The sequence below is a fragment of the Pseudophryne corroboree genome, chromosome 8 (assembly GCF_028390025.1).
Source record: "Pseudophryne corroboree isolate aPseCor3 chromosome 8, aPseCor3.hap2, whole genome shotgun sequence".
Taxonomy (NCBI): Eukaryota; Metazoa; Chordata; class Amphibia; order Anura; family Myobatrachidae; genus Pseudophryne; species Pseudophryne corroboree.
The window spans coordinates 157,461,357-157,605,535 of NC_086451.1; positions in this window are offsets into that span (position 1 = coordinate 157,461,357).

Consider the following 144,179-nt stretch of genomic DNA (forward strand, 5'->3'; position numbering starts at 1 on the left):
ATAGTCAAGTCTTCCAATGGACTTTTTAGTGAAACCCAATAGATAGCTTTTTTTCTCTTTGTTTGCTCAAATATTGAATGCATATGTCTTATAACTTTAGTAGTAAATTATTCTAATGACTTGCTTATGACACCCCATAGAATATATCATGTTTAGTACCTTGGACATTGTAGCTTATTTACTTAAATATCTGATAAATTGTGAGAGTGGCATGCACAGACTGGTTAGCACAGTTGGTAAGGTGTTGGATTTGTACTATCAAAATAAGACGGTCATTGGTTTGAATCCCATGTAATAATGTTTTTATTTTACTAGTGTGGTTTGTGGCTCTATAATATGAATGCCTATGTCTTTTAACAACAATAGTCAAGTCTTCCAATGGACTTTTTAGTGAAACCCAATAGATAGCTTTTTTTCTCTTTGTTTACTCAAATATTGAATGCATATGTCTTATAACTTTAGTAGTAAATTATTCTAATGACTTGCTTATGACACCCCATAGAATATATCATGTTTAGTACCTTGGACATTGTAGCTTATTTACTTAAATATCTGATAAATTGTGAGAGTGGTATGCACAGACTAGTTAGCACAGTTGGTAATGTGTTGGGTTTGCACTATCAAATAAAGATGGTCATTGGTTTGAATCCCATGTAAACATGTTTTTATTTTACTAGTGTGATTTGTGGCTCTATAATATGAATGCATATGTCTTTTGACAACAATAGTCAAGTCTTCCAATGGACTTTTTTGTGAAACTCAATAGATAGCTTTATTTTCTTTTTGTTTACTCAAATATTGAATGCATATGTCTTATAGCTTTAATAGTAAAGTATTCTAATTACTTGCTTATGACACCCCATATAACATATCATGTTTAGTACCTTGGACATTGTAGCTTATTTACTTAAATCTGATCAATTGTATGGCTGGTATGCACAGACTGGTTAGCACAGTTGGTAAGGTGTTGGTTGAGTTTGCACTATCAAATAAAGATGGTCATTGGTTTGAATCCCATGTAAGCGTGTTTTTATTTTACTAGTGTGGTTTGTGGCTCTATAATATGAATGCCTATGTCTTTTAACAACAATAGTCAAGTCTTCCAATGGACTTTTTAGTGAAACCCAATAGATAGCTTTTTTTCTCTTTGTTTACTCAAATATTGAATGCATATGTCTTATAACTTTAGTAGTAAATTATTCTAATGACTTGCTTATGACACCCCATAGAATATATCATGTTTAGTACCTTGGACATTGTAGCTTATTTACTTAAATATCTGATAAATTGTGAGAGTGGTATGCACAGACTAGTTAGCACAGTTGGTAATGTGTTGGGTTTGCACTATCAAATAAAGATGGTCATTGGTTTGAATCCCATGTAAACATGTTTTTATTTTACTAGTGTGATTTGTGGCTCTATAATATGAATGCATATGTCTTTTGACAACAATAGTCAAGTCTTCCAATGGACTTTTTTGTGAAACTCAATAGATAGCTTTATTTTCTTTTTGTTTACTCAAATATTGAATGCATATGTCTTATAGCTTTAATAGTAAAGTATTCTAATTACTTGCTTATGACACCCCATATAACATATCATGTTTAGTACCTTGGACATTGTAGCTTATTTACTTAAATCTGATCAATTGTATGGCTGGTATGCACAGACTGGTTAGCACAGTTGGTAAGGTGTTGGTTGAGTTTGCACTATCAAATAAAGATGGTCATTGGTTTGAATCCCATGTAAGCGTGTTTTTATTTTACTAGTGTGGTTTGTGGCTCTATAATATGAATGCATATGTCTTTTGACAACAATAGTCAAGTCTTCCAATGGACTTTTTAGTGAAACCCAATAGATAGCTTTATTTTCTTTTTGTTTACTCAAATAGTGAATGCATATGTCTTATAACTTTAATAGTAAAGTATTCTAATGACTTGCTTATGACACCCCATAGAATATATCATGTTTAGTACCTTGGACATTGTAGCTTATTTACTTAAATCTTATAAATTGGATGGCTGGTATGCACAGGCTGGTTAGCACAGTTGGTTAGGTGTTGGTTGGGTTTGCACTATCAAATTAAGACTGTCATTGGCTTGAATCCTATGAAAGCATGTATTTATTTTACTAGTCTGCATTGTGGTTTGTGGCTCTATAATATGAATGCATATGTCTTTTGACAACAATAGTCAAGTCTTCCAATGGACTTTTTAGTGAAACCTAATAGATAGCTTTATTTTCTCTTTGTTTACTCAAATATTGAATGCATATGTCTTATAACTTTAATAGTAAAGTATTCTAATGACTTGCTTATGACACCCCATAGAATATAACATGTTTAGTACCTAGGACATTGTAGCTTATTTACTTAAATATCTGATAAATTGTGTGACTGGTATGCACAGACTAGTTAGCACAGTTGGTGATGTGTTGGATTTGCACTATCAAATAAAGATGGTTATTGGTTTGAATCCCATGTAAACATGTTTTTATTTTACTAGTGTGATTTGTGGCTCTATAATATGAATGCATATGTCTTTTGACAACAATAGTCAAGTCTTCCAATGGACTTTTTTGTGAAACTCAATAGATAGCTTTATTTTCTTTTTGTTTACTCAAATATTGAATGCATATGTCTTATAGCTTTAATAGTAAAGTATTCTAATTACTTGCTTATGACACCCCATATAACATATCATGTTTAGTACCTTGGACATTGTAGCTTATTTACTTAAATCTGATCAATTGTATGGCTGGTATGCACAGACTGGTTAGCACAGTTGGTAAGGTGTTGGTTGAGTTTGCACTATCAAATAAGGACGGTCATTGGCTTGAATCCCATGAAAGCATTTATTTATATTACTAGTCTGCATTGTGGTTTGTGGCTCTATAATGTGAATTCCTATGTCTTTTAACAACAATAGTCAAGTCTTCCAATGGACTTTTTAGTGAAACCCAATAGATAGCTTTATTTTCTCTTTGTTTACTCAAACATTGAATGCATATGTCTTATAACTTTAGTAGTAAAGTATTCTAATGACTTGCTTATGACACCCCATAGAATATATCATGTTTAGTACCTTGGACATTGTAGCTTATTTACTTAAATATCTGATAAATTGTCCAACTGGTATGCACTGACTGGTTAGCACAGTTGGTAAGGTGTTGGGTTTGCACTATCAAATTAAGACTGTCATTGGTTTGAATCCCATGCAAGCATGTTTCTGTTCTACTGGTCTGCATTGTGGTTTGTTGCTCTATAATATGAATGCCTATGTCTTTTAACAACAATAGTCAAGTCTTCCAATGGACTTTTTAGTGAAACCCAATAGATAGCTTTATTTTCTCTTTGTTTACTCAAATATTGAATGCATATGTCTTATAACTTTAGTAGTAAATTAGTATAATGACTTGCTTATGACACCCCATAGAATATATCATTTTTAGAACCTTGGACCTTGTAGCTTTTTTAATTTAATCTCTGATACTTTGTGTGGTTGGTATGCACAGACTGGTTAGCACAGTTGGTAAGGTGTTGGGTTTGCACAATCAAATTAAGACTATCATTGGTTTGAATACCATGCAAGCATGTTTTTGTTTTACTGGTTTGCATTGTGGTTTGTTGCTCTATAATATGAATGCCTATGTCTTTTAACAACAATAGCCAAGTCTTCCAATGGACTTGTTAGTGAAACCCAAAAGATAGCTATATTTTATCTTTGTTTATTCAAATACTGAATGCATGTCTTATAACTTTAGTAGTAAAGTATTCTAATGACTTGCTTATGACACCCCATAAAATATATCATGTTTAGTTCTATGGACATTGTAGCTTATTTACTTTAATCTCTGATAAATTGTGAGGTTGGTATGCACCAACTGATTAGCACAGTTGGTAAGGTGTTGCGTTTGTACTATCAAATTAAGACTGTTATTGGTTGAATACCATATAAGCATGTTTTTATTTCACTAGTCTGCATTGTGGTTTGTGGCTCTATAATATGAATGCATATGTCTTTTGACAAAAAAAGTCAAGTCTTCCAATGGACTTTTTAGTGAAACCCAATAGATAGCTTTATTTTCTCTTTGTTTACTCAAATATTGAATGCATATGTCTTATAACTTTAGTACTAAAGTATTCTAATGACTTGCTTATGACACCCCATAGAATATATCATGTTTAGTACCTTGGACATTGTAGCTTATTTACTTAAATCTGATAAATTGGATGGCTGGTATGCACAGACTGGTTAGCACAGTTGGTAAGGTGTTGGTTGTGTTTGCACTATCAAATTATGACTGTCGTTGGCTTGAATCCCATGAAAGCATGTATTTATTTTACTAGTCTGCATTGTGGTTCGTGGCTCTATAATATGAATGCCTATGTCTTTTGACAACAATAGTCAAGTCTTCCAATGGACATTTTAGTGAAACCCAATAGATAGCTTTATTTTCTCTTTGTTTACTCAAATATTGAATGCATATGTCTTATAACTTTAATAGTAAAGTATTCTAATGACTTGCTTATGACACCCCATAGAATATAACATGTTTAGTACCTAGGACATTGTAGCTTATTTACTTAAATCTGATAAATTGTGTGGCTGGTATGCACAGACTAGTTAGCACATTTGGTAAGGTGTTGGTTGAGTTTGCACAATCAAATTAAGACTGTCATTGGCTTGAATCCCATGAAAGCATGTATTTATTTTACTAGTCTGCATTGTGGTATGTGGCTCTATAATATGAATGCCTATGTCTTTTAACAACAATAGTCAAGTCTTCCAATGGACTTTTTAGTGAAACCCAATAGATAGCTTTTTTTCTCTTTGTTTGCTCAAATATTGAATGCATATGTCTTATAACTTTAGTAGTAAATTATTCTAATGACTTGCTTATGACACCCCATAGAATATATCATGTTTAGTACCTTGGACATTGTAGCTTATTTACTTAAATATCTGATAAATTGTGAGAGTGGCATGCACAGACTGGTTAGCACAGTTGGTAAGGTGTTGGATTTGTACTATCAAAATAAGACGGTCATTGGTTTGAATCCCATGTAATAATGTTTTTATTTTACTAGTGTGGTTTGTGGCTCTATAATATGAATGCCTATGTCTTTTAACAACAATAGTCAAGTCTTCCAATGGACTTTTTAGTGAAACCCAATAGATAGCTTTTTTTCTCTTTGTTTACTCAAATATTGAATGCATATGTCTTATAACTTTAGTAGTAAATTATTCTAATGACTTGCTTATGACACCCCATAGAATATATCATGTTTAGTACCTTGGACATTGTAGCTTATTTACTTAAATATCTGATAAATTGTGAGAGTGGTATGCACAGACTAGTTAGCACAGTTGGTAATGTGTTGGGTTTGCACTATCAAATAAAGATGGTCATTGGTTTGAATCCCATGTAAACATGTTTTTATTTTACTAGTGTGATTTGTGGCTCTATAATATGAATGCATATGTCTTTTGACAACAATAGTCAAGTCTTCCAATGGACTTTTTTGTGAAACTCAATAGATAGCTTTATTTTCTTTTTGTTTACTCAAATATTGAACGCATATGTCTTATAGCTTTAATAGTAAAGTATTCCAATTACTTGCTTATGACACCCCATATAACATATCATGTTTAGTACCTTGGACATTGTAGCTTATTTACTTAAATCTGATCAATTGTATGGCTGGTATGCACAGACTGGTTAGCACAGTTGGTAAGGTGTTGGTTGAGTTTGCACTATCAAATAAGGACGGTCATTGGCTTGAATCCCATGAAAGCATTTATTTATATTACTAGTCTGCATTGTGGTTTGTGGCTCTATAATGTGAATTCCTATGTCTTTTAACAACAATAGTCAAGTCTTCCAATGGACTTTTTAGTGAAACCCAATAGATAGCTTTATTTTCTCTTTGTTTACTCAAACATTGAATGCATATGTCTTATAACTTTAGTAGTAAAGTATTCTAATGACTTGCTTATGACACCCCATAGACAATATCATGTTTAGTACCTTGGACATTGTAGCTTATTTACTTAAATATCTGATAAATTATGTGAATGGTATGCACAGACTGGTTAGCACAGTTGGTAAGGTGTTGGGTTTGCACTATCAAATTAAGACGGTCATTGGTTTGAATTCCATGTAAGCATGTTTTTATTTTACTAGTGTGGTTTGTGTCTCTGTACAATGTAATGCATATGTATTTTAACAACAATAATCAAGTCTTCCAATGGACTTTTTAATGAAACCCAAAAGATAGCTATATTTTATCTTAGTTTATTCAAATACTGAATGCATGTCTTATAACTTTAGTAGTAAAGTATTCTAATGACTTGCTTATGACACCCCATAAAATATATCATGTATAGTACCTTGGACATTGTAGCTTATTTACTTAAAACTCTGATAAATTGTCCAACTGGTATGCACTGACTGGTTAGCACAGTTGGTAAGGTGTTGGGATTGCACTATCAAATTAAGACGGCCATCGGTTTGAAACCCATGCAAGCATGTTTCTGTTCTACTGGTCTGCATTGTGGTTTGTTGCTCTATAATATGAATGTCTATATCTTTTAACAACAATAGTCAAGTCTTCCAATGGACTTTTTAGTGAAACCCAATAGATAGCTTTATTTTCTCTTTGTTTACTCAAATATTGAATGCATATGTCTTATAACTTTAGTAGTAAATTAGTCTAATGACTTGCTTATGACACCCCATAGAATATATCATTTTTAGAACCTTGGACCTTGTAGCTTTTTTAATTTAATCTCTGATACTTTGTGTAGTTGGTATGCACAGACTGGTTAGCACAGTTGGTAAGGTGTTGGGTTTGCACAATCAAATTAAGACTATCATTGGTTTGAATCCCATGCAAGCATGTTTTTATTTTACTGGTTTGCATTGTGGTTTGTTGCTCTATAATATGAATGCCTATGTCTTTTAACAACAATAGTCAAGTCTTCCAATGGACTTGTTAGTGAAACCCAAAAGATAGCTATATTTTATCTTTGTTTAGTCAAATACTAAATGCATGTCTTATAACTTTAGTAGTAAAGTATTCTAATGACTTGCTAATGACACCCCATAAAATATATCATGTTTAGTTCTATGAACATTGTAGCTTATTTACTTTAATCTCTGATAAATTGTGAGGTTGGTATGCACCCACTGATTAGCACAGTTGGTAAGGTGTTGCGTTTGTACTATCAAATTAAGACTGTTATTGGTTGAATACCATATAAGCATGTTTTTATTTCACTAGTCTGCATTGTGTTTTGTGGCTCTATAATATGAATGCATATGTCTTTTAACAACAATAGTCAAGTCTTCCAATGGACTTTTTAGTGAAACCCAATAGATAGCTTTATATTCTCTTTGTTTACTCAAATATTGAATTCATATGTCTTATAACTTTAATAGTAAAGTATTCTAATGACTTGCTTATGACACCCCATAGAAGATATCATGTTTAGTACCTTGGACATTGTAGCTTATTTACTTAAATATCTGATAAATTGTGTTGCTGGTATGCACAGACTGGTTAGCACAGTTGGTAAGGTGTTGGTTGGGTTTGCACAATCAAATTAAGACTGTCATTGGCATGAAAGCATGTCTTTATTTTACTAGTCTGCATTGCGGTTCGTGGCTCTATAATATGAATGCCTATGTCTTTTGACAACAATAGTCAAGTCTTCCAATGGACATTTTAGTGAAACCCAATAGATAGCTTTATATTCTCTATGTTTACTCAAATATTGAATTCATATGTCTTATAACTTTAATAGTAAAGTATTCTAATGACTTGCTTATGACACCCCATAGAATATAACATGTTTAGTACCTAGGACATTGTAGCTTATTTACTTAAATCTGATAAATTGTGTGGCTGGTATGCACAGACTAGTTAGCACAGTTGGTAAGGTGTTGGTTGAGTTTGCACAATCAAATTAAGACTGTCATTGGCTTGAATCCCATGAAAGCATGTATTTATTTTACTAGTCTGCATTGTGGTATGTGGCTCTATAATATGAATGCCTATGTCTTTTAACAACAATAGTCAAGTCTTCCAATGGACTTTTTAGTGAAACCCAATAGATAGCTTTTTTTCTCTTTGTTTACTCAAATATTGAATGCATATGTCTTATAACTTTAGTAGTAAATTATTCTAATGACTTGCTTATGACACCCCATAGAATATATCATGTTTAGTACCTTGGACATTGTAGCTTATTTACTTAAATATCTGATAAATTGTGAGAGTGGTATGCACAGACTGGTTAGCACAGTTGGTAAGGTGTTGGATTTGTACTATCAAAATAAGACGGTCATTGGTTTGAATCCCATGTAATAATGTTTTTATTTTACTAGTGTGGTTTGTGGCTCTATAATATGAATGCCTATGTCTTTTAACAACAATAGTCAAGTCTTCCAATGGACTTTTTAGTGAAACCCAATAGATAGCTTTATTTTCTCTTTGTTTATTCAAATACTGAATGCATGTATTATAACTTTAGTAGTAAAGTATTCTAATGACTTGCATATGACACCCCATAAAATATATCATGTTTAGTACCTTGGACATTGAAGCTTATTTACTTAAATATTTGATAAATTGTATGTATGGTATGCACAGACTGGTTAGCACAGTTGGTAAGGTGTTGGGTTTGCACTATCAAATTAAGACTGCCATTGGTTTGAATACCATATAAGCATGTTTTTATTTTACTAGTCTGCATTGTGGTTTGTGGCTCTATAATATGAATGCATATGTCTTTTGACAACAATAGTCATGTCTTTCAATTGACTTTTTAGTGAAACCCAATAGATAGCTTTATTTTCTCTTTGTTTACTCAAATATTGAATTCATATGTCTTATAACTTTAATAGTAAAGTATTCTAATGACTTGCTTATGACACCCCACAGAATATATCATGTTTAGTACCTTGGATACTGTAGCTGATTAACCTAAATCTCTGATCAATTGTGTAAGTTGTGGGCAGACTGGTTAGCACAGTTGTTAAGGTGCTGGGTTTGCACTATCAAATTAAGACTGTCATTGGTTTGAATCTTATGTAAGCATGTTTTTTATTTTATTAGTGTGGTTTGTGGCTCTATACAATGTAATGCATATGTATTTTAACAACAATAACTAAGTCTTCCAATGGACTTGTTAGTGAAACCCAAAAGATAGCTATATTTTATATTTGTTTATTCAAATACTGAATGCATGTCTTATTACTTTAGTAGTAAAGTATTCTAATGACTTGCTTATGACACCCCATAAAATATATCATGTTTAGTACTTTGGACATTGTAGCTTATTTACTTTAATCTCTGATAAATTGTGAGGTTGGTATGCCCAGACTGGTTAGCACAGTTGGTAAGGTGTTGGGTTTGAACTATCAAATTAAGATTGTCATTTGTTTGAATACCATGTAAGCATGTTTATATTTTACTAGTCTGCATTGTGGTTTGTGGCTCTATAATATGAATGCATATTTCTTTTGACAACAATAGTCAAGTCTTCCAATGGACTTTTTAGTGAAACCCAATAGATAGCTTTATATTCTCTTTGTTTACTCAAAATTGAATTCATATGTCTTATAACTTTAATAGTAAAGTATTCCAATGACTTGCTTATGACACCCCATAGAAGATATCATGTTTAGTACCTTGGACATTGTAGCTTATTTACTTAAATCTGATAAATTGTGGGGCTCGTATACACCGACTGGTTAGCACAGTTGGTAAGGTGTTGGTTGGGTTTGCACAATCAAATTAAGACTGTCTTTGGCTTGAATCCCATGAAAGCATGTATTTATTTTACTAGTCTGCATTGTGGTATATGGCTCTATAATATGAATGCCTATGTCTTTTGACAACAATAGTCAAGTGTTCCAATGGACTTTTTAGTGAAACCCAATAGATAGCTTTATTTTCTCTTTGTTTATTCAAATACTGAATGCATGTCTTATAACTTTAGTAGTAAAGTATTCTAATGACTTGCATATGACACCCCATAAAATATGTCATGTTCAGTACCTTGGACATTGTAGCTTATTTACTTAAATATCTGATAAATTGTATGAATGGTATGCACAGACTGGTTAGCACAGTTGGTAAGGTGTTGTGTTTGCACTATCAAATTAAGACTGTCAGTGGCTTGAATCCCATGTAAGTATGTTTTTATTTTACTAGTGTGGTTTGTGGCTCTATACAATGTAATGCATATGTATTTTAACAACAATAATCAAGTCTTCCAATGGACTTGTTAGTGAAACCCAAAAGATAGCTATATTTTATCTTTGTATATTCAAATACTGAATCCATGTCTTATAACTTTAGTAGTAAAGTATTCTAATGACTTGCTTATGACACCTCATAAAATATATCATGTTTAGTACCTTGGACATTGTAGCTTATTTACTTAAAACTCTGATAAATTGCCCAACTGGTATGCACAGACTGGTTAGCACAGTTGGTAAGGTGTTGGGTTTGCACTATCAAATTAAGACGGTCATTGTTTTGAATCCCATGCAAGCATGTTTCTATTTTACTAGTCTGCATTGTGGTTTGTTGCTCTATAATATGAATGCCTATGTCTTTTAACAACAATAGTCAAGTCTTCCAATGGACTTTTTAGTGAAACCCAATAGATAGCTTTATTTTCTCTTTGTTTACTCAAATATTGAATTCATATGTCTTATAACTTTAATAGTAAAGTATTCTAATGACTTGCTTATGACACCCCATAGAATATATCATGTTTAGTACCTTGGACATTGTAGCTTATTTACTTAAATCTGATAAATTGTGTGGCTGGTACGCGCTGGTAAGCACAGTTGGTAAGGTGTTGGGTTTGCACTTTCAAATTAAGACTGTCATTGGTTTGAATACCATATAAGCATGTGTTTATTTTACTAGTCTGCATTGTGGTTTGTGGCTCTATAATATGAATGCATATGTCTTTTGACAACAATAGTCAAGTCTTTCAATTGACTTTTTAGTGAAACCCAATAGATAGCTTTATTTTCTCTTTGTTTACTCAAGTATTGAATTCATATGTCTTATAACTTTAATAGTAAAGTATTCTAATGACTTGCTTATGACACCCCACAGAATATATCATGTTTAGTACCTTGGATACTGTAGCTGATTAACTTAAATCTCTGATCAATTGTGTGGCTTGTGTGCAGACTGGTTAGCACAGTTGTTAAGGTGTTAGGTTTGCACTATCAAATTAAGACTGTCATTGGCTTGAATCCTATGTAAGCATGTTTTTATTTTATTAGTGTGGTTTGTGGCTCTATACAATGTAATGCATATGTATTTTAACAACAATAACCAAGTATTCCAATGTACTTGTTAGTGAAACCCAAAAGATAGCTATATTTTATCTTTGTTTATTCAAATACTGAATGCATGTCTTATAACTTTAGTAGTAAAGTATTCTAATGACTTGCTTATGACACCCCATAAAATATATCATGTTTAGTACTTTGGACATTGTAGCTTATTTACTTTAATCTCTGATAAATTGCTTGGTTGGTATGCCCAGACTGGTTAGCACAGTTGGTAAGGTGTTCGGTTTGAACTATCAAATTAAGACTGTCATTGGATTGAATACCATGTAAGCATGTTTATATTTTACTAGTCTGCATTGTGTTTTGTGGCTCTTTAATATGAATGCATATGTCTTTTGACAACAATAGTCAAGTGTTCCAATGGACTTTTTAGTGAAACCCAATAGATAGCTTTATATTCTCTTTGTTTACTCAAATATTGAATTCATATGTCTTATAACTTTAATAGTAAAGTATTCTAATGACTTGCTTATGACACCCCATAGAAGATATCATGTTTAGTACCTTGGACATTGTAGCTTATTTACTTAAATCTGATAAATTGTGTTGCTGGTATGCACAGACTGGTTAGCACAGTTGGTAAGGTGTTGGTTGGGTTTGCACAATCAAATTAAGACTGTCATTGGCATGAAAGCATGTTTTTATTTTACTAGTCTGCATTGTGGTATGTGGCTCTATAATATGAATGCCTATGTCTTTTAACAACAATAGTCAAGTCTTCCAATGGACTTTTTTAGTGAAACCCAATAGATAGCTTTATTTTCTCTTTGTTTACTCAAGTATTGAATTCATATGTCTTATAACTTTAATAGTAAAGTATTCTAATGACTTGCTTATGACACCCCACAGAATATATCATGTTTAGTACCTTGGATACTGTAGCTGATTAACTTAAATCTCTGCTCAATTGGGTGGCTTGTGTGCAGACTAGTTAGCACAGTTGTTAAGGTGTTAGGTTTGCACTCTCAAATTAAGACTGTCATTGGTTTGAATCCTATGTAAGCATGTTTTTATTTTATTAGTGTGGTTTGTGGCTCTATTCAATGTAATGCATATGTATTTTAACAACAATAACCAAGTCTTCCAATGTACTTGTTAGTGAAACCCAAAAGATAGCTATATTTTATCTTTGTTTATTCAAATACTGAATGCATGTCTTATAACTTTAGTAGTAAAGTATTCTAATGACTTGCTTATGACACCCCATAAAATATATCATGTTTAGTACTTTGGACATTGTAGCTTATTTACTTTAATCTCTGATAAATTGCGTGGTTGGTATGCCCAGACTGGTTAGCACAGTTGGTAAGGTGTTCGGTTTGAACTATCAAATTAAGACTGTCATTGGTTTGAATACCATGTAAGCATGTTTATATTTTACTAGTCTGCATTGTGGTTTGTGGCTCTTTAATATGAATGCATATGTCTTTTGACAACAATAGTCAAGTCTTCCAATGGACTTTTTAGTGAAACCCAATATATAGCTTTATATTCTCTTTGTTTACTCAAATATTGAATTCATATGTCTTATAACTTTAATAGTAAAGTATTCTAATGACTTGCTTATGACACCCCATAGAAGATATCATGTTTAGTACCTTGGACATTGTAGCTTATTTACTTAAATCTGATAAATTGTGTGTCTAGTATGCACAGACTGGTTAGCACAGTTGGTAAGGTGTTGGTTGGGTTTGCACAATCAAATTAAGACTGTCATTGGCTTGAATCCCATGAAAGCATGTTTTTATTTTACTAGTCTGCATTGTGGTATGTGGCTCTATAAAATGAATGCCTATGTCTTTTAACAACAATAGTCAAGTCTTCCAATGGACTTTTTTAGTGAAACCCAATAGATAGCTTTATTTTCTCTTTGTTTACTCGAATATTAAATGCATATGTCTTATAACTTTAGTAGTAAATTATTCTAATGACTTGCTTATGACACCCCATAGAATATATCATGTTTAGTACCTTGGACATTGTAGCTTATTTACTTAAATATTTGATAAATTGAGTGAGTGGTATCCACAGACTGGTTAGCACAGTTGGTAAGGTGTTGTGTTTGCACTATCAAATTAAGACTGTCAGTGGCTTGAATCCCATGTAAGTATGTTTTTATTTTACTAGTGTGGTTTGTGGCTCTATACAATGTAATGCATATGTATTTTAACAACAATAATCAAGTCTTCCAATGGACTTGTTAGTGAAACCCAAAAGATAGCTATATTTTATCTTTGTATATTCAAATACTGAATGCATGTCTTATAACTTTAGTAGTAAAGTATTCTAATGACTTGCTTATGACACCTCATAAAATATATCATGTTTAGTACCTTGGACATTGTAGCTTATTTACTTAAAACTCTGATAAATTGTCCAATTGGTATGCACAGACTGGTTAGCACAGTTGGTAAGGTGTTGGGTTTGCACTATCAAATTAAGACCGTCATTGTTTTGAATCCCATGCAAGCATGTTTCTATTTTACTAGTCTGCATTGTGGTTTGTTGCTCTATAATATGAATGCCTATGTCTTTTAACAACAATAGTCAAGTCTTCCAATGGACTTTTTAGTGAAACCCAAAAGATAGCTTTATTTTCTCTTTGTTTACTCAAATATTGAATTCATATGTCTTATAACTTTAATAGTAAAGTATTCTAATGACTTGCTTATGACACCCCATAGAATATATCATGTTTAGTACCTTGGACATTGTAGCTTATTTACTTAAATATCTGATACATTGTGTGACTGGTATGCACAGACTGGTTAGCACGGTTGGTAAGGTGTTGGGTTTGCACTATCAAATTAAGACTGTCATTGGTTTAAATACCATATAAGCATGTTTTTATTTTACTAGTCTGCATTGTGGTTTGTGGCTCTATAATATGAATGCATATGTCTTTTGACAACAATAGTCAAGTCTTTCAATTGACTTTTTAGTGAAACCCAATAGATAGCTTTATTTTCTCTTTGTTTACTCAATTATTGAATGCATATGTCTTGTAACTTTAGTAGTAAAGTATTCTAATGACTTGCTTATGACACTCCATAGAATATATCATTTTGAGTACCTTGGACATTGTAGCTTATTTACTTAAATCTGATAAATTGTGTGGCTGGTACGCGCTGGTAAGCACAGTTGGTAAGGTGTTGGGTTTGCACTTTCAAATTAAGATGGTCCTTGGTTTGAAACCCATGCAAGCATGTTTCTATTTTACTGGTCTGCATTGTGGTTTGTTGCTCTATAATATGAATGCCTATGTCTTTTAACAACAATAGTCAAGTCTTCCAATTGACTTTTTAGTGAAACCCAATAGATAGCTTTTTTTTCTCTTTGTTTACTCAAATATTGAATGCATATGTCTTTTAACTTTAGTAATAAAGTATTCTAATGACTTGCTTATGACACCCCATAGAATATATCATGTTTAGTACCTTGGACATTGTAGCTTATTTACTTAAATATCTGATAAATTGTTTACTGGTATGCACAGACTGGTTAGCACAGTTGATAAGGTGTTGGGTTTGCACTATCAAATTAAGACTGTCATTGGTTTGAATACCATATAAGCATGTGTTTATTTTACTAGTCTGCATTGTGGTTTGTGGCTCTATAATATGAATGCATATGTCTTTTGACAACAATAGTCAAGTCTTTCAATTGACTTTTTAGTGAAACCCAATAGATAGCTTTATTTTCTCTTTGTTTACTCAAGTATTGAATTCATATGTCTTATAACTTTAATAGTAAAGTATTCTAATGACTTGCTTATGACACCCCACAGAATATATCATGTTTAGTACCTTGGATACTGTAGCTGATTAACTTAAATCTCTGATCAATTGTGTGGCTTGTGTGCAGACTGGTTAGCACAGTTGTTAAGGTGTTAGGATTGCACTATCAAATTAAGACTGTCATTGGCTTGAATCCTATGTAAGCATGTTTTTATTTTATTAGTGTGGTTTGTGGCTCTATACAATGTAATGCATATGTATTTTAACAACAATAACCAAGTATTCCAATGTACTTGTTAGTGAAACCCAAAAGATAGCTATATTTTATCTTTGTTTATTCAAATACTGAATGCATGTCTTATAACTTTAGTAGTAAAGTATTCTAATGACTTGCTTATGACACCCCATAAAATATATCATGTTTAGTACTTTGGACATTGTAGCTTATTTACTTTAATCTCTGATAAATTGCTTGGTTGGTATGCCCAGACTGGTTAGCACAGTTGGTAAGGTGTTCGGTTTGAACTATCAAATTAAGACTGTCATTGGATTGAATACCATGTAAGCATGTTTATATTTTACTAGTCTGCATTGTGTTTTGTGGCTCTTTAATATGAATGCATATGTCTTATGACAACAATAGTCAAGTCTTCCAATGGACTTTTTAGTGAAACCCAATAGATAGCTTTATATTCTCTTTGTTTACTCAAATATTGAATTCATATGTCTTATAACTTTAATAGTAAAGTATTCTAATGACTTGCTTATGACACCCCATAGAAGATATCATGTTTAGTACCTTGGACATTGTAGCTTATTTACTTAAATCTGATAAATTGTGTGCCTAGTATGCACAGACTGGTTAGCACAGTTGGTAAGGTGTTGGTTGGGTTTGCACAATCAAATTAAGACTGTCATTGGCTTGAATCCCATGAAAGCATGTTTTTATTTTACTAGTCTGCATTGTGGTATGTGGCTCTATAATATGAATGCCTATGTCTTTTAACAACAATAGTCAAGTCTTCCAATGGACTTTTTTAGTGAAACCCAATAGATAGCTTTTTTTCTCTTTGTTTACTCAAATATTGAATGCATATGTCTTATAACTTTAGTAGTAAATTATTCTAATGACTTGCTTATGACACCCCATAGAATATATCATGTTTAGTACCTTGGACATTGTAGCTTATTTACTTAAATATTTGATAAATTGAGTTCGTGGTATCCACAGACTGGTTAGCACAGTTAGTAAGGTGTTAGGTTTGCCCTATCAAATTAATACTGTCATTGGTTTGTATCCCTTGTTATCATGTTTTTATTTTACTAGTGTGGTTTGTGGCTCTATAATATGAATGCCTATGTCTTTTAACAACAAAAGTCAAGTCTTCCAATGGACTTTTTAGTGAAACCCAATAGATAGCTTTTTTTCTCTTTGTTTACTCAAATATTGAATGCATATGTCTTATAACTTTAGTAGTAAATTATTCTAATGACTTGCTTATGACACCCCATAGAATATATCATGTTTAGTACCTTGGACATTGTAGCTTATTTACTTAAATATTTGATAAATTGAGTTCGTGGTATCCACAGACTGGTTAGCACAGTTGGTAAGGTGTTGTGTTTGCACTATCAAATTAAGACTGTCAGTGGCTTGAATCCCATGTAAGTATGTTTTTATTTTACTAGTGTGGTTTGTGGCTCTATACAATGTAATGCATATGTATTTTAACAACAATAATCAAGTCTTCCAATGGACTTGTTAGTGAAACCCAAAAGATAGCTATATTTTATCTTTGTATATTCAAATACTGAATGCATGTCTTATAACTTTAGTAGTAAAGTATTCTAATGACTTGCTTATGACACCTCATAAAATATATCATGTTTAGTACCTTGGACATTGTAGCTTATTTACTTAAAACTCTGATAAATTGTCCAACTAATATGCACAGACTGGTTAGCACAGTTGGTAAGGTGTTGGGTTTGCACTATCAAATTAAGACGGTCATTGTTTTGAATCCCATGCAAGCATGTTTCTATTTTACTAGTCTGCATTGTGGTTTGTTGCTCTATAATATGAATGCCTATGTCTTTTAACAACAATAGTCAAGTCTTCCAATGGACTTTTTAGTGAAACCCAATAGATAGCTTTATTTTCTCTTTGTTTACTCAAGTATTGAATTCATATGTCTTATAACTTTAATAGTAAAGTATTCTAATGACTTGCTTATGACACCCCACAGAATATATCATGTTTAGTACCTTGGATACTGTAGCTGATTAACTTAAATCTCTGATCAATTGTGTGGCTTGTGTGCAGACTGGTTAGCACAGTTGTTAAGGTGTTAGGATTGCACTATCAAATTAAGACTGTCATTGGCTTGAATCCTATATAAGCATGTTTTTATTTTATTAGTGTGGTTTGTGGCTCTATACAATGTAATGCATATGTATTTTAACAACAATAACCAAGTATTCCAATGTACTTGTTAGTGAAACCCAAAAGATAGCTATATTTTATCTTTGTTTATTCAAATACTGAATGCATGTCTTATAACTTTAGTAGTAAAGTAGTCTAATGACTTGCTTATGACACCCCATAAAATATATCATGTTTAGTACTTTGGACATTGTAGCTTATTTACTTTAATCTCTGATAAATTGCTTGGTTGGTATGCCCAGACTGGTTAGCACAGTTGGTAAGGTGTTCGGTTTGAACTATCAAATTAAGACGGTCATTGTTTTGAATCCCATGCAAGCATGTTTCTATTTTACTAGTCTGCATTGTGGTTTGTTGCTCTATAATATGAATGCCTATGTCTTTTAACAACAATAGTCAAGTCTTCCAATGGACTTTTTAGTGAAACCCAATAGATAGCTTTATTTTCTCTTTGTTTACTCAAATATTGAATTCATATGTCTTATAACTTTAATAGTAAAGTATTCTAATGACTTGCTTATGACACCCCATAGAATATATCATGTTTAGTACCTTGGACATTGTAGCTTATTTACTTAAATATCTGATACATTGTGTGACTGGTATGCACAGACTGGTTAGCACCGTTGGTAAGGTGTTGGGTTTGCACTGTCAAATTAAGACTGTCATTGGTTTGAATACCATATAAGCATGTTTTTATTTTACTAGTCTGCATTGTGGTTTGTGGCTCTATAATATGAATGCATATGTCTTTTGACAACAATAGTCAAGTCAACTTCCGGTGGGCGGGCCATCCAGCATGGCTGCTTTTTAGTTGGGCTCCGTCTTGCAGACTATCAATCTGCCACCATCCTCCCGATATTTCCCCTGCATTCTCCAGGGAAACTCTTAGAAGTGAGCCCCACGTTATGAGAAATCTGGGGATACCCTACACTTGCAGGAGCGGGACTGTATACCCCCGGAAGCCGGCCCTCAACGAGACGGCCTGCATGAACGCCGTGTGCTCGGCGCGAAAACTGGCTGACTGATCCCTAGGTCAGCCCTGCAGCCCTAGCCTCTATTACACCTGCTGGGATCCCCCTTACCTGCCGCCCTTGGGGGTAACTCTTTGTGCTGGGTGACAGAGCAGAGCCGCATACTAAGTGCGACACCCTCGAGGCTCCGGCTCCCCTGTGCTCGCCCGACTGAACTGCCGCGGAGTTCACCTGTGGACCCTGCTGCTGGCTGCCGGAGAAGAGACGCTGTGACCCCCGCTCGCGACCCGGCTCTCCCTGCCTACATCCGTCCGACTACACGGAGCTGTCCGGAGACGGAACGGACACGGCGAAGGGCTGTGCGGCTTCCGCGGGTGGCCCCGGGTGAGTGACCTCGGCAGACCCGGGGCAACATCTGACACCGTAGGCGCGGTGGGGACCCGTTACACCCGAGAACATATACTGACGAGTCGTGGGGGTGGTGAGGGGCGCCCGTGGTTCGGACCCGGGGAGGTAGCTGCTGCGGACCCGTCATCGCCCTTGGCTCCCTATTTGCCCTGTGTCTGGTGGGCCTGGCACCTGAGGCCACTGTGGTGACGACCTACCCGCCGGAAACACTTGCTCTCCTGCTGGGCACGCGGGGTGGCTGTGACTGCGGGGGTGAGCAATACGCCATTCCGGATACTTGGAAGTGGCGTGGTGGGATCGGCGCTGCAGCTCCCTTGAACACTATCTGCCACAGTCGACATCTGGCTGAAAGCTGCAGTGACTCTCTGACACCTGGCCGGCCCCAGATCACTGGCTGCTTAGCCCTGCGGTTGTAACACACCTAAAGCGCGACCCGCCAGTAGAAGTGGCACGACTACCCTCTACCTCAGCCCTGCACCAACGACACTAACAGACGCTGGAGCCCGGCACCCACGGACACCATCGTCGCCACGTCCCTGAACTGACTGCTGCAATTCCACGCTGCTCTAATACTCTCTCCCCCCAGGTACTAATATTGTTTGTGTGACCCCATCCTTCTCTTCATTATTAACACTCCTTATAACTACTTATATTCCTCCCTATACTTTAATCCGTCCCCCCCTTGTGTGCACTCCGTACCCCCCCCCCCCACGCTCTCCCTCCCCATCCAGTGACCCCTCTTATATCTTCTCTGCTCCTGATACCCTTAAAGAGCCTGGACGGCTGGACCATCATCTTATCTCTGATCTCAGGGACACACTGAGAGAACTGTTATGAACTGCACTGTGCTATAAAAGCTCCAGCTGCGGCTTACATTTAACCAAAAGAAGGTATGAGCTGTCCTATATTCTGAAGAAACACGCCTCTGTCCCCCTGAATTGCAGGACTGCCATAACCATTGTTACTATTTTGTTCCTACCTCTTTTCCTCTCTTCCTTCACATATACATATCTGTACACAGCCGGCATGCTGACATACAGATATTCTCTTCTATGATTGTATTGCCACCTGGTGGCCGGTTTGAAAATACTTGTTATAATATTCACAGTGCTGCATTATACTTTTGTAGAAACACATTTATAACATCTGTAACTCACTAGATATTAGTGCGGATCATATTCCTTAGACCTTAATACTAGTGTTTCAATTACTACTCAGATTCTGGTACAAATTCCTAAACATACTCACTAGAGTATTATGTTCAGGACCACTTTTACTTTAGTATTTACTCCTTGACTTTTTAAAATGTGACCTTGTTAATTTACAGGAGGGCGGTCTCTTTTCTATCTTGTTACACCAACCCCGGGCGGGAACTGTTTTACCCTTGATACCTTGGAGCTGGGGTCACATATCTCCTTACTTGGTATATGGACAAGTTTCTTAACAAACCACTGTCCTCACTTCCACCCAGAACTACTCGTACTATGGTTAACCCCAAAAAAACGCCAGCGAAGTCTGGCCCTTCCCCGCCTTCACCGCCGGGTAACTCTTCTCCCGCTCACTCAATAGGGGAAAGTGGAGGTCCTATCGCACCACCCTCAGACGTGGCAGCATCATTACTCAATGTGTTAATGCCAAAAATTGAGGAGAAATTTGAGTTGCTCATGCCTATGATTGATGGGAAATTCAAAGATTTCCTCCCCAGATTTGAGGCTAAATTTGACCAACTCATGCCAAAAATTGACAAAAGGTTGGACAAACTACAAACATCCCTAGATTCAGCTTTAACCTCCTTAACTGACCACACCAATAGGCTGAACACACTGGAACAAAGGGTTAGTGACATTGAAGATAACTTACACGCCACACGGTCGTCCAACTCCTCTACCATGGCCTCCTACCAAACACTTGTCGACAAGGTAGACGACTTAGAAAATCGACACAGGCGAAATAACCTCCGCTTTGTGGGCATCCCCGAACAGGTTAGAGGGTTGGCCTTGACAGATTTTATAAGCACGCGATTAGTTGAGGCGCTCAACCTCGGTAGTGACATGGACGTCCCTCGCATTGAACGAGCCCATAGGTTGGGCCCAGAGCGTGACGGACCTGATAGGAGACCCCGCCCAGTAATCGCCAAATTTCTGGACTACCGTGACAAAGAGAAGATCCTAACTGCTTTTAAAAGGATCCGCGACTTGGTCATTGAGGACCATCGGATCCTCATCTTTCAGGACTTCTCGGCCACGGTGGCCCAGAAACGCAAAGAGTTCTCACCGCTTTGCAAGTTTCTAGCCGACAACAACAAACGTTTTGCATTGTTATACCCGGCAAAACTAAAAATCACCGAGAATGGGCAGACATTTATCTTTGACAACCCGTCTGAAGCTCGGGCCCATCTGCAATTGACTCGCCAATCTAGGAATTCACCTGACTGATCGTAATTAGGCTCCCATCTACACTAATGGCTCACTGGAATTGAGACGACATGCTCTCCTGACTTTGTGGTAATCGATAGTCGAGGATTTACCACTACTATGTTAACACCTATAGTTGGTGTAATGTTAATTTTCCATGTTATGTATTGTTCCTATCTATACTTGCCACCCACTGAAATGTTATTCAGGGGCTGGCGTGACATTTGTTTGGATGGGAAAAAGTTTGAACATTTTCTTTTGAAGCTGAAATCCTTATGGTTATACTCACTGTACATGGTTTTATTTTTTATGTTGGGTCCGGATCTGTGCCTAAGATGCGCCCTCGGGATTTTCCCTGCTTGCTGGGACAGGGGTGATCCCACGTACAATAGATATACCCGTAGCCGCATACACCCCCCGACAGGCATAGGATGACATCTTATCACCCTGAACCACACAACCCTACTCAACGATCACCCCGTTCCATCAAAATTACCTCATGGAATGTGGGGGGTCTCAACACCCCAATAAAGCGCAAGAAAGTGACCTCCGCCCTTAAAAAACTTAAACCTGATATTGTCTATATTCAAGAGACACATTGGAAAAGGGGGGAAGACTCCGCTCTACGTGATGGGTGGATAGGGGATTGCTTTTCTGCGCCTTACCGCACTAAATCACGCGGAGTAGCAATAATCTTGGCGCGACACCTCCCCTACACTATCTTAAACACAAACATGGACCCAGAGGGCCGTTATGTTCTCATGGATATTCAGATATACGATGCTAGGTTCACTCTGCTCAACTTGTATGCTCCAAATGTTGATCAACCAGCTTTTTACCAACATATCTCGCAACTACTCCATAGTAGAAGCAACCACGAGCTCATAATAGGCAGTGATTTCAACACAATTTTAGACCCTCTAATCGATAAATACCCGACTCCAGCGAACCTGATGGCCCCTCAGTGGCGCCAGATTACTAGGTTACTTGCGGATCATTCTCTAATCGATCCATGGAGAGTGCTTAACCCAACGGATAGGTCTTACACGTTCCACTCGGCGGTCCATGGGTCTTTCTCTCGCATAGACCACATACTGTTGTCCACGCCTCTACTCTCTGACACTATAGATACCCAAATAGGGGACATTGCGGTCTCTGACCACGCACCAGTTTCGATTACGCTTAATACCCGTTCCGTGGGCTCACGCCCATTCTTTTGGCGATTCCCCTCTTACCTCTTCCACTCAGAACAATTCAAAAAGTTTCTCAGATTGAAGTGGGCGGAGTTCTCGGATGATAATCTGGAACACTGGGACAACCCTGTCTTATTCTGGGAAACATCCAAGGTCGTGATGAGGGGACACATTATGTCATATGTAGCGAACAGAAACCGGGTGAATAAGGCACAACATGATGATTTATTAAACACTATGCGGACACACCTTGCAGCATATATCTCAGATCCTACCCCCCTCACTCATAACAACTACATTGAATCACGCCGACTGTATGATAGCTTCTTAGTAACACAGGCCCAGCAAAAACTGGACTACACTAAACAAAAATACTTCCGCTGGGGAAACAAAACGGGGACATTGCTGGCAAACATGACCAAAAGCTTTAAGCGACATGGACACATATCTACTATACTCGACAGCCGCACTGACACCCTACACACTAAAACTGCTGACATTGCACGGACATTCCAGAATTATTTCCGTCAGCTTTACGCACCTACCCCACATGACCCGGTCTTGTCAAATAAACTACTAGATGAGGCGAATCTCCCTTGCATAACACCCTTACAGAGGGAAGACCTCGAGAGAGCAATCACAGAGGAGGAGATTGCCAAGGCAATCTCTTCTATGCATCTCAACAAATCACCAGGACCGGATGGTTACTCCATAGAATACTACAAACTCTTACACCACGATGCCATCCCAGCAATTCATACCCTATATAGACATATCCAATCAGAATTTCCTACGTACCCCACTTTTAACCAGGCTTTTACAACTCTTCTACCAAAACCCAACAAAAACCTTTCCCTACCATCCTCATACCGACCCATCACACTTTTGAACGTTGACTTCAAAATTCTAGCTAAGATAATGGCAGATAGGCTCCAATCATTTTTAGCATCCATGCTCACAGACCACCAACTGGGCTTCACCAAAGGCAGACATTCAGTAAAGGGAATTCGCACTGCCATAGCTGCAGTAATGGCGGCGAATCTCCAGACGGATACCCCAAACATGCTCCTAAGCCTAGATGCAACTAAAGCATTTGACATGGTCTCCTGGCCCTACCTACATGAGATACTAGAGAGGAGGGGCTTTGGACTAACGTTCCAATCTCTAATAAAATTTTTCTATACCCAACCACACACCTCATTACTGATTAATGGAACAAAGGGAGACAAAATCGAGCTTACCAGAGGGACGAGACAGGGTTGCCCCCTCTCGCCCCTACTCTTCAACCTAGCATTAGACCCTATGTTACGGGTGCTACAGAATTGGTCTCAATTTAGAGGCATCAGTGTCGGAGTGGAGGAGGTAAAAATATCGGCATTTGCCGACGATGTTCTCTTGTTCTTATCGGAACCGCGGAGGACCCTGGGACCGCTGATGGAGCGTGTTGGGGAATTTGGAAAAGTGTCGGGATTCGAGGTCAATTTTGAAAAATCCACGGCCCTATATTTAAAACCAGGCTATGCACGCCCAGCCTGGTTCAGAGAGGCCACAGTTGGATGGACAACTAAAGCGATTACCTATCTAGGGGTACAGATCCCCAAAAATTTGACAAACCTATACAACCTTAACCTAAAACAAATCATACGCACTATGAGGGAGGATACTGAGCGTTGGAGACATCTTAAAATATCGTTTTTGGGCAGAGTGAACCTGGTGAAAATGATTTTATTTCCTAGGCTCCTATATCCCTTGCAATCCCTTCCTATTTTACTCTCTAGAAATGCCACGACAGAAATCAACAAAATAATACGTACATTCATTTGGAATGGTAAGCGAGCACGAATTAGTTTGGTAAAATTACAACAGCGTAGGCACAATGGAGGTGTAAATCTCCCCAATGTGTTGGAATATAGCTACGCCTCCCACCTACGCTATTTGAGAGATTGGTTGCATGGAGGGAATATGTACTCCAATACGACCTTAGAATCTGCCTTCCTGGGTGGTGGTAGTATGACCTCCTTCTTGCACCTACACGAAGAAGAAATATCTGCCTCGGTTCGAGCGAACCCACTACTAATGTCCACTCGGAAGGTCTGGCATATCTTGCGACATAAATGTTCCCTAAATCCACATACGTCCCTTTTCCTCCCCCTAGTCCATAATAATTGTTTTCAAGATGGCAATGCGAGCCACCCTTTCACACTTTGGGAACGGTATGGTATTACCTCTATGCGACAACTTATACATGGTGAGTCAAAAAAACCACTCACACTGACACAGGCAGTGGAACTCTTTCCAATACTAAACGCATTCCCCTTAGCATACCTACAAGCTCAACATTATGTAGCTACTGTCTCTAGAACACTAGCCCCACAGGATTATGACAACCCGTTAGATAAATTGTTGCTGGCTGGGAACCCCTCATCCAAGGCTATCTCCACTCTGTACTCATTCTTACACACACCCTTACAATACACTGATACAACGGCGGGACTAGCGCAATGGACAGATCATTTCCCATCCCTTTCTGTAGCGAACTTGCTGAAACACCTTGAGTTGTCCATCAGGCTGATACCTGCTGCATCCTACACTGAACTCTTTTTAAATATATGGCACAGAACATATCTATCACCACACCGTAGACACCTAATGGGTTTATTGGAAAACGCGTCCTGCCTTAGATGTGGTAATCAACGAGCTGAGCTGTTCCACTGTCTGTGGGAGTGCCCTATAATCCGGAGGTTCTGGGTCCAAATATGGAAATATGTTACCCAACACCTAGTAAACTATTTACCGCTCACTCCGGAATGGGCAATATTTGGTATGATGCCGGAAGGCACTAGGATGGCACAGGGCGTTAAAAAAATTATTGATGATGATCTCCGCAGCTGCCAAAAAATGCATCTTACAAATGTGGATACAGCCCTCTGCCCCGCCATTATCACTTTTTTTAGGGAAAATTTTTCACATTTTCAGAATGGAATGGCTGGAGGCTTCCCTACAAAAGGAAAAGTTCACCGAAAGATTTTTCGAAACATGGGAAAGCTACATAGAAACCCTATCCCACCCACTAAAGGAACAAGTGTGGAAATGTTTCCGTAATACTTTATGGTACGAAACTAGAATTTATGAACAGGACCCCCCAGTTTCGTTCGTGGCCGGTTAGTTTAAAGGGGACTGAGGCACTATATCATAGGGGGAAGTGGGTGTAGGTATGGGTGTGGGCATAGATCCGGACTCATTCTATTCCATTTGTTTTCCATACTCGAAGGAAACTTCGTTATGACATTTAATGTACTCTGTCCTAACAATAGACTATTAAGTTAACTTGTCTTGAATATATGACAGATCAGTGTTCATGTGATAGATCTTATCAATCATGTTTATCAATGTACTTTGTTGTGACTCTTTGATACGCTTCAATTGAAATAAAAAGTATTTGGAAAAACAATAGTCAAGTCTTTCAATTGACTTTTTAGTGAAACCCAATAGATAGCTTTATTTTCTCTTTGTTTACTCAAATATTGAATTCATATGTCTTATAACTTTAATAGTAAAGTATTCTAATGACTTGCTTATGACACCCCACAGAATAGATCATGTTTAGTACCTTGGATACTGTAGCTGATTAACTTAAATCTCTGATCAATTGTGTGGCTTGTGTGCAGACTGGTTAGCACAGTTGTTAAGGTGTTAGGTTTGCACTATCAAATTAAGACTGTCATTGGCTTGAATCCTATGTAAGCATGTTTTTATTTTATTAGTGTGGTTTGTGGCTCTATACAATGTAATGCATATGTATTTTAACAACAATAACCAAGTATTCCAATGTACTTGTTAGTGAAACCCAAAAGATAGCTATATTTTATCTTTGTTTATTCAAATACTGAATGCATGTCTTATAACTTTAGTAGTAAAGTATTCTAATGACTTGCTTATGACACCCCATAAAATATATCATGTTTAGTACTTTGGACATTGTAGCTTATTTACTTTAATCTCTGATAAATTGCTTGGTTGGTATGCCCAGACTGGTTAGCACAGTTGGTAAGGTGTTCGGTTTGAACTATCAAATTAAGACTGTCATTGGATTGAATACCATGTAAGCATGTTTATATTTTACTAGTCTGCATTGTGTTTTGTGGCTCTTTAATATGAATGCATATGTCTTTTGACAACAATAGTCAAGTCTTCCAATGGACTTTTTAGTGAAACCCAATAGATAGCTTAATATTCTCTATGTTTACTCAAATATTGAATTCATATGTCTTATAACTTTAATAGTAAAGTATTCTAATGACTTGCTTATGACACCCCATAGAAGATATCATGTTTAGTACCTTGGACATTGTAGCTTATTTACTTAAATCTGATAAATTGTGTTGCTGGTATGCACAGACTGGTTAGCACAGTTGTTAAGGTGTTAGGTTTGCACTATCAAATTAAGACTGTCATTGGTTTGAATCCTATGTAAGCATGTTTTTATTTTATTAGTGTGGTTTGTGGCTCTATTCAATGTAATGCATATGTATTTTAACAACAATAACCAAGTCTTCCAATGTACTTGTTAGTGAAACCCAAAAGATAGCTATATTTTATCTTTGTTTATTCAAATACTGAATGCATGTCTTATAACTTTAGTAGTAAAGTATTCTAATGACTTGCTTATGACACCCCATAAAATATATCATGTTTAGTACTTTGGACATTGTAGCTTATTTACTTTAATCTCTGATAAATTGCGTGGTTGGTATGCCCAGACTGGTTAGCACAGTTGGTAAGGTGTTGGGTTTGCACTATCAAATTAAGACCGTCATTGTTTTGAATCCCATGCAAGCATGTTTCTATTTTACTAGTCTGCATTGTGGTTTGTTGCTCTATAATATGAATGCCTATGTCTTTTAACAACAATAGTCAAGTCTTCCAATGGACTTTTTAGTGAAACCCAATAGATAGCTTTATTTTCTCTTTGTTTACTCAAATATTGAATTCATATGTCTTATAACTTTAATAGTAAAGTATTCTAATGACTTGCTTATGACACCCCATAGAATATATCATGTTTAGTACCTTGGACATTGTAGCTTATTTACTTAAATATCTGATACATTGTGTGACTGGTATGCACAGACTGGTTAGCACGGTTGGTAAGGTGTTGGGTTTGCACTATCAAATTAAGACTGTCATTGGTTTAAATACCATATAAGCATGTTTTTATTTTACTAGTCTGCATTGTGGTTTGTGGCTCTATAATATGAATGCATATGTCTTTTGACAACAATAGTCAAGTCTTTCAATTGACTTTTTAGTGAAACCCAATAGATAGCTTTATTTTCTCTTTGTTTACTCAATTATTGAATGCATATGTCTTGTAACTTTAGTAGTAAAGTATTCTAATGACTTGCTTATGACACTCCATAGAATATATCATTTTGAGTACCTTGGACATTGTAGCTTATTTACTTAAATATCTGATCAATTGTGTGGCTTGTGTGCAGACTGGTTAGCACAGTTGTTAAGGTGTTAGGATTGCACTATCAAATTAAGACTGTCATTGGCTTGAATCCTATGTAAGCATGTTTTTATTTTATTAGTGTGGTTTGTGGCTCTATACAATGTAATGCATATGTATTTTAACAACAATAACCAAGTATTCCAATGTACTTGTTAGTGAAACCCAAAAGATAGCTATATTTTATCTTTGTTTATTCAAATACTGAATGCATGTCTTATAACTTTAGTAGTAAAGTATTCTAATGACTTGCTTATGACACCCCACAGAATAGATCATGTTTAGTACCTTGGATACTGTAGCTGATTAACTTAAATCTCTGATCAATTGTGTGGCTTGTGTGCAGACTGGTTAGCACAGTTGTTAAGGTGTTAGGTTTGCACTATCAAATTAAGACTGTCATTGGCTTGAATCCTATGTAAGCATGTTTTTATTTTATTAGTGTGGTTTGTGGCTCTATACAATGTAATGCATATGTATTTTAACAACAATAACCAAGTATTCCAATGTACTTGTTAGTGAAACCCAAAAGATAGCTATATTTTATCTTTGTTTATTCAAATACTGAATGCATGTCTTATAACTTTAGTAGTAAAGTATTCTAATGACTTGCTTATGACACCCCATAAAATATATCATGTTTAGTACTTTGGACATTGTAGCTTATTTACTTTAATCTCTGATAAATTGCTTGGTTGGTATGCCCAGACTGGTTAGCACAGTTGGTAAGGTGTTCGGTTTGAACTATCAAATTAAGACTGTCATTGGATTGAATACCATGTAAGCATGTTTATATTTTACTAGTCTGCATTGTGTTTTGTGGCTCTTTAATATGAATACATATGTCTTTTGACAACAATAGTCAAGTCTTTCAATTGACTTTTTAGTGAAACCCAATAGATAGCTTTATATTCTCTTTGTTTACTCAAATATTGAATTCATATGTCTTATAACTTTAATAGTAAAGTATTCTAATGACTTGCTTATGACACCCCATAGAAGATATCATGTTTAGTACCTTGGACATTGTAGCTTATTTACTTAAATCTGATAAATTGTGTTGCTGGTATGCACAGACTGGTTAGCACAGTTGGTAAGGTGTTGGTTGGGTTTGCACAATCAAATTAAGACTGTCATTGGCATGAAAGCATGTTTTTATTTTACTAGTCTGCATTGTGGTATGTGGCTCTATAATATGAATGCCTATGTCTTTTAACAACAATAGTCAAGTCTTCCAATGGACTTTTTTAGTGAAACCCAATAGATAGCTTTATTTTCTCTTTGTTTACTCAAGTATTGAATTCATATGTCTTATAACTTTAATAGTAAAGTATTCTAATGACTTGCTTATGACACCCCACAGAATATATCATGTTTAGTACCTTGGATACTGTAGCTGATTAACTTAAATCTCTGATCAATTGGGTGGCTTGTGTGCAGACTGGTTAGCACAGTTGTTAAGGTGTTAGGTTTGCACTGTCAAATTAAGACTGTCATTGGTTTGAATCCTATGTAAGCATGTTTTTATTTTATTAGTGTGGTTTGTGGCTCTATTCAATGTAATGCATATGTATTTTAACAACAATAACCACGTCTTCCAATGTACTTGTTAGTGAAACCCAAAAGATAGCTATATTTTATCTTTGTTTATTCAAATACTGAATGCATGTCTTATAACTTTAGTAGTAAAGTATTCTAATGACTTGCTTATGACACCCCATAAAATATATCATGTTTAGTACTTTGGACATTGTAGCTTATTTACTTTAATCTCTGATAAATTGCGTGGTTGGTATGCCCAGACTGGTTAGCACAGTTGGTAAGGTGTTCGGTTTGAACTATCAAATTAAGACTGTCATTGGTTTGAATACCATGTAAGCATGTTTATATTTTACTAGTCTGCATTGTGGTTTGTGGCTCTTTAATATGAATGCATATGTCTTTTGACAACAATAGTCAAGTCTTCCAATGGACTTTTTAGTGAAACCCAATATATAGCTTTATATTCTCTTTGTTTACTCAAATATTGAATTCATATGTCTTATAACTTTAATAGTAAAGTATTCTAATGACTTGCTTATGACACCCCATAGAAGATATCATGTTTAGTACCTTGGACATCGTAGCTTATTTACTTAAATCTGATAAATTGTGTGCCTAGTATGCACAGACTGGTTAGCACAGTTGGTAAGGTGTTGGTTGGGTTTGCACAATCAAATTAAGACTGTCATTGGCTTGAATCCCATGAAAGCATGTTTTTATTTTACTAGTCTGCATTGTGGTATGTGGCTCTATAATATGAATGCCTATGTCTTTTAACAACAATAGTCAAGTCTTCCAATGGACTTTTTTAGTGAAACCCAATAGATAGCTTTATTTTCTCTTTGTTTACTCAAATATTGAATGCATATGTCTTATAACTTTAGTAGTAAATTATTCTAATGACTTGCTTATGACACCCCATAGAATATATCATGTTTAGTACCTTGGACATTGTAGCTTATTTACTTAAATATTTGATAAATTGAGTGCGTGGTATCCACAGACTGGTTAGCACAGTTGGTAAGGTGTTGTGTTTGCACTATCAAATTAAGACTGTCAGTGGCTTGAATCCCATGTAAGTATGTTTTTATTTTACTAGTGTGGTTTGTGGCTCTATACAATGTAATGCATATGTATTTTAACAACAATAATCAAGTCTTCCAATGGACTTGTTAGTGAAACCCAAAAGATAGCTATATTTTATCTTTGTATATTCAAATACTGAATGCATGTCTTATAACTTTAGTAGTAAAGTATTCTAATGACTTGCTTATGACACCTCATAAAATATATCATGTTTAGTACCTTGGACATTGTAGCTTATTTACTTAAAACTCTGATAAATTGTCCAACTAATATGCACAGACTGGTTAGCACAGTTGGTAAGGTGTTGGGTTTGCACTATCAAATTAAGACGGTCATTGTTTTGAATCCCATGCAAGCATGTTTCTATTTTACTAGTCTGCATTGTGGTTTGTTGCTCTATAATATGAATGCCTATGTCTTTTAACAACAATAGTCAAGTCTTCCAATGGACTTTTTAATGAAACCCAATAGATAGCTTTATTTTCTCTTTGTTTACTCAAGTATTGAATTCATATGTCTTATAACTTTAATAGTAAAGTATTCTAATGACTTGCTTATGACACCCCACAGAATATATCATGTTTAGTACCTTGGATACTGTAGCTGATTAACTTAAATCTCTGATCAATTGTGTGGCTTGTGTGCAGACTGGTTAGCACAGTTGTTAAGGTGTTAGGATTGCACTATCAAATTAAGACTGTCATTGGCTTGAATCCTATGTAAGCATGTTTTTATTTTATTAGTGTGGTTTGTGGCTCTATACAATGTAATGCATATGTATTTTAACAACAATAACCAAGTATTCCAATGTACTTGTTAGTGAAACCCAAAAGATAGCTATATTTTATCTTTGTTTATTCAAATACTGAATGCATGTCTTATAACTTTAGTAGTAAAGTATTCTAATGACTTGCTTATGACACCCCATAAAATATATCATGTTTAGTACTTTGGACATTGTAGCTTATTTACTTTAATCTCTGATAAATTGCTTGGTTGGTATGCCCAGACTGGTTAGCACAGTTGGTAAGGTGTTCGGTTTGAACTATCAAATTAAGACTGTCATTGGATTGAATACCATGTAAGCATGTTTATATTTTACTAGTCTGCATTGTGTTTTGTGGCTCTTTAATATGAATGCATATGTCTTTTGACAACAATAGTCAAGTCTTCCAATGGACTTTTTAGTGAAACCCAATAGATAGCTTTATATTCTCTATGTTTACTCAAATATTGAATTCATATGTCTTATAACTTTAATAGTAAAGTATTCTAATGACTTGCTTATGACACCCCATAGAAGATATCATGTTTAGTACCTTGGACATTGTAGCTTATTTACTTAAATCTGATAAATTGTGTTGCTGGTATGCACAGACTGGTTAGCACAGTTGGTAAGGTGTTGGTTGGGTTTGCACAATCAAATTAAGACTGTCATTGGCATGAAAGCATGTTTTTATTTTACTAGTCTGCATTGTGGTATGTGGCTCTATAATATGAATGCCTATGTCTTTTAACAACAATAGTCAAGTCTTCCAATGGACTTTTTTAGTGAAACCCAATAGATAGCTTTATTTTCTCTTTGTTTACTCAAGTATTGAATTCATATGTCTTATAACTTTAATAGTAAAGTATTCTAATGACTTGCTTATGACACCCCACAGAATATATCATGTTTAGTACCTTGGATACTGTAGCTGATTAACTTAAATCTCTGCTCAATTGGGTGGCTTGTGTGCAGACTGGTTAGCACAGTTGTTAAGGTGTTAGGTTTGCACTATCAAATTAAGACTGTCATTGGTTTGAATCCTATGTAAGCATGTTTTTATTTTATTAGTGTGGTTTGTGGCTCTATTCAATGTAATGCATATGTATTTTAACAACAATAACCAAGTCTTCCAATGTACTTGTTAGTGAAACCCAAAAGATAGCTATATTTTATCTTTGTTTATTCAAATACTGAATGCATGTCTTATAACTTTAGTAGTAAAGTATTCTAATGACTTGCTTATGACACCCCATAAAATATATCATGTTTAGTACTTTGGACATTGTAGCTTATTTACTTTAATCTCTGATAAATTGCGTGGTTGGTATGCCCAGACTGGTTAGCACAGTTGGTAAGGTGTTGGGTTTGCACTATCAAATTAAGACCGTCATTGTTTTGAATCCCATGCAAGCATGTTTCTATTTTACTAGTCTGCATTGTGGTTTGTTGCTCTATAATATGAATGCCTATGTCTTTTAACAACAATAGTCAAGTCTTCCAATGGACTTTTTAGTGAAACCCAATAGATAGCTTTATTTTCTCTTTGTTTACTCAAATATTGAATTCATATGTCTTATAACTTTAATAGTAAAGTATTCTAATGACTTGCTTATGACACCCCATAGAATATATCATGTTTAGTACCTTGGACATTGTAGCTTATTTACTTAAATATCTGATACATTGTGTGACTGGTATGCACAGACTGGTTAGCACGGTTGGTAAGGTGTTGGGTTTGCACTATCAAATTAAGACTGTCATTGGTTTAAATACCATATAAGCATGTTTTTATTTTACTAGTCTGCATTGTGGTTTGTGGCTCTATAATATGAATGCATATGTCTTTTGACAACAATAGTCAAGTCTTTCAATTGACTTTTTAGTGAAACCCAATAGATAGCTTTATTTTCTCTTTGTTTACTCAATTATTGAATGCATATGTCTTGTAACTTTAGTAGTAAAGTATTCTAATGACTTGCTTATGACACTCCATAGAATATATCATTTTGAGTACCTTGGACATTGTAGCTTATTTACTTAAATCTCTGATCAATTGTGTGGCTTGTGTGCAGACTGGTTAGCACAGTTGTTAAGGTGTTAGGATTGCACTATTAAATTAAGACTGTCATTGGCTTGAATCCTATGTAAGCATGTTTTTATTTTATTAGTGTGGTTTGTGGCTCTATACAATGTAATGCATATGTATTTTAACAACAATAACCAAGTATTCCAATGTACTTGTTAGTGAAACCCAAAAGATAGTTATATTTTATCTTTGTTTATTCAAATACTGAATGCATGTCTTATAACTTTAGTAGTAAAGTATTCTAATGACTTGCTTATGACACCCCATAAAATATATCATGTTTAGTACTTTGGACATTGTAGCTTATTTACTTTAATCTCTGATAAATTGCTTGGTTGGTATGCCCAGACTGGTTAGCACAGTTGGTAAGGTGTTCGGTTTGAACTATCAAATTAAGACTGTCATTGGATTGAATACCATGTAAGCATGTTTATATTTTACTAGTCTGCATTGTGTTTTGTGGCTCTTTAATATGAATGCATATGTCTTTTGACAACAATAGTCAAGTCTTTCAATTGACTTTTTAGTGAAACCCAATAGATAGCTTTATTTTCTCTTTGTTTACTCAAGTATTGAATTCATATGTCTTATAACTTTAATAGTAAAGTATTCTAATGACTTGCTTATGACACCCCACAGAATATATCATGTTTAGTACCTTGGATACTGTAGCTGATTAACTTAAATCTCTGATCAATTGTGTGGCTTGTGTGCAGACTGGTTAGCACAGTTGTTAAGGTGTTAGGATTGCACTATCAAATTAAGACTGTCATTGGCTTGAATCCTATGTAAGCATGTTTTTATTTTATTAGTGTGGTTTGTGGCTCTATACAATGTAATGCATATGTATTTTAACAACAATAACCAAGTATTCCAATGTACTTGTTAGTGAAACCCAAAAGATAGCTATATTTTATCTTTGTTTATTCAAATACTGAATGCATGTCTTATAACTTTAGTAGTAAAGTATTCTAATGACTTGCTTATGACACCCCATAAAATATATCATGTTTAGTACTTTGGACATTGTAGCTTATTTACTTTAATCTCTGATAAATTGCTTGGTTGGTATGCCCAGACTGGTTAGCACAGTTGGTAAGGTGTTCGGTTTGAACTATCAAATTAAGACTGTCATTGGATTGAATACCATGTAAGCATGTTTATATTTTACTAGTCTGCATTGTGTTTTGTGGCTCTTTAATATGAATGCATATGTCTTTTGACAACAATAGTCAAGTCTTCCAATGGACTTTTTAGTGAAACCCAATAGATAGCTTTATATTCTCTTTGTTTACTCAAATATTGAATTCATATGTCTTATAACTTTAATAGTAAAGTATTCTAATGACTTGCTTATGACACCCCATAGAAGATATCATGTTTAGTACCTTGGACATTGTTGCTTATTTACTTAAATCTGATAAATTGTGTTGCTGGTATGCACAGACTGGTTAGCACAGTTGGTAAGGTGTTGGTTGGGTTTGCACAATCAAATTAAGACTGTCATTGGCATGAAAGCATGTTTTTATTTTACTAGTCTGCATTGTGGTATGTGGCTCTATAATATGAATGCCTATGTCTTTTAACAACAATAGTCAAGTCTTCCAATGGACTTTTTTAGTGAAACCCAATAGATAGCTTTATTTTCTCTTTGTTTACTCAAGTATTGAATTCATATGTCTTATAACTTTAATAGTAAAGTATTCTAATGACTTGCTTATGACACCCCACAGAATATATCATGTTTAGTACCTTGGATACTGTAGCTGATTAACTTAAATCTCTGATCAATTGGGTGGCTTGTGTGCAGACTGGTTAGCACAGTTGTTAAGGTGTTAGGTTTGCACTATCAAATTAAGACTGTCATTGGTTTGAATCCTATGTAAGCATGTTTTTATTTTATTAGTGTGGTTTGTGGCTCTATTCAATGTAATGCATATGTATTTTAACAACAATAACCAAGTCTTCCAATGTACTTGTTAGTGAAACCCAAAAGATAGCTATATTTTATCTTTGTTTATTCAAATACTGAATGCATGTCTTATAACTTTAGTAGTAAATTATTCTAATGACTTGCTTATGACACCCCATAAAATATATCATGTTTAGTACTTTGGACATTGTAGCTTATTTACTTTAATCTCTGATAAATTGCGTGGTATGCCCAGACTGGTTAGCACAGTTGGTAAGGTGTTCGGTTTGAACTATCAAATTAAGACTGTCATTGGTTTGAATACCATGTAAGCATGTTTATATTTTACTAGTCTGCATTGTGGTTTGTGGCTCTTTAATATGAATGCATATGTCTTTTGACAACAATAGTCAAGTCTTCCAATGGACTTTTTAGTGAAACCCAATATATAGCTTTATATTCTCTTTGTTTACTCAAATATTGAATTCATATGTCTTATAACTTTAATAGTAAAGTATTCTAATGACTTGCTTATGACACCCCATAGAAGATATCATGTTTAGTACCTTGGACATTGTAGCTTATTTACTTAAATCTGATAAATTGTGTGCCTAGTATGCACAGACTGGTTAGCACAGTTGGTAAGGTGTTGGTTGGGTTTGCAAAATCAAATTAAGACTGTCATTGGCTTGAATCCCATGAAAGCATGTTTTTATTTTACTAGTCTGCATTGTGGTATGTGGCTCTATAATATGAATGCCTATGTCTTTTAACAACAATAGTCAAGTCTTCCAATGGACTTTTTTAGTGAAACCCAATAGATAGCTTTATTTTCTCTTTGTTTACTCAAATATTGAATGCATATGTCTTATAACTTTAGTAGTAAATTATTCTAATGACTTGCTTATGACACCCCATAGAATATATCATGTTTAGTACCTTGGACATTGTAGCTTATTTACTTAAATATTTGATAAATTGAGTGCGTGGTATCCACAGACTGGTTAGCACAGTTGGTAAGGTGTTGTGTTTGCACTATCAAATTAAGACTGTCAGTGGCTTGAATCCCATGTAAGTATGTTTTTATTTTACTAGTGTGGTTTGTGGCTCTATACAATGTAATGCATATGTATTTTAACAACAATAATCAAGTCTTCCAATGGACTTGTTAGTGAAACCCAAAAGATAGCTATATTTTATCTTTGTATATTCAAATACTGAATGCATGTCTTATAACTTTAGTAGTAAAGTATTCTAATGACTTGCTTATGACACCTCATAAAATATATCATGTTTAGTACCTTGGACATTGTAGCTTATTTACTTAAAACTCTGATAAATTGTCCAACTAATATGCACAGACTGGTTAGCACAGTTGGTAAGGTGTTGGGTTTGCACTATCAAATTAAGACGGTCATTGTTTTGAATCCCATGCAAGCATGTTTCTATTTTACTAGTCTGCATTGTGGTTTGTGGCTCTATTATATGAATGCATATGTCTTTTGACAACAATAGTCAAGTCAACTTCCGGTGGGCGGGCCATCCAGCATGGCTGCTTTTTAGTTGGGCTCCGTCTTGCAGACTATCAATCTGCCACCATCCTCCCGATATTTCCCCTGCATTCTCCAGGGAAACTCTTAGAAGTGAGCCCCACGTTATGAGAAATCTGGGGATACCCTACACTTGCAGGAGCGGGACTGTATACCCCCGGAAGCCGGCCCTCAACGAGACGGCCTGCATGAACGCCGTGTGCTCGGCGCGAAAACTGGCTGACTGATCCCTAGGTCAGCCCTGCAGCCCTAGCCTCTATTACACCTGCTGGGATCCCCCTTACCTGCCGCCCTTGGGGGTAACTCTTTGTGCTGGGTGACAGAGCAGAGCCGCATACTAAGTGCGACACCCTCGAGGCTCCGGCTCCCCTGTGCTCGCCCGACTGAACTGCCGCGGAGTTCACCTGTGGACCCTGCTGCTGGCTGCCGGAGAAGAGACGCTGTGACCCCCGCTCGCGACCCGGCTCTCCCTGCCTACATCCGTCCGACTACACGGAGCTGTCCGGAGACGGAACGGACACGGCGAAGGGCTGTGCGGCTTCCGCAGGTGGCCCCGGGTGAGTGACCTCGGCAGACCCGGGGCAACATCTGACACCGTAGGCACGGTGGGGACCCGTTACACCCGAGAACATATACTGATGAGTCGTGGGGGTGGTGAGGGGCGCCCGTGGTTCGGACCCGGGGAGGTAGCTGCTGCGGACCCGTCATCGCCCTTGGCTCCCTATTTGCCCTGTGTCTGGTGGGCCTGGCACCTGAGGCCACTGTGGTGACGACCTACCCGCCGGAAACACTTGCTCTCCTGCTGGGCACGCGGGGTGGCTGTGACTGCGGGGGTGAGCAATACGCCATTCCGGATACTTGGAAGTGGCGTGGTGGGATCGGCGCTGCAGCTCCCTTGAACACTATCTGCCACAGTCGACATCTGGCTGAAAGCTGCAGTGACTCTCTGACACCTGGCCGGCCCCAGATCACTGGCTGCTTAGCCCTGCGGTTGTAACACACCTAAAGCGCGACCCGCCAGTAGAAGTGGCACGACTACCCTCTACCTCAGCCCTGCACCAACGACACTAACAGACGCTGGAGCCCGGCACCCACGGACACCATCGTCGCCACGTCCCTGAACTGACTGCTGCAATTCCACGCTGCTCTAATACTCTCTCCCCCCAGCTACTAATATTGTTTGTGTGACCCCATCCTTCTATTCATTATTAACACTCCTTATAACTACTTATATTCCTCCCTATACTTTAATCCGTCCCCCCCTTGTGTGCACTCCGTACCCCCCCCCCCACGCTCTCCCTCCCCATCCAGTGACCCCTCTTATATCTTCTCTGCTCCTGATACCCTTAAAGAGCCTGGACGGCTGGACCATCATCTTATCTCTGATCTCAGGGACACACTGAGAGAACTGTTATGAACTGCACTGCGCTATAAAAGCTCCAGCTGCGGCTTACATTTAACCAAAAGAAGGTATGAGCTGTCCTATATTCTGAAGAAACACGCCTCTGTCCCCCTGAATTGCAGGACTGCCATAACCATTGTTACTATTTTGTTCCTACCTCTTTTCCTCTCTTCCTTCACATATACATATCTGTACACAGCCGGCATGCTGACATACAGATATTCTCTTCTATGATTGTATTGCCACCTGGTGGCCGGTTTGAAAATACTTGTTATAATATTCACAGTGCTGCATTATACTTTTGTAGAAACACATTTATAACATCTGTAACTCACTAGATATTAGTGCGGATCATATTCCTTAGACCTTAATACTAGTGTTTCAATTACTACTCAGATTCTGGTACAAATTCCTAAACATACTCACTAGAGTATTATGTTCAGGACCACTTTTACTTTAGTATTTACTCCTTGACTTTTTAAAATGTGACCTTGTTAATTTACAGGAGGGCGGTCTCTTTTCTATCTTGTTACACCAACCCCGGGCGGGAACTGTTTTACCCTTGATACCTTGGAGCTGGGGTCACATATCTCCTTACTTGGTATATGGACAAGTTTCTTAACAAACCACTGTCCTCACTTCCACCCAGAACTACTCGTACTATGGTTAACCCCAAAAAAACGCCAGCGAAGTCTGGCCCTTCCCCGCCTTCACCGCCGGGTAACTCTTCTCCCGCTCACTCAATAGGGGAAAGTGGAGGTCCTATCGCACCACCCTCAGACGTGGCAGCATCATTACTCAATGTGTTAATGCCAAAAATTGAGGAGAAATTTGAGTTGCTCATGCCTATGATTGATGGGAAATTCAAAGATTTCCTCCCCAGATTTGAGGCTAAATTTGACCAACTCATGCCAAAAATTGACAAAAGGTTGGACAAACTACAAACATCCCTAGATTCAGCTTTAACCTCCTTAACTGACCACACCAATAGGCTGAACACACTGGAACAAAGGGTTAGTGACATTGAAGATAACTTACACGCCACACGGTCGTCCAACTCCTCTACCATGGCCTCCTACCAAACACTTGTCGACAAGGTAGACGACTTAGAAAATCGACACAGGCGAAATAACCTCCGCTTTGTGGGCATCCCCGAACAGGTTAGAGGGTTGGCCTTGACAGATTTTATAAGCACGCGATTAGTTGAGGCGCTCAACCTCGGTAGTGACATGGACGTCCCTCGCATTGAACGAGCCCATAGGTTGGGCCCAGAGCGTGACGGACCTGATAGGAGACCCCGCCCAGTAATCGCCAAATTTCTGGACTACCGTGACAAAGAGAAGATCCTAACTGCTTTTAAAAGGATCCGCGACTTGGTCATTGAGGACCATCGGATCCTCATCTTTCAGGACTTCTCGGCCACGGTGGCCCAGAAACGCAAAGAGTTCTCACCGCTTTGCAAGTTTCTAGCCGACAACAACAAACGTTTTGCATTGTTATACCCGGCAAAACTAAAAATCACCGAGAATGGGCAGACATTTATCTTTGACAACCCGTCTGAAGCTCGGGCCCATCTGCAATTGACTCGCCAATCTAGGAATTCACCTGACTGATCGTAATTAGGCTCCCATCTACACTAATGGCTCACTGGAATTGAGACGACATGCTCTCCTGACTTTGTGGTAATCGATAGTCGAGGATTTACCACTACTATGTTAACACCTATAGTTGGTGTAATGTTAATTTTCCATGTTATGTATTGTTCCTATCTATACTTGCCACCCACTGAAATGTTATTCAGGGGCTGGCGTGACATTTGTTTGGATGGGAAAAAGTTTGAACATTTTCTTTTGAAGCTGAAATCCTTATGGTTATACTCACTGTACATGGTTTTATTTTTTATGTTGGGTCCGGATCTGTGCCTAAGATGCGCCCTCGGGATTTTCCCTGCTTGCTGGGACAGGGGTGATCCCACGTACAATAGATATACCCGTAGCCGCATACACCCCCCGACAGGCATAGGATGACATCTTATCACCCTGAACCACACAACCCTACTCAACGATCACCCCGTTCCATCAAAATTACCTCATGGAATGTGGGGGGTCTCAACACCCCAATAAAGCGCAAGAAAGTGACCTCCGCCCTTAAAAAACTTAAACCTGATATTGTCTATATTCAAGAGACACATTGGAAAAGGGGGGAAGACTCCGCTCTACGTGATGGGTGGATAGGGGATTGCTTTTCTGCGCCTTACCGCACTAAATCACGCGGAGTAGCAATAATCTTGGCGCGACACCTCCCCTACACTATCTTAAACACAAACATGGACCCAGAGGGCCGTTATGTTCTCATGGATATTCAGATATACGATGCTAGGTTCACTCTGCTCAACTTGTATGCTCCAAATGTTGATCAACCAGCTTTTTACCAACATATCTCACAACTACTCCATAGTAGAAGCAACCACGAGCTCATAATAGGCGGTGATTTCAACACAATTTTAGACCCTCTAATCGATAAATACCCGACTCCAGCGAACCTGATGGCCCCTCAGTGGCGCCAGATTACTAGGTTACTTGCGGATCATTCTCTAATCGATCCATGGAGAGTGCTTAACCCAACGGATAGGTCTTACACGTTCCACTCGGCGGTCCATGGGTCTTTCTCTCGCATAGACCACATACTGTTGTCCACGCCTCTACTCTCTGACACTATAGATACCCAAATAGGGGACATTGCGGTCTCTGACCACGCACCAGTTTCGATTACGCTTAATACCCGTTCCGTGGGCTCACGCCCATTCTTTTGGCGATTCCCCTCTTACCTCTTCCACTCAGAACAATTCAAAAAGTTTCTCAGATTGAAGTGGGCGGAGTTCTCGGATGATAATCTGGAACACTGGGACAACCCTGTCTTATTCTGGGAAACATCCAAGGTCGTGATGAGGGGACACATTATGTCATATGTAGCGAACAGAAACCGGGTGAATAAGGCACAACATGATGATTTATTAAACACTATGCGGACACACCTTGCAGCATATATCTCAGATCCTACCCCCCTCACTCATAACAACTACATTGAATCACGCCGACTGTATGATAGCTTCTTAGTAACACAGGCCCAGCAAAAACTGGACTACACTAAACAAAAATACTTCCGCTGGGGAAACAAAACGGGGACATTGCTGGCAAACATGACCAAAAGCTTTAAGCGACATGGACACATATCTACTATACTCGACAGCCGCACTGACACCCTACACACTAAAACTGCGGACATTGCACTGACATTCCAGAATTATTTCCGTCAGCTTTACGCACCTACCCCACATGACCCGGTCTTGTCAAATAAACTACTAGATGAGGCGAATCTCCCTTGCATAACACCCTTACAGAGGGAAGACCTCGAGAGAGCAATCACAGAGGAGGAGATTGCCAAGGCAATCTCTTCTATGCATCTCAACAAATCACCAGGACCGGATGGTTACTCCATAGAATACTACAAACTCTTACACCACGATGCCATCCCAGCAATTCATACCCTATATAGACATATCCAATCAGAATTTCCTACGTACCCCACTTTTAACCAGGCTTTTACAACTCTTCTACCAAAACCCAACAAAAACCTTTCCCTACCATCCTCATACCGACCCATCACACTTTTGAACGTTGACTTCAAAATCCTAGCTAAGATAATGGCAGATAGGCTCCAATCATTTTTAGCATCCATGCTCACAGACCACCAACTGGGCTTCACCAAAGGCAGACATTCAGTAAAGGGAATTCGCACTGCCATAGCTGCAGTAATGGCGGCGAATCTCCAGACGGATACCCCAAACATGCTCCTAAGCCTAGATGCAACTAAAGCATTTGACATGGTCTCCTGGCCCTACCTACATGAGATACTAGAGAGGAGGGGCTTTGGACTAACGTTCCAATCTCTAATAAAATTTTTCTATACCCAACCACACACCTCATTACTGATTAATGGAACAAAGGGAGACAAAATCGAGCTTACCAGAGGGACGAGACAGGGTTGCCCCCTCTCGCCCCTACTCTTCAACCTAGCATTAGACCCTATGTTACGGGTGCTACAGAATTGGTCTCAATTTAGAGGCATCAGTGTCGGAGTGGAGGAGGTAAAAATATCGGCATTTGCCGACGATGTTCTCTTGTTCTTATCGGAACCGCGGAGGACCCTGGGACCGCTGATGTAGCGTGTTGGGGAATTTGGAAAAGTGTCGGGATTCGAGGTCAATTTTGAAAAATCCACGGCCCTATATTTAAAACCAGGCTATGCACGCCCAGCCTGGTTCAGAGAGGCCACAGTTGGATGGACAACTAAAGCGATTACCTATCTAGGGGTACAGATCCCCAAAAATTTGACAAACCTATACAACCTTAACCTAAAACAAATCATACGCACTATGAGGGAGGATACTGAGCGTTGGAGACATCTTAAAATATCGTTTTTGGGCAGAGTGAACCTGGTGAAAATGATTTTATTTCCTAGGCTCCTATATCCCTTGCAATCCCTTCCTATTTTACTCTCTAGAAATGCCACGACAGAAATCAACAAAATAATACGTACATTCATTTGGAATGGTAAGCGAGCACGAATTAGTTTGGTAAAATTACAACAGCGTAGGCACAATGGAGGTGTAAATCTCCCCAATGTGTTGGAATATAGCTACGCCTCCCACCTACGCTATTTGAGAGATTGGTTGCATGGAGGGAATATGTACTCCAATACGACCTTAGAATCTGCCTTCCTGGGTGGTGGTAGTATGACCTCCTTCTTGCACCTACACGAAGAAGAAATATCTGCCTCGGTTCGAGCGAACCCACTACTAATGTCCACTCGGAAGGTCTGGCATATCTTGCGACATAAATGTTCCCTAAATCCACATACGTCCCTTTTCCTCCCCCTAGTCCATAATAATTGTTTTCAAGATGGCAATGCGAGCCACACTTTCACACTTTGGGAACGGTATGGTATTACCTCTATGCGACAACTTATACATGGTGAGTCAAAAAAACCACTCACACTGACACAGGCAGTGGAACTCTTTCCAATACTAAACGCATTCCCCTTAGCATACCTACAAGCTCAACATTATGTAGCTACTGTCTCTAGAACACTAGCCCCACAGGATTATGACAACCCGTTAGATAAATTGTTGCTGGCTGGGAACCCCTCATCCAAGGCTATCTCCACTCTGTACTCATTCTTACACACACCCTTACAATACACTGATACAACGGCGGGACTAGCGCAATGGACAGATCATTTCCCATCCCTTTCTGTAGCGAACTTGCTGAAACACCTTGAGTTGTCCATCAGGCTGATACCTGCTGCATCCTACACTGAACTCTTTTTAAATATATGGCACAGAACATATCTATCACCACACCGTAGACACCTAATGGGTTTATTGGAAAACGCGTCCTGCCTTAGATGTGGTAATCAACAAGCTGAGCTGTTCCACTGTCTGTGGGAGTGCCCTATAATCCGGAGGTTCTGGGTCCAAATATGGAAATATGTTACCCAACACCTAGTAAACTATTTACCGCTCACTCCGGAATGGGCAATATTTGGTATGATGCCGGAAGGCACTAGGATGGCACAGGGCGTTAAAAAATTATTGATGATGATCTCCGCAGCTGCCAAAAAATGCATCTTACAAATGTGGATACAGCCCTCTGCCCCGCCATTATCACTTTTTTTAGGGAAAATTTTTCACATTTTCAGAATGGAATGGCTGGAGGCTTCCCTACAAAAGGAAAAGTTCACCGAAAGATTTTTCGAAACATGGGAAAGCTACATAGAAACCCTATCCCACCCACTAAAGGAACAAGTGTGGAAATGTTTCCGTAATACTTTATGGTACGAAACTAGAATTTATGAACAGGACCCCCCAGTTTCGTTCGTGGCCGGTTAGTTTAAAGGGGACTGAGGCACTATATCATAGGGGGAAGTGGGTGTAGGTATGGGTGTGGGCATAGATCCGGACTCATTCTATTCCATTTGTTTTCCATACTCGAAGGAAACTTCGTTATGACATTTAATGTACTCTGTCCTAACAATAGACTATTAAGTTAACTTGTCTTGAATATATGACAGATCAGTGTTCATGTGATAGATCTTATCAATCATGTTTATCAATGTACTTTGTTGTGACTCTTTGATACGCTTCAATTGAAATAAAAAGTATTTGGAAAAACAATAGTCAAGTCTTTCAATTGACTTTTTAGTGAAACCCAATAGATAGCTTTATTTTCTCTTTGTTTACTCAAATATTGAATTCATATGTCTTATAACTTTAATAGTAAAGTATTCTAATGACTTGCTTATGACACCCCACAGAATAGATCATGTTTAGTACCTTGGATACTGTAGCTGATTAACTTAAATCTCTGATCAATTGTGTAGCTTGTGTGCAGACTGGTTAGCACAGTTGTTAAGGTGTTGGGTTTGCACTATCAAATTAAGACTGTCCTTGGTTTGAATCCTATGTAAACATGTTTTTATTTTATTAGTGTGGTTTGTGGCTCTATACAATGTAATGCATATGTATTTTAACAACAATAACCAAGTCTTCCAATGGACTTGTTAGTGAAACCCAAAAGATAGCTATATTTTATCTTTGTTTATTCAAATACTGAATGCATGTCTTATAACTTTAGTAGTAAAGTATTCTAATGACTTGCTTATGACACCCCATAAAATATATCATGTTTAGTACTTTGGACATTGTAGCTTATTTACTTTAATCTCTGATAAATTGCGTGGTTGGCATGTCCAGACTGGTTAGCACAGTTGGTAAGGTGTTGGGTTTGAGCTATCAAATTAAGACTGTCATTGGTTTGAATACCATATAAGCATGTTTTTATTTTACTAGTCTGCATTGTGGTTTCTGGCTCTTTAATATGAATGCATATGTCTTTTGCCAACAATAGTCAAGTCTTCCAATGGACTTTTTAGTGAAACCCAATAGATAGCTTTATATTCTCTTTGTTTACTCAAATATTGAATTCATATGTCTTATAACTTTAATTGTAAAGTATTCTAATGACCTGCTTATGACACCCCATAGAAGATATCATGTTTAGTACCTTGGACATTGTAGCTTATTTACTTAAATCTGATAAATTGTGTTGCTGGTATGCACAGACTGGTAGCACAGTTGGTAAGGTGTTGGTTGGGTTTGCACAATCTAATTAAGACTGTCATTGGCATGAAAGCATGCATTTATTTTACTAGTCTGCATTGTGGTATGTGGCTCTATAATATGAATGCCTATGTCTTTTAACAACAATACTCAAGTCTTCCAATGGACTTGTTAGTGAAACCCAATAGATAGCTTTATTTTCTCTTTGTTTACTCAATTATTGAATGCATATGTCTTATAACTTTAGTAGTGAAGTATTCTAATGACTTGCTTATGACACTCCATAGAATATATCATTTTTAGTACCTTGGACATTGTAGCTTATTTAATTTAATGTCTGATAAATTGTGTGGTTGCTATGCACAGACTGGTTAGCACAGTTGGTAAGGTGTTGGGTTTGCACTATCAAATTAAGTCTGTCATTGGTTTGAATAACATATAAGCATGTTTTTATTTTACTAGTCTGCATTGTGGTTTGTGGCTCTATAATATGAATGCATATGTCTTTTGACAACAATAGTCAAGTATTTCAATGGACTTTTTAGTGAAACCCAATAGATAGCTTTATTTTCTCTTTGTTTACTCAAATATTGAATGCATATGTCTTATGACTTTAATAGTAAAGTATTCTAATGACTTGCTTATGACACCCCATAGAATATATCATGTTTAGTACCTTGGACATTGTAGCTTATTTACTTAAAACTATGATAAATTATCCAACTGGTATGCACAGACTGGTTAGCACAGTTGGTAAAGTGTTGGGTTTGCACTATCAAATTAAGACGGTCATTGGTTTTAATCCCATGCAAGCATGTTCCTATTTTACTAGTCTGCATTGTGGTTTGTTGCTCTATAATATGAATGCCTATGTCTTTTAACAACAATACTCAAGTCTTCCAATGGACTTTTTAGTGAAACCCAATAGATAGCTTTATTTTCTCTTTGTTTACTCAATTATTGAATGCATATGTCTTATAACTTTAGTAGTAAAGTATTCTAATGACTTGCTTATGACACTCCATAGAATATATCATTTGTAGTACCTTGGACATTGTAACTTATTTAATTTAATCTCTGATAAATTGTGCGGTTGCTATGCACAGACTGGTTAGCACAGTTGGTAAGGTGTTGGGTTTGCACTATCAAATTAAGTCTGTCATTGGTTTGAATACCATATAAGCATGTTTTTATTTTACTAGTCTGCATTGTGGTTTGTGGCTCTATAATATGAATGCATATGTCTTTTGACAACAATAGTCAAGTCTTCCAATGGACTTTTTAGTGAAACCCAATAGATAGCTTTATTTTCTCTTAGTTTATTTAAATACTGAATGCATGTCTTATAACTTTAGTAGTAAAGTATTCTAATGACTTGCATATGACACCCCATAAAATATATCATGTTTAGTACCTTGGACATTGTAGCTTATTTACTTAAATATCTGATAAATTGTATGAATGGTATGCACAGACTGGTTAGCACAGTTGGAAAGGTGTTGGGTTTGCACTATTAAATTAAGACTGCCAGTGTTTTGAATCCCATGTTAGCATGTTTTTATTTTACTAGTGTGGTTTTTGGCTCTATACAATGTAATGCATATGTATTTTAACAACAATAATCAAGTCTTCCAATGGACTTGTTAGTGAAACCCAAAATATAGCTATATTTTATCTTTGTTTATTCAAATACTGAATGCATGTCTTATAACTTTAGTAGTAAAGTATTCTAATGACTTGCTTATGACACCCCATAAAATATATCATGTTTAGTACCTTGGACATTGTAGCTTATTTACTTAAAACTCTGATAAATTATCCAACTGGTATGCACAGACTGGTTAGCACAGTTGGTCAGGTGTTGGGTTTGCACTATCAAATTAAGACGGTCATTGGTTTTAATCCCATGCAAGCATGTTTCTATTTTACTAGTCTGCATTGTGGTTTGTTGCTCTATAATATGAATGCCTATGTCTTTTAACAACAATACTCAAGTCTTCCAATGGACTTTTTAGTGAAACCCAATAGATAGCTTTATTTTCTCTTTGTTTACTCAATTATTGAATGCATATGTCTTATAACTTTAGTAGTAAAGTATTCTAATGACTTGCTTATGACACTCCATAGAATATATCATTTGTAGTACCTTGGACATTGTAGCTTATTTAATTTAATCTCTGATAAATTGTGCGGCTGCTACGCACAGACTGGTTAGCACAGTTGGTAAGGTGTTGGGTTTGCACTATCAAATTAAGTCTGTCATTGGTTTGAATACCATATAAGCAAGTTTTTATTTTACTAGTCTGCATTGTGGTTTGTGGCTCTATAATATGAATGCATATGTCTTTTGACAACAATAGTCAAGTCTTCCAATGGACTTTTTAGTGAAACCCAATAGATAGCTTTATTTTCTCTTTGTTTATTCAAATACTGAATGCATGTCTTATAACTTTAGTAGTAAAGTATTCTAATGACTTGCATATGACACCCCATAAAATATATCATGTTTAGTACCTTGGACATTGTAGCTTATTTACTTAAATATCTGATAAATTGTACGAATGGTATACACAGACTGGTTAGCACAATTGGTAAGGTGTTGGGTTTGCACTATCAAATTAAGACTGTCAGTGGTTTTAATCCCATGTTAGCATGTTTTTATTTTACTAGTGTGGTTTGTGGCTCTAAACAATATAATGCATATGTATTTTAACAACAATAATCAAGTCTTCCAATGGACTTGTTAGTGAAACCCAAAAGATAGCTATATTTTATCTTTGTTTATTCAAATACTGAATGCATGTCTTATAACTTTAGTAGTAAAGTATTCTAATGACTTGCTTATGACACCCCATAAAATATATCATGTTTAGTACCTTGGACATTGTAGCTTATTTACTTAAAACTCTGATAAATTATCCAACTGGTATGCACAGACTGGTTAGCACAGTTGGTAAGGTGTTGGGTTTGCACTATCAAATTAAGATGGTCATTGGTTTTAATCCCATGCAAGCATGTTCCTATTTTACTAGTCTGCATTGTGGTTTGTTGCTCTATAATATGAATGCCTATGTCTTTTAACAACAATACTCAAGTCTTTCAATGGACTTTTTAGTGAAACCCAATAGATAGCTTTATATTCTCTTTGTTTACTCAATTATTGAATGCATATGTCTTATAACTTTAGTAGTAAAGTATTCTAATGACTTGCTTATGACACTCCATAGAATATATCATTTGTAGTACCTTGGACATTGTAGCTTATTTAATTTAATCTCTGATAAATTGTGTGGTTGCTATGCACAGACTGGTTAGCACAGTTGGTAAGGTGTTGGGTTTGCACTATCAAATTAAGTCTGTCATTGGTTTGAATACCATATCAGCAAGTTTTTATTTTACTAGTCTGCATTGTGGTTTGTGGCTCTATAATATGAATGCATATGTCTTTTGACAACAATAGTCAAGTCTTCCAATGGACTTTTTAGTGAAACCCAATAGATAGCTTTATTTTCTCTTTGTTTACTCAAATATTGAATGCATATGTCTCTGGCTGAGAACATCAAGCCCGCCCCCGGGCCTAATCCCCAAGATGAACAAGGAACTGTGGGGCACAGGACCAGGTTCAGCAGGGACATCCCTATTGCTTCTAAGTATTGAGTATGCCCCCCACATTATCATACCCACCCGTACTAAGATCTAATCAAAATGTTAGCCCAATCCTACTCTGCCACTAGTTACCTGTTTTTTTTTTTTTCTTTTCGTTTTTTTTTCCTCCATTGCTCGCTTCCACTCCACCATGTGTTTTTCCTGTAATGTTTACCTCCACTGATTGCACACCTTTCCATTGTGCCCTACATGCAGGGTACATCATACTACAACATAAGCATCAGTTTTCCCACATTTGACCTTGGCCCTTGTATGGCTCACCTCCCACAGTGTAACCTCCAAAGTGCGCCCAACAAGGCTTCCCCATATGGTACACTTGTGGATGGGATGAAAAATACATAGGCCTGATGGTTTTGATGGAACCCTACTCTGAACTGTAGGACTCTGAAATCACCCCCATTTTGTGTCATCACTTCTAGGGGTGGACTATCCCACCCTGGGTAATCCTACGCCGAGCGCCTAATATGGCTGCTGCACCTGGTACCTTGTGAGGGTGGAATACACAACCCTTGGAAGTTATTACCCAAAATGCCTGCACCAATCCTGCGTTATGCTTTCTGTGGGCTTAAGGTTTTCTTTTATGTCTGTTGCTTGTCAATTGTTGTATTACTCAAATCCTCTGTATCATGTGCATTGTTTTTGATGTCTGTAAAGCGCCTTGAGTCCTGTTGGAGAAAGAGCGCTATATAAATAAAATTATTATTATTATTATTATTATTATTATTATTATGACTTTAATAGTAAAGTATTCTAATGACTTGCTTATGACACCCCATAGAATATATCATGTTTAGTACCTTGGACATTGTAGCTTATTTACTTAAAACTATGATAAATTGACAAACTGGTATGCACAGACTGGTTAGCACAGTTGGTTTAGTGTTGGTGGGGTTCGCAGTATCAAAATAAGACGGTCATTGGTTTGAATCCCATGTAATCATGTTTTTATTTTACTAGTGTGGTTTGTGGCTCTATAATATGAATGCCTATGTCTTTTAACAACAATAGTCAAGACTTCAAATGGACTTTTTAGTGAAACCCAATAGATAGCTTTATTTTCTCTTTGTTTACTTAAATATTGAATTCATATGTCTTATAACTTTAATAGTAAAGAATTCTAATGACTTGCTTATGACACCCCACAGAATATATCATGTTTAGTACCTTGGATACTGTAGCTGATTAACTTAAATCTCTGATCAATTGTGTGAGTTGTGTGCAGACTGGTTAGCACAGTTGTTAAGGTGCTGGGTTTGCACTATCAAATTAAGACTGTCATTGGTTTGAATCCTATGTAAGCATGTTTTTATTTTATTAGTGTGGTTTGTGGCTCTATACAAAGTAATGCATATGTATTTTAACAACAATAACCAAGTCTTCCAATGGACTTGTTAGTGAAACCCAAAAGATAGCTATATTTTATCTTTGTTTATTCAAATACTGAATGCATGTCTTATAACTTTAGTAGTAAAGTATTCTAATGACTTGCATATGACACCCCATAAAATATATCATGTTTAGTACCTTGGACATTGTAGCTTATTTACTTAAATATCTGATAAATTGTATGAATGATATGCACAGACTGGTTAGCACAGTTGGTAAGGTGTTGGGTTTGCACTATCAAATTAAGACTGTCAGTGGTTTGAATCCTATGTTAGCATGTTTTTATTTTACTAGTGTGGTTTGTGGCTCTATACAATGTAATGCATATGTATTTTAACAACAATAATCAAGTCTTCCAATGGACTTGTTAGTGAAACCCAAAAGATAGCTATAGTTTATGTTTGTTTATTCAAATACTGAATGCATGTCTTATAACTTTAGTAGTAAAGTATTCTAATGACTTGCTTATGACACCCTATAAAATATATCATGTTTAGTACCTTGGACATTGTAGCTTATTTACTTAAATATCTGATAAATTGTCTGACTGGTATGCACAGACTGGTTAGCACAGTTGATAAGGTGTTGGGTTTGCACTATCAAATTAAGACTGTCATTGGTTTGAATACCATATAAGCATGTTTTTATTTTACTAGTCTGCATTGTGGTTTGTGGCTCTATAATATGAATGCATATGTCTTTTGACAACAATAGTCAAGTCTTTCAATTTACTTTTTAGTGAAACCCAATAGATAGCTTTATTTTCTCTTTGTTTACTCAAATATTGAATTCATATGTCTTATAACTTTAATAGTAAAGTATTCTAATGACTTGCTTATGACACCCCACAGAATAGATCATGTTTAGTACCTTGGATACTGTAGCTGATTAACTTAAATCTCTGATCAATTGTGTAGCTTGTGTGCAGACTGGTTAGCACAGTTGTTAAGGTGTTTGGTTTGCACTATCAAATTAAGACTGTCATTGGTTTGAATCCTATGTAAACATGTTTTTATTTTATTAGTGTGGTTTGTGGCTCTATACAATGTAATGCATATGTATTTTAACAACAATAACCAAGTCTTCCAATGGACTTGTTAGTGAAACCCAAAAGATAGCTATATTTTATCTTTGTTTATTCAAATACTGAATGCATGTCTTATAACTTTAGTAGTAAAGTATTCTAATGACTTGCTTATGACACCCCATAAAATATATCATGTTTAGTACTTTGGACATTGTAGCTTATTTACTTTAATCTCTGATAAATTGCGTGGTTGGCATGCCCAGACTGGTTAGCACAGTTGGTAAGGTGTTGGGTTTGAGCTATCAAATTAAGACTGTCATTGGTTTGAATACCATATAAGCATGTTTTTATTTTACTAGTCTGCATTGTGGTTTCTGGCTCTTTAATATGAATGCATATGTCTTTTGCCAACAATAGTCAAGTCTTCCAATGGACTTTTTAGTGAAACCCAATAGATAGCTTTATATTCTCTTTGTTTACTCAAATATTGAATTCATATGTCTTATAACTTTAATTGTAAAGTATTCTAATGACCTGCTTATGACACCCCATAGAAGATATCATGTTTAGTACCTTGGACATTGTAGCTTATTTACTTAAATCTGATAAATTGTGTTGCTGGTATGCACAGACTGGTAGCACAGTTGGTAAGGTGTTGGTTGGGTTTGCACAATCTAATTAAGACTGTCATTGGCATGAAAGCATGTATTTATTTTACTAGTCTGCATTGTGGTATGTGGCTCTATAATATGAATGCCTATGTCTTTTAACAACAATACTCAAGTCTTCCAATGAAGACTTTAGTGAAACCCAATAGATAGCTTTATTTTCTCTTTGTTTACTCAATTATTGAATGCATATGTCTTATAACTTTAGTAGTGAAGTATTCTAATGACTTGCTTATGACACTCCATAGAATATATCATTTTTAGTACCTTGGACATTGTAGCTTATTTAATTTAATGTCTGATAAATTGTGTGGTTGCTATGCACAGACTGGTTAGCACAGTTGGTAAGATGTTGGGTTTGCACTATCAAATTAAGTCTGTCATTGGTTTGAATACCATATAAGCATGTTTTTATTTTACTAGTCTGCATTGTGGTTTGTGGCTCTATAATATGAATGCATATGTCTTTTGACAACAATAGTCAAGTCTTCCAATGGACTTTTTAGTGAAACCCAATAGATAGCTTTATTTTCTCTTAGTTTATTTAAATACTGAATGCATGTCTTATAACTTTAGTAGTAAAGTATTCTAATGACTTGCATATGACACCCCATAAAATATATCATGTTTAGTACCTTGGACATTGTAGCTTATTTACTTAAATATCTGATAAATTGTGTGGTTGCTATGCACAGACTGGTTAGCACAGTTGGTAAGGTGTTGGGTTTGCACTATCAAATTAAGTCTGTCATTGGTTTGAATACCATATAAGCATGTTTTTATTTTACTAGTCTGCATTGTGGTTTGTGGCTCTATAATATGAATGCATATGTCTTTTGACAACAATAGTCAAGTCTTCCAATGGACTTTTTAGTGAAACCCAATAGATAGCTTTATTTTCTCTTAGTTTATTTAAATACTGAATGCATGTCTTATAACTTTAGTAGTAAAGTATTCTAATGACTTGCATATGACACCCCATAAAATATATCATGTTTAGTACCTTGGACATTGTAGCTTATTTACTTAAATATCTGATAAATTGTATGAAAGGTATGCACAGACTGGTTAGCACAGTTGGTAAGGTGTTGGGTTTGCACTATCAAATTAAGACTGCCAGTGTTTTGAATCCCATGTTAGCATGTTTTTATTTTACTAGTGTGGTTTGTGGCTCTATAATATGAATGCATATGTCTTTTGACAACAATAGTCAAGTCTTCCAATGGACTTTTTAGTGAAACCCAATAGATAGCTTTATATTCTCTTTGTTTACTCAAATATTGAATTCATATGTCTTATAACTTTAATTGTAAAGTATTCTAATGACCTGCTTATGACACCCCATAGAAGATATCATGTTTAGTACCTTGGACATTGTAGCTTATTTACTTAAATCTGATAAATTGTGTTGCTGGTATGCACAGACTGGTAGCACAGTTGGTAAGGTGTTGGTTGGGTTTGCACAATCTAATTAAGACTGTCATTGGCATGAAAGCATGTATTTATTTTACTAGTCTGCATTGTGGTATGTGGCTCTATAATATGAATGCCTATGTCTTTTAACAACAATACTCAAGTCTTCCAATGAAGACTTTAGTGAAACCCAATAGATAGCTTTATTTTCTCTTTGTTTACTCAATTATTGAATGCATATGTCTTATAACTTTAGTAGTGAAGTATTCTAATGACTTGCTTATGACACTCCATAGAATATATCATTTTTAGTACCTTGGACATTGTAGCTTATTTAATTTAATGTCTGATAAATTGTGTGGTTGCTATGCACAGACTGGTTAGCACAGTTGGTAAGATGTTGGGTTTGCACTATCAAATTAAGTCTGTCATTGGTTTGAATACCATATAAGCATGTTTTTATTTTACTAGTCTGCATTGTGGTTTGTGGCTCTATAATATGAATGCATATGTCTTTTGACAACAATAGTCAAGTCTTCCAATGGACTTTTTAGTGAAACCCAATAGATAGCTTTATTTTCTCTTAGTTTATTTAAATACTGAATGCATGTCTTATAACTTTAGCAGTAAAGTATTCTAATGACTTGCATATGACACCCCATAAAATATATCATGTTTAGTACCTTGGACATTGTAGCTTATTTACTTAAATATCTGATAAATTGTGTGGTTGCTATGCACAGACTGGTTAGCACAGTTGGTAAGGTGTTGGGTTTGCACTATCAAATTAAGTCTGTCATTGGTTTGAATACCATATAAGCATGTTTTTATTTTACTAGTCTGCATTGTGGTTTGTGGCTCTATAATATGAATGCATATGTCTTTTGACAACAATAGTCAAGTCTTCCAATGGACTTTTTAGTGAAACCCAATAGATAGCTTTATTTTCTCTTAGTTTATTTAAATACTGAATGCATGTCTTATAACTTTAGTAGTAAAGTATTCTAATGACTTGCATATGACACCCCATAAAATATATCATGTTTAGTACCTTGGACATTGTAGCTTATTTACTTAAATATCTGATAAATTGTATGAAAGGTATGCACAGACTGGTTAGCACAGTTGGTAAGGTGTTGGGTTTGCACTATCAAATTAAGACTGCCAGTGTTTTGAATCCCATGTTAGCATGTTTTTATTTTACTAGTGTGGTTTGTGGCTCTATAATATGAATGCATATGTCTTTTGACAACAATAGTCAAGTCTTCCAATGGACTTTTTAGTGAAACCCAATAGATAGCTTTATATTCTCTTTGTTTACTCAAATATTGAATTCATATGTCTTATAACTTTAATTGTAAAGTATTCTAATGACCTGCTTATGACACCCCATAGAAGATATCATGTTTAGTACCTTGGACATTGTAGCTTATTTACTTAAATCTGATAAATTGTGTTGCTGGTATGCACAGACTGGTAGCACAGTTGGTAAGGTGTTGGTTGGGTTTGCACAATCTAATTAAGACTGTCATTGGCATGAAAGCATGTATTTATTTTACTAGTCTGCATTGTGGTATGTGGCTCTATAATATGAATGCCTATGTCTTTTAACAACAATACTCAAGTCTTCCAATGGACTTGTTAGTGAAACCCAATAGATAGCTTTATTTTCTCTTTGTTTACTCAATTATTGAATGCATATGTCTTATAACTTTAGTAGTGAAGTATTCTAATGACTTGCTTATGACACTCCATAGAATATATCATTTTTAGTACCTTGGACATTGTAGCTTATTTAATTTAATGTCTGATAAATTGTGTGGTTGCTATGCACAGACTGGTTAGCACAGTTGGTAAGATGTTGGGTTTGCACTATCAAATTAAGTCTGTCATTGGTTTGAATACCATATAAGCATGTTTTTATTTTACTAGTCTGCATTGTGGTTTGTGGCTCTATAATATGAATGCATATGTCTTTTGACAACAATAGTCAAGTCTTCCAATGGACTTTTTAGTGAAACCCAATAGATAGCTTTATTTTCTCTTAGTTTATTTAAATACTGAATGCATGTCTTATAACTTTAGCAGTAAAGTATTCTAATGACTTGCATATGACACCCCATAAAATATATCATGTTTAGTACCTTGGACATTGTAGCTTATTTACTTAAATATCTGATAAATTGTGTGGTTGCTATGCACAGACTGGTTAGCACAGTTGGTAAGGTGTTGGGTTTGCACTATCAAATTAAGTCTGTCATTGGTTTGAATACCATATAAGCATGTTTTTATTTTACTAGTCTGCATTGTGGTTTGTGGCTCTATAATATGAATGCATATGTCTTTTGACAACAATAGTCAAGTCTTCCAATGGACTTTTTAGTGAAACCCAATAGATAGCTTTATTTTCTCTTAGTTTATTTAAATACTGAATGCATGTCTTATAACTTTAGTAGTAAAGTATTCTAATGACTTGCATATGACACCCCATAAAATATATCATGTTTAGTACCTTGGAAATTGTAGCTTATTTACTTAAATATCTGATAAATTGTATGAAAGGTATGCACAGACTGGTTAGCACAGTTGGTAAGGTGTTGGGTTTGCACTATCAAATTAAGACTGCCAGTGTTTTGAATCCCATGTTAGCATGTTTTTATTTTACTAGTGTGGTTTGTGGCTCTATAATATGAATGCATATGTCTTTTGACAACAATAGTCAAGTCTTCCAATGGACTTTTTAGTGAAACCCAATAGATAGCTTTATATTCTCTTTGTTTACTCAAATATTGAATTCATATGTCTTATAACTTTAATTGTAAAGTATTCTAATGACCTGCTTATGACACCCCATAGAAGATATCATGTTTAGTACCTTGGACATTGTAGCTTATTTACTTAAATCTGATAAATTGTGTTGCTGGTATGCACAGACTGGTAGCACAGTTGGTAAGGTGTTGGTTGGGTTTGCACAATCTAATTAAGACTGTCATTGGCATGAAAGCATGTATTTATTTTACTAGTCTGCATTGTGGTATGTGGCTCTATAATATGAATGCCTATGTCTTTTAACAACAATACTCAAGTCTTCCAATGGACTTGTTAGTGAAACCCAATAGATAGCTTTATTTTCTCTTTGTTTACTCAATTATTGAATGCATATGTCTTATAACTTTAGTAGTGAAGTATTCTAATGACTTGCTTATGACACTCCATAGAATATATCATTTTTAGTACCTTGGACATTGTAGCTTATTTAATTTAATGTCTGATAAATTGTGCGGTTGCTATGCACAGACTGGTTAGCACAGTTGGTAAGGTGTTGGGTTTGCACTATCAAATTAAGTCTGTCATTGGTTTGAATACCATATAAGCATGTTTTTATTTTACTAGTCTGCATTGTGGTTTGTGGCTCTATAATATGAATGCATATGTCTTTTGACAACAATAGTCAAGTCTTCCAATGGACTTTTTAGTGAAACCCAATAGATAGCTTTATTTTCTCTTAGTTTATTTAAATACTGAATGCATGTCTTATAACTTTAGTAGTAAAGTATTCTAATGACTTGCATATGACACCCCATAAAATATATCATGTTTAGTACCTTGGACATTGTAGCTTATTTACTTAAATATCTGATAAATTGTATGAATGGTATGCACAGACTGGTTTGCACAGTTGGAAAGGTGTTGGGTTTGCACTATTAAATTAAGACTGCCAGTGTTTTGAATCCCATGTTAGCATGTTTTTATTTTACTAGTGTGGTTTGTGGCTCTAAACAATATAATGCATATGTATTTTAACAACAATAATCAAGTCTTCCAATGGACTTGTTAGTGAAACCCAAAAGATAGCTATATTTTATCTTTGTTTATTCAAATACTGAATGCATGTCTTATAACTTTAGTAGTAAAGTATTCTAATGACTTGCTTATGACACCCCATAAAATATATCATGTTTAGTACCTTGGACATTGTAGCTTATTTACTTAAAACTCTGATAAATTATCCAACTGGTATGCACAGACTGGTTAGCACAGTTGGTAAGGTGTTGGGTTTGCACTATCAAATTAAGATGGTCATTGGTTTTAATCCCATGCAAGCATGTTCCTATTTTACTAGTCTGCATTGTGGTTTGTTGCTCTATAATATGAATGCCTATGTCTTTTAACAACAATACTCAAGTCTTTCAATGGACTTTTTAGTGAAACCCAATAGATAGCTTTATATTCTCTTTGTTTACTCAATTATTGAATGCATATGTCTTATAACTTTAGTAGTAAAGTATTCTAATGACTTGCTTATGACACTCCATAGAATATATCATTTGTAGCACCTTGGACATTGTAGCTTATTTAATTTAATCTCTGATAAATTGTGCAGTTGCTATGCACAGACTGGTTAGCACAGTTGGTAAGGTGTTGGGTTTGCACTTTCAAATTAAGTCTGTCACTGGTTTGAATACCATATAAGCATGTTTTTATTTTACTAGTCTGCATTGTGGTTTGTGGCTCTATAATATGAATGCATATGTCTTTTAACAACAATAGTCAAGTCTTCCAATGGACTTTTTAGTGAAACCCAATAGATAGCTTTATTTTCTCTTTGTTTATTCAAATACTGAATGCATGTCTTATAACTTTAGTAGTAAAGTATTCTAGTGACTTGCATATGACACCCCATAAAATATATCATGTTTAGTACCTTGGACATTGTAGCTTATTTACTTAAATATCTGATAAATTGTATGAATGGTATGCACAGACTGGTTAGCACAGTTGGTAAGGTGTTGGGTTTGCACTATTAAATTAAGACTGCCAGTGGTTTTAATCCCATGTTAGCGTGTTTTTATTTTACTAGTGTGGTTTGTGGCTCTATACAATGTAATGCATATGTATTTTAACAACAATAATCAAGTCTTCCAATGGACTTGTTAGTGAAACCCAAAAGATAGCTATATTTTATCTTTGTTTATTCAAATACTGAATGCATGTCTTATAACTTTAGTAGTAAAGTATTCTAATGACTTGCTTATGACACCCCATAAAATATATCATGTTTAGTACCTTGGACATTGTAGCTTATTTACTTAAAACTCTGATAAATTATCCAACTGGTATGCACAGACTGGTTAGCACAGTTGGTAAGGTGCTGGGTTTGCACTTTCAAATTAAGACGGTCATTGGTTTGAATACCATATCAGCAAGTTTTTATTTTACTAGTCTGCATTGTGGTTTGTGGCTCTATAATATGAATGCATATGTCTTTTGACAACAATAGTCAAGTCTTCCAATGGACTTTTTAGTGAAACCCAATAGATAGCTTTATTTTCTCTTTGTTTACTCAAATATTGAATGCATATGTCTCTGGCTGAGAACATCAAGCCCGCCCCCGGGCCTAATCCCCAAGATGAACAAGGAACTGTGGGGCACAGGACCAGGTTCAGCAGGGACATCCCTATTGCTTCTAAGTATTGAGTATGCCCCCCACATTATCCTACCCACCCGTACTAAGATCTAATCAAAATGTTAGCCCAATCCTACTCTGCCACTAGTTACCTGTTTTTTTTTTTTTTTCTTTTCTTTTTTGTTTTTTTTCCCTCCATTGCTCGCTTCCACTCCACCATGTGTTTTTCCTGTAATGTTTACCTCCACTGATTGCACACCTTTCCATTGTGCCCTACATGCAGGGTACATCATACTACAACATAAGCATCAGTTTTCCCCACATTTGACCTTGGCCCTTGTATGGCTCACCTCCCACAGTGTAACCTCCAAAGTGCGCCCAACAAGGCTTCCCCATATGGTACACTTGTGGATGGGATGAAAAATACATAGGCCTGATGGTTTTGATGGAACCCTACTCTGAACTGTAGGACTCTGAAATCACCCCCATTTTGTGTCATCACTTCTAGGGGTGGACTATCCCACCCTGGGTAATCCTACGCCGAGCGCCTAATATGGCTGCTGCACCTGGTACCTTGTGAGGGTGGAATACACAACCCTTGGAAGTTATTACCCAAAATGCCTGCACCAATCCTGCGTTATGCTTTCTGTGGGCTTAAGGTTTTCTTTTATGTCTGTTGCTTGTCAATTGTTGTATTACTCAAATCCTCTGTATCATGTGCATTGTTTTTGATGTCTGTAAAGCGCCTTGAGTCCTGTTGGAGAAAGAGCGCTATATAAATAAAATTATTATTATTATTATTATTATTATTATTATGACTTTAATAGTAAAGTATTCTAATGACTTGCTTATGACACCCCATAGAATATATCATGTTTAGTACCTTGGACATTGTAGCTTATTTACTTAAAACTATGATAAATTGATAAACTGGTATGCACAGACTGGTTAGCACAGTTGGTTTAGTGTTGGTGGGGTTCGCAGTATCAAAATAAGACGGTCATTGGTTTGAATCCCATGTAATCATGTTTTTATTTTACTAGTGTGGTTTGTGGCTCTATAATATGAATGCCTATGTCTTTTAACAACAATAGTCAAGTCTTCCAATGGACTTTTTAGTGAAACCCAATAGATAGCTTTATTTTCTCTTTGTTTACTCAAATATTGAATGCATATGTCTTATGACTTTAATAGTAAAGTATTCTAATGACTTGCTTATGACACCCCATAGAATATATCATGTTTAGTACATTGGACATTGTAGCTTATTTACTTAATACTATGATAAATTGTCTAACTGGTATGCACAGACTGGTAAGCACAGTTGGTAAAGTGTTGGTTGGGTTTGCACTATCAAAATAAGATGGTCATTGGTTTGAATTCCATGTAATCATGTTTTTATTTTACTAGTGTGGTTTGTGGCTCTATAATATGAATGCTATGTCTTTTAACAACAACAGTCAAGTCTTGAAATGGACTTTTTAGTGAAACCCAATCGACAGCTTTATTTTCTCTTTGTTTATTCAAATACTGAATGCATGTCTTATAACTTTAGTAGTAAAGTATTCTAATGACTTGCATATGACACCCCATAAAATATATCATGTTTAGTACCTTGGACATTGTAGCTTATTTACTTAAATATTTGATAAATTGTATGAAAGGTATGCACATACTGGTTAGCACAGTTGGTAAGGTGTTGGGTTTGCACTATCAAATTAAGACTGTCAGTGGTTTGAATCCCATGTTAGCATGTTTTTATTTTACTAGTGTGGTTTGAGGCTCTATACAATGTAATGCATATGTATTTTAACAACAATAATCAAGTCTTCCAATGAACTTATTAGTGAAACCCAAAAGATAGCTATATTTTATCTTTGTTTATTCAAATACTGAATGCATGTCTTATAACTTTAGTAGTAAAGTATTCTAATGACTTGCTTATTACACCCTATAAAATATATCATGTTTAGTACCTTGGACATTGTAGCTTATTTACTTAAAACTCTGATACATTGTCCAACTGGTATGCACAGACTGGTTAGCACAGTTGGTAAGGTGTTGGGTTTGCACTATCAAATTAAGATGGTCATTGTTTTGAATCCCATGCAAGCATGTTTCTATTTTACTAGTCTGCATTGTGGTTTGTTGCTCTATAATATGAATGCCTATGTCTTTTAACAACAATAGTCAAGTCTTCCAATGGACTTTTTAGTGAAACCCAATAGATAGCTTTTTTTCTCTTTGTTTACTCAAATATTGAATGCATATGTCTTATAACTTTAGTAGTAAAGTATTCTAATGACTTGCTTATGACACCCCATAGAATATATCATGTTTAGTACCTTGGACATTGTAGCTTATTTACTTAAATATCTGATAAATTGGCAGACTGGTATGCATAGACTGGTTAGCACAGTTGATAAGGAGTTGGGTTTGCACTATCAAATTAAGACTGTCATTGTTTTGAATCCTATGTAAGCATGTTTTTATTTTATTAGTGTGGTTTGTGGCTCTATACAATGTAATGCATATGTATTTTAACAACAATAACCAAGTCTTCCAATGGACTTGTTAGTGTAACCCAAAAGATAGCTATATTTTATCTTTGTTTATTCAAATACCGAATGCATGTCTTATAACTTTAGTAGTAAAGTATTCTAATGACTTGCTTATGACACCCCATAAAATATATCATGTTTAGTACTTTGGACATTGTAGCTTATTTACTTTAATCTCTGATAAATTATCCAACTGGTATGCCCAGACTGGTAAGCACAATTGGTAAGGTGTTGGGTTTGAACTATCAAATTAAGCTGTCATTGGTTTGAATAATATGTAAGCATGTTTATATTTTACTAGTCTGCATTGTGGTTTGTGGCTCTTTAATATGAATGCATATGTCTTTTAACAACAATACTCAAGTCTTCCAATGGACTTTTTAGTGAAACCCAATAGATAGCTTTATTTTCTCTTTGTTTACTCAATTATTGAATGCATATGTCTTATAACTTTAGTAGTAAAGTATTCTAATGACTTGCTTATGACACTCCATAGAATATATCATTTGTAGTACCTTGGACATTGTAGCTTATTTAATTTAATCTCTGATAAATTGTGCAGTTGCTATGCACAGACTGGTTAGCACAGTTGGTAAGGTGTTGGATTTGCACTATCAAATTAAGTCTGTCATTGGTTTGCATACCATATAAGCATGTTTTTATTTTACTAGTCTGCATTGTGGTTTGTGGCTCTATAATATGAATGCATATGTCTTTTGACAACAATAGTCAAGTCTTCCAATGGACTTTTTAGTGAAACCCAATAGATAGCTTTATTTTCTTTTTGTTTATTCAAATACTGAATGCATGTCTTATAACTTTAGTAGTAAAGTATTCTAATGACTTGCTTATGACACTCCATAGAATATATCATTTTTGGTACCTTGGACATTGTAGCTTATTTAATTTAATCTCTGATAAATTGTGTGGTTGCTATGCACAGACTGGTTAGCACAGTTGGTAAGGTGCTGGGTTTGCACTTTCAAATTAAGATGGTCATTGGTTTGAAACCCATGCAAGCATGTTTCTATTTTACTGGTCTGCATTGTGGTTTGTTGCTCTATAATATGAATGCCTATGTCTTTTAACAACAATAGTCAAGTCTTCCAATGGACTTTTTAGTGAAACCCAATAGATAGCTTTTTTTTTCTCTTTGTTTACTCAAATATTGAATGCATATGTCTTATAACTTTAGTAGTAAAGTATTCTAATGACTTGCTTATGACACCCCATAGAATATATCATGTTTAGTACCTTGGACATTGTAGCTTATTTACTTAAATATCTGATAAATTGTGTGACTGGTATGCACAGACTGGTTAGCACAGGTGATAAGGTGTTGGGTTTGCACTATCAAATTAAGACTGTCATTGGTTTGAATACCATATAAGCATGTTTTTATTTTACTAGTCTGCATTGGGGTTTGTGGCTCTATAATATGAATGCATATGTCTTTTGACAACAATAGTCAAGTCTTTCAATTGACTTTTTAGTGAAACCCAATAGATAGCTTTATTTTCTCTTTGTTTACTCAAATATTGAATTAATATGTCTTATAACTTTAATAGTAAAGTATTCTAATGACTTGCTTATGACACCCCACAGAATATATCATGTTTAGTACCTTGGATACTGTAGCTGATTAACTTAAATCTCTGATCAATTTTGTGGCTTGCGTGCAGACTGGTTAGCACAGTTGTTAAGGTGAAAGGTTTGCACTATCAAATTAAGACTGTCATTGGTTTGAATCCTATGTAAGCATGTTTTTATTTTATTAGTGTGGTTTGTGGCTCTATACAATGTAATGCATATTTATTTTAACAACAATAACCAAGTCTTCCAATGTACTTGTTAGTGAAACCCAAAAGATAGCTATATTTTATCTTTGTTTATTCAAATACTGAATGCATGTCTTATAACTTTAGTACTAAAGTATTCTAATGACTTGCTTATGACACCCCATAAAATATATCATTTTTAGTACTTTGGACATTGTAGCTTATTTACTTTAATCTCTGATAAATTGCGTGGTTGGTATGCCCAGACTGGTTAGCACAGTTGGTAAGGTGTTCGGTTTGAACTATCAAATTAAGACTGTCATTTGTTTGAATACCATGTAAGCATGTTTATATTTTACTAGTCTGCATTGTGGTTTGTGGCTCTATAATATGAATGCATATGTCTTTTGACAACAATAGTCAAGTCTTTCAATTGACTTTTTAGTGAAACCCAATAGATAGCTTTATTTTCTCTTTGTTTACTCAAATATTGAATTCATATGTCTTATAACTTTAATAGTAAAGTATTCTAATGACTTGCTTATGACACCCCACAGAATATATCATGTTTAGTACCTTGGATAATGTAGCTGATCAACTTAAATCTCTGATCAATTGTGTAGCTTGTGTGCAGACTGGTTAGCACAGTTGTTAAGGTGTTGGGTTTGCACTATCAAAATAAGACTGTCATTGGTTTGAATCCTATGTAAGCATGTTTTTATTTTATTAGTGTGGTTTGTGGCTCTATACAATGTAATGCATATGTATTTTAACAACAATAACCAAGTCTTCCAATGGACTTGTTAGTGAAACCCAAAAGATAGCTATATTTTATCTTTGTTTATTTAAATACTGAATGCATGTCTTATAACTTTAGTAGTAAAGTATTCTAATGACTTGCTTATGACACCCCATAAAATATATCATGTTTAGTACTTTGGACATTGTAGCTTATTTACTTTGATCTCTGATAAATTATCCAACTGGTGTGCCCAGAATGGTTAGCACAGTTGGTAAGGTGTTGGGTTTGAACTATCAAATTAAGGCTGTCATTGGTTTGAATACCATGTAAGCATGTTTATATTTTACTAGTCTGCATTGTGGTTTGTGGCTCTTTAATATGAATGCATATGTCTTTTAACAACAATACTCAAGTCTTCCAATGGACTTTTTAGTGAAACCCAATAGATAGCTTTATTTTCTCTTTGTTTACTCAATTATTGAATGCATATGTCATAACTTTAGTAGTAAAGTATTCTAATGACTTGCTTATGACACCCCATAGAATATATCATGTTTAGTACCTTGGACATTGTAGCTTATTTACTTAAATATCTGATAAATTGTCAGACTGGTATGCACAGACTGGTTAGCACAGTTGGTAAGGTGTTGGGTTTGCACTATCAAATTAAGACTGTCATTGGTTTGAATACTATATAAGAATGTTTTTATTTTACTAGTCTGCATTGTGGTTTGTGGCTCTTTAATATGAATGCATATGTCTTTTAACAACAATACTCAAGTCTTCCAATGGACTTTTTAGTGAAACCCAATAGATAGCTTTATTTTCTCTTTGTTTACTCAATTATTGAATGCATATGTCTTATAACTTTAGTAGTAAAGTATTCTAATGACTTGCTTATGACACTCCATAGAATATATCATTTGTAGTACCTTGGACATTGTAGCTTATTTAATTTAATCTCTGATAAATTGTGCAGTTGCTATGCACAGACTGGTTAGCACAGTTGGTAAGGTGTTGGGTTTGCACTATCAAATTAAGTCTGTCATTGGTTTGAATACCATATAAGCATGTTTTTATTTTACTAGTCTGCATTGTGGTTTGTGGCTCTATAATATGAATGCATATGTCTTTTGACAACAATAGTCAAGTCTTCCAATGGACTTTTTAGTGAAACCCAATAGATAGCTTTATTTTCTTTTTGTTTATTCAAATACTGAATGCATGTCTTATAACTTTAATAGTAAAGTATTCTAATGACTTGCTTATGACACCCCATAGAAGATATCATGTTTAGTACCTTGGACATTGTAGCTTATTTACTTAAATCTGATAAATTGTGTAGCTGGTATGCACAGACTGGTTAGCACAGTTGGTAAGGTGTTGGTTGGGTTTGCACAGTCAAATTAAGACTGTCATTGGCTTGAATCCCATGAAAGCATGTTTTTATTTTACTAGTCTGCATTGTGGTATGTGGCTCTATAATATGAATGCCTATGTCTTTTAACAACAATAGTCAAGTCTTCCAATGGACTTTTTTAGTGAAACCCAATAGATAGCTTTTTTTTCTCTTTGTTTACTCAAATATTGAATGCATATGTCTTATAACTTTAGTAGTAAATTATTCTAATGACTTGCTTATGACACCCCATAGAATATATCATGTTTAGTACCTTGGACATTGTAGCTTATTTACTTAAATATCTGATAAATTGTGTGAGTGGTATCCACAGACTGGTTAGCACAGTTGGAAAGGTGTTGGGGTTGCACTATCAAATTAAGACTGTCAGTGGCTTGAATCCCATGTAAGCATGTTTTTATTTTACTAGTGTGGTTTGTGGCTCTATACAATGTAATGCATATGTATTTTAACAACAATAATCAAGTCTTCCAATGGACTTGTTAGTGAAACCCAAAAGATAGCTATATTTTATCTTTGTATATTCAAATACTGAATGCATGTCTTATAACTTTAGTAGTAAAGTATACTAATGACTTGCTTATGACACCCCATAAAATATATCATGTTTAGTACCTTGGACATTGTAGCTTATTTACTTAATACTCTGATAAATTGTCCGACTGGTATGCACAGACTGGTTAGCACAGTTGGTAAGGTGTTGGGTTTGCACTATCAAATTAAGACTGTCATTGTTTTGAATCCCATGCAAGCATGTTTCTATTTTACTAGTCTGCATTGTGGTTTGTTGCTCTATAATATGAATGCCTATGTCTTTTAACAACAATAGTCAAGTCTTCCAATGGACTTTTTAGTGAAACTTAATAGATAGCTTTATTTTCTCTTTGTTTACTCAATTATTGAATGCATATGTCTTATAACTTTAGTAGTAAAGTATTCTAATGACTTGCTTATGACACTCCATAGAATATATCATTTTGAGTACCTTGGACATTGTAGCTTATTTAATTTAATCTCTGATAAATTGTGCAGTTGCTATGCACAGACTGGTTAGCACAGTTGGTAAGGTGTTGGGTTTGCACTATCAAATTAAGTCTGTCATTGGTTTGAATACCATATAAGCATGTTTTTATTTTACTAGTCTGCATTGTGGTTTGTGGCTCTATAATATGAATGCATATGTCTTTTGACAACAATAGTCAAGTCTTCCAATGGACTTTTTAGTGAAACCCAATAGATAGCTTTATTTTCTTTTTGTTTATTCAAATACTGAATGCATGTCTTATAACTTTAATAGTAAAGTATTCTAATGACTTGCTTATGACACCCCATAGAAGATATCATGTTTAGTACCTTGGACATTGTAGCTTATTTACTTAAATCTGATAAATTGTGTAGCTGGTATGCACAGACTGGTTAGCACAGTTGGTAAGGTGTTGGTTGGGTTTGCACAGTCAAATTAAGACTGTCATTGGCTTGAATCCCATGAAAGCATGTTTTTATTTTACTAGTCTGCATTGTGGTATGTGGCTCTATAATATGAATGCCTATGTCTTTTAACAACAATAGTCAAGTCTTCCAATGGACTTTTTTAGTGAAACCCAATAGATAGCTTTTTTTTCTCTTTGTTTACTCAAATATTGAATGCATATGTCTTATAACTTTAGTAGTAAATTATTCTAATGACTTGCTTATGACACCCCATAGAATATATCATGTTTAGTACCTTGGACATTGTAGCTTATTTACTTAAATATCTGATAAATTGTGTGAGTGGTATCCACAGACTGGTTAGCACAGTTGGAAAGGTGTTGGGGTTGCACTATCAAATTAAGACTGTCAGTGGCTTGAATCCCATGTAAGCATGTTTTTATTTTACTAGTGTGGTTTGTGGCTCTATACAATGTAATGCATATGTATTTTAACAACAATAATCAAGTCTTCCAATGGACTTGTTAGTGAAACCCAAAAGATAGCTATATTTTATCTTTGTATATTCAAATACTGAATGCATGTCTTATAACTTTAGTAGTAAAGTATACTAATGACTTGCTTATGACACCCCATAAAATATATCATGTTTAGTACCTTGGACATTGTAGCTTATTTACTTAATACTCTGATAAATTGTCCGACTGGTATGCACAGACTGGTTAGCACAGTTGGTAAGGTGTTGGGTTTGCACTATCAAATTAAGACTGTCATTGTTTTGAATCCCATGCAAGCATGTTTCTATTTTACTAGTCTGCATTGTGGTTTGTTGCTCTATAATATGAATGCCTATGTCTTTTAACAACAATAGTCAAGTCTTCCAATGGACTTTTTAGTGAAACTTAATAGATAGCTTTATTTTCTCTTTGTTTACTCAATTATTGAATGCATATGTCTTATAACTTTAGTAGTAAAGTATTCTAATGACTTGCTTATGACACTCCATAGAATATATCATTTTGAGTACCTTGGACATTGTAGCTTATTTAATTTAATCTCTGATAAATTGTGCGGTTGCTACGCACAGACTGGTTAGCACAGTTGGTAAGGTGTTGGGTTTGCACTTTCAAATTAAGACGGTCATTGGTTTGAAACCCATGCAAGCATGTTTCTATTTTACTGGTCTGCATTGTGGTTTGTTGCTCTATAATATGAATGCATATGTCTTTTGACAACAATAGTCAAGTCTTCCAATGGACTTTTTAGTGAAACCCAATAGATAGCTTTATTTTCTCTTTGTTTATTCAAATACTGAATGCATGTCTTATAACTTTAGTAGTAAAGTATTCTAATGACTTGCATATGACACCCCATAAAATATATCATGTTTAGTACCTTGGACATTGTAGCTTATTTACTTAAATATCTGATAAATCATGTGAATGATATGCGCAGACTGGTTAGCACAGTTGGTAAAGTGTTGGGTTTGCACTTTCAAATTAAGATTGTCAGTGGTTTTAATCTCATGTTAGGATGTTTTTATTTTACTATTGTGGTTTGTGGCTCTATACAATGTAATGCATATGTATTTTAACAACAATAATCAAGTCTTCCAATGGACTTGTTAGTGAAACCCAAAAGATAGCTATATTTTATCTTTGTTTATTAAAATACTGAATGCATGTCTTATAACTTTAGTAGTAAAGTATTCTAATGACTTGCTTATGACACCCCATAAAATATATCATGTTTAGTACCTTGGACATTGTAGCTTATTTACTTTAATCTCTGATAAATTGCGTGGTTGGTATGCCCAGACTGGTTAGCACAGTTGGTAAGGTGTTCAGTTTGAACTATCAAATTAAGACTGTCATTGGTTTGAATACCATGTAAGCATGTTTATATTTTACTAGTCTGCATTGTGGTTTGTGGCTCTTAAATATGAATGCATATGTCTTTTGACAACAATAGTCAAGTCTTCCAATGGACTTTTTAGTGAAACCCAATAGATAGCTTTATATTCTCTTTGTTTACTCAAATATTGAATTCATATGTCTTATAACTTTAATAGTAAAGTATTCTAATGACTTGCTTATGACACCCCATAGAAGATATCATGTTTAGTACATTGGACATTGTAGCTTATTTACTTACATCTGATAAATTGTGTGGCTGGTATGTACAAACTGGTTAGCACAGTTGGTAAGGTGTTGGTTGGGTTTGCACAATCAAAATAAGACTGTCATTGGCTTGAATCCCATGAAAGCATATATTTATTTTACTAGTCTGCATTGTGGTATGTGGCTCTATAATATGAATGCCTATGTCTTTTAACAACAATAGTCAAGTCTTCCAATGGACTTTTTAGTGAAACCCAATAGATAGCTTTATTTTCTCTTTGTTTATTCAAATACTGAATGCATGTCTTATAACTTTAGTAGTAAAGTATTCTAATGACTTGCATATGACACCCCATAAAATATATCATGTTTAGTACCTTGGACATTGTAGCTTATTTACTTAAATATTTGATAAATTGCGTGAATGGTATGCACAGACTGGTTAGCACAGTTGGTAAGGTGTTAGGTTTGCACTATCAAATTAAGACTGTCAGTGGTTTGAATCCCATGTTAGCATGTTTTTATTTTACTAGTGTGGTTTGTCGCTCTATACAATGTAATGCATATGTATTTTAACAACAATAATCAAGTCTTCCAATGGACTTGTTAGTGAAACCCGAAAGATAGCTATATTTTATCTTTGTTTATTCAAATACTAAATGCATGTCTTATAACTTTAGTAGTAAAGTATTCTAATGACTTGCTTATGACACCCCATAAAATATATCATGTTTAGTACCTTGGACATTGTAGCTTATTTACTTAAAACTCTGATAAATTGTCCAACTAGTATGCACAGACTGGTAAGCACAGTTGGTAAGGTGTTGGGTTTGCACTATCAAATTAAGATGTTCGTTGTTTTGAATCCCATGCAAGCATGTTTCTATTTTACTAGTCTGCATTGTGGTTTGTTGCTCTATAATATGAATGCCTATGTCTTTTAACAACAATAGTCAAGTCTTCCAATGGACTTTTTAGTGAAACCCAAGAGATAGCTTTATTTTCTCTTTGTTTACTCAATTATTGAATGCATATGTCTTATAACTTTAGTAGTAAAGTATTCTAATGACTTGCTTATGACACTCCATAGAATATATAATTTTTAGTACCTTGGACATTGTATCTTATTTAATTTAATCTCTGATAAATTGTATACCTGCTATGCACAGACTGGTTAGCACAGTTGGTAAGGTGTAGGGTTTGCACTTTCAAATTAAGACGGTTATTGGTTTGAAACCCATGCAAGCATGTTTCTATTTTACTGGTCTGCATTGTGGTTTGTTGCTCTATAATATGAATGCCTATGTCTTTTAACAACAATAGTCAAGTCTTCCAATGGACTTTTTAGTGAAACCCAATAGATAGCTTTATATTCTCTTTGTTTACTCAAATATTGAATTCATATGTCTTATAACTTTAATAGTAAAGTATTCTAATGACTTGCTTATGACACCCCATAGAATATATCATGTTTAGTACATTGGACATTGTAGCTTATTTACTTAAATATTTGATAAATTGCATGAATGGTATGAACAGACTGGTTAGCACAGTTGGTAAGGTGTTGGCTTTGCACTATCAAATTAAGACTGTCAGTGGTTTGAATCCCATGTTAGCATGTTTTTATTTTACTAGTGTGGTTTGTGGCTCTATACAATGTAATGCATATGTATTTTAACAACAATAATCAAGTCTTCCAATGGACTTGTTAGTGAAACCCAAAAGATAGCTATATTTTATCTTTGTTTATTCAAATACTGAATGCATGTCTTATAACTTTAGTAGTTAAGTATTCTAATGACTTGCTTATGACACCCCATAAAATATATCATGTTTAGTACCTTGGACATTGTAGCTTATTTACTTAAAACTCTGATAAATTGTCCAACTAGTATTCACAGACTGGTTAGCACAGTTGGTAAGGTGTTGGTTTTGCACTATCAAATTAAGATGGTCATTGGTTTGAATCCCATGCAAGCATGTTTCTATTTTACTAGTCTGCATTGTGGTTTGTTGCTCTATAATATGAATGCCTATGTCTTTTAACAACAATAGTCAAGTCTTCCAATGGACTTTTTAGTGAAACCCAATAGATAGCTTTATTTTCTCTTTGTTTACTCAATTATTGAATGCATATGTCTTATAACTTTAGTAGTAAAGTATTCTAATGACTTGCTTATGACACTCCATAGAATATATAATTTTTAGTACCTTGGACATTGTAGCTTATTTAATTTAATCTCTGATAAATTGTGTGGCTGCTATGCACAGACTGGTTAGCACAGTTGGTAAGGTGTTGGGTTTGCAATTTCAAATTAAGACGGTCATTGGTTTGAAACCCATGCAAGCATGTTTCTATTTTACAGGTCTGCATTGTGGTTTGTTGCTCTATAATATGAATGTCTATGTCTTTTAACAACAATAGTCAAGTCTTCCAATGGACTTTTTAGTGAAACCCAATAGATAGCTTTATTTTCTCTTTGTGTACTCAAATATTGAATGCATATGTCTTATAACTTTAGTAGGAAAGTATTCTAATGACTTGCTTATGACACCCCATAGAATATATCATGTTTAGTACCTTGGACACTGTAGCTGATTTACTTAAATCTCTGATTAATTGTGCAAATTGTGTGTAGACTGGTTAGCACAGTTGGTAAGGTGTTGGGTTTGCACAATCAAATTAAGACTGTAATTGGTTTGAATCCCATGTTAGCATGTTTTTATTTTACTAGTGTGGTTTGTGGCTCTATACAATGGAATGCATATGTATTTTAACAACAATAATCAATTCTTTCAATGGACTTGTTAGTGAAACCCAAAATATAGCTATATTTTATATTTGTTTATTCAAATACTGAATGCATGTCTTATAACTTTAGTAGTAAAGTATTCTAATGACTTGCTTATGACACCCCATAAAATATATCATGTTTAGTACCTTGGACATTGTAGCTTATTTACTTAAATATCTGATAAATCATGTGAATGATATGTGCAGACTGGTTAGCACAGTTGGTAAAGTGTTGGGTTTGCACTTTCAAATTAAGACTGTCAGTGGTTTTAATCTCATGTTAGGATGTTTTTATTTTACTAGTGTGGTTTGTGGCTCTATACAATGTAATGCATATGTATTTTAACAACAATAATCAAGTCTTCCAATGGACTTGTTAGTGAAACCCAAAAGATAGCTATATTTTATCTTTGTTTATTCAAATACTGAATGCATGTCTTATAACTTTAGTAGTAAAGTATTCTAATGACTTGCTTATGACACCCCATAAAATATATCATGTTTAGTACCTTGGACATTGTACCTTATTTACTTAAAACTCTGATAAATTGTCCAACTGGTATGCACAGACTGGTTAGCACAGGAAACAATGTTCAGAAAATGATAGGAATATATATATACTATACTGTATCATGAAAATTTTATATGTCACATTAACGATTTGTTTGTGTTTTCTCCCTCTACCCAGTAGAACCTCAATTGAATCCGTACATCAGTGTACAAAGACGTAGGTACATGTATGTGTGAAATGTTCATTCAAATCAGACATTATAGCGCATAGCACTGTCCCAGCATACTCTATAGGTTGAATGTTGTCCCACACCCAACCAGTGGTCCCGTGACCACCGAGTGCATATAGAGGATGTCTTTTCCTCCTCCCTGTCTTCCCCAAATATGGTCAAGTGTCTGATTTGCGAAATGAGTACATACGTGTGTCTAGTTCACCAATTATTGTCTGAAATATTTTTCTTATATTAATAATTTATGGCAGTTATTGTTTACTGCCAAAGGGTGGACTGTCGAAGTAAAAAATATTACATAGAGAGAACATACAGACTCCACACATTATGAGTCGCTATACTTGTGAATACGCACAGCGCGCACCGCAATATATGGTAACATATGCATTTACACTGACATGCCACAAAGATATATTCAACACATATTTCATACAGCACATAAATTTAAACATATCAAGCACCAGACATCATAAGGTTTTAAATTATATAATGGAGTACCGTCATGTATGTGTATTATTGGAGTGGAGCAAGATGGACATGTCGTGCTTGGTATCAAAGTAACCAGATTAATGTGTAGATTAATTTGATGCCTGTGATGAGGTTGTAGCACAATGTCATGAGTAGATATGACTAAATGTATGAAAGCTAAAGTCACTCTTATTTGAACAATGAATTTCCTGGAAGACAGCATGCTTGCAGCTTGGTGCCAGTGGCTATCTCCTGTAACTACACCATCAAGGCTGGATGTTGCTTGCATATGAACTGACCAATGACTCATCATGAATGAGAAAGTTCCCTCCCCTAGACCAATAACAAGAGATCTGTGCACGCCCCCAACAGACTCAGTGTACAGCTGATCACACACACAGAGCCTGCTGCTCTGTTTTGTCCCAGATGATGGTCGAGATGCTATCTGTCCAGTGGCTGTATGATTTTACTGAGAGAGAGAGAGTGATATGGAGCGGAGGGTGCATATATAGCAAAATATGGTGATGTATTGCTGGCTGTATCTGTATTTGAATTAGTTTGTAATTACTGCTTACTGTGTAAATTGTAACCATGTAACTATATATATATATATATATATATATATATATATATACTAGGTGCTTCATCGCGCCCTACGGGCGCTCTTCACACCGTCGCAAGGGGCTACGCCCCCTTAACCCGTGCATGCCTTTCTGGGGTTTAATATTTGTATTATATGGAGTATTACCTGCATTCCTTTGTTAGTGGTTAAATATTGCACAATGAAAGGGCGTGCGATGGTGAAGGAGGCGCAGCCCCTTGCGACGGCGTGAACAGCACCTGCAGGGCACGATGTACAGAATGTAGCGGGTGCGGGGGGGACTGCGGATGGTGTCTGTAGATGCTGCGGGTGGAGGGGAGGCAGAAGTGGGGGTGGGGCCCGGATGGGGAAGGTTCGGGAGGTGCTGCGCATGGGGGAGGGGCAGAGGAGTGGGGGATGCAGATGGGGGAGGGGTCCGGAGGCACCGCAGGTGGGGGAGGGGCAGGGGTGCCACGGGTGGGAGAGGGGCAGGTGTGGGGATGTTGTGGATGGGTGAAGGGTTCCGGAGGTGCTGTGGGATGGGAAGGGACGGGTGAGCCGGGGGTTGGGTAGGGGACCGCAGGCACCATGGGTAGGGTAGGGGCAGGTACGGGTGTTGCGGCGGATGGAAAAGGAGGTCCGGAGGTGCTGCAGGTGGTGGAGGGGCAGGTGCAGGGGTGCCATTGGTGGGGGAGGGGTGGGTGAGGGGGGGACCGCTGATGGAGGAGGGTGTCTGCAGATGCTGCGGGTGGAGGGGGGCAGGTGTGGGGGGAGACGTATAAGGGGGGTGAATGGTGGAAGGGGCCTGGAGGTGCTGTGGGTGGTGAAGGGGTGGAGGAGTGGGAGCCACGGGTGGTGTAGGGGGTCTGGAGGCACAGCATGTGGGGGAGGGGTGGAGTGCCGCATGTGGTGGAGGGGAAGGTGCGGAGGTGTGGTGCATTGGGGAGAGGTCTGGAGGCGCTGCGGGTACTGTACATGCCATAAAAGGTAGTTGGAGGGTATGCAGTAACAGGGCCAGGACAGGGGTGACAGGGTCAGTACAGGGTTGACGGGGCCAGGACAGGGGTGACGGGGCCAGGACAGGGGTGACGGGGCCAGGACAGGGGTGACGGGGCCAGGACAGAAATGATAGGGACAGGATAGGGGTGACAGGGCCAGGGTAGGGGCGGCAGGACCAGGACAGGGGTGACGGGGCCAGTATAGGGTTCACAGGGCAAGCACAGGGGTGACAGGGCCAGGATAGGGGTAACAGGGCCAGCATAAGGGTGACAGGGCCAGGATAAGGGTGAAAGGGCCAGAATAAGGGTGGCAGGGCAAGGCCAGGGACATGACAGAACACAGGGCATGGGAGAGATTGGTATTAGGGACAAAACAGTGGTGACAGACAGATGTGTCTTACCGGAGTCACTGCTGCTGGCTGCTGCTGTTCCATTCCAACCTGTTGGGATCTGCTGCTGCTGGAGACTTGGCATGGCTGACTCTCTCAGGCTGGAGTCCTGCTTTCTCTGCCAGTCCGCATCCCTCCCCCCCCCTCCTCAGTCACATACCGCAGACCTCGCGCAGCTGCCGGGCACTGTGGTAAGGTGAGACTGGAAATGACTGGTTAGCCCCCAGGAGATGCTGCGGCTGGATGGAGGAGGGGGTCATAGCATGCACGTGGTGCGGACCTCACGGCTTCCAGGCACTGTGGTAAGGGGAGACTGGGAGTGACTGGTTAGCTCCCAGGAGACGCTGCGGCTGGAGGGAGGAGTGGGTCAGAGCCTGCAAGCAGCTCGGATTTCTGCAGCGCTACCCGCCAGCTAAAGTGTGTGAATGAGCTGGGCGCACTCCACTGCGGGTGGCAGCGCTGCAGCTAGCGGTGGGGTTGCCGGGGCTGGAGATAACAGAGGCAGTATGGAACCTGCACAGCGGCAGGTGCCTCACTAAACTGCAGCTAAGAAGCGTGGAGTGTGTCAGAAAGTGACGCTCCTCCGCACCAGAGAGACCCTGCTGAGTATGCCGATGTGGGGGGTCAAGCACACAGTGAGCCGGTGCCCGTCTGTCTGTATGACATACCCCTCACACACCCCCATACCTCCCAAATGTCCCGATTTTCGCGGGACAGTCCCATTTTTTGGGGTCTGTCCCGCTGTCCCACCCGCGGGTCGCAGTGTCCTGCGGTGGGGGGGGCAGTTGGAAAGCTCCTGTACTCGCTGTTCTGCTTAGCAGAGCAGCGGTGAATAGTGGAGACAGAGGGAGAGGGGGCATCAGGGGGTACGGATTAATGGGGGGGTTCCAGCAGCAGAGCCGGATTAAGGGGGGGGGGGCGTGGGATACGTACCGTTGGCCCCACAGTTTTAGAGGCCCCCCCGGCTGGAGTAGCTCTGTCCCAGCTCAGAAGCCCCCCCCCCCCGTCCTGCCAGCAACAGTGGCAGCATTGTGCTACAGTCAGCACACGCTGCTGCATATTGGCAGGTCTGTGGTGTTGCAGGGAGGCAGCAGTCTCCCTGCTTTCTTCTCCCTGTGCGGGTGTGTAGGGGGGAGCGACCACCTCCTCTGGATTTAGCCCTAGCTGAGGGGCCAAAATCCCATTAAAAAAATAAAAACAAAAATCGGAATTTGCATAAGGGGGCGTGGCCGCGCGGGCCGCGATTAGGCCACGCCCCCAACCCCCAGCAGGCACAGCAATGAGATAGGGCTCCCCTGTCTCAAGTGCCCTGGGCCCCCCGGACTCATAATCAGCCCCTGGGGGCATGCCAGCAGCTCACAGAGCGCTGGGCATGCCCCCTCACTGACGAAAACGGGGACCCTCCCGTGAAGCCACGCCCCCTTTTCGCCGAGTGTTTCCCTCCTTCTGCCTGGATAAAGCTCCTGCAGAAAGCTGGGAGGTATGCAGCCCTGTATGTGACATGCCCAATGTCCATGCTATCTGCTTCTGCTCCTAGTCTCCTGTAGATTTGGCCAGATCTCTGTGACTCATTTGAATAACTCCGCCCACTGTTGTGACTCCGCCCAGCGTTAGCAAATGAATCACAAGGTCACAGAATAGGGCTATTATATAGGAGATATATATACTGTACATTGTGATATATTAAATACATATCCTTTTAATAACAAATATATACATCAATGAGCTGTGGAACTCAGATAATGTGTGGGTGTATTGTTTTCTCTTATGGGATGTAGTGTTTTGAGATGTATAGTGCACATTCATAGCACATGGTAATAAGATGCGCAGGCGTCCACAGTATATATTAGAGCTGGCTTTTTAAATAATTGTTAGAAAGTAATTTGACTTGAACAAGCAGTAACACAGAGAGCAAATTACCAGAAGTTTCGAAGGTCGGAGACGATCCACACAGCAAGTCTGATTATGAGGAAACAGCTTTGCAAAGTGGTTAGCGAGCTGTGACTGGTATGCTCTTTTATCCTGATTCAAGCAAAGGTAATCAAAGCATGCTCTGTGATTGGCGCCTGTATAGGTGCATTCATCCCTACACCAATCACAGAGCATGCATTGAGTGGGAAGAATTTCCTTAAAAATTAAGTCCAGTAACAGAGCATTCTATCCCTCCTGGAGAGGGTCATGTTGGGATGCACAGGGAAAAAGTATAATACTGTATCTGCTTTTTACTGTTGTGCACTTTATTTGAAAATGTACAGTTGTTTGCTATTTTTATCATATTGTGCTTTACATGTTTTCTTACTGTGTTTTTTTTTTAAACAAAAGACTAAGAATGCAGACTACCAGATTCTACGGGAGTGCCAAAACCTGCCCATCAATGGCACAGAAACTTGCTGCATCAGCCCCACAAAAGGAGAAGAAAACTGCCAAGAAGGTTCAGAAAAAAAATGTGGTGAAACCACGAAAAAATGCCAAAGCAAAGAGTAATGTTTTGAGGCAGATATGTGGTTTGCCAAATGATGTCATTGTTCCATCTCTTGCAGATCACTATGTTCAACCAATGAATATGGAAACACCGGTGCTAGAGGACGTGACAAACACGCTGCATCAGGAAGTTTCCTTTTTGGAGCATTTAGCCACCCCTGGACCAGAAGACATGGCACATTCACCACGAATAAGGTTGGATTTCACAAATTTGAACACCAAAGTGAAGGACTGCCAGTATACCTGTGCTGGTTTAGTAAAGGAGCTACTCAGCAAGGTGACCAATATGGAGGCAGAACTTGGTGGACAGGTAAGTCACCTTGGGGGACAGGTAAATCAGCTGCAGACTGAAATAGCTGGGATTTTTTTGTGCTGCTTTATCTATCCAGTAGCGGCAGAGTCCATTTTGTCCATCTGGGGCCTTGTGCTGTGTTTCCATCCAGTGGTTGTTGCTGTCTGTTTCCGTTCTCCGTTCTGGTGTCCGTATGCGCCAGTGTTCCAAAATCAAAAGTCAAAAACTTAAAATAATACAAAAAACCCCCAAAAAAATAAAAGAAAAAATTACAAAAACCATTACCCCGCACCCCTCACCACAAAAAAATGAAAAGATTTTAAAGTTTATATTGTTACTGTATTTGTGATGTAACCTTTTGATTAAAGTACCATACAGTATGTGTGATGTTGGCTTTCTTATTACAATATGTGTGATGTTACATATTCCTACTGATTTTGTCCAACATTCATGCTGTAAATAAAGTGTTTCAATCCCCAAATGTCTGAGTCCATTGTGCTGTATCCATCCAGGGGCTGCTGTTGTCTGTTTCCGTTCTCTGTTCTGGTGTCTGTATGCGCCAGTGTTCCAAAATCAAAAGACAAAAACTAATACTAATACAAATAAATAAATAAAAAATACTAAAATCCATTACCCCGCACCCCCACCACAAAAAAATGATTTTTTTTTTTACTATTGTTACTGTATTTGTGATGTTACCTTTTGATTAAAGTACCATACAGTATGTGTGATGTTGGCTTTCTTATTACAATATGTGTGATGTTACATATTCCTACTGATTTTGTCCCACGTCCTCTGCCGTAAATAAAGTGTTTCTTAAAATAAACCCAATGTGGTTTCCAATTTTTGTATTCCCAACTTCCTCATATTCTGTACTCTATAAATTAGTACTACTGTATGAGGGGAATTCAATTAAGAGTGGTATACAGTATGTAATACCACTTTGTTAGGCTACTTGTGTGACTCGTGTTTGTGGCTGCCTGCGGAGCAGTGTTAATCAAGAGAATGGGTTGAACTGTAAGCACTGTACAAGCTTCCTGAGGGGCAGAATCCTTGCCACTGTTAAATACTGTGACAGAGGCAACATTCTAAAGGCCTAACAGCCATATATATGTACTACGGGATAGAACGTATGCATACACATAATAATCACAATATCAAAGGTGACCTCATATTTAAACATGCTTGGGATAGGCATGTGAATATCCTTACAAGGAATTAAGGTTCAAAGAGGGTTGCGATTACCTAAAGGATAAAAAAAATGGGCAGACTAGATGGGCCAAGTGGTTCTTATCTGCCGTCAAATTCTATGTTTCTATATTCACCATTATAGTATACAAGCATAAGAGAATCCATTTTCTTTCTAGCTAGATGAGACAGCATATTAATTTGAACTTTATACACAGTAAGAAAGATGAAAACAACTTTGTTGGCTAATATTAAATCCACGTACGCACATCCGTAGTCCAGTTTAAATCCTAATAAGGAGACATGGTTAGATCACGAGTCAGCCTCATCACGAGGATGTATTGGCTAAATATCCCTTGATTGTCTTTGCCAATTGTCCTAATATATTGCATAACACTACTCAAGATGTATGAAATCATATGGGACGGTTATAAGAATGGGGCGTAACTGTATGTTATAAAAATCATTGTATTGAGATGTTTCTGTTGTTGTTTCATTTTGACCCAGGCTAAGAGAATGTAGTCTCTAGACCTGTATATGGACGTGGTCCTTAAATAAAATAAATGTTCACTTGCTTTCTAAATCTGACTTCCATTTAGTCATTAACTCAAACAACAACAACATGGTGAAATTAGTATTTAACTATTTGGTGGCTCTGTCCTTTGGACCTGTAAATCTAAATCTCTTCATCAAATTCTCAAAGGGGTGTGCCAGCCAGCAGCTAAGGACGGAAGGAATATATCAGGATCATTACAGCACTGGTAAGTATAGAATATCATGGTATTTGCTATATTCCAGTACATGCTGTTTCTATACCTGCCAGCTGTCTGTGTGATTTAATTTTTATAATATGAGAATTAGGAGTGAGGAGATTGACTAAGCTAGGAAAATAACTCAGGGACCTGTTTGTTGTTGCATAAAAATGTGATATTGAAAAAAAAAATATAGAAACCTCTGTTTTTCACCCTATGAGTAATTGTGTGAGTGAATGCTTTGGACCTCTTTCACGGGGTTTGGATGGGTTCCAATCTGAGCTCATGGTATTATGAGTTGGGCCCATCGATAACGCTGTGAGTGTCAGATAAGATAAGGGCCAAAGTAATGTGAAAACACATAGATCACCTCCTTCTTTAATAGACAGCTACATACATGTGCAAGAGGGTAAATGAGAATAAATAGCGTGATTACCCGAGGTTGTAGTTGATTATAAGTAATTTGATTGAAATTTTATACTGTAATACTGTGCTACAAAGAGCTGCTGATTGTTTTAATCATATATGGATTCTGGTAAACAACGGAATCTGCGGACTTTTGTGCACAAAAGAATTGAGCAACTCTAAAGAGGTGTGTTGCTTTGTGATTATAGTTTTAATTAACGGTGTACTGTCGCTTTCAGAAACAGACGTGTTGCGTGTGTGAAGTGCAGGCTGATCTGGATGACAGCCAATATTTCTGCGTATGGGAGGACAGTGTGTATTTCATGTTATGGAAGAAATATTCCATATATGCACCGACTTTGTATAGTACTGTGACCAAGGGGTACTGTCTACAGAAAATGTGAAGAAAAACAAACAAACAATGTTGTGCATTTCAATTATGCTGTATAATTTTGGCCTGATCCACCAATGCAAGCATATATTGAAATCTGCAAGATATTGAAGTTTGCAAACTGTTTTTTATTATTATTTAATTTATGGGCGCCCAACTTATAAAAAAATAAAAAAAGACTATAAAACTATGGTACCAAAAGGACACACCTTGCGCTTGCGAAACTGTATATCATTTTGTGTTTTATGGTGTCTTGTATGTCGGACATGAAAGTTCAGTATTTGTTCTGTTAAGTATATTCTCAGATCGGTGTCTAACAGAAACTTTCTGTCTGTGACTGTTTGGCATGTTTTCAAGTTTTGTGAATAATGTTTATATATGTGGTGAACTGAGGAAAGAAAAAGAGTTAAAGATTTGAGAATGACCATATTCAAATGCCTTTTGGCAGTTCTAAAAGATGTGTAGTTAAAAACGTGTTTATCTGGTGTTACTATTTAACTATGAAGTGAAGTTTTCCATATGGTATTGTTTAATACCATATGGATTGTATTGCGTTATAAGAAGAAAAAAAAGTTTTTTTTCCTGTAAAATAAGTTTAAAAAAAGCCTTCAGTTTCCAACGCCGTGTAGCACGGAGAGCTAGGGAGCTGTGACAGCCTAGACTCGTGCCCCCCTTCCTGCAGCAGCAGCATAAGCCATGACGCAGGGAAGAGAAAGAAAAAAAAGTGTTCAGTGAGTTTGACTTTTTTTCATCTAATGAGATGGATCATAATAAGCATAAGCAATACTCTAGATATGTTTTGCGCTACAAATGATTTTGGAAGACAATGATTTGTAATTTTAAATGTTTGTTATACAAACAATCTACTCTATTTTAAGATAAGAACTAATTTAGTAAACTGATATCTTAAACAGATAGTCTGTAGAGAGAGCTGCCAATAATAAAAAAAGGGTGTAGTTACAAAAGCATAACTGTAACCACGAAAAATCTCAACAGCATATACAGGCTAGAAATGTCAGTGAAGCTGTCCATTTTCTGGTGCACTACAGGCACCAGTAATGCTCTCTCCGTCTCCTGTTTTCATTCCCCCTCCCTTCAAAGCGTACAAATCTAACAGATTTGCATCTGGCAGACAGTCAAGAAGACTACGCCCCATCGCTGCAAACAATACTTCTCCCTCTCAGATGTGGGCCGAACGGGGAAGGGGGGGGGGGTTTCAAAGCAGCTGCAGCTAGAGTCATAGGGAAAGATAAAGGTATAATTCTGTAAAGTATATTATATGTAAGATATATTCTGTAAATCACAGAATTGCTACAAGCAATTAATCACTACGATTCCAGTATTAACATACTTTTAGGCAATTCTTAAAATTTATTTGGAAGAAACCAAATTTGTAAGTTACAGTGTAAAATATACTGTATCACGGATGAGGTATTTCTACATATCCCAGAAAGTATAGGGTAGGGACAGATTCAGTGGATACATAGCATACATATATATCACTTGCCCTGTGATTCTATAAATGAAGTTAATGGATATGCTTGCTAAAATCCATAACAAAGTATAGTTATTGATATATTAGATATAGATTGCAAAGGTTCTTAGTGGACTGCACAATATGCAGTGATGAACCAAGTTCTGTAGCCAGATAATGTGAGCAGTTTTGATAAGTTTGAATAAGTAAGTTTTCAGACTTAATGCTTGTATGTGGCAAGGCATTCCATAGAATGGATGCAGTCCAAGGAAAATTGTAGTTGTGCAGGGAAGCAAGTAATGAGTGTGGATGAGAGACGTAGATCTTGTGAAGAGTGTACTGAGTGGACTGGCCAGTCTAAGAGATATTTTGAGATAAGCAATGAAATGTATAGTATGTTGGTGTAGTATGATTGCTAACCTTGTGTGTAAGTAATGATAAAATACAGACTACCCAATAAGAAAAATTTGATGTTGATGAAATAGATTACACTGTATTGGACTAGATTAAACAAAAGATTTATAAACAATCTTTCCTTGTACTTGCAAAAATAACCTACATTCTTTTGTATCTACAGATGGTTTACCCAATATGTGGATGATCTACTGTGGTGTTATAAATTATTTGAAGTGTTGGTGTTAGATACTAAACTGTTGTGTTTTCTTGCAGAACAGGACAAGGTGTCGCAAGACAAAATTCAATGGTGTGCTGACATAGTTAACTACCTAGGTCATTATTTGGCATTAGGCCAAAGACCGTTAAACCCTCAGAGATATATATGTATGACCAGATGATAAAATCTGAATACAGTAATTTTTTGTTACTGCTATGTGCATGCATTCAAGTTCATAACCAAAGAAATTATAGAAGGTTATACAATATTACACTTTATCATGAATAAGGCATTATGGATAGATAGTCAGAACCAAACCATCAATTTATGTATAAGCAAGAACAAAAAAAATATGTTTAGAACTGTGGTTAAGCAGTAGATTTTGTATGATGTGTACATCTTACCTCTGACAGTATACAACTTTAATACAGCTGCATACTTGTCTTCCTCATCCCCAAAAGTGGGGAGTATAAGGAATATAATGTGGATGAGTAAGACAATTATAATTATTACATTGCATTTTTACATTGCATTTAAAAAAACTGACAGTAACAGGAGAAAACTTTCTCTAGCATCCATAGGGGATAATGGCATGGTGAATTACAGTGTGTTAACTGAAATTAGTATGGTAATTAGTGAATTAGTATTAGTAATAATAAAGTGTTTCTGTCAACTTTTACTATGGGAAATGTCATGAGTTATGCACATCTAAGGGCAGCTAGCATGAAATAGATTCACAAACTTTCTATGGTAGGATGAAGTTTAATGGAGAAATATACATTGTGTTCTGGCATTTGACCAAAATAACAAATTATGTGATAAAAAGAGGGATAGTGATGGTGATAAAGAAAGCTATAGTATGTTTACTGCAGATGTTTGGGTTGATTAAAAAAACAACATTGTTTTAATACAACATAGTTTAATGCTAAAAAAGGAACAATAGTATGTGTAACAGGTGTTAAGGGGTAAAGTAAAGCAACGGAGTTGCTGCGCTATTTGAGAAATGAATAATAAGGCCAGATGTGTGGTCTATTGTTTCAAAGACAGTAAAGTTTCTTTACTGATAGAAATAGTTTATAGGAGTTGGGAAAATAATTTCAATTAATATGTGTAATGTTGAGAATAAAAAGTCATAATTTGACAGGGAAGGTTTAAAGAATTAAGCATTATTAATCTACAAAAGAGACAGGAAAGGCAGAATTTGAATCATGGCATGGTCCAATCGTTGGTTTAGTAGTGGTAGAATTACACCTAAGCCTCTGCTTAGTCTCTCTTTTATATAATTATTTTTGTTATTCTCTTTGAAATATATATTATCCAGAGCAAATATATATTATCCAGAGACTGATTCAAAACTACAAAATGATTTGATGGTTCAAATGTGTCCCACAAATTATTTAAACAGTTACAAGAATATCAAAAGCTTCAAGAGCCTTGGAAAGATATTTAACCAACACGAAAACACTCAGTCCGGCACAGGACAGATCACTGAGAGAGTGGAGACGGTGTTATGGTGAGAAGTTGCTTATGTTTTGGTTCCATTACAGATCGCATAGGATGGTCCTTGGCAAGTACCGCTGACTACTGATACAGCCGTTGCATCAGGGTCCTAAACTTAGGACCCTTACCCCTGAAGGACAAAATGAATCCATTGAAATGGATCTATGCTAATATCCTACTGGCGTAATGGGTATATGGTTGATTCTCTGATCTAAGACTCTAACGCATTTCAGTCTGACCGGGTGTTCGATTCCCGACACCACTATAAACTTTTATATTTATTATTTTTGTTTATTCCCTTGTTATAATTAATTTTGACACAAGTTATGGAAATCTATTATCTGTGTTTTGTTTTCTGTTCTTTCTTACTGCCTTTATTATGTTTACCAATACTCGTTATACAATTCATTATTTATTATTAATGGTTAATTATGCACACCCAGACAAGCACGCTATTTTCATTTACCTTCCTTTTTATTTTAACTGCTATATATATTAGTTAATTTCAACTACTCTTATTATTCCCTCTGGTAAAATTCATCTAAGAGCCCTGTGGCGCAATGGGTATATGGTCAACTATTTGATTGTAGATTCTAATACGTTTCAGTCTGATCGGGTGTTCGTTTCCCGACACCACTATAAACTTTTATATTTATTATTACTGTTTACTCCTCTGTTATAATAATTTTTATATAGGCTATAGAAATCTTTTATCTGTATTCCGTTCTTTCTCCTATTGTCATTGTAATGTTTACCAATACCAGATATACAATTTATTACTGTTGGATAATTACGCACACTCAGACAAGCATGCTATCTCTATTTACTTTTATTTTTATTATCATCATTTTTGTATTCCTTATTCTCTATTTTTTTATATAATTCTCTCAAGTTTATCTTTTCATTATACATATTAAGTCTAATGAGTTCAGGTTTACTGGGCTTATGGTTTTCTGTGCCACCAGATAGTGAACTTCCCATGAGCTGACGTATATTTGTTTCTATATTGGATTGATTAATTACTTAATTATTGACACATGTTGATTGTTACACTCATGCTTAAAATACTGACTATTCCTGAGGCTGGACATACCTTTGACAAAGTCACATGATCTGTGACGAAACGTGTCAGGACCCCGCCTCTTTGCACACCTTGATCGTTTTACCTATTAGGTAGTAAGCTGCCTACTGAGCCACAGACATCCCGGTTTCATACCGGCCTCACATCGCGGCTTAAGCTACCTACTGAGCAACAGATATTCCGGCTCCACACCAGCTTTATATCCCGGTTCATCATACTACCGCAAGTTACTCTGCTCAGCACATCGTGGAGACTATTACTGATCAGGCAGTGAGTTGCCTGTAGAGCTCTCTGGCTCTCCGGCCCCATACATCGGCCCCATACATGGCTGCTGACATCCTCCCTCAGAACGTGGCTGAAACCTCATCCTTCACCGCTGGTTGCCTGGTTACCACACATTCATCTCCTTGCCGTGCCGACGGACACTGGGCACTGCAGGACCGCAATACCGAGGACGCTTGGTACGGACCAGCCCTAGGAGAGGTAATCATATCTATACTCATTCAGTCACCCACCTTCCTGTGAAATTCTCTACGACATTCATTATCAGTCATATACTGATCGGCTGTATATTTGGAACTGTGGACACTCCTAATGAAATAACCCCGGACTCTGTGGTTCCTTTTCCCAATAAGTAGATTGAGATCTACAGCTCATATTTCTCATGATCAAGGTATTGATACATTTAAAATTTATTTGTATGTTCTTATTGAATTTTATATCCAGACTTTAAGTGTTTTAATCAATGTTATTAACATAATACATTTTTCTTTATTATACGTCAGCTCTTATTATTATTAATATTCCTCACTAAGTATTGTTAATTGTTCTACCACTTTTTTCGCAGCCGTTTCTTCTTTTCATTACAGCCGTTGCAAAGGCTGCAGAAGAAGGACACCTAGATCCATGAGCTTGCAATGAAATGAAAAGGTCAGAGACCAGAGCTTAAAGGAACCTAAAACTAAAAACATTTGTATGGAGATACAGAGACTTTTACTACTGTTACTACAACAGAGTTATATTTGAACGAACCCTTCAATCGAGATTGAGATGATTATGATCATTGATAATAGACTATGTGCTTAAAAGCTAATATCCTACAGAACTTTTAACATTTTTGAAAGTATACAGGAGCGATGTTATCTATAACAGCATTAGGACTTGATTTCTTTTTCTTTGAAGAGAGAGCGAGCAGACGTGTGGTGTAGGTATGAGTACTCATCCATTATTGTGGATGAAAATTATTTCAATAAGACCCTTCCTTCCTCTTTTCTAAAAATGTGTTTGTGAGTATTATACTCCACTTGAAGAGAGATGTATAGATTAATGTATGGATAATTTAATAATTTAGGATATTATTATGAGGAGTATCCAGTCCAGCAATACCATTAATTGTTGGAAAAATGTTGGGTAATGCTGCTACATAAATGTTATTGCTAATTATTATTATTATAATTGTTAGATATGTATACATAGACACTAGCGTTGTATAGTAGCAGGCCAAAGTTCTCTATGTAAGTTACATTTGATGTGATTACCAAAACTTTATAGAGTTGTGATAATAGTGAAACAGTCACATGTGTATAAGATACAACAGTATCTCAAGATAAAACCACTAGTGATAATATCAGCTACACATATGGAGTGTATTTCATTTAATGGAAATAAAATAGGTCAATAATACAGGAAAAATTAACTTATGCAGATAGGAAAGGTTGATTTAATGGATGTGAAAGGATTGTTACAATATACAAACCTAATGTTTCTAGATGTGCTAGATATAATGAGTTAGGTATATAAATAGTAATGGTTACATAGGCTGTTCATTAAAGTTTATGATTTAGTAAATGTACTTTACCAGGAGTAGATTCAAAGGCTAAAGGAGATATCATACAGTACATAACGGAGAATGTTAGTTGTCACTATGTCCATAGAATATGATATACAATTGGTTACCTATTAATTCTGAAGATGTTTGTTATTTAAGAAGATTAAATTACCAATTTTATACAAAAACACATAATAACTTGAGAAAAGTTTTCTTGCAGGATGAACTATTCCTAAAAAGAGTAATTGACTCAGTAATCAGGAAACATGTTCCTGCCACCAGAGCATCAATAAAACCTCGAATTGGTGGTATCCTTCTATGGAGGTGCCGCTATTAAGTTCTCCTATGGCTAGTGGAGTCTTATGATTAATCAACCGGGAGAGGACGTTTTATTTCATCTAAAGTTATTGATAACATGACTGAACTTTATGATAGGACATTCCAGGACATTGGACATGAACTATTACGATACCACATTGTTCTACATTCTTTAATACCACAAATTGGAGGATATTGTTGATTTCCAGAAACAGCACTTTGAGTTCACTGCTGTGCTTATTTGACCAATGACATTACAGATCCTGATACGTGTATTGCCAAGTATATAAAGGAGGCCCATGATATAAAAGAAGGACTTTAACAAATACATTATGATATGGACTGGAAAGGATAAATGTTTAAATCCTAGTATTCAATTTTCAGGATTAGGAAAATGTTTTTTAAGTATATTGTATGCGATGATATATTCTGTGATGAGATTTATTCTTTGGTGACCCCAACGTGATTATAGCCATGCTTTTGATGTACACTGCCTACAGGTGTGGCCTATGTTGTATTTAGAAGGCTACTGCCAGACGCAGAATATCAATACTACATGAAATGATTATTAGCAAACTATCCGTTCCCAGAAATTCCCCTGAGATGACAGGGCACATGGATAATGTCCCTGATCAGAGGGTGGAACTGTCAAATACTGTGACAGAGGCAACATTCTAAAGGCCTAACAGCCATATATATGTACTACGGGATAGTACGTATATTATGCACACACATAATAATCACAATATCAAAGGTGACCTCATATTCACCATTATAGTATAAAAGCATAAGAGAATCGATTTTGTTTCTAGCTAGATGAGACAGCATATTAATTTGAACTTTATGCACAGTAAGAAAGACGAAAACAACTTTGTTGGCTAATATTAAATCCACGTACGCACATCTGAAGTCCAATTTAAGTCCTAATAAGGAGACATGGTTAGATCACGAGTCAGCCTCATCACGAGGATGTATTGGCTAAATATCCCTTGATTGTCTTTGCCAATTGTCCTAATATTGCATAACACTGTGCTCAAGATGTATGAAATCATATGGGGGGGTTATAAGAATGGGGCGTAACTGTATGTTATAAAAATCATTGTATTGAGATGTTTCTGTTGTTGATTAATTTTGACCCAGGCTAAGAGAATGTAGTCTCTAGACCTGTATATGGGCGTGGTCCTTAAATAAAATAAATGTTCACTTGCTTTCTAAATCTGACTTCCATATAGTCATTAACTCAAACAACAAGAACATGGTGAAATTAGTATTTAACACCACCCATTGTATTATACTGTAGATGTCACACTTACTGTATGCTATTGCTACAATGTACAATACAGTATGCCCAATTTACTGTAAGATAGTGTCCTAGTCCCTTGCATTGTACTGCTGACATGTCCCTTGACGCACCTTTCTGAATTCTATGTGAAGCACACATAGGGTAGACGTACAGTGTGAAACAGTGATGAGACGGAGAGGTGTGCATACTGTATCAATCAACTGCTACCTGAACATTGATTGATTGGCTGGTTGGAATAAAAATCTGGTAATGGATGACTGTCATTTGCTCTCATCCACTACCAGAATTTCATTCCTAACAGCCAGATCTGGCAGATTATCTGCCAAATAATTGTATGGTGTACAGGATGCCTAGCTTATAAATGACCTGAGATTCTGTCATACAGTAAGTAAGGCACTGTACCATGCAGTAAAAAAAAAAAGATACTGTACAAGGGAGTACAAAAGCATTTATTAAAAAAAAATTAAAATTAAATTAAAAAAATGGTCCACTAGCAGGTGGACCACCACCCTCAGCAGCAGTACTGCACACTGCAATTGTTCTGTGGGAAAAAAAGAACAGTATTACAACACAAATACTGTATACTGTACAGTGTAGTAGTGGCAATACAGTACTGTACTCTATATTAGAAAATCTAGATATTTACAATGTATAGTACTGTATTGTCACTACAGTAAATAGAACACTGCTGTATGCTGTCGAGGTAATTTAAGCATTGCTATAGTTTACCTCTTGTATAAGTGGGCTGCAGGGTGCGGGTTTCTGGGCCAGCCCATATTTCTTGGCCCTGTCTGGGGCCCCCATAAATCATTGGCTTTGTATTGGAGAAAAAAAAATATTAGTCACATTCCAATGCTATACAATCACTACTGTATACTGTAGGTACAGTATTATACTGTATTGCTGCTATTCAAAATATAAAGTACTGTACAAGAGTTTAGCTTCAACAGATCATAAACAAATTATCAAAGGAATAAAACACCACAGTACAAGTACAGATCATGGTAAATATTATTTATTTATTTATTTATTTTATTTATTAGCAGTTTCTTATATAGCGCAGCATTTTCCGTTGCGCTTTACAATTAGAACAACAATTATAGAACAAAACTGGGCAAAGACAGACAGACAGAGGTAGGAAGGCCCTGCTCGCAAGCTTACAATCTATAGGGAAATAGGCATTGATACACAAGGATAGATGCTACCTGTTACATAATGGTTCCCCAGGTTGCTAGGTTCTTAATGGGTTGTATATGATATGATCACCCAGCAATGTTGTAGTCATTTATGCATTAACAGTCATGACATTTTATGACAGCTTCAGTGTGGCAAAAAAAGAGGGTTACAGTACTGTAGGTGGTGTTGTAGGGAGTACTATAAATAATAGTGTACTGTACTCAGAGCCGGCCCTAACCAATATGATTCCTTAGACACATTTTTGGATGATGCCCCCTTGCACAGACACTATTTCCGCCTCTGACCCTGAACCCCTTTCCCAGCACTATCACCCCTCACCCATAGCAGTCCTCATTTTGGTGCTCCTACAACCTACTGTATATTTTAAATAGGAACAGTGTGCACATTCGGTGTGCATCCCAAAATGGGGCATCTTATTGCTGGGAAGGGGCATGGCCACACATTAATACCTCCAGTTGAAATTACACCACATGGTACTGCAACTTTATTCACATTATATCATGCAATAGTGTCTCTTATTCTCGTTATATCATATAATAGTACCACATTACTCCTTACAGTAGTGCCCCTTATTCACACTGCATCACATCATATGCTCTTTGTTCACATTAGACCACACAGTAGTGCCCTTGCTATATGTTATGCAACAAAGTACTGTAGTACCCCTTATACACATAATACTGCACATTAGTAATGCATTTCGTATGCAGATAGAGATGTAGTCACACACAGAATATACTGTAGGCATGCTGCATATCATGTTAACCAGCAGAAGCTGCCTGTGCCCCTAGGCATTTGCTGAGTATGCCTATGCCTAGGGCAGGCTCCAACTGTACTGTAAGTAACAGATGTAAAAGCACAACAGGAAGAAGGGCCCTGCTCAAAATATCTTATAGTACTGTACAGTACAGTACATTGGGGGTAATTCCGAACTGATTGTACTGCTGCGTTCACATATTCACCCTTGCAAGTGTGCAAATGCATGTGTATGCCGAGCTGTGAAAATCCAGTATGTGCAGTCTGTGCACAGCCCAGGACTTTCTCCTACTGTGCAATGAGACCAGGCTGAGTGGGGACCAAGCTGACATCAAACACCGTCCCTGATACTGTAACTCTTGTGTCCAAATGCATTTTTCCAGACACTCCCAGTAAATGGTCAGTTTTCACCCACAAACGGCTTCTTCCTGTCAATCGCCTTGCGAACGCCCGTGCGATCATAGTTTTTGAACCAGACTGTCGCTGGTTGCCAATGCCTATTGTTGTTTGGTGGCGTGTGTGAGCATTGCGGTTCACACAGTGGCCATCAGTTCTGAATCACCCCCACTGTGCATTTGGATTACATATGCAATCCCACCAGACGGAATACCGGCTGTTTACAGTATATCCCAGCAGCTGTATCCCTCCTGCCAGAACGCCGGCAGAGGAATGCGTGCTTCAAGTCTCCTTGCAGCCTTTTTGCTCTCGCCACGCAGCAGACTTGTGACTCGCATCACTCCACACAGTATCTAATCTCACTCTATGGGTGTCGTGGACACCCACAAGTGGGAACATATCTTTAGCGGACGGATTACGCCTATCGGCATTGTCACTGTTAACCCGACAGCTGGCATTTAACTGCAATGAGCAGAAAGACAGAAAGGGATAGACTGTCAGTATGGAAGAGAGGGATATGATGAAAAAGGCTGGGGGGTATATGCAATTAGCGGCGAATCGCGGCAAATTATCACAGTTTTTTAATTTGACACAATTCGACCGTCCAATTTCGGCAAGTGGTTGCCGAAATTCACCATATTCAATGGAAAATGGATTCGACAGTCCCGCGGGCGAAAAACGGCCGATTTGCCGGATTTTGCCGCGATTTAAAAAAACGGGGAAAAACTGGAAAAACCCGAAAAAAAATGGCGTGGGGTCCCCCCTCCAAAGCATAACCAGCCTCGGGCTCTTCGAGCTGGTCCTGGTTCTAAAAATGCGGGGAAAAATTTGACAGAGGTTCCCCCGTATTTTTAAAACCAGCACCGGGCTCTGCGCCTGGTGCTGGTGCAAAAAATACGGGGGACAAAAAGAGTAGGGGTCTCCCGTATTTTATACACCAGCATCGGGCTCCACTAGCTGGACAGATAATGCCACAGCCGGGGGTCACTTTTATACAGTGCCCTGCGGCCGTGGCATTAAATATCCAACTAGTCACCCCTGGTCGGGGTACCCTGGGGGAGTGTGGACCCCTTCAATCAAGGGGTCCCCCCCCAGCCACCCAAGGGCCAGGGGTGAAGCCCGAGGCTGTCCCCCCATCCAAGGGCTGCGGATGGGGGGCTGATAGCCTTGTCAAAATTGAAAGAATATTGTTTTTTCCAGTAGTACTACAAGTCCCAGCAAGCCTCCCCCGCAAGCTGGTACTTGGAGAACCACAAGTACCAGCATGCGGGAGAAAAATGGGCCCGCTGGTACCTGTAGTACTACTGGGATAAAATTATCTTTTATTTTCAGGTGCCCGTGGACTCTACTTGGAGAAGAGGACCGACTGCTTCGTGTCAACATAGGTAAGTATGTGTGTGTCGGCAGTGTGTAATAAAGTTGTACTTGTCACGGTGTGTGTCTCCTGTTTTTATTGGGGTATTTTTTTCCCAGTAGTACTACAGGTACCAGCGGGCCCGTTTTTCTCTCGCATGCTGGTACTTGTGGTTCTCCAAGTACCAGCTTGCGGGGGAGGCTTGCTGGGACTTGTAGTACTACTGGAAAAAACAATATTCTTTCAATTTTGACAAGGCTATCAGCCCCCCATCCGCAGCCCTTGGATGGGGGGGACAGCCTCGGGCTTCACCCCTGGCCCTTGGGTGGCTGGGGGGGGACCCCTTGATTGAAGGGGTCCCCACTCCCCCAGGGTACCCCGGCCAGGGGTGACTAGTTGGATATTTAATGCCACGGCCGCAAGGCACTGTATAAAACAGGGACGTGCAGTCAGTGGAGGCAGTGCCTCCCCTGTCATTAATGATTAAAATAATATAAAGAAGATACTTATGACACATATTCTGTGTCATAAGTAATTTCTTTATCTTATCCTAATCATTTTAAGCCTATAAAGTAGTTTGGGAGGCATTGATAACAGTGCCTCCCGTTAACTGTAGGAACTGGTTCAAGCTGGAGGGGCGGGGCCAAGTACTGGGCTGTTAAAGCCCATTGAAAACAGGAGCAGAAAGCGGCACTTATCCAAGTGCCTCATTGACAGAGGAAACACGCCCCTGTCAGCGAGGCAGATGTGATTGGACAGCGGATCCAGTGCTGGATCCGCTCGTCCAATCACCCGAAGAGGCAGCAGGACCCGGCGCCCAGCTCAGTTACAGTAGCGGGGTGAAGAGGCAGCGGGACCCGGAGTTGAAGCCAGGGCCAGCCGCGCAGACCGAGGAGGGCGCTGCTGTGGACCTACATCGCTGCAGCCGCCCGTTGTGTCTGGATGCCGCTGGGTGATGGGTGTCCTCCTGCTACCAGCCCTCCCACGATGCTAGGGAACTGGGGAAGACAGTGGCGGATTGCCGCTCCCCCCCTCCCCCCTCCTGTCGGAAATGTGCTTTCAGCTGCGTGACCTCCCGCTCCCAGCCCTCCTGCGATGACAGGGAACTGGGGGAGACAGTGACGGATTTTCGCTCCACCCCCCCCCCCCTCCTGTCATCTGGGAAATGTGCCTTCAGCGGTGTGACTTCCTGCTCCCAGCCCTCCCGCGATGACAGGGAACTGGTGGAGGCAGTGGTGGATTGCCCTCATCACTGTCATCTGGAAAGGGTCCCGCGGTGCCACCAATGCATGAAATCCAGCCCCAGCCCACGGTGTCAATGTTCAAAAGGGGACCCTGAAGGGGCCATGACTGCCCACTGCTGCACTACTGGAGCAGGTACCGCCAGCCGCCCACCGCTCACCGCCGCCCGTCGCCACCCGCAACAAATGGCAGTCAGAGGGACCTCACCGCCGCTGCCCATGGGTGCCTCCACCGACCACAGTCAGGTAATGTTCCCCTGCTGTCACCCTCTCTCCCTGTCATTACTGTCCCTGTCCCTATTGTCACTCTCTCTCTCCCTGCTGTCACTGTCGTCACTCACTCTCTCTCTCCCTGCTGTCACTGTCGTCACTCATTCTCTCCCTGCTGTCACTGTCGTCACTCTCTCTCTCCCTGCTGTCACTGTCGTCACTCTCTCTCTCCCTGCTGTCACTGTCATCACTCTCTCTCTCTCTCCCTGCTGTTACGCTCGTCACTCTCTCTCTCCCTGCTGTCACTGTCGTCACTCACTCTCTCCCTGTGGTCACTCTCTCTCCCTGTCCCTGCTGTCACTCTGGCTGTCCCTGCTGTCACAATTTCAGCTTATTCAGTGTGCTACAATGTGAATTTCGGCTCATTCAGTGTGCTACAATGTGAATTTCGGCTCATAACGTGGCTACAATGTGAATTTCGGCTCATAACGTGTGCTACAATGTGAATTTCGGATCATTCAGTGTGCTACAATGTGAATTTCGGATCATTCAGTGTGCTACAATGTGAATTTCGGCTCATTCAGTGTACTACAATGTGAATTTCGGCTCATTCAGTGTGCTACAATGTGAATTTCGGCTCATAACGTGTGCTACAATGTGAATTTCGGATCATTCAGTGTGCTACAATGTTAATTTAGGCTCATTCAGTGTGCTACAATGTTAATTTAGGCTCATTCAGTGTGCTACAATGTGAATTTCGTCTCATTCAGTGTGCTACAATGTGAATTTCAGCTCATTCAGTGGGGTGGTCTTCTGTATGCCGGCGGTCGGGCTCCCGGCGCTCAGTATACCGGCGCCGGGGGCTCGACAGCCGGCATACCGACACTTATTTTCCCTCGTGGGGGTCCACGACCCCCATAGAGGGAGAATAAAATAGTGTGGCGCGCGTAGCGCGCCACCGTGCCCGTAGCGTGGCGAGCGCAGCGAGCCCGCAAGGGGCTCATTTGCGCTCGCCACGCTGTCGGTAAGCCGGCGGTCGGGCTCCCGGCGCCGGGATGCTGGTCACCGGGAGCCCGACCGCCGGCCAGCCGTAGTGAACCCCATTCAGTGTGCTATAATGTGAATTTCAGCTCATTCTTTGTGCTACAATGTGAATTTTGGCTCATTCAGTGTGCTACAATGTGAATTTCGGCTCATTCAGTGTGCTACAATGTGAATTTCGGCTCATTCAGTGTGCTATAATGTGAATTTCAGCTCATTCTTTGTGCTACAATGTGAATTTCGGCTCATTCAGTGTGCTACAATGTGAATTTGGGCTCATTCAGTGTGCTACAATGTCAATTTCGGCTCATTCAGTGTGCTATAATGTGAATTTCGGCTCTTTCAGTGTGCTACAATGTGAATTTCTGCTCATTCAGTGTGCTACAAGGTGAATTTCAGCTCATTCAGTGTGCTACAATGTGAATTTCGGCTTGTTCAGTGTGCTACAATGTGAATTTCGGCTCATTCAGTGTGCTACAATGTGAGTTTCGGCTCATTCAGTGTGCTACAATGTAAGTTTCGGCTCATTCAGTGTGCTATAATGTGAATTTCGGCTCGTACCATGTGCTATAATGTGAATTTCAGCTCGTACCGTGTGCTATAAGGTAAAAGGGACACGCCCCCTTTTGGGTGACAACGTCCCCTTTTCTGGAGCACGTGCGTGCCTTCGGCGTGCATAATTGTGTCCTTGTCTTTTCCATACACCCACTTCAAAATTTCCACTTCGACCACTATAAATGTATATATGTATATATATATATATATATATATATATATATATTCTCAGTGCCTCCCCAGCCAGTGACCTCACCGCACGCCACTGGTATAAAAGTGACCCCCGGCTGTGGCATTATCTGTCCAGCTAGTGGAGCCCGATGCTGGTGTAAAAAATACGGGGGACCCCTACTCTTTTTGTCCCCCGTATTTTTTGCACCAGCACCAGGCGCAGAGCCCGGTGCTGGTTTTAAAAATACGGGGGATCCCCTGTCAATTTTTTCCCCGCATTTTTAGAACCAGGACCAGCTCGAAGAGCCCGAGGCTGGTTATGCTTTGGAGGGGGGACCCCACGCCATTTTTTTTCTGCATTTTACCATTCCATCTAAAAAAAAAATATATACAGGTTGAGTATCCCATATCCATATATTCCGAAATACGGAATATTCCGAAATACGGACTTTTTTGAGTGAGAGTGAGATAGTGAAACCTTTGTTTTTTGATGGCTCAATGTACACAAACTTTGTTTAATACACAAAGTTATTAATAATATTGTATTAAATGACCTTCAGGCTGTGTGTACAAGGTGTATATGAAACATAAATGAATTGTGTGAATGTACACACACTTTGTTTAATGCACAAAGTTATAAAAAATATTGGCTAAAATGACCTTCAGGCTGTGTGTATAAGGTGTATATGAAACATAAATGCATTCTGTGCTTAGATTTAGGTCCCATCACCATGATATCTCATTATGGTATCTAATTATTCCAAAATACGGAAAAATCCGTTATCCAAAATACCTCTGGTCCCAAGCATTTTGGATAAGGGATACTCAACCTGTATATATTTTTAAAAAATATATAAATAATACTTGTGCCTCCAAAAAAGACAAGCCAAGTACCTAATCCCTTCTAATATAAATAGATATGCTATTATCAATAAAAAAAAACACACAAAAAAACATGTTTTACATTTTTTTTATTAGTTTCACCCACCAAAGTGTGGCGGATTGAAAATGACGAATTTACTGTCTAAAAGCACTGTTGTCGAATTTCCAAACTTCAATTGAATATACTTTGGTCGAATTGCAGCACTTGTATCATTGCAGAAAAGTCGAATTTGACAAAAGTCGAATTTCAAAAAGTCAAATTTTGAAAGTCCGTTTTTTTGACGGAAAGTACTGAATTGCATTGTCGATTTTTTTTTTTGGCCAAAAAGTCCTGAAATTCGACAATTTCGGGAATTCGACCGCAATTGCATATACCCCTGGGTGTGATGAAGAAGTGGGCATTGTGAGCCTGTCTTACAAACAAGTTTAATTTACAGTACTGTACAGTACTTTAGACTTTGAGAATTCCAGAGATACAGTACTGTACAGTACTGTAGGGAGAAGCTTCTGTAAAATATTGGAGGTGGCAGTTTAAGGAAGAAATCAGTGGTCTGGATACGCAGCATGCATTTGTGGAGTGAAGAGGGTGAACAAGGAGAGAATGTACAGTTTGTACTGTAAGGTTATGTCAGAGGGTGTGAAGATGATCAGCTCAGTGTTATACATTTTACAGTAAGTTAGAGTACAATGCATTATGTATTTCTCTCTTATTACCAGGTGCCTCCTCCACTGGTTGGCGACGGACAGTAAAAAGATAAAATACAGTTAGTCATATCAGTTTGACTTAAAATAATTTAGGAGTATATTTACCAAAAATATATTCTGGCTCATCATCTGTGGGTAAAAGAGAAGAATATTATAAGATACAGTATACAGTAAAAAGTATAGTAATAGTAGACTAGTGTCCAGGCCTGGTAACAGGTGGGTAAAAAAAGGGATGCTTATGACAGGCACATAGAAAATTTGTGAGTGGCCCGTATGCTGGTGATTATGACTAAGGTAGCGACTTTTTTTCATTTTTAATTATGTATACTGTACATACAGTATTTACTAAGTACAGTACCGTAGGGCAGCTTACAGGGACAATACTCTACTGAATGTGCATGTACTACCCATTTACACTCCATGGCATATAGTACAGTACAGTAAAAATATTTAGCGGTTACTGACATGAACTGGTAATTATTGGGATGACAGTATCAGCATAAGCATCCAACTGCGGCCCCCAAACAAATGCCGCCCCTAGGTACAGTACGTGCCTCTCGTGCCTAATGGGAAATTCATCACTGACAGTAGCTAGAGAGAGAGATGAATGGAGAGACAGTGACAAGGAGAGAGAGAGACACAGGTAAATTTAGTAAGATGGGAGTTTTTATAGAACCTGTGATGTTGTCCATACAGTAGCAACCAATCAAATATTACCTACTGTACAGCATTATCGTCTGTAAGTGTAGCTAGATAAATATTAATTTGGAATGTGATCGGTTGCTACTGTATGGGCAACATCACCAGTTCAAAAAAAACCACTCATCTAAAGTCCCCCATCTACTATTCCGAGTCGTGCAATTTTCATCCGATTTCTATGCATTTGCCAGAAAAATCTGATGAAAAGTGCTACTCTGATGGCATCTGATCAATGTCAGTAATAATTCTTACCACTAAATGCCACCTCATCATTCTCCTCCTCCTCCTCCGCGGCCTGTTCCAGTGTAGGGCCTGTGAAAAAAAAACATTAATGAGAAAAAAACTTTGATATGGATAGTAAATGCAAAAAAAATAGGAAAAGTGTAAAAAAAACTAAATTGACCTTTTGACCCTGGTTAACATTTGGACCTGGTTTAACCATTTGTTTACCACAGGTACAGTACTGTATAGACCGGATACCTGCTGCTACAGCAGCCCGTGTTATACAGTACCTGTAACTACAATAACTTAAAGTACAGCAATCTACAGTACTGAGCTGTACTTATAATCATGTATGGCCTGCAGGCGCCTTGGGGTCCACTGGACAAGGTGACTCCACCGCCTTTGGAGTGACCTTATGGTCCTCCCCCAACTGTATTTCTGGAGGATCTCCCTGCTAGCCCTCCGGTAGGCCCTTATCTTCTCGTTGTGGCGAGAGGTCTGTCCCGACAGCAAACGAGGAGACGGAACTCCCCACCCGAATAGGGGCTATCTCTAGCAGCCATTATACCGTCTTTAGCTGCAATGAGCATCTCAGACATCGTGCGTCTCAGACGTCGTGCGTTTCAGATATCATGCGTCTTAGATGATGTGCGTTCCAGGCATCCCAGGTTGTTACGTCAGTTCCCCTTGGTTTTGATTATGCCTTTTCTTTGAACACAGTATTTTCCACTGCCTCGCCCTACCCCCATCCCACTTTCCCCTTACCCCCTGGGAGCCTGCACATTTCATGCAGGCTATGTAGATAAATCACATAGAGAACTGCAGTTGTGTTGATACTGTGAAGATGTGTAAATGGTCACTTCTCATTAAGTACAACACATTCTCACAATACAGATTTTCTAACACCGACGATCTACAGTACTGTTTTGCTCGAACAGTTAGTTGCGTCAGAATACACTAATTTATATTTACCGGTACTTTATGTCTATGGCTGTTCATTACCGCTGTGTATTGTATATAGCGGAATGAATCGCTCCTGCAGATTTACTCTGATTTATGTGAAACCTGTGTGCACCCTTCAATTGAATGTATAACAAAGAAAAAAATAATAATAAAGTGAATGTCACCGGAACACAAAAAAAAAAGGTTGGCACTTCCTTCCCATTGGTGTTGGTTTATGCCTTAGGGGACTCGGATGTTCATACTTGTATTTCAAAAGCACTGTATTTTCCACCGCCTCCCCCTACCCTCATCGCCATTCACCCCCTGGGAGCCTGCACAGTTCATGCAGTAGACAGGGACGGAGTTCAGGTCAGGTACAATACACAAACTCCGATGATCTACAGTACTGTGTTGCTCAGTTGCGTCAGAATACACTAATTTATACTCATTACCACTGTGTATTTGTATATAGCAGAATGAATCGCTCCTGCAGATTTACTCTGATTTATGTGAAACCTGTGTGCACCCTTCCATTGAATGTATAACAAAGAAAATAATAATAATAAAGTGAATGTCATGGGAACACATTTAAAAAAAAAAAAAGGTTGGCACTTTGGGACTCCAACACAGGACTCTCAGTGTGGGAGGTGGGAGCCTTCATTGCCAGCCCACGATGCTTCATGAGAGATTCACAAGTTCATGTGTAAAAGTAATGCAAAGATCGATCCCTTCCAATTGGTGTTGGTTTATGCCATGGGGGACTCAGACGCTCATACTGTACTTGTATTTCAAAAGTACGGTATTATCCACTGCCTCCCCCTACCCCCATCGCCCTTCCCCCCCTGGGTGCCTGCACAGGTCAGGGAGGGAGTTCAGGTCAGGTACAATACACAAACGCCAACATTCTACAGTACTTTGTTGCTCATTTAGTTGCGTCAGAATACACTAATTTATACTCAATACTGCTGTGTATTTGTATATAGCAGAATGAACCGCTCCTGCAGATTTACTCTGATTTATGTGAAACCTGTGTGCACCCTTCCATTGAATGTATAACAAAGAAAAAAATAATAATAAAGTGAATATCATGGGAACACATTAAAAAAAAAAAGGTTGGCACTTTGGGACTCCAAACCAGGACTCTCAGTGTGGGAGGTGGGAGCCTTCATTGCCAGCCCACGATGCGTCATGAGAGATTCACAAGTTCATGTGTAAAAGTAATGCAAAGAGCGATCCCTTCCAATTGGTGTTGGTTTATGCCTTAGGGGACTCAGGCGCTCATACTGTACTTGTATTTCAAAAGCATGGTATTTTCCACTACCTCCCCCTACCCCCATCGCCCTTCCCCCCTGGGAGCCTGCACAGGTCATGCAGTAGACAGGGAGGGAGTTCAGGTCAAGTACAATACACAAACACCAACGATCTACAGTACAGTACTGTGTTGCTCAGTCAGTTGTGTCAGACTACATTAATTTATACTCATTACTGCTGTGTATTGTATATAGCATTCAAGTATATTTATACAACTTAAAAGATTAATCTTGATACTGTAGAAAAATTATGCGCTGCACATGCACTAATTTGGTATCTGTATTTAAAGTTGCATGTGCCTCATACTTGTGTCTTCTTCAAGAGGAAGAATATGGAAATTACTGTGCAAGCAATGGAACTCAGATACACTGTTGTATATAGTGGAATGAGTCGCTCCTGCAGATTTACTCTGATTTATGTTAAACCTGTGTACACCCTTCCATTGAATGTATAACAAAGAAAAACTAATAATATAGTGAATGTCACGGGAACACATAAAAAAAAAGTTGGGACTCGAACCCAGGACTCTCAGCGTGGGAGATGGGAGCCTTCATCGCTAGCCCACAATGCTTCATGAGAGATTCACAAGTTAATTTGTAAAAGTACAATAAAGAGTGATTCCTTCCCATTGGTGTTGGTTTATGCCTTAGGAGACTCGGACGCTCATACATGTATTTCAAAAGCACGGTATTTATGCACTGTACATACCTCCTTTCACACATTAGTTGTGTCTGCATACACAATCTTGTGTCTGCATACACAAGTGTTTTAACATGTTCATTTGTGTCTGTATAAACTATTTTTTTAACTCTCTCCGTCTGACCATTGGTCACCATCTATTAACATTACAGTCGTCACTGACCATTTGCCAGAGCTGTAGATCAATCCGTCGCTATTAAATCTAAAGTACTGGATTAGTGGAGCATTAGCCACCCAGTGGTGGAGATGTGTATTGCATGCTAAGTATCTAGTTGAGCCTCAACACGCCTGTCCGTGATTAAACTCAGCAACCTAAGCTATCACCTAGGCATGACTAAAACTCCGTCTAGGCGCAGAAACAGTCAAGATAATGGAGGACCCATCTGTATTACCATTACACTAAGCAGCCTGTGTCCATCTGGTAATTTCTAGTGTTAAGATAGTTAAAAAAGCTGTACATATGGTTTAATTGCACTAAAGTTATGGACGCCTTGTGAAACATCTGCTGCACCTGGCTTGGGAAAAGGACTTACAATGCAATAGCCACTCGGAATAGCTCACTGGTGATTTGCTTGGGCTCAGTGAGGAAACCCCAGGCACTGTAAAGTGGTCTGCTTGCAAATCATTCAGTCACGCTGAACAATGGCTGCAGAGGCACTGCAGATAGCCTAGTAACTTTTTTGCATCTTGAGTGATCCTTGGCAATAGAGGAGTTACACTGAAGCATAGCAGTAGCCTTTGAATCTCTAAATTGAATTGTTCTGGGGACATTGTAGTATAACGCTAAAAGCTGCACTGGTACTTACTGTGGACAACCAAATGTTTAGAGGCCTTTCGTGGTGTTTGTCCAGCCTGCAATTTAGTACACCTGCTACAGCAGCCCTTCAGTATATCTGATGCAATAAACCTTTTTGAGACATTATCCCGCTCCCTTCCCATGGATGATTGTTTTAAGACACTGTAGAGGCTAGTCATAGTGGGCTTAGTGGACCTTCCTATCTTCCGCTGGGCTACCTAAATTCACCTTATTACGGAGGCCACAGTATCACATCTGTCACAAATATGTTTCCTGTATTAAATGTTGCCTAACAATGATAGAGGACAGCTGTATCTGTCTAGAAAGCACTGAAACTATTTACTGTTGGTACATGTAGTGTGCTACTCTGCTATCTTCATGATGCTTCATTACTTGAAAGATAGCCATCATTAGGTCTGTAGTACTCAGCACCATGGTTGACCCTGCCATATCCTGCATTAATGCTGCTCATACATTGCTACCTGTCTCTGTTACTGTAGGTATGGCTGTACTAAACCAGTGCACTGCAATAAACTCCATGATGCTCCATTACTTGAAGCATCTGTCCTTTACCAAGATGGCCTCATGCACAGCGTCATCCTGTCACTGTTTTTGAGTGCTCCATGGGTGACCCTGCAATATCCTGCATTATTGCTACATATATATGATCGTGTAATTGTGAATATGGCTGAATAAAACCTCTGCACTGCAACAGGGTCGTCACAACGTTTTTGGTTGGGGGGGCAAGATATAATTTCATTTTAGCATACCTAAATTGCTGAATGTTGCCCCACCTGGAATTACTCGCCACACCACCTACCCAATGACAGTTATCTATCTTTCTATATACAGATACGCCCACCATCAGCTTACCCATGAATGGGTCACACGTGTGATCACATTCCATTTGTGATTAGCTGCGCCTGTGTCCAACCCATTTGTACATAACAATGCAATCCTATGACTCATGGGTGAGTATGCAGTGCAGACTTTACAGGGTACTTTTTCAGCTGAACCTAGTTGGAAATGGGAGGGCGGTCAGGGGGTGCTGTGAGGGAAGGGGGTGGGAGGATAAAGATGGAAGGAGGAAAAGGTGAGGAACATATGGAGTGAGTGGTTAGATGGGCGCAGGGCTGGTCCCAGAGGAGGGGCAAGCCCACATTAACAAGTGACACACGGTAGAGGCTGGAGCTGGGTGCAGGGCAGCGGAGGGCCCTTGAGGTGGACAGAGAAGGGCTGTGGGTAGGGAGGAGAAGGATTCTCAAAATAATTGTGTGGAGGGGGCGAGCCCCCCCCCATGTTCCAGCACCTATGTACTGCAATAAACAAACTCCTGGTAAAGTGGTGTGTCTCCAACACTTCTTTTCTACCTGTCTATAATTTTACCAACTTTGTACACTACAAATTTGTACTCACATATCAACATTTACCATCCCAGAGCCCATTCTGCTGTTATCTTTTTAGTCTTTCCCTGAATACTACTTTAAGCACAATGACAGCTCACACCTATTTATTCTAGAGAGACACCTGATTTATATAAAACTATAAGGATTCCAGTTCTCAGCTGTCTACAATATTTACAATATCTGACATACTTTTATTCCTCTTGTTAAGAATCAATAAGGGTAATGTGAGAGACAACGTCATATAACTTGGATGATGTTTAACCAGTTTTACATGATAAAAAAAAGAAAAAGTCAAAGAATAAGCCAGAAGACCTGTTGTAACTTCTTTTATCACCAGCATGAGAAAGGCTCCTGTGTAATATTTAACTCTAACAGTGGGCCAATATGCAATTTCTATGAAAGGACAATAAACAGATATCCATAGTGTAATAATCTCATTGGAAGTTTAACTTATTCATAATGCTCCTCTCTCCTTCCTACTTCTGAATGTGCAATCTTTATTGATTTTTGAAGGGCAAGAACAGCCGGGGCACGCTGTGATGACGTGGTGATATTAACCCCCTATGGACAAAATTATACAAATAAAGAGGCGGAGATCTCCCCACCATAGGTGCCTCCAATATATGGGTTGGGCGCCTGTCTGTGCCCTTATTGTCACCATGTTCAAGATCAATTAGTTACCAATCCATGTTTTTGTGTAACACATTTTAATTTGTGAATCAGTGGTCAGGTGACCACATTATATAAATAACTTCTGGATATATATCAGAAATATTAATCTATTCATTATATATATTATGATAGATTTGAATAAGGTTTATTATTTGAATTAGTGTCTGTAATTATTTGGTCATATAAATGAGATGAGATGGTTAGAATCAATCACGGGGACGCTAGGCAGCCGCCCTGCACAGTGGTCACGGCGGTTGCTAAGCGTCCGGGACACTGTGCACCGCGCGCCCAGAAGTAGCTGGCGCAATCAAGACCCGGGGGCTGGACTGCCTGATTGGTCTGTCAGGCTTTTCAGACCAAGGTAGCCCCACCGATGATAGCTTCTGGTGGATCTGCATCCTGTCCTGGAGTGTCTCTATTCGGTGACCCTGTTATCATGAGTTCCTGTTATCCAGAGTCCTGAGTTCCAATGTCCGGAACCTGTCAATTGGAATCTTTCCTACTTTCCAGTTCTGTGTGCCAGTGCCTGCAGCCTTGGGGTTCCTGTTCACCTGCGAGCACCTATATCGGTGTTGTGAGTAGCGGCTTTGCAGCACCTTGCGGCCTAGGTTGCGTTGTTCTCTTTCTTTGCTTTAACGTTGCTGCGGAGGTGTCTGCCATCATTGTCCTCGCCAAAATACGATGGTGTTGTGTTTGGCGTCCGAACAGTGTCTCTTTAGTTACAGTTTGTTTTGGCGACTGCGTCGCACATACTTTTGTTGTAGTGTTCAGTAGTTTTCCCTATCTCTTTGTTCCTGTCTTAGTTAGAGGTTCCCCTTGTTCTCTCTCCATCTCGAGTTACACATTGTCTGCAAACAAGACCGGGGGGCATCAGAGTTGGGCAGACCTAATCCGCCCTTCAAACGTGGCTGCCATGGGCTCAAGAAAACATAGTCTCGCAGGCGTAATCTGACCTCGTGAGGGAGACAACGGAGTCAGGGATTCCATAGGGTTTACTGCTGAACTCAGTTCTAACTGCAGCATCACGTTCCTGTACTTGGAGCTTATTCACCCTATCCCTAGAGTACCAAGTGCAGTGAACGTAACATTATCACCGGCCCAAAAAAGTACTAGAAACTGATATTCAGAGTGGCCTTGAAATTCTGTCCTTATGAATCCGTCAGTACAAGGACAGAATCCCAGCCAGGTTTTGGCTAGTCAGATTCAGAATCTCACTCAGATGGTACAGGTCTTTTCCCTTTGTAAGAGGTCACAGGAGGATCTCTTACGAGCCTCCCCGAGTGTGACCCCTGAACCTAAGATGAATCTCCCAGATCGCTTTTCGTGTAACCGAAAAGATTTCTTTAACTTCCAGGAGAGCTGTAAACTTTATTTTCGCTTAATGCCCCGGTCCTCAGATACTGAATCCCAGTGAGTGGGCATTGTAATGTCGTTACTCCACGGGGACCCACAAACTTGGGCCTTTGGGCTAAAACCCGATGACGTAGCCTTACTCACAGTAAATGCTTTTTTTAAATCATTAGACCTATTGTATGACGATCCTGATAGGGAAGCATCGGCTGAGAGTCATTTACATGCATTCAAACTGGGTAAAAATCCAGCTGAAGCATATTGTACAGAGTTTCGTCGGTGGTCCAATGACTGTGGGTGGAATGATCCTGCTCTGCGCAGTCAGTTTTGCCTCGGTTTATCAGAAGTAATCAAGGATAGTCTCATTCAGTACCCAGCTCCGGAGACTCTGTATAAGCTCATGGAGCTTGCTATTAAGATCGATAGCCGTCTCCAGGAGCGGAGGACTGAAAGAGGGGCTAGTTTTAGGCCTACTCCATGTATATATACTCTCCATGAGAAAGCCGAGGAGCCCATACAGGTTGGTCTTTCTCGACTTTCCTCGGATGAGAGAACCAGAAGGCTGAATTTAGGGCTCTGTTTATATTGAAGTGGTAAGGGACATGTTGCTCGTACCTGCCCAAATAAGCAGGAAGACGCTCTGACCAAGTGAGTAGTGAGGAGGTTCACTTTGGTCTTCAATTAATCTCCTCACACAATTCTTTATTAGTTCCTGTTAAAATATCTTCAGGTGGTCAGAGTTCTATTCTTTCAGCATTCATTGAGAGCGGAGCTGCTGGGAATTTTAAGGATCTCGCTTGGGCGCAAGCACAGGGAATTCCGCAACTTCAGCTTGATAGATCCATTACTATGCGTGGTCTGGATGGTGGTCGTCTCTTTAACGGGTTAATTACCTATCAGATCCCACCATTACAGTTGACTGTGGGTGCATTACATTCCATGAGAGTAAACTTCCTTCTTACTCATTGTCCATCTGTGCCTCTAGTCTTAGGTCACCCCTGACTTGCCCTCCATAATCCTACCATAGATTGGCAATCCGGGAAAATTTCACGGTGGGGTCCCAACTGCTCTAAGAGATGTATTTCCCGTCCGTTATGGGTCGCAGCCATGGTTTCAGAACGTATTCCATCTGAATACATGGACTATGCAGATGTGTTTTCTAAGGGTATTGCGGACGCCCTTCCACCCCACCATTTTTATGATTGCGCCATTGATCTCATCCCTGGTGCTACCTTACCTAAAGGGAGACTCTGCACTTTCTGGCCCAGAGACTAAGGCCATGGATGACTATGTGCACTAGAGTCTAAAAAAGGGGTTTATTAGGCCCTCGAAGTCCCCTTTGAGTGCAGAGGGTTTTTTTTGTTGAGAAAAAAGACGGATCTCTTCGGCTGTACATAGATTACCGGGCCCTGAATAAGATTTCTGTTAAAAACACTTATCCGTTGCTGTACTCTTCGATCAACTCCGCACCGCGGTAATTTTTTCTAAAATTGATCTCAGAGGAGCATACAACCTCATTCGGATAAGATCTGGAGATGAGTGGAAGACGGCCATTAGCACACAGTCTGGACATTACGAGTATCTCGTAATGCCATTCGGCCTGTCTAACTCTCCTGCAGTGTTTCAGGATCTCATAAACAATGTCCTCCGCGACTTTCTGGGGAAATTTGTAGTTGTCTATTTAGATGACATCCTAATATATTCTGAGTCCCCGGAGCAGCATTATCTCCATGTCCGGCAAGTACTTCAAAATTGCGGAAGAATCATTTGAACGCCAAGTTGGAGAAATGTGATTTTCATATTACAGAAGTGTCCTTTTTAGGACACATCATTTTCCCACAGGGGTTTTTTTATGGAGCCTAAAAAACTTCAGGCAGTTCTGGATTGGGCCCAACCAGCTAATTTGAAAGCAATTCAGAGGTTTTTAAGTTTTGCCAATTACTATAGACATTTAATTAATGCTTTTTCCAACTTGGTTGCTCCTATTGTGGTGTTGACTAAGAAAGGCGCTAATCCCTCAAAGTGGTCACTTCAAGCCGAGCAAGCCTTCCAGGCTTTGAAACGGGCTTTTGTTTCGGCTCCCGTTCTTAGACACCCCAACCCCGATCTTCCTTTTATCATCGAGGTGGATGCCTCGGAGGTTGGAGTGGGAGTCATCCTATCTCAAGAAGACCCCAAGTCTCTGGTACTACACCCTTGTGCTTTCATGTCCAGGAAATTCTCTTCTGCAGAATCCAACTATGATGTTGGTAATCAAGAATTGTTGGCAGTCAAATAGACTTTTGAGGAGTGGAGGCACTGGCTTGAGGGGGCAAAGCATACCATTACGGTGTTCACTGACCACAAAAATTTACAGTATATTGAATCAGCTAAATGGCTTAATTCCATTCAGGCGCGCTGGGCGCTGTTCTTCACACGGTTCAAGTTCATCATCACTTACAGTCCCAGTTCTAAGAACACCAAGGCCGATGCCCTGTCACACTGTTTTCTTCCTGCCCACAATAACCACTCTTCTACCACTCCCATTATTCCCACATCCTCTATCCGGGCTGGTCTCACACAAGATTTACTCACACAATTGGTTCAGGTTCAGCAGCAGGCTCCCAGTAATACGCCTGTTGGTCGTCTCTTTTTTCTGAGTTTTTAAGAGGCAGTGTCCTCACAGACTTTCATGATAATAAGGTTGCTGGTCATCCAGGTGTTGCTAAAACCTTTGAGTTAGTCTCTCGCTCGGTGTGGTGGCCTGGTCTCTTCAAGAATGTTAAGGAATTTGTTCTCTCCTGTCAAGATTGTGCTAGGCACAAAGTGTCCCAGTCTCTGCCCGTTTGGCAGCTTATGCCTCTAGCTACTCCAGTCAGGCCATGGTGACACATTTCCATGGATTTTGTGGTGGATCTTACTCTCTCTTCTGGGTTTCAGGTAATCTCGTGAACCGTTTTAGCAAGTTTTAGCAAGATGGCCCACTTCGTTGCCTTACCCCGGTTGTCATCTGCTCAAGTTTTGGCAGATTTATTCATCTGCCATGTTTTCAGGCTTCATGGGTTACCCGTGGATATTGTCTCAGACAAAGGACCTGTAAATGCTGGTTTACTTACAGGACTAAAAAGCATATACCTTAAACACACTTGATACACTTTAATATTGAGCCGCTGCGGCCGCTGTAATTAACCTTTCACCTTTATGTTATTCACAAACCTTACGTACACAAAGTCGCACAGTGTACGCACTCTGCGTATATATGCCTAAAGGGAGTAGTTACTACACAGTTTGCATACACAGGCCTATACGCTGTTAGCACAATGCAGCAGCCCGAGTGGCTGTAAATACACTTTCATACCTTAGCAGGGAAAGGAAACACGACACCGGATTGTACTTAAAATGCCGGGTTCCGACACACCAACATATAATTACTGAAAGGGGGTTACAATAACAATACAATACAATAGAATAATGGCTACAGTCAATGGTACATCCTTGTTTGGTTTTTGCCTGCGCTTCCCAGTCTGGTCCTCAGTCATCTGGGTAGATGACCTTTAGAGTCTGTGATAGTGACCTGGCATGCAGCTGGCTCTTTATACAGTGGATTAAAATATAATACAATAGACACTGTGTGCTCTTCTTCCATTGGTTCGGGGGTGGGACATATCCTGTGCACCGGGGATCATTGGTCAGCTCAAGAAGTGGGCGATGGCTAAGACTTGAGATGTGATTTCTGTTGTTTGCATCTGAGTTCCCGCCCCATGACCAGTTAAACCCATCACATTAATCATACATAAATCTGGTATTATTAATAACTTAATGTGGTAATATATGATAATATTCTTATTCCCACCAGATTAACATTTACGTGACTCTGAACAATATGATCCCACACATGATATGATTATCTATTTCCATCCTCGAGATATACATATATCCACATATATCCATATACTCTCTCTCTCTGTCTCTCTCTCTCTATGTCTCTCTCTCTATATATATATCTCTATATATATACATACACACATACTCCTCCTATTACAATTTGTAAGGAATTATATATATATATATATATATATATACAATCACATATATCTCCAAGAGTTTAGACTATGAATGTTATTACCTCAGACTTCTAAATGTCTGGTTTGTATTTTTGTTAGCTATTGCTAATTGAGTTTCTCTACAGCCTAGGTTCCTGGGTATTGTCTTTTTGTTTGTCTTGTCCTCATACAAGACAATGACAATCCAGTATTTATTGTTGTCGACAGAAACTGGGCTACCCTAGAATAATAGGAGTAAACAAAGGTGTTTGCCTTCTTCATAGAATTTCAAAGCTTTGTGTAAATAAGGCCATTATATTTGAGTCTCTGGGAGTTTAATTTATGTGTGACCGATCTTCATGCTATTAGAAGAGGAAGCAGACAGTGGGGGATTTATGCAATATATGGATTAGATATATGATATGTCTTTGTGGCTTTTCCATGCGAGTACAAATTCCACTGTAATTACTCATACCACGTTCTAATGCGCAGGACCGCGGAAGCGACCATATGCAAATTGCGAATATGTGCACGCACGGCCGAATACGTATGCACACGGAGGCCATCTATGTGGTGTTTGTACATAATGTGTGTACTGTAATATTTTCTGACTTCAACAGTCCACCCTTTGGCAGTCATCAATAACTGCCACTAACTAATCAATAAACAGGGGAAAAAGTTATCTATACAATATATACAAAAGCTTGGATGATCGGGGGAGAGTTGTAGGTGGGAAATGTATGACCTAGTGGGATAGTAAAAAGCATGTATGTATGAATCCATGTCTGAGGGGCATGTATCATCGTGCCGTATATGTTCTAAATAAGCTTTGAGGTATTCCGAAGTATACATTAAATCCTTCTTATCCCGTATTAAGGGTCTGTAAATGGGCCAACAAACACTACCGAGCTCTTTTCGGCTTCTTGTTCCAACAAATGGGGTGCACATTTAGTTGATGATACATGGAGGGGGAACATATGTGAGTGCTAGTATATGTGGATATCACCTGTCGACTATGTGTGCCATCAACTGGAGGTTGAAGAGATGAAGATAAGACACATATATAAAAATACATTCACATAAACATTTTGGGTAGGGCTGACGTCTTTTCCAGTTGGATGTATCTGGGCAGAGGGGGAGACAAGGAAAAATGGGTGAAACAGGCCATTAAATTCATTTGCAATCCTTATCATAATGCTGTCTCTGCTGCTATAACAGCGTCCTCGCTCCTTAGACTCATCAAATTTCTGCCGTGCTTGCACCGCGTTAGAATTTGAACACACCTAAATATCAAACTAATGATTATGACGACTCCCAGGATACAAAGGAGAAACTTCCCCACACTCATAATGACAATTTTGAGCCCACTCTCCTAAACCTGAGAACCATTTGCGTGGGTTCAACCATGAGACCCAGCCGGTCAGTTCATTACTCACAGTCGCAAAGGTAAGGTTGTGTTTCCAACTGAACTCCCACTTCAACTGCAAGATCTCGTCCATCTTCTGATCAATGATCTCCGTTGTGTCTTCAGTGCTGTTCGTAATATATGTACAGCACTTCACACCATATTGAGTTGCCAGAGTAACACAGTACCCACCTGTCATGGCTGTGACATAATTAAGGACCATCCTGTGCTGAATCAGTTCCTTCTTGTAGGCTTGTAACTCCCTTCCTGTGTACCTGAAGGTGTCATCATACATCTCAGTGATATTATCTATCAAGTTCACTAGCGCATGGATATACTTATAATTTATAGTTCCTTTGGCACTACGGGTAATGGCTAAAGCGAGAAGGAACTGAATCCCGGTGGATTCGTGGATAAAATCAGAGGCTGCGTGCTCTGCCCTATCTATGAGGTGTCTCTTGATGATGTGTTCATAGTGAGTATGAGTATAAGGAGCCTGAGCACTGCCGTGAACGTCTTTCATTTTATCATGGGTTATGGTCATGACCTCCGGTAGTACTCTCCCAATATAACACAATCTCTCTAAACTCTGGGCAAGCACTTGTACGCCTTCCTCCCACATGTGAAATAGGCATCATCTGGGAGAACATAGGGGACAAAATGTAACATCACCATATTGCAAACTTTCCAAGTAAAGAAACCAATCCCTAGTTCTCCTATCTGCTCAGTACAAGTGTCGGGCTGGATGATATGGGCACAATACCTTGACGATACTTTTCCAACCCGCATGGTCTTGCTTCCACAGGTATACCTATACTGAAAATACCTCCCACTGTTGGCTATTTGGCGTACAAGTTCAGCAGACAATATCCTTTCACAGTGCCTCCGAGCTCCATGACTACTGTCAAAGTCGAAATATATCGTGATTCACAATGCCTTGTACTAACCCCAATGCACATGCCCACTGCTCGTGCACCCACTCCCCCGTGCGTACGCATCCCCTCATGTTGCGTAAGGGACGCTCCGGCGTCGCCTGCGCATGGAGATGAGTATTTACGGCGGAGTCTGTGAGCGTCTAGCGAGTGACTCGATCACAACATATTTAACTTAAATATGTTGTTTTTGTAGATAATATTTCCCTTAACAATGTCAGCAAGTATGTTTAGTGTAAGTGGTTCGTGGACATGGGGATTCCTCTTTGCATGATACGAAGGGTCAGACAAAGGTTGAACGGTGGTGTTTAGTATCAAACTGAAGAGTATTTTAATAGTAACAATTCAGTGTTGGTTAGGAAGAGATTGTTCGCTCCGGCGTATAGTCATGTTTAAAAGAAGTTTATAGACATTTACTGTATTTGCAGTTTATTACACATGCGGCGGGAATCCTGAGGATACCTCCCACCTGAGCAGTTGGAAGTAGGCACAGCCCACCTGTTCGAATCCACCTATGACCTTTTGTTATAATGCAGAGACACATTCCTGTGTCGAATGAATAATGAGATTGTAGGGACCATTGTAGTGTACTGTATGTTGTGTATATAAAGGCCACTGTTCCCTGACCGGCCAGTACTCTCTCTCATCAACGATTATCTACTTGATATCGGAGGTCTGGATCCGGGTTGCGCATGCGAGTGTTCCCACGTATAGTATGTTCTCTGTAGCCACTTCTACCCTTTGTGTATGCCATTCATTCTCACTCTGTGTACTTGTATTTGCGATCGCATTGCTAATGTTTATATTTAGTTCTCGTTATTCTGTTTAGATATTGATGTTAGGTTTGTAGTGTATAAGCTGTAACTGTTTTCCCCTTTTATATATATATATATACTAAAGAATCTTCATAGAAGGTGTTGGAACCTTACCAGGTCTTGTGTGTTTCACCAGTTATTATAAAGGGTATCTGAGCGTCTCAATCGCTCAAACAGCTTTCACATTATCAAGGTCAATAAGCGTTACATTGTAGTAATATTACAGTACTAAGGTTTACAGTATAAGCATACCCTTTCAGTGTGTTATTAACAAGGTTTAGTGTGTGTAATTCAGTGAGCATCAGCGCTGCTCGTATCCCACTCTCGCGGTACAGCATCTGCTACGCCAAGAGCGTAGCATTACGGTACTCGGGCCGCCTATAGCGTGCTCGATACTGAGCTTAAGCCAGTAAGCGAACGTGCCGCTCGTGCGTCGCGCCCACGGCCTAGCGTCTTTTACGGTAAGTGCGTACCATTACGGTACCTCGTGCGCCTATTGCGTACTTTGTCTATAATAAGTATATAGCTTATGTTCAAAGGTAAATATTTGACTTTATCACTACCATAGCGCTTACTGATACCAGCCTTTACTCGAGTGATGTGCTGCGCCTGAGATCCTACAAATTCGTACTCACCATCAGAACCCATTCCAGATCCCCGCTCGACCTCTCTGGGACCCTCAAAACAAATTATCCTGATCAAAAAACAGAATTACTAGTAGATCCCGAAATGCAGTCTCTTGTGATAGATCCATTTCGTTAGGGGAAAGAAGGAAAATAAGAAGGAGAAAAGAAAGGAAAATGCAGGGGGAGGTGAAAAAAGAAAATGGTGCGACAACCGTCCTAGAACTTTGTTGCTCTCTGTGCTCAGATGCCCATCAACAGTCCTGCCTCTCAACTTTCCCAGAACAAATACTCCAGTGATACAAGATTCTCTACACTTTGCTCTTTGTCACGAGTTCTCTCCGGGTCAGCGACCTTCTTGCAGTGGGACGAGTGGACCCAAGTCTCTCTTTCGGCGACCTTCAATGCTGTCGTGCTGGTTAACAAGACTTGATATGGTCCTCCCACCTGTCTATGAGGCAACCTGAGTGTAAGAAATTTCGAATCATCACACAATCCCCAGGCTCAATGTCATGACAATTACTGTCCGGTAGTTCAGGAATCACCAGCTTTAGATTTCTTTGTTGATTTCTCAGCTGCTGGCTCATCCCAACCAAATATTTCACAGTCGCTTCATTATTACATTTCAAATCATCCTGGGGTCTATTATAACATGAGGTTGTCGACCAAAAAGAATTTCAAAGGGTGATAAGTTAAGCGGAGACCTGGGAGTGGTTCTGATGCTGTACAACACTAGTGGCAAAGCTTCTGGCTACAGCAATCCAGTTTCAGCCATCACTTTGCTCAACTTGTTCTTAATAGTGCTGTTCACTCTCTCTACCTTTGCACTCGCCTGTGGATGGTACGGAGTATGCAGCTTGCTATTAATTCCCATCAGTTTGCACATGACCTGAAAGACTTCACCTGTAAAATGGGTACCCCTGTCACTTTCAATTATTCTAGGGATACCATATCTACACACAAATTCCTGCACAATTTTCTATGCAGTGAACGTAGCAGTATTTGTGGCAGCAGGGAACGCTTCTACCCAGTTGGAAAATACCTCAATACAAACTAACACATATTTCAAATTCCTACAAGGTGGTAACTGTATGAAGTCGATTTGTATTACCTGAAAAGGTCCGTCTGTAGGAGGGATATGGGATGACTCTGTTGGTATTGTCTTTCCAATATTCTTCCTCAAGCAAGTAAAACATGTCATTGCTCTCTTACCTGCATGAGAAGAGAATCCTGGCGCACACCAGTAGGCTCTTACCAACTTGTACATACCCTCTTTGCCCAGATGAGTCAGACTTGGAAGATATGCTCTGGGGGCCACCGGCTTACCGTGTCTACCTGTCCACAGTCCTGAGGACTCCTGGCCATACCCCTGTGCCCTCCAGACTGCCTTTTCCTGTAGGGAACACAAATTTTGCATTTCAATTAATTGTTGTGTGCTGATCGTGTTAAATGTCCTCAGTGATGTGATGTTTGCCTGTATGGGGGTGCTTGCTGCATTTTGCAGCTTCGTCTGCCCGGCTGTTACCAAGTGAAATTGGGTCTTGGTTGTAAGTGTGTGCTTTGCACTTGATAACAGCCACTCTGTCTGGTTCCTGTATTGCTGTCAAAAGCCTTTTGATGTGGTATGCATGCGCTACAGGTGTGCCAGCTGCCGTCATGAAATTTCTGAGGCGCCATAGGGTCCCAAAATCATGCACCACTCCAAAGGCGTACCTAGAATCTGTGTATATATTAGCTGACTTACCCTTGGCCAATTCACACGCTCTGGTTAGGGCGACCAACTCAGCAACTTCTGCTGAGTGCAGTAGGCCCAGGGGTTCAGCTTCTATGATACCTTCGTCATCTACAACTGCATATCCAGTGCACTAGTCTCCCGATTCTGTCTGTCTGTGGCAACTACAGTCAGTGTAGAAGGTAAAGTATACTCCTTCCAGTGGGTTGTCACTGATGTTAGGTCTCGCTGTGAAAGTCTGATTCAGGTATTCCATACAATCGTGCGTATCAGTGTCTGCATGAAATCCTCATTCACCATCATTCTCATCCTCCACCCTTTGTGCCTGTCCAGGAACACTTGGCAAGTAAGTTTCAGGATTTAGTGAGCTGCATCTCTTAATGGTGATGTTTACCGGGGCCATAAGTGATAATTCCCACTTTATAAACCGAGCAAATGAGACATGTCTGGTTTGGGCGGAGTTTAGTAAGGCTGATACTGCATGAGGTGTATGAATGGTCAGGTCATGTCCTAACACTACGTCCTCGCTTTTACTTACCAGCAAAGCTATCGCTGCAACACTTCGCAAGCAAGTGGGGAGAGACCGCGCTACAGTGTCCAACTGTGCACTGTAGTAAGCTACTGGTCTGCTGGCATCACCATGTCTCTGAGATAAGACCCCTGCCGCACACCCAGCACTTTCAGTACCATACAATTCAAAGGGCTTACCTTATGCAGGTGCTTGTGATAGGCACTGTCTGAGTCTCTCAAACGCCAGTTCGGACTCATCTGAGAGATCCGTTCCGGTTTGTTCGAAGAGACCATTTCTTGCAAAGGTAAAGCCAGTAGGGAGAACCCTGGAATCCAGTTTTGACAGTACCCAAACATTCCAAGGAAAGTGCGGATCTGTTGCTGAGTTTGTGGCAGAGTCATGTCGCGAATCACCTGTATTCTATCAGCAGTGAGGTGTCTAAGTACTTGAGTCAAGCAATGTCCCAAATATTTGACCCTGGTCCGGTACAACTGCCACTTATCCTTTGAAACCTTGTGTCCCGTATGGGAAAGATGAAACAGAAGCTGTTTCGTGTCTTTCAAGGACGATTCAAGTGAGTCAGAACACAACAATAAGTCATCAACATACTGTATTAGTACTGATCCACTCTCTGGTTGAAAGGATTGTAAACAGTCATGCAAAGCCTGGGAGAAAATACTTGGGCTGTCAATGAAACCTTGGGGAAGACGAGTCCAAGTGTACTGTACTCCCCTGTATGTAAAGGCAAAAATGTATTGGCTGTCAGGGTGAAGAGGGACAGAAAAGAAAGCAGAACAGAGGTCAATGACAGGGAAGAATTTTGCAGTAGAGGGAATTTGCATGAGGATGACAGCTGGAATGGGCACTACAGGGAATTGGCTCTCAACTATTTTGTTTATCCTCCTTAGATCCTGCACTAGTCTGTAACCCCTCCCCCCACTCTTTTTCACAAGTAAGATGGGACTATTTGCGGTGCTGGACGTCCTGACTAGGATGCCCTGCTGTAGCAACCGCTTTATGACGGGGTACACTCCTAACTCTACCTCTGGCTTCAGAGGATACTGAGGGATTTTTGGAGCTATCCTACCATCTTTAACTTGTCTACTACTGGAGCTACATTCGCCATCAATCCAGTGTCTTGTCCATCTTTGGTCCAAAGGGAACCCAGTATTTGTGAGATGATTTCCTCTACCTTTGATGGACACTTGTCTATAACAGTAGAATGCGACATTAGCCTTTAAGGGGTGTCTAATATATCTTGTACTTCTTGAGCATGGTTCTCAGGTATATCCAAGAGTACACCCTCAAGACTACAATATATGACACACCGCATTTTACACAATAAGTCTCTGCCGAGTAGATTAGTCGGAGCCGATGCAGCCAGCAAAAAAGAATGTTTGGTTTGCAAGGGCCCTATCGTAATCTCTGCAGGTCTACTCAAAGGGTATTGTGTGCACCGTTCCTGTTACTCCCATTGCCTAAATCATTTTTTCCATGGTCTTTACACCTGATGTGGAATTCAACACTGACCTGGCCGCCCCTGTATCTACAAGAAATGGTAATGGGACACCAGCTACATCAACCGTTACCTCAGGTTCACTTCCAAGGCTAGCAATCAACTTCACTGGCTGCAGACTACAGGTGTGGCCCAACCCCTATTGTGTATTGGGACCCTCCAGCAGCGTATTGGCAGCTATGATATGTGAGGGGGGTAGCTGAGAATTTTCAGAGGTCTGCCAATCTCTCCTTGGTGGGTACCTCCTTGTTTCCCCTGCATGTGGCTCGTAATTTCTCCTATGTGGTCCCTGATCCCAATTATGTGAATTGTAGTGTGGTTCGTATACTGGTCTAGGGGGTCGGTATACATTATGTGTACCTTTATTCCTACATTACCTTGCGTAATGTCCTTCCTTCTGACACTTATAGCATACTACTACACGTGACTTACCATCAGGGCTCTGGGGTTTTGGCTGATGTGGTTTTGTTGTAAGAGCATTTATACTTACTGTCATCAGCTTATCACCCTGAGACTCCCTGTGCTTACTGATGTTCCGGTCGTGCTCGATAGCGGACTCTCTCAATGCAGCCACCGAGATACCTCTCCAGTTAGGTAGAGAGGTTTGTACTCTTGTTCTCAGTGCCTCCTTTAACCCATCCATTAATACAGAAATGGCTACCTCCCTATGATGTGCATTATCTTTAATGTCCTCGATCCCAGTGTATCTAGCTATTTCCTGCAGTGCTTGATGGAAATATTCGGATGCCATTTCACCTTCCTTTTGTCTTATGGAGAAGATTTTATTCCATTTGACAACAGTAGGGAAATGCACTCCTAGTTGCCGATTGATTTGCTTTACTTTCTCCTGATTGTATTCATCAGTGAGAGGTACCTCTGCATCTAACTTACAATCGGTTATGAATTTTGTGGTGTCAATATTTGAGGGTAAACACACCCGTAGCACTGTTCGCCAATCTTTATTTCTGGGCTCATGGGCATTACCTAACTCTTAAACAAACTTCTGGCATCCGACTGGGATCAGGAAATTCTGACATAATTGACCTTAACTCTACTCGGGACCAAGGACAATGCATGGCAATGTTCCTGATAGGAGTTACTCCCTGATTGTCAGTTCTCCCGTTGGAAACTGCAATCACCCTGACAGGATTTAATTCAATTACATCATTCTGGTTTGATTCTATAATGTGAGGATCTATTGTTTCTGCATAGTGTATGGTACCGTACTTATCTGAGAGAGAGTGCCGATATCGTGCTGGGCTCATCTTCCTGCTCACAATCCTGGGGAAAATGTAAAACAGGATACAGCTGGCACGGGTTAGCGTTAGTACATTTATCAATCACATTCCTATCCTGTACCAATGCACCATTGCTTGTAGCCACTTTCTCCCCATCAATATATGGTGGTGGTGGTGCGATCGCCATTGTTTTCCCGCTAGGTTTGGAACCAGCTGTGCGAGCTAATTCCCTTTGCACATCCCCCTCTTGCTGCCATAGATTTAAGCAATCTGTATGTCTAATCCTTTGTTTTCTGGATTTTATCAGACATATCCTTATCCTTAAATTCTGTAATACCTCTGGTTCAAAGCTGCCCACCCTAGGGAATGATACCCTATCATTGTCAGTCATACGTACCCATTCATCACAATAAACTTTAGCATGTGGACCATATTTTTCACACATAATAAACCTTGCTGACCCTCTCGGCCGCAATTCTGACCTTCTCGGTCCCGAGTCTGACCTTCTCGGTCCCAACTCTTCTGCCTGAACCCTGGCTACCATACTTCCCTTAGTTGAGCAACTGGCTCCCATAATTTGCAGGTCTTCCTTCTCGGCTAATCCCACAAATACCAAAATACTCAATATAAGGCGACGTTGAAAGTTCTCCGAGTGCTTCCACCCACTCTCGCCCACGTTGGCCGGTACTACCATACACTGTCGATAGCGAAGGCGATGTACCCAACTTAGGGCCCCTAATTGACCTATATTTACTGGTAGTTTTTAGGAATAACTTACCCTTTCCAGTAAAGTATCTGTCGTTGGAGATTTTCCTGAGAGAGACCAGCGAAAAAACTTACTATGCACTTTTTATGCACAAATCACGCTTGCGTATGCTCTACACAGCGCTATTAATACCGCGATTTTACGCAAACGCTCATAAAAGGGGTATCAAGTTGCACTATATATCGCACCCACAAATGTGCGGTCCAATCGCACAGCGTAAAGGTACTTGTTACCTATCCGCCTTACAACCACTGGAATCTAATCCCAAGATGCGAAACCTCAGCCGGAGCGTATAAAAAAACTATATGGGTCACAAAGTTCACAATTCCCTACCAAGCTCCTGTGTAAGTCTCCTCACGATTTACGTATTCCAATCTATACTAACGTGAGTCAGCCGCCTCACGCCGCCAAGCCTCCACTCACTTGGTGTACCAACAACAGGATCCCGAATTCCTGGGTTCAATCCACTCACTCCTACTTTCGTTCACTCAAATACACTTTGTTTTTCTGTACTGAAAATGTTCACTTTTTTTAAATAGCTTTTTTCCTGCTTTACGGGTTCTATCAGCATCTCTGCAGACCAGACAGAGCAGAAGCAATCTAACAGCACACAAATAGGGGTTTCAGCACATCCATCGACCATGAAAAGGTTACGTAAAATAACTTTCCGCCCTTTGCTGATAGATTAAGTCTGCTATGACCTGTTAGGCTGTGAGCATGTAAAAAACGGACGATGCCCCCAATTGTAAACGCTGGTTTACTTACAGGACTAAAAAGCATATACCTTAAACACACTTGATACACTTTAATATTGAGCCGCTGCGGCCGTGGTAATTAACCTTTCACCTTTATGTTATTCACAAACCTTACGTACACAAAGTCGCACAGTGTACGCAATCTGCGTACGTACGCACACGGAGGCCATTTATGTGGTTTTGTACGTAATGTGTGTACTGTAATATTTTCTGACTTCGACAGACCGCAGTTTATTGCCTGTTTTTTTTAAAACTTTTTTGTGTTTCGTAAAACATGAAACTCAGTTTAACCTCAGGATACCATCCGCAGTCCAACTGGCAGACAGAGCGGGTTAATCAATCACTTAAGCAATATCTGCGTCTGTATATTGCCAAACTTCAGAATGATTGGTCAGATTTTCTTCCCCTGGCAGAGTTTGCTTACAACAATGCGTGTCATTCATCTACCAAGGTGTCTCCATTCTTTCTGGTAGTGGGCTTTTATCCTAGAGCCAGTTCCTTGACTCCTAATTGTCCTTCTTCTTCCTTGGCTTCCTGTCTCAGAGCTATTTGGAAGAAGACACACCTTGCTCTTAAGAAAGCTGCCTTCCGGGAGAAATTTTTTTCTGATAGGTTCCGACGCCCGTGCTCCTTTAAGGTGTGTGACAAGATGTGGCTGTCAACCCATAACATCAAACTCCGACAGCCTTTCAGCGAAGTTGGGACCTAGATTCATCGGACCATTCCTTATTAACAAGAAGGTCAATCCGGTTGCTTTTCGGCTGCAATTGCCGAAATCACTTAAAATTTCAAATAATTTTTATTGTTCTCTTTTCAAGCCATGTGTTCTTTCCAAGAAATTTCCTCGGAAAATTGTCTGGGGCAGACCTCCTGTGGATGTTCAGGGACAACAGGAGTTTATAGTAGAGAAAATTTTGGATTCCAAATTTTCCCGGGGTCAGCTCTGCTTTCTGGTTCATTGGAAGGGGTATGTCTCACAGGAGAGATCTTGGGTCCGGTACAAGGACTTGCATGCCCCCAGGTTGAAGAGGGACTTTTTTCAGGAATTTCCTCATAAACCTGGGTGTAGGGGTCTCTTGTAGGGGGGTACTGTTAGCAGTTGCAAGCGCCGGCTTACGGTCATTGCTAGGCAACGGGGCTGGTGCGCTACTTCCACCTATTGTTCCCCAGCTGGTTGCACGGCAACCGGGGATGACAGGCAGCTGCCATGCACAGCGGTCCCGGCGGTTGCTAAGCAGCCTGGACGCTGTGCGCCCAGACACAACTGTTGCAATCAAGACCCAGGGGCTGGACTGCCTGATTGGTCTGTGAGGCTTTTTAAGGGAGTCAGACCAAGTAGCCCCGCTGGTGATAGCTTCTGGTGGATCTGCTTCCTGTCCTGGAGTGTCTCTATTCATGACCCTGTTATCCAGTTCTGAGTCCCGGTGTCCGGAACCTGTCAATGGAATCTTTCCTACTTTCCAGTTCTGTGTTCCAGTGCCTGCAGCCTTGGGTGTTGTGAGTAGCGGCTTTGTCGCACCTTGTGGCCTAGGCTGCCTTGTTCTCTTTCTTTGCTTTACCGTTGCTGCAGTCGTGTCCACCATCATTGTCCTCGCCAAAATATGATTGTGTCGTGTTTGGCATCCGAACAGTGTTTCTTTATTTACAATTTGTTTTGGCGGCTGTGCCGCGCATACTTTTATTGTAGTGTCCAGTAGTTTCCCCTATCTCTTTTTTCCTGTCTTAGGTAAAGGTTCCCCTTGTTCTCTCTCCATCTCGGGTTACACCTTCTCCAATTAAGACCGAGGGCATCGGAGTTGGGCAGACCTAATCCGTCCTTCAAACGCAGCTGCCGTGGGCTCAAGAAAACATCTCGCAGGCATAGTCCGACCACGTGGGGGAGACAACAAAGTCAGGGATTCCGTAGGGGTTACTGCTGAACTCAGTTCTAACTGCAGCATCACATTCCTGTACTTGGAGCTTATTCACCCTGTCCCTAGAGTACCAAGTACAGTGAATGTAACAACATGCAAATGAGCAGCCATATTGTTAGGGTATAAAAACCCTTACCAGAAGCCCTCATTACCTTAAAAAAGTTGCATGAATGCAATGAAATGCGTTGGTGAAAGCTGCTGCTTTGTGTGCATTCCTATTGACATGGACATATTCAAGAGAATATTCTGACCTGGACAAGCTCCCCATCACTGCATTAATTGGACCTCTGCCAGAGGGATCCCTCTATATTGTGGTAAAATTCTTGCTACACTTTTCAAGAAACTGCCATCTTGCGGTACGCTTTACTGCTTAAACGCCTTGTAAACACGCTTGTGGTAACTATCATCCACGACTTTACTCAGATTCTTATGGGACTAGGGGACTAATATATATATGGAAAAGGTCCGCTGAACTCTTCATGAGCCACATGATAAATATTATGGGAACAGCACTGCATATACTATTTTTTAATTGATTTTACAATATTATTTGTGTTTTTAATATATATTTTACTGGGAATTCTTGGTCTGATTATACAATTAAACATGCGTGATGTTATGACCTACTGATCTCATATGTCACCTACAGTATTAGCACTCCATGCTTTTCAGTAAATGTTTTTTCTTGGGGTCTGACCAACCCCTCTTTTTTGTTTAGCTGCTGTGTTGAACCTCTCTATCCAGTGCCAGGAGTGAATTACCGTAGGGTAATTTCTTCTTCCTATCAGCTTCTCATAGGGGGTCATTCCGAGTTGATCGTAGCTGTGCTAAATTTACGACGGCCAAACGCCACCATTCTTCCCCCTCCCACCCAGCGATTGCCTCTGCCTGTCAATCAGGCAGAGGCGATCGCAGCCCTGCCACGGTGTTCGGCCATCTGGCATGTGCCGGCACACTTCGGCGCCGGCGCATGCGCAGTAGAGACCCGTTCGCTCGGCTGCGATAAATAGCAGTGAGCGAACGGGTCAGAATGACCCCCTTATTCTTTATTCCTGGCTGCAAAGATGGGGAGCTACTCCACTTTTAATGACAGACACAATAGGAGAATGGGATTTCTCAAAAATGGGATAATACAATAGAAACACATGGCGCATCTATGACTAATCAATTGAAAAATTAGTTTTATAAATTGGAGGATTTTATGAGGTCAGAAACAAAACACTGGCTTGATGGTATTAATTTAAAAAAGTATATTGATAAGAATATGATCCCTAGAGGCCTTAGGCTCTTTAAACCATCTATATTTAATGGCAATAGAGAATTTGAAGAACAATGGGAGAAGGCATTTTTATAAGTGTTCTATGAGATTAATGGAAAAAGTAATTACTTACAGAAATCAAAAAGCTAAGGAAATTGAGATGGAGATAGAATCCTTAAAAAATAAATTTTAACCCCAAATTACCACTAGAGAATATAAGGAGAGGGACCAATTGGTCATGGATAGGATGACTAAATTTAAACAGGCAGATGTAGAAAATAAATGTAAAAAAATCTAGAGAGATTTAGAAGACTACAAAACCGGACAAGTAGGGAATTATAGACCCAATAACAAGGAAAAGAATAGATCAAATATGTATCGATCAGAACAGGTCCCTCCAAATAGAGAATGGAGATCAAAAGGAGCCCCGAGATTTTATCATAATAAGCAATAATCGGGGAGAAGGAAGAGTCAGACTTACCCCCCTAACCAAACATATAGAGAAAAGAATGATTATGCAGATCAAATAGACAAAAATTGTTCTGCAGATTTAGGGGCGAGACCTAGGGAACAGAGACGGGATAACCATCAGGATGAAAATAGCTCCAAGGTTTTTTTTAGAACAAAGGCAAGACAGAATATATGGGTCACCCACAAGAAAAGACTGGGGATTAAAGACATCAAAAAGAAGGAGACCACGAAGCATAGAGGGTGCAGAGGGGGGAAAAAGAAGACAACCAAGAGGGTGGGACCAGTAGATTCAACTAGACACCCCACTAATATTTTCAACCTTTCTAGTAAAGAGCTCAACCATAATGAGAAGTCTCTCTTTGCTAAGGGACTCGGATTTGCGCCTACAAGCACTCCAAATATGTTCAATTTGTTCATCGAACTAAATTGATTCGGTCGAACCTTATGCAGAAAATGTTACTTTGTACCACGCAATTTGCAGAGACATAACAAAGAGGAATTTGCCATCACTTTGGATTCGGGTGATGAACCTGCCCTCAACATTTTACAACAGTTATGGGATGAAAACTCTAGTCAAATAATGGATACTCCTAACAAAGTGTTTGACATAAGGAGTAGTGATTTTAGATGCAAATCTGAGTTATATCCCTTGATGTACAAGAGCGCAATGGTAGAGTGTTTCTATAAGACTACGCTGGATGATTTTAGAAATCTGTGCCAACAAGGGAAACTAATGAATAAGAAATCTACAACCAAACTAACTAAGTGGGAACAGAAAGCCTTGTGAGGTCTTACTAAAGATACCTCCTTAATATTTAGGGATGCTGACAGGGGGGTTGTTTGGTGGTGCAAGATAGGGACTATATTGCTGAAGCAAATAGGCAATTAAGTGACAATGTATTTTACAAACAGTTGAAATTTGATCCAACATTAATTTACTTATGAGAGCTACAGCATATGTTGGATAATGCCCTGGCGGATGGAGTTATCTCCAGTGAGGAATTAGTTTTTTTGTTCATTAAGCACCCCACTGTTACTATTACCACCTCTCTAAAATACACAAATCACTTAGTTCACCACGGGGCATCCTATTATTTCTGGTATAGGTTATTTGTCTTCCAATCTGTCTTTATATGTGGATTCCTTTCTTCAACCCCGTGTCTCTACTTTAAGATCACACATCAAGGACACCAACCATTTCCTTCATTTGCTACAGGACTTTGTTTGGAAAGCGACATATGCCTTTATGACTCTAGACGTACAAAGTCTTTACACTAATATCCCACATGACTTAGGCCGTGATACAACAGCAACGAGATTAAGAAGTGATGGTGATCTTTCAGAGAGACACAGGGTATTCCTATTGGATGCTATTTCTTACATTCTTCAGCACAATTATTTTTTGTTCATGGACACTTTTTAGCTGCAGGTGATGGGTACGGCCATGGGGACCAGGTTTGAGCAAAATTACGCCAATCTCTACATGGGTTTGTTTGAGGACACCCATGTGTGGGGTGGTGACTTTGGCGCGAACCTGGTTCTCTATGGCCGTTATCAGGGCTGGTGCTAGGGTGTTCAGCGCCCCCCCCCTGCAAACTATCAATTTGCGCCCTGCCACTTATACACATAATGCACCCAATAGTTGTGTCGCTTATACACATAAAGCACCCAGTAGTGGCACTGCTAATACACATAATGCACTCAGTAGAGGCACTGCTTATACACATAATGCCCCACAGTAGTGGCATCACTTATACACACAATGCCCCCAGTAGTGGCACCGCTTATACATTATGCTTCCAGTAGTGGTACTGCTTATACACACAACGCCTCCTGTAGCAATGACAATTGTACACACAACACCCTCAGTAGCAGTGATGCTAACAAACACAATGCACCCTGTAGCAGTGATGCTTACACACACAACGCCCTCTGTAACAGTGATGCTTGCACACAATGCCCACTGTAGCAGTGACGCTTACACACACAGCGCACACTTTAGCAGTGACACATAAATATTATAACTCCCCCTGTAGCAGTGATAATTACACATATAATTCCCCCTGTAGCAGTGACGCTAACACATATAATGACCCATAGCAGTGACGCTTAGACATAAAACACCCCATAGCAGTGACGCTTACACATATAATTCCCCCATAGCAGTGATGCTTAGACATATAATGCCCCCATAGCAGTGATGCTTACACATATAATGCCTCCTGTAGCAGTGACGCTAAAGGTGAGGGCTAACAAGGAAGAGGAATGGCCACACAATAGTATCCCCATTTCAAATTACGCCGTACAGTAGCACAGTCTTATTCACATTACACCGCATGTAGTAGTGCTACTTATACATATAATGCCCACAGTAGTAGTGACGCTTATACATAATGCTCCCAGTAGTGGTGCCAGTTATACACATAGTGCACCCAGTAGTGAAGCAGTGACGCTTACACACAAAACACACCCTGTAGCAGTGACACATAAACATATAATGCCCCCTGTAGCAGTGACGTTTACACATATAACACAACCTGTAGTGTCGAAGTCGAAAATATTATACCCACATCCAACACATGCAAACACCACACAGAGTGGGCTCTGTGCGTGTGCTTGTTCTGCCGTGCGTGCGCATAACCGAATGTTGCATACATTGGCTCACGGAGTGTGGTATGAGTAAATACGTTAGCATATGCATTCGCATAGAAAAGCCACAAAGACATATCTGATATTTTATCCACATAGTGCAGAATTTACCCATAGTCTACACACACCACACCAACAAGCTACATTTACTTGAGAAATAGAACAATAGAGATATCCAGCTTTACAGGATGTGAGGGGACAGAACTAGGTTAGAACATAGTGTTTGGTATCCAGATGTACAGTATTTCAAGGGCTACATTCCGATTGCAGTTTGCAGATTATAGCATGCTCCTGCGCATAGATATGTGCAGGAATACAATATTCATATCATAATGTAATTACTGTACTCATGATATTCGGTGGGAACCCAGTGGAGGAAACCTGCAAGTACACCTGGACCAAGCATCGCCCACCTATTCAAACCAACCTATGACCCCTCATGTACTGTAAATGACCTGTCCCTTGACTTATGGATTCCTGTGTATTGTGTTTTAGACTATTGTATAAAAGCAAGGCCTCTTGGCCAGTCCCAGTCTAATTCTCTGAAGGTCATCTTGCTAGACTGACTGAGGACCGGATCCGGGTGGCGCAGGTGAACAAACATATGTACTATTGGTTCTCTTGTGATCTTGTTGTATTTATGTGTATATCCCTTTTAGTAAATATTTGTTTATGTGTTGGACCACAACATAACATATACAACAGGTGTCGCACTTCATTCCTGTAAAGGGTTTAAAGTGTATTCAGCCACACGTGTCGCTGCATTGTGCTCACAGCGTGTCGGCATGCCTACGCAACGTGCATACATATCATAGAGGTTTATTGCATACACTTAGCAGCCGCAGCGGCCCGAACCCTTGTGTAATAAGTTACTGCTTTTTCCTGAAAGTTAGGCGAACTTAACAGTTGGTGACTCGTCCGGTTCACCACATACTTATGGACTTGCAGGGCCTAGCAACAAAGGGTGGAGACGCATCTTAAGTAATTTTGTATTGTGTTTAAAGCTATCTTGTGTTGTTAGACCATGTCTGTTCTGTATAGTCTTAGAGGTGTTGGTGCGTACTGAGGGACAAACCGGAAAAAAGACATTTGTTGTTTTGTGTGTGTGTAATTTTTGGCACACAAAGAGTGCTGATAGTTTGCATACATTCTCACATATTGTAATAGTCATTATAAATCTGTATAAAATCGAATACGTTTATTTGTTATATATTTGATATATTTTGTTAAGGGAGTAATTATAAAAACATAAAAAGCAGTTACAGCCTAAAAGTTTAGGTAAACACTCAAAGGAGGATTACCTTTGTGGGAGACTTCCGGTGAGTGTGAGGAACAACTGTGTATTGTATAAGTGGTCAGTAGCATTTTTTTTATGCTCACATTTATCATGATAATTGTGGTATATATAGGTGCGAACGCACGGTGAACACGTCGCACGTTATGTGTGGTAAGCGTACAGGAATACGCACGTAGCTCGGGAACGCATGGTTGCGTGCATATGCATGGTTACGTAAGCAGCGAGTGCAAGTTATAACCACACTATGGGGGTAATACCAAGTTGATCGCAGCAGGAATTTTGTTAGCAGTTGGGCAAAACCATGTGCACTGCAGGGGAGGCAGATATAACATGTGCAAAAAGAGTTAGATTTGGGTGGGTTATTTTGTTTCTGTGCAGGGTAAATACTGGCTGCTTTATTTTTACACTGCAAATTAGATTGTATGGCATGGCTTTGCCCAACTGCTAACAAAATTCCTGCTGTGATCAACTTGGAATTACCCCCTATAGCAGCTCAAGTTAAGACGGGGTAAAGGATTTGTAGTTATACAATAACAAGTAAATATCCAATTTTAAAAGCAGATTACTATAATAGTTTGTTTAAAGTGTACCACCTCTGGGACAAGCTATGTGCATTAGTGTGAGTTAAAAGTAGGAGTGGACGTATTGAACCCCGGAAACTGGGAATCCCGTGGAGACGCTGAGTTAGCAGAGGCTCGGTGGCGTGTAAGGGTCGCAACCTTGCGTATTAATCAGTATTGAGGCACGTAGTGTGTGATTTAAAACGTGCAAAGGAGCGTGATAGATTGTGAATTATTGATTTAATGTTTTAGTGTTATGCTCCGGCTGCGGAGTGCAGCTTGTGAATTCGAATCCAGTGATCGTAGGGCATATAGATAACAAGTATCTATAAGCTGTGCGATTGGACCGCATGCTTGTGTGTGTGATACGCGGCGCAATGTGATACCATTTGCATTCTTTTGCGTAAATTGCGTCATCATACGCGCTGTGTAAAGCATATGCAAACGTGATTTGTGTACAGTAAAGGAATTTTTCGCTGACACTCTCTCAGGAAATCTTCCTAGGTAGACATTCACTGGAAAGGGTGATCAATAAGTTGTTTCTCATCCTACAAAAATTCCAGTTGATAGAAACCAGGAGCTGGTAGGCTCCTAACTGGGTACGCGGTGGTCACTATTGGAGTGAGCCGTGGTATGGCCAGCGGAGAAGGAGTTGGTGAGAGAACTCTTAGGACTTCCACCATCTGCTCGTATTGTTCATTTGGGGATCGTGTATCAAAAGCCCATGATGGGAGCCAAGTGCACAAGCGAGGGACGTTTGGCAGCCAGGATTCAGGCTGGAGAGCTGAGGCCAAGAGGGTCCGCTCGGTTGATAATGTGTGGGAAGTATGGTCCACACGGAGAGGCTTTTTGTGATGAGTGGGTATGTATGGCTGCTGATGATAGGGCATACTTTCCTAGGGTTGGTAGTTTTGAGCCAGAGGTGCTGCAGAATGTAAGGAATAGAATATGAAAATATATATATATATATATATCAATTATATATACAGGCGCTGTGATGAGTGTGCTTTTCCTAGCAGCTGAATAAGTAAGGGGTAGTCAGACCCTTTCAAAAACAAGAGGAAGCAATAGGTATACAGCGCTCATTGACACAGTATGATCTAAATAAATGTGTATTTATTAATAATTTTAAAAAAAGACTTAGACAATTAAAAACATACAATCTAAAATGTAATATATCTCACTATTGACTTCAGGTGGACTTTGAAATCTATTAATACTGACATCAACTAATATTCAAGGCACCCATCAGCATATTTGAAACCAACACATAAACAGTCATAAATATGGACCAGGTGTGTAATAGTTCATCCAATTTGGATGTGGTTACCAAGTCTGTTTTCCGATTAAAGAGGCTCCCGTAAGATGCAAGTCCGTATGGCAACGGCTAACAATTGTTGGGGTCCTGGTTCACAGTTCACTGGGAACTCCGTGTTCCATTAAATGGGTTCTCCTATAGACGTAGTAGGCAATGGCAATGCCAGTAGGAGTCCTGGTTCACGGAGGCAAGAAGAATGCAGGGTCCTGACTGTAGATGGTGGCGTAGTGATGGTGCTGGTCAGCAAATGTCCACACAGGTTTCAACCTAATGCGTTTCGCTGCTCCAGGCAGCTTTGTCAAAGGTAATTACCTTTGACAAAGCTGCCTGGAGCAGCGAAATGCGTTAAGTTGAGACCTGTGTTGACATTTGCTGACCAGCACCATCACTACGCCACCATCTACAGTCAGGACCCTGCATTCTTCTTGCCTCCGTGAACCAGGACTCCTACTGGCATTGCCATTGCCTAATACGTCTATAGGAGAACCCATTTAATGAAACACGGAGTTCCCAGTGAACTGTGAACCAGGACCCCAACAATTGTTGCCGTTGTCATACGGACTTGCACCTTACGGGAGCCTCTTTAAATGGAACACAGACTTGGTAACCACATCCAAATTGGATTATCTATTACACACCTGGTCCGTATTTATGACTGTTTATGTGTTGGTTTCAAATATGCTGATGGGTGCCTTGAATATTAGTTGATGTCAGTATTAATATGTTTCAAAGTCCACCTGAAGTCAATAGTGAGATATATTACATTTTAGATTGTATGTTTTTAATTGTCTAAGTCTTTTTTAAAAATTATTATTAAATACACATTTATTTAGATCAGGGGTGGGAAACCTTTTTTCTACCGAGGGCCATTTGGATATTTATAAAATCCTTCGGGGGCCATACAAAAATTTTCAACGTAAAAAATTACCCTGCCCCCCAGTAGGTCTGCCCCTTAGAGGTACTGTGTGTGCGCGCCGGAGGCGCGCACGAGCCAAAAAAATAGGTGTGGCCAGTTAAAATGGGACGTGATACACATATGCCCCCAATAGTGCGGTGCCAGATCCACAATTGCCCCCAGAGTGCCAGGTATACAAATGCCCCCACAGTGCCAGGTATACATATTCCCCCACAGTGCCAGGTATACATATTCCCCCACAGTGCCAGGTATACAGATTCCCCTACAGTGCCAGGTATACAAATGCCCCCACAGTGCCAGGTATACATATTCCCCCACAGTGCCAGGTATACAAATGCCCCCCACAGTGCCAGGTATACAGATGCCCCCACAGTGCCAGGTATACAGATTCCTCCACAGTGCCAGGTATACAAATGCCCCCACAGTGACAGGTATACAGATTCCCCCACAGTGACAGGTATACAAATGCCCTCCCCCCTCCCCTCTCCCCTCCGTGCTGCATACCGTGGACGGAGGAGAGCGCGGCTCAGCAGCTGTCGGGTGAAAGCGGCGGCGTATAGTACTTCAAATCAGCCGCCAGTTCGAGAGCCAATCAGAGCTCGCGGACCGACAGCCGCGGCTCCTGATTGGCTGCCGGTCCGCGAGCTCTGATTGGCTCACGGACCGGCGGATGGTTTGAAGTACTACACGACGCCGCTCCCACTCGACAGCCGCGCTCTCCTCCGTCTCCCTGTTCTGACAGCTGAGACACGCTGCCGCCGGACTGAGCGGCAGCGTGTCTCACTGACACAAGGTGGTGGGCCGGACCAAACGGCTTTGCGGGCCGTATACGGCCCGCGGGCCGGAGGTTCCCCACCCCTGATTTAGATCATACTGTGTCAATGAGCGCTGTATACCTTTTTCTTCCTCAAGGAATAGAATATGTCTGATCAAATCAAAGAAACAAAGAATCAGACATAATGACTGTTTGAACATATGTCAACAAGAGGTAGACATGCAAAGGGAGCTTGCTCGCACAGCAAGTTCCAAAACAGACAGGAATGTGAATGCAAGTGCACCACCACCACCATATGTCGATGGAGAGAAGATAGCTACAACCAATGGTACATCGGTAAATAATAGGAACATGTATAACAATTGTACTAACCCTAAGCCCTGCAAGTTGTACCCTGTTTTAAATTCTCCTGAAGTTTGTAGTTTTGAATAAGACGACAAGCCCAGCATGATTTCAGCCCTCTCCTTAGCAGCTACCACACAGGAAACTCATGTGGGCACGGCCCAACCAGTAAGAACGGTGGTGATGCCCTCCAGTAGAGGTACGGGTGAGGTCATATCCACCGGCAAGTATGGGACCATCCATTATGCAGAGACAGTAGCCCCCCTGTATTATTGATACAAACAAAAATGAAGTGGTTGAGTTAAACCCTGTCAGGGTGATTGCAGTCCCCAATGGGAGAACTGATCACCAGGGAGTAACCCCCATAAGGAACATTGCAATGCATTATCCATGGTCTCAAACAGAACTGAGGTCACTTATGTCAGAATTCCCCGATCCCAGGATAGATCTAGTCGGATGCCAGAAATGTATTAAAGAACTGGGCAATGCCCATGAGCTCACAAACAAAGATTGGCGGATACTGTTAAGAGCGAGTCTACAATCTAACATTGACATCCTGAAATTTATAACAGACTGCAAACTAGATGCAGAAGTGCCACTCACTGATGAATACAGTCAGGAGAACGTTAGGCAAATTAACATACAACTAGGATTGTATTTCCCCACTGTTGTCAAGTGGAATAAAATTTTCTCCATAAGACAGAAAGAAAGTGAAACGGCATCCGAATATTTCCATAGAGCTTTACAGGAAATGGCTAGATACACTGGGATGGAGGATATAAAGGAAAATGCCAACCACAAGGAGGTAGCTGTCTCTGTACTAATGGGCGGGCTAAAGGAGGCACTGAGGACCAGAGTGCAAACCTCTCTGCCAAATTAGAGAGGTATTACGGTAGTCACCCTGAGAGAGTCTGCAATCGAACATGACCGTAATATCATTAAGCACAGGGAGTCACAAGGGGATAGGTTGATGCTCGTAAGTATACAGGCACTTGAAGGTATGTCCAACCAACCGAAACCCCAGACCCCTGAAGACTGGAAGAGATCAATAATATGTTGTATTTGCAGGAAGGAAGGGCACTTTGCCAGGGATTGTAGGAGTAATGGGACACATAATAAATATAGAACCCCTAGATCAGAATACGACCCACGTTATCAAACACATAGCCAGGATCAGGGAACATATAGGAGAGATTACAAGCCACATAGAGGGGAAACAAGGAGGTATCCACCAAGGAGGGACTGGCAGACCCCCGAAGGTTCACAACTATCCCCCTCACATATAGTAGTTGCCAATGCTCTGTGAGAGGGTCCAAAACCACAATAGAGGTCAGGTCATACCTGTAGTCTGCAGCCGGTGAAATTGATTGCTGGCCTTGAAAGTGAACCTGAGGTCATGGTCAATGTAGCTGGAACACCACAAACATTTCTTGTAGATACAGGGGTGGCCAGATCAGTGCTAAGCTCCACCACAGGTGTAATAACCACCGGTAAAACGATTTCGGCAATGGGAGTAACGGGAAAAGTGCAGCAGTACCCTTTGAGTAGACCTGCAGAGATTACGATAGGGCTCTTGCATACCAAACATTCTTTCCTGTTGGCTGCATCGGCTCTGACTAATTTACTTGGCAGAGATTTGTTGTGTAAAATGTGGTGTGTCATATATTGTACCACTGAGGGTGTGTTTTTAGATATCCCTGAAAACCATGCACAGGAAGTACAAGATATACAGATGTGTCCACTATTACCTTTCTGAAAAAAGTATCATGGCCTGCCGTTCATGGCACGAGATAAGCTTTCCTCTTAAGATATACACGGCAAGCCATGTGTATCGCCTCTGAAATATAGTGCAGTACCACTTTTCAGACAGCAGGTGGCATTTTCAGAAACTGAGCAAGCAGAAAGTCTGATAAAGAGATTCTAGAGGGAGTAGTTCAGACCTGATTCTAGCAGCATTTTATTTGCAAATGGGCAAAACCATGGGGGTCATTCCGAAATGATCGCACGCTAGGTTGTTTTGCAGCATTGCGATCAGGTCGAAACTGCACATGCGTATGCACCTCAATGCGCATGTGCGTCGTACGGGTACAAAGCGGATCATTGCTGAGCAATGGATTTAACGAAGAATCGATTCGCACAGCAGATCGCAAGGAGATTGACAGGAAGAGGGCATTTGTGGGTGGCAACTGAACGCTTTCTGGGAGTGTTTGGAAAAACGCAGGCGTGTCCAAGCGTTTGCAGGGCAGGTGTCTGACGTCAATTCCGGACACGAACAGGCTAAAGTGTTTGCCCCGAATTTACATCAGACACCCACCCTGCAAACGCATAGACACACCTGCGTTTTTCCAAACACTCCCAGAAAACGGTCAGTTGACATCCACAAATGTTTTCTTCCAGTCAATCTCCTTGCAATTGTCTGTGCGAATGGATTCTTCATTAAATCCATTGCTCAGCAACGATCCACTTTGTACCTGTGCGACGCGCCTGCGTATTGCGGGGCACACACATGCGCAGTTATGTCCTGATCGCAGCTCAGCAAAACAACCTAGCGTGCAATCAGGCCTGCATGACCCCCATGGTTTTGCCCATCTGCTAACAAAATTGCAGCTATGGGGGGGTCATTCCGAGTTGATTTTGCAGGGCTACGATCAGGAACAGAGACATGTGGGGGATGCCCAGCACAGGGCCAGTCCGCCCTGCGGGTCAGTTACGCCCCCCCCCCCTGCAGAAGTGCAAAAGTATTGCACAGCGGCGATGCTTTTGTACTTCAGGAGTAGCTCCCGGCCAGCGCAGCTTTAGCGTGCTGGCCGGGAGCTACTCATTACTACACGGCCCGCAGCGGCTGGTCAGCAGCAGCGATCGGGTCAGAATGACCCCCATGAGCCGTATGTGCAGGGCAATTCATCCATCATGCACACGGGAATATCAGCTGCAGCAGCTAATTGTGAAGTATTAATATTTTTCCAATACATCTCTCATACTAACTTCCAACATGTACCTGGCTCAATGTTGCCTATATGTTTAAAAAAATATTTTTCCTTGTGATTGATAATGTGCTGATGAAGAGTTCATACAAACTCCACACAGAGATTCAATATAGAAATTATGATACTAACTAAAAGGCACTATTGATAATTGTCATTTTTTGCAATTGTTTGGTGGTTAGGGTGCGAGTAGAGAGAATTTTTGGTATTTCAATACCGCATATATTTCACTGGGATCCGGTCTGAAGATCGACAGTGTCTGCCATACAAGTGGGTGCTGCGTCTGTCTGCCACAAATCGGTCCAGTGCTGAGGCTGTGTTGCCATAATAAATCACTGGGTGCTCTGTCTGCCATACAAGTGGGTGCTGTGCCTGTCTGCCACAAATCAGTCCTGTGCTTGGGCTGTGCTCCATAATAAGTCACTGGGTGCTCTGCCTGCCATACAAGTGGGTGAAGAAACATGAGACCCAGGGCCTGATCAGCCATAAGCCTGCAGCCGGAATGGCTGAGTCCTGGGGGGGCACCTGCACAATAGATGCTTAGGCTCTACCTACTACTGGAAGCTGCAGATTCCATGCAGACAGCATGGAAGACGGCCCTTATAGGAGACAGATGCCAGGGGTATTACTAGACCATTACCCAGCGCTACCCAGAATGAGCATGTAACCCCCTGGCTCTAAGCATATAACCCCTATGGCAAAAAGCATATGTAACCCCTGGCAACGAGCATGTAACCACTGGCAACGAGCATGTGACCGGGTCAGACTTCCGGTCAGCAGAATCAAGGATGCCGGTGGCTTCTCCTCTCACCTCTAGCCACCAACAGCACCGTGGGCAGCAACATGGACATCCATATGTGCAGGGCAATTTATCCATCAGGCACATGGGAATATCAGCAGCGGCAGCTAATTGTGAAGTATTAATATATCTCCAATACATGTGGGATGTGGGAGTGCCAGTAGTGTCCTCGGTGCAGAGGTGTAGGTGGTGTAATCAGTGCAGGGGGGCTGGCAGTATCCCCAGTGCAGGAGTGTCAGTAGTGCGGGAGATGTCCTCCTTGCACTTGGTTGATGGTACCGTGGACACTTCTGGCACTCCCGCACTGAGGACACCTCAGCAGGAAGCGTCCTGCTATGCAAAACCATTCACTCCCGCTGACATCGCTGGGCAGGCGGAAAATCACTCAGTATGTATGCGCTGAGTGGTTTTCTGCCCAGCGATATCGGTGATCACACGGGCTCAGCAAGATCACTCAGCACACAGAGCTGCACCAGCGATGTGTGCTGAGCGATCTGTCACTGCCCGTGTTTGCAATAGAGAAAACATGGGTGATGACTAGATCTTTCAAGCATGCAGGGACGCACATCACTATCGCTATAGTCCATACACACATAGCGATTTGTGCTGTATTTCTAAGTGACTCAGCAAATCAATTAGAAAAGCAGCCCAAAATCGCTATGTGTGTGTGATTGTATTCAGGTCGTTCTGATGTACAGTATTGCCAGCTTTAGAGTCCAGTTCTTAATTGTGTAGGTGTGAAAATCTCAGTGTGAGAGGCCTTTGAAGTAGATTCCTTGGGGAATAGAGATACAGCACAGTAACATGTATTCTGGGTGGGGGAAGGGCTGCTGTCCTGGAATTTGAAATAAACAGTGAACTTTTAGCAATTCAGAGCCTCAGTTTATTAATGCAAAAATTGGAGTTATTTGTTACTCAGAGCACAGAGGTGAATGAAGTCTAAAGTGACATTAAAGAATAAGTTAATTAAAACCTAATAGTGCTACAAGGTAACGGAACATATTATAAGACTTTGCAATGATAAAATAATTCCAACTAAATAGTATAAATATACTGTAAGTTAGACAAAACTGAATGCAATCACTTGGATGCTTTGTACAATCCATACACAATTACAGTATACAGTGTTGCAGAGGTGACTACTTTTTTTTTTAAAACAATTTTCAAGATTGCATAACAAATGTAATACTAGGGTGAAGTACATGTTACAGATAAAATATAACAAATTAATTCATTTAAGCAGGTAGTCTAATTTTGATATTTCAAGCATTTGCAGAAAGGATGAGTACGATAGGTAAAGGGCCCTTTATGCAAATTCTATGCATTATTCGTTTGCGTACTGTCTTTTTTGATGTGTCGACATATGGCCTGTCGACCAATATTGGTCGACCTAATGACTGTTGACCTTCTTTTTGTCGACAATATGATCCATTCCAATTACATGCAGCTGGCTTGTCCATTTCTTTCTATAATCACTGGCAGCACAGAAAATAAATGGTCTACATAATTATTACAGGTCTCCAATGTAAGTACGTTTTTCCAAAATGTATTGATGCCATCAATCAGTTGCTCTTTTGTCCTTGGCTTACATTGAGAACGAATATAACTTTTCATTTGAGACCACACTAGCTCGATAGGATTCATGTCCGGTGATCTGTGAAAAGTCAATAAAGGGAGAGAATTTAAAAATGGAATATTTGGCATTTCATGCTTTACAGTGCGGGAGGTGTCCTCAGTCCATGAGTGCTAGCAATAGGTGTGCCGGCAGGGCAGGGGTGTCGGCAGTGCAAAAGGTGTCCTCATTGCAGGAGTGCCGGCAGTGAGGGCGGTGTCCTCATTGCAGGAGTCCAGGGGTGCCAGCAGTGTGGGAGTGCCGGAAGTGTCCTCAGTGCAGGGGTGCCGGCAGTGTCGGCAGTGCAGGAGGTGTCCTTAGTGCAGGAATTCTGGCAGTATCCCCAGTGCAGGAGTGTCAGCAGTGCAGGCAGTGCCGGTGGTGTCCTCAGTGCAGGGGTGTCGGCAGTGTCGGCAGTGTGGGAGTACTGGAGGTGTCCTTAGTGCAGGAGTTCAGGGGTGTCGGCAGTTTGGGAGTGCCAGAAGTGTCCTTGGTGCAGGGGTTCCAGCAGTGTTGGCAGTGTGGGAGGTGTCCTCAGTGCAAGAGTTCAAGGGTGCTGGCAGTGTCGGCAGTGTGGGAGTGTCTGAAGTGTCCTCGGTGCAGGGGTGCCAGCAGTGCGGGAGGTGTCCTCAGTCTAGGAGTGCTGGCAGTATCCCCAGTGCAGGTGTGCCGGCAGTGTCGACAGTGCGGGAAGTGTCCTTAGTGCAGGAATTCTGACAGTATCCCCAGTGCAGGAGTGTCAGCAGTGCAGGCAGTGCCGGTGGTGTCCTCAGTGCAGGGGTGTCGGCAGTGTCGGCAGTGCGGGAGTACTGGAGGTGTCCTTAGTGCAAGAGTTCAGGGGTGTCGGCAGTTTGGGAGTGCCAGAAGTGTCCTCGGTGCAGGGGTTCCAGCAGTGTTGGCAGTGTGGGAGGTGTCCCCAGTGCAGGAGTTCAGGGGTGCTGGCAGTGTCGGCAGTGTGGGAGTGTCGGAAGTGTCCTCGGTGCAGGGGTGCCAGCAGTGCGGGAGGTGTCCTCAGTCTAGGAGTGCTGGCAGTATCCCCAGTGCAGGTGTTCCGGCAGTGTCGACAGTGCGGGAGGTGTCCTCATTGCAGGAATTCAGGGGTGCCGGCAGTGTGGGGTTGCCGGAAGTGTCCTCGGTGTAGAAGTGCCGGCAGTGCGGGAGGTGTCCTCAGTCCATGAGTGCTAGCAATAGGTGTGCCGGCAGGGCAGGGGTGTCGGCAGTGCAAAAAGTGTCCTCATTGCAGGAGTGCTGGCAGTGAGGGCGGTGTCCTCATTGCAGGAGTTCAGGGGTGCCAGCAGTGTGGGAGTGCCGGAAGTGTCCTCTGTGCATGGGGTGCCGGCAGTGTCGGCAGTGCAGGAGGTGTCCTCAGTGCAGGAATGCTAGCAGTATACCCAGTGCAGGAGTGTCGGCAGTGCGGGAAGTGCCGGCGGTGTCCTCAGTGCAGGGGTACCGGCAGTGTCGGCAGTGCGGGAGTACTGGAGGTGTCCTTAGTGCAGGAGTTCAAGGGTGTCGGCAGTGTGGGAGTGCCAGAAGTGTCCTTGGTGCGAGAGGTGTCTTCAGTGCAGGAGTGCTGGCAGTATCCCCAGCGCAGGGGTGCCAGAAGTGTCAGCAGTCAGGGGTGCAGGCAGTGTGGGAGTGCCGGAAGTGTCCTCGGTGCAAAAGTGCCGACAGTGTCGGCAGTGCAGGGGGTGTCCTCAGCGCAGGAGTGCTGGCAGCATCCCCAGTGCAGGGGTGCCGGCAGTGTGGGCAGTGCCGGCGGTGTCCTCAGTGCAGGGGTGCCGGTGACTTACTTACCTGCTGCAACGTTTTCAGCCTGTTCGGTCCTGGCTCTGACGTCAAACACCCGTCCTGGACACGCCTGCATTTCTCTCACTACACCCGCGTTTTCTTACCCCCCCCCCCCCACCCCCGAAAACGGCTGCAAACGGTGAGTTGATGCCCAGGTACCCCCTCCGCCTGTCAATCTTCGTGCGATCATTGCAGCGATCGCTTTTTTCGGTTCCAGCGTCGTTTCCCGTCGATGGCCGTGCGTGCGCATAGCGGCCGTCGCACATGTGCAGTAGGGACCCGATTGCAGCTGTGCGAACGACAACACGCTGCGATTGGGTCATAATGACCCCCTAAGTCCAGAACTACTTAGAAACTGCACAACATTTTTTACCATAACAGGCCTGCACAAGTGATCAAAGCCTTGGTATGGGAAAAAAAACAACCCCCATAGGCGGAGGTTAGTTTGTCGCACGGGCTGAAAAAAGCATCTTCGTCTGATCAACTCGTAATGAGGCCCTTTATTTGGAAATATTTTATCATTGCAAAATCTTATAATATGTTCTTTTACTCTATAGCACTAAGGTTTTTATTAACTTATTATTTAATTTCACTTTAGATTTCATTCACCTCTGTGCTTTGAGCAACATACTGTATACTGTAGTAAGCAGGGACGTGCCCACCGCACGTCACTGATAGTAACATCCCCCAGCCAGGATAAAATCTGTAACCCCCAAGGAGTCTACTTCAAAGGCCTCTCACACTGAGATTTTCACACCTACACAATTAGCAATTAGACTTTAAAGCTGGCCATACTGATTACAGTGTCTATTTAACAGCAATGTTAGTGCAAAGCTATGTTACGTGATGCACTGGCCACCCAGTGGTGAAACTATCAATTGTCACGAATTGTCACGGCACAATATGACGGCACAAAAGCACAAGGAATATATGTCATGCCAAATTTACTACCATAGCTCTGTTTTCAGAAAGGTAATAGTGGACACATCTGTATTAGACACCCCTCAAAGGATAATGTTACACTCTACTGTTATAGACACATGTCCATCGCAGGTAGAGGAAATGATCTCACTAATACCGGGTTCCCTTTGGACCAAAGATGGAAAGGACACTGGATTGATGGCGAATATAGCTCCAGTAGTAGTGAAAATAAAAGATGGCAGGATAGCTCCAAAAATCTCCTAGTATCCTCTCAAACCAGGGGTGGAATTAGGCGTATACCCTGTCTTAGAACGGCTGCTACAGCAGGACATCCTAGTCAGAACATCCAGCACAGCCAATAGTCCTCTCTTCCCCGTGAAAAAGAATGGGGGGAGGGGTTACAGGTTAGTGCATGATCTAAGGGGGATAAACAAGATAGTGGAGAGCCAATTCCCCATAGTGCCAAATCCAGCGGTCATCCTCATGCAGATTCCCTCCACCTCTAAGTACTTCACTGTCATCGACCCCTGTTCTGCTTTCTTTTCTGTCCCTCTTCACCCCGACAGTCAGTACCTTTTCGCTTTCTCCCACAGGGGAGTACAATACACCTGGACCCATCTTCCCCAAGGTTTCATTGCAGCCCAAGTATTTTCTCCCAGTCCCAACATGACTGTTTGTAATCCTTTCAACCTGAGAATGGGTCGGTGCTGATACAATATGTTGATGAATTGTTGTTATGCTCTGACTCATTCGAGTCGTCCCTGGCAGACACTAAACAACTTCTGTTTCATCTCTCTCAGACAGGATACAAGGTTTCAAAGGATAAGTTGCAGTTGTGCTGGACTAAGGTAAAATACTTGGGACACTGCTTGACGCAAGGACTCAGACACCTGACCACAGACAGAATACAGGCTATCCACGACATGACTCTGTAGCAAACCCAGCAACAAATCCGTACCTTTCTAGGAACGTGTGGGTACTTTTGGAATTGGATTCCAGGGTTCTCTGTTTTGGCATTACCACTGCAAGAAATGGTCTCATCAAGCAAACCAGAACGAGTATCTCATACTGAGGAGTCCAAAATGGCGTTTGAAAGACTAAAAGAGTGTTTGTCACAAGCACCAGCATTGGGAATGCCAGATTATGAGAAGCCCTTTGAAATATACGGAACAGAGAGTGCTGGGTGCACAGCAGGAGTCCTAACCCAGAAACCTGGTTATACCAGCAGACCGGTAGCCTACTACAGTGCACAGCTGGACACTGTAGCACAGTCTCTCCCCACTTGCCTATGAAGCGTTGCAGCCATAGGCTTGTTGGTAAGTAATTATACAGCTTTATTAAAATATAATCCACATATATAACCACATTTAAAAATGAATAAACATATAGAATTGCTTAAATCCTGTGCTTTTGACTCAGTATAAATGTCCGTTAAGACTTTTGTGTGAATGCATCCATAAATGTATTGAAGTAAGTTTGTATCAACCTCTCATAGAGATACAATGTACATCCGAATTTATACAGTCTCTGTAATCTCAGTTTCTCATGTAACACATATGCATGTGTATCCACGGGGGAGAGCGCTGTGTTGGTTAGATGTCTCCAGCGGTATGCTACGACCCCGGAATGTTACAACCGCAATGTGAGCTAATGAATACTCACGGCCGTCGCGGCTTAGGAGGGCACTTTTCACTTGAATCCTGCTGGTCGACGACTCTCCATCTCTCTCTGTGACTGCACGATCGGCCGACGAGCCGCTAATCGGGGATACTGCTGAAGCGTGACCTGGCCAAAGAGGTACGCTCCCCGTCTAATAAAAGCTGCGACGGCCGTGAGTATTCATTAGCTCACATTGCGGTTGTAACATTCCGGGGTCGTAGCATACCGCTGGAGACATCTAACCAACACAGCGCTCTCCCCCGTGGATACACATGCATATGTGTTACATGAGAAACTGAGATTACAGAGACTGTATAAATTCGGATGTACATTGTACAGGTGAAGTCTTTCAGGTCATGTGCAAGCTTATGAGTATTAATAGTAAGCTACATACTCCCTACCGGCCACAGGCAAGTGCAAAGGTGGATAGAATGAATAGCACTATTAAGAACAAGCTGAGCAAAGTTATGGCTGAAACTGGACTGTTGTGGCCAGAAGCACTGCCACTAGTGTTGTACAGCATCAGAACCACACCCAGGTCTCTTAACCTATCACCTTTTGAAATTATTTTTGGACGACAGCCCCATGTAATGATAGACCCCCAGGATGATCTGAAGTGCAATAATGAAATGACTGTGCAATATTTGGTTAGGATGAGCCAGCAACTGAGAAACCAGCAAAGGAATCTGAAACTGGTGATTCCTGACCTACCAAACAGTAATTGTCATGACATTGAAACTGGAGACTCTGGGGTAAATTTACTAAGATTCGTATTTTCCAGAATCATGTCCAAGTTCAATCACGAATGACATCGACAGTGTAAAATTGCAACTTTTTGAATTGATTACGACTAATTTACTAAGCTGTCGTAATCGTGTTTTTCGTTTCTTCCGATGTCGATGTCATTCGTGCTTTTCTGCTGTAGATTGCGGCCGCGTTTGCTGTTTCGCGGCCGCGTTTATGTGTTTTTTTTACGACTGCGTCACATGTCTGTTACGGCAGTGATTTAGAAATTGCTGCCGCGCTTTTAGTCCTAAGTTTCGTTTTCGTCACGCGGCCGTGATTGGTTGTATTCGTGAAGGAGGAGTGTCTGTGCATATTACTATAAAACCGCCCCAAACACACCGCACCTCGTGGGTTTAGCTAGTGGAGAGGAGAGAGGAAGGTGTATTTGGAGTTGGTGAGTTTGGTGGAGTTTTTGGTGGATTTGGAGAGGAGTTTGGTGATTGTTGAGTGCTGTACTGTGTGTGTAAGTAGTCTTGTCATATTTGTAGTATTGTTTTTTCACAGTTTGTCTACTTTTTTGTCCTTGTTTTTTTTTTACAGTCTTTTGTCATTGTTTGTGAGTGAGTGAGTGAGCGTGTGTGTTGGCTGTGTGGTGTGTAGTAGTAGGAGTAGTGGAGGAGTGTGTTTTGTGTTTTGATTTTTCAGTGTTTTTTGTCGTTTGTCATGTCAGACTCAGAGGTCAGTGTGGTGGCGGAGGTTAGTGAGGTGGAGGCTGGTAGTGAGGTGGAGGCTGGTAGTGAGGTGGAGACTGGTAGTGAGGTGGAGGCTGTTAGTGAGGTGGAGGGGGGTAGTGAGAGGGAGGAGGTTAGTGAGGAGGAGGAGGAGGGGGTGCCTGTTGCTGTATTTTCCAGTGATAGTGATGGTGTTGTGGCTCCGCAGCCACGCACCACTACCAAGACTGGCAGGAATATTAAGTTCAGCTATGCTGAAAACATGGCTTTGGTGCGTGAGCTGATGAAGCACCATCGCCAATTGTTTGGTCAGGATGCTGGCAAGGTGTCCTCCCGCAGGAAGTCTGTCCTGTGGGGGCAAGTAATACTTGCCGTGAATAGTGAGGGTGTGGTGAGGCGGACTGAGGACACGTGCCGCAAGAGGTTTTATGATATAAAGCGGCGTGTCAAGGCCAAGATGGCCAAAGAGTCCAAATCTGCACGAAAAACCGGAGGTGGCCCCCCTTTCCGGGCCACCTATCGGGACTGGGAGGAGCCTGTGCGGGCATTGATTCCTGCCGAAGTGGTGTCTGCTACTCATGTCCGGGATTCGGACCGACCCACGCAGGATGGTAAGTTTGATGTGTTAGATTTTTATTTAAATGTCCTCTGAATGTTGTAAATGTCATTTTTAAAGGGTAAAGGATGCATAAATTGTGTTTCACATATTTCAGGCCTATGCACCCTTAAGGTGTGTTTGTGTTTCGAATTTGCTTTTTTCACCGTGCATTGGCTGTTTGGTAAATTTAATATTGCGCAAAAACATGTGCAATGGCTGCTGTTTTTTTTTTTTTAATAAAATTTTTTTAGCGATATTGCTTGGACATCTGTGTTGTATGCTTATTTTAAAAAATTTTTTAGATTTATTTACTTCTGAAAAACGGTGCAATTATTCCAATATTACATTTTTCAAACATTTGCAAGTAGTCAATCTCTGCAATATCTGAGGCATAATTCTCAAATGTAACAGATTTATTGTGTGCAACATCATGTACATTTGGATATACCACACAAAATAATGAAGCTTGAAGCTCTTAATCAGAAATTATTTGTTTATCCAATACCTAATAGATGGTTACAGTACACTAAGGCTTTGCAGTTATAATTTTTACACAAAGCATGGTAATAATGTTTGGTCCACTTTTTCAACAGTCCCACAGACCAGCCGGCCAGACAGGCCTCAGACAAGTCAGGATGAGGCTGGGATTGCAGGTAAGACTTCACTGTAGTCACATATTCTGAAAACACATAGAAGTACAAAATATTAATGTTTATATTTTCACATAGGTTCTGCTTCTGGAAGCCGACCTCCTGTAAGGCGCCCATCACAGGGCTCGGGCCACTTACCCAGGAGGCCAAGTAAGACACGGCGTCTTGGCACGGAATCTGCGGCTCCATCATCCCCACCCAGGCGACGCATTTCGGCAGTGTCACCCCAGCCACCACTGGCACTATTGGCGAGTTCGCAGAGTGATGAGCCCCGATCACCTCAGTTATCTGGTGAGTAAAAACAGAAATTAAACACATAGGCAATAATATACACAGTACAGTTAATATGTTGTTAGTTGGTTTTGAGATTACATGTTTTCCAGAACAAGCAATGTGATGTTACGTCTTCAATTGCTAAAGGTGAAAATGTTTTTTTTTAAAAGGTCTTAGTGGATGATCTCGCCAACATCATTTTTAATAAA